Source organism: Ostrinia nubilalis, chromosome 4, assembly GCF_963855985.1.
Source record: "Ostrinia nubilalis chromosome 4, ilOstNubi1.1, whole genome shotgun sequence".
Lineage (NCBI taxonomy): Eukaryota > Metazoa > Arthropoda > Insecta > Lepidoptera > Crambidae > Ostrinia > Ostrinia nubilalis.
The window spans coordinates 2,488,544-2,609,245 of NC_087091.1; the positions used below are offsets into that span (position 1 = coordinate 2,488,544).

Genomic DNA, 120,702 nt, shown 5'->3' on the forward strand with positions numbered 1-120,702 from the left:
AAACTTAAAACAAATTTTAGGATAATGTTTAGATATTTTTTGCTGACTGTATCTGCGGGTAGGTTATTGTTACGCGCGCCATCTAATGGCCGCTCCTATGAAACTTTGTTACAACATATTTCTCGGGAAAGCTACGTTTTCCCTAATCAAGCAATACTAATATGGATAAGTTAGTTAAGTCTAAATTTAGATAAGCGAAAGAACGAATACTCATTTTGAGATCAATGTATAATGTAGTTAAGATCAAATTAGTTATAAAATCGCGACAGCAATAATTTATATATATTTGTATTTATAGCTATTGAGCGTTAAATTTTTAATAGTTATTTAGTCAGTTGTGAATAATGATTGAGCTAGCAGTTGTTATTTTATACTTAATGAGACAGAGATTATTTCTTGGTGGACGTGACTGGGCAACAGTCGCTACTCTGCAATACGATATTCAACTTTAGGTGGTTAAAAGTCTTCTTCAGACAACTTGGTATGCTGATAAGAGTAACAGAGAAAAACAAATCCAAATCGAAATAAATCTTAATTGTTTTGCAGGGTAGACGCCTGATGTCCTGAGCATAGACACGATTTCGACTGGGCATATACATCATAGTTATGTTCCACTGTGTGATATAGATACATTAAACTAATTAAGTACATAGTCGTCAGCATGGATTATAATAAACAGCGAAAATTTTATTGCGTTTTCATTTTACCTAACTAGCACCTTTTTATTATCTCCAGATCTTGGATGTCTGTCCGTAGATTGAACAGATTCATTTTAAATAACCAGATACAGACCTACTTAAAATGTGTTTAATTTCACTTTGTAAGTGCTGTGACTACTTTTGAGCTACATACCCTACTTTTTTACCCAGAACCTTTGCCCATATAAGCCATACTGTTCCCTACAAACAAACCTCACCGAAATGAGTCTTTTTATCTTTTATACAGTATGAATTAAAAAAAATACCAATTAAAAAATAGCTTAAAGCTAAAACAGCAGCTAAAAGTAGCTTAGTACAAATACGGTTTTTAACGAATAAAAAAATAACGTTATCAAATAACCGGTAATATTTTTTAAGTGAACGCATTTTAGTACTACCAACCGTTTAAAACGAAAAAAGTACTACCAACATTGCTGTCAGTAATGTCATGTGTCGTAAAGTTGGTGGTTGGTGTTGCTTGGCTTGCTTGCTTTCTTTACTTTGCTTGTACGCGCGTCGTCGGTCATTTGGATTGTTTATCTGAAAGAACACTTACCCGCATGACATACCAATTTGAAAAATAAACTCTAGTGCTCGCAACAAATACAAAGAAACCATAAACCGTGCCAACAATTCGTGGATGTACAGAAATATGTGAAAGTGACAGTCGCAAATCGACTTCGTTTTTTGTGTGATTATAATGTTATTTCGCATATTTTCAAGTACCGCCAGTTAATATTGTTTAGTGGACACCAGAAATGTTACAATTGCGGTATCTTTCGCGTATAGAGGACACCTGAGCGTCGTCATTATGTACGATGCGGGATAGACGGGAAGTATAACGTTGCCATCAGGTCGAACTTGGGTATAATGCAACACGAGTGCTTGCCGGACGGGGCCAGGAGCAGGTACGAGCGGCGGAAGCCGACGAAGGTGCTGAAGATAGCGGAGAGTTTCACGAACTTGGATGAGACGGCTAAGGCGGGACGTTACGTGCGGGGTCCCCATTCGAAACTCGGGCGCAGATTCCGTGAGCAAGAGAATGGCGGGAGGACTAGACGCGCAGTGTGTTGTGATGATGATGATTGTGATAAGGAGTCCAGTGTTAGTGAGGAGTCGGAGAGACTCGGTGACCGGAGGGTGACGGGCTCGTCGTGCACGGCGCTACGGACGGCCGTGGCTGCTCTGTACCCCTTCGACGACTTCATCCTGGAGAAGGTCGGCTCCGGCTTCTTCTCAGAAGTTTTCAAAGTAAGTGGCACTATATTTTCTATTTTCTGATGCTTTCAGTATCATGTCGAGGGATATTAAAAATACGTTCTTAGTTATTCCAATTAGAACTTCTAATTGGAAAACTCAAATTATCAGCTATTCTATACTAATACTAATATTCTAATATTAATATGTAATAGTAAAATCCTTGGAGGTTTCAATAAATTTGTTTTAAATGCAATTTCTTTAATATTCCTACTTGAATTTATAGCAGCGGAATATCAAGCTATTGAAATTATGTAATTAAATGTTAACCTCATTTGGCAGTAATTAATTAATTTCCAACTGGTGTAGGTATTTCACTACAATGTTTGATAACCAGCATTAAATTATGTTCTTTTCAATCAACTTCCTTATATAAAATACTTCACATTAATAAGCAGATAATTGTCACCCACAAATCATATTAAATTAATGCCACAATAGCATTCAAAATGCCAAATGTCCGATATTACATAGCTGTAAATATTTCCAATTATAACATCCTCATATTTGGCACAACTTCATTTTCTCGAAATTAATTTTAATTTCTTACCATCACAATTTCACCGACAAAATTGGCACTGCGCCTTGTGTTAATTTTGAATGAGCGTTTTACCTGGGTATTTTCTGTGCAATGGATATTGAAAGTGTTTAAATTTATTATTATTTATTTGGCCTTTGCCCATGACATTGCACATGCAAGAGATCAAAGGCAATAACCTTGAATTATCTTGAAACCATGAATACCAATTTACGTTTGATATTATGTACCTACTCTGTGTAATGCATTCCTGATGTCATTCCATAGGAATGCCAATCAATGAATGAATGTGTATTCAATTCTATTGCTTCTGTTTAACTTATCAGCTCCACAGTCATAACATAGTTAGAAAGAGACCTATTATAGTCAAAATAGCTATGATTCTAGTCTGATTTTTCAGTACCTCCTTAACTTTTACCTAAGAATAATTTTCACACATTTTGATAAACAATTTGCAAATAAAAAATGCCCGTAGCGAGTAAAATGCTTTAGATGAGTACCTAGTTGTGATTGTGTAATATTTTTAGTAAACTTTTGGCACAACATCAGCATTTTTGTTGCTGGTGTATTTGAATAGGATTATAATATTTTTTGATAAATAAGAATGAAGATGTAAATGCTCTCATCATCATCATCATCATGTCAGCCATAGGACGTCCACTGCTGAACATAGGCCTCCCCTAATGCTTTCCACGTTGATCGTTCTGGAATGGAGGCCGCGTACCGGAAGGCGCAGCGTGGGACGTCCACCTACAAGGTGGACCGACGACATCGTAAAGGTAGCAGGGAAGCGCTGGATGCAGGCCGCTACCAATCGATCAACGTAAATGCTCTATTATTTTAAAATTATAATTTTTAGGAATAAATACTAACATGTAAGCCCAATCACAACTTGACTAATCTTCTAAATTCAGTTATTACTTTCGTATTATTTTTCAAGAAATATGAAGCAATTTAGCATTATTAGCAAGATTGCTACCATTCGTAACGCATCGCTAAATGTGTTTGTGGCAAATGTTTTGTTAGCACAAGTGACATCGAAGAAAAGCATGTTTCAACGCTGACATCATTTGTTAATTATTCATACATGACTGAAGGAATTTTATTTATTATATGAAATAAAATTTCTGTTAACAATAAAATTGATGACTAACTATTTAGTTTCTTATCCTTGTTACAAATATTATTTAATTAACGCAAAAATATTAATTTTACGTATTAATTTCAAAATGTATAAATTTTAAAAATAATTAACTCATTTAAAATAATTTCAAAAGTATTATTAAATATTTCTACTAGATGAATTAATTAATTCAGTACCAATTATTGATAAACAAACAATTAGCAATAACTCAAAATAATCGCCTATTAAATTAAACTATCTACTGTCCATCTTTATAAAAAATGGGTAAGTTTGATGTTTTTAATTAATTGTAGTACAACCGCGCCCAAATGCCCCCTCGGGCCTTGGCGGGCCCTCAAACTGGGACAAATCAGGGAAGCCCGGCCGCCTCCGCCACGCCTCCACGAATTTAGGAAATCTCACGACGACACAAACGTAAAATAACATAAACGAACGCATTTTGTACTGATATATTTAGTTCTTTAAGCCTAATGCGTAAAAAGAACTTATTATACTATTTTTCCGTTTTCTACGTCATGCAAATGACGATGAGTTTAAACGATGAAAAAATCGAATTGATGAAGTCGTAATCGTATAGCCAAGTTTTTATGGCTTTGCGCGGGAATTCCCCTTTTCTACGACACTCAAGGGTGCGTTTCTGTCAAACAAAATTCAAATTATTCAGCCCCCCTAGACAAAACGCACTTTTTGATCGAATCGAAAATCGAATCCGTCAAAACTCCATACAAATAACTTTTAAAAAAAATAAAACCGACTTCAAATGCGTGAACACAAATAATACCTATTCAACAAAAAAATAATCGTTCAAATTGGTTCATAATCGGCGGAGATATTGCGTATAAAAAAGTTCATCCCCAATTTTCCACCCTTGGGGGTGAAATATTTTCTTCAAATTCGCATGAAACCACCCTTTTGATAATACCTATTCAACAAAAAAATAATCGTTCAAATTGGTTTATAATCGGCGGAGATATTGCGTATAAAAAAGTTCATCCCCAATTTTCCACCCTTGGGGGTTGTTTTTTTTATTATTAAATTTAAATGGGACCACCCTTGAGGTATTACCTATACGCCGAAAAAAGATTTGTCCAAATCGGTTCATAATTGGCGGAGTTATCGCGTAACAAACATAGAAAAAAAAAAAAAAACATACGGGTCGAATTGAGAACCTCCTCCTTTTTTTGAAGTTGGTTGAAAAGGGGCTTTTCGACCACTTTTCGACTGGTTTGCGATTATAATTTGCACTTTGTCTAGACCCACTGAGATGATTATAAACAAAATGATTAAGGGTGGATTCGACCAAAAAGAGAAAATATTAATCTCTGAATAAACGGTCTTGTCATTTTGACATATTTCCCATACTGAAACTGTCAATGTGCCAGTTATACCAAGAGTTATTCTCGGATAAAAGTTTGGTCGAATCGGGCCTTAAGATTATAGTTTCGTATCGGAGGCCAAGCCCCAAACTCACACTTTCAATCAACACGCAATGATCTTACAAGAAAGTAAGTGATTGATGTCAGAATAAATTTTATTTCTTACATTAGCATCTTTTTTCGAGTCACTATAAAAACTCGGCGGCGTCGTCTCAAAATCTTCAATGATCATAATTCAGCTAATTTTGCTAATTTATCACACCCGTATTCGCGAAATACGCGACAAAAACTGTCTATTGGTGCGACACGAGAACTGTCGTCACGGAATGATCTCAATTAGCAACTATTGGATTGATTAATTCGCACATATTGCCCGCCAAAGTTGGTTGGAGTCAATTCCTTATTTCTCTTAGAACATCTCCTGTTTGATAGTTTCGTAGGCTTACCTTCACTTCGTACCTACTTGGGTATATTTCTCGAGGTAAATTGCGGAGGTCTGTGGTACGTGTTTGTTACATTTTCGGGAAAAATCTTTATTATGATTGAGCGGAAAAGTTAGGCTTTCCTTTTGTTTGATATTTATAACCCGTCCATTTCTTATCATCCTGGAAAAGCTATATTTAATTAAGAAGTTAATATTTTCTCGGTAATGGATTAAGATTATTCATGAGTCTGACTGCAAATGATATAAAATGTGATACATCGATTCACGTGGCGTGTTGAAAAGTTTCAGTGACACCTGTCGGTCTCGTAATAATAAATTGTAAAAGAAAAGTATTTAGCGTTAAGTTTCCAATTATCTCGTCATCAAGCTGTGGAATCTTTCGGAGTAGACAACATGGATCCAAGATATGTTGCGTCATTTGTGATGCGATGCAATCCCAGCAAGTAATTTACGTATGCAAAAGGTTTCCATTAAACGATCTGTTAACATGGACACCATCGGCATACAAACGAGGCAGGTGACTCGGCCGAAACCTAATGTGATGATAAATTTCCTGCCGACCTCACCAAGGAAATGTCCTCAGGAAATTCACTAGGATGTGTCTTAAGAGCCTATTGTTGTACAAGGTTGTTAACGTGTGGATTTGGAAACGTTCTGCGAATGTTTTTATGTTTATGACCTCCGGTCTTATGATAAGGAAAGGAAATGATTGCTACATATTGACACGCCGGAGTGTAATTTTGTCAGTAAATCCGTAAAAACTTTAAATCAAACAAATACTTATCTGTTATTTAAACCGATTTTGAAGAATCTATATGAAGAAAAATAAGAATGAAGGAACAACATTTCGGAAAAATAGAGGTGCAAAACACACATGGTACACGAAATATATTTGTTCGAATATTTACTACTTTGTCTTTGAGGATTATAGAAGGTTATTCATTTATGTAATACGTGACTCATTTTGTTCCTTTCATATCAATGCGCAATACGCAATACTTACCGAAATAAACAAAAGTGGCGCAATAGGCAATATCGTAGATGTATGCATAGGCACTAAAACTAGACGTTACACAAATCGAAGTTAGCATTTAAGTCTATGTCTAAGAACATAAAATCTTGTAAACAAATAACATTATGTCGAACGCCGATTTATATGCAAAATTTGCTGGTCTTTGAAAACATTTGCGAAAGGCTTGCACAAAGCATGCATTAAAATGCACGGTCGTGTAGATTCCACCAGAATTTAAATGTTAGGGGGCAAAATTTAATTTGCAATCATTTGTCGTCGCCTTACATCGATTGAGGCCAGAATTTACACAATTTACTCAAAAACAAATTATTATCATCACCATCGTACATTTGCTATCGTACGTGCATACCTATGACTAAGAAGTAAGAAGCGTCAAAAATGAAATTATGTAAAACAAAAATTTGGCAAGGCGCGCGCTATCAAATTTTGCTTCCAAATTTTTTCCCTGACTGTTCGGTATCATTAATCAAGCAGCCAGGGTTGACGGCAAGTTTTTGTGACAAGATTAAAAGAAAATAAGATTGCTGTGGTCGTTAGAGAGAAAAGTCCATAAGGCCTCTAAATATTACAGAAAACTGATATATCTTATTGAATGAATTTTTTTGAAGTTTCAAAACATTCAACAAGATATATCAGTTTTCTGTAATATTTAGAGGCCTTATGGACTTTTCTCTCTAACGACCACAGCAATCTTATTTTCTTTTAATCTTGTCACAAAAACTTGGACTTTGTCTTCACATTTTACTACATGTGTGTTAAAAAGTCGTTACCAATTTGGTTTTACTTTACAATGTCAAAGACAATCGATGTTATTATCTCGTCGTCAGGTCCGTCGGGAACGAATAAACTTCTGACTCACAACTTTGTTATGTTTGATTGTTCTGTTTTGCCAAAATTTTAATAAGGACACCTTCAGTTTGTTTGCCAAACAAAATACTGTCGCAAAAGTTTTAATTAAAAACAATAGATGAACGTATGTTAATTGTCTGCTTCAGCGATCGTGAGTCGTGATCGTTAAGAATTTCATGTGACTCTTTGGATGAGTCCCACCATTTGTCTTCTCCAAAATACAATGGTCAATCAATAAGCAGGTTACCTTTGAACTGTCATTACACCACAGAATAAGTAATAGTACAGGTACAGAAGGATTACTCCGCAAGACGATTTAAATAAATGCGAGTCTTGCTACGACGCGATACAGTGGAATTCACCTCGCACAGCACTACGTACCTACAATTTTATTCACCTACAAGTTTTGTCTCTTTCTATCGCGTGCCTCTGAACTCTTCTAAAACCGGCCAAGTGCAAGTCGGGCTCGCACACCGAGGGTTCCGCCGTACAAACGTAGCGGTTTACAATTTATGACGTATTAAATCAAATTACTTACTTGATTCCGTTGCGAGTAGTGGCGAATTTCAAAATATGCGGTATGATTATTTTTTATTTATTTATTTTTCCTATATTTGCATTATAGGTAGGTACCTACCTCAGCGTTTTGAGTTTTTGCGTTGATTTAGAATTTCTCACAGTTTAGAGGCAATTAGATTTAAGAAGTGTTTGATATGAATTTCAACTTTAAAATCTCTACGCGTTCATGTGAAAAAGGGTAGGTAGTAAGTTTATAATTATTAAAAAAATATTTTGTCATGTAAGCAAAAATAATATTTTAAATTTTATATAACTTCAAATTTATCATTTTCGCAATTTTTCCTTTATCTGTACTATACAGGGTGTTTGGTAAATGGGTATATGAGCCGACACTAGCCCATGTTAACATGGGCATATAAATGATATGGTGAAGTCAGAAATTTGATATCATCATTTTATTTTTTTAAATTTTCATACAAAATAAATTTTATAAATTCCGATTTGTATAAAAATTAAAATAGTTAAAATGAAGATATCAATTTTCTGACTTCACCATACCATTTATATGCCCATGTTAACATGGGCTAGTGTCGGCTCATATACCCATTTACCAAACACCCTGTATAACGTTGCTTCGTGCCGAATTTCAAGATTCTGAGTTCACAGGAAGTACCTTGTAGGTTTTGATTCCCTAGCGTGTGACGGAAATTCGTCTAAGGTGTCGGTATAAACTGCTGTATCTTTTGATCGCGTTAACTTAGAAGTTTGATTTTTTTACTTCTTAAAGGGACAATAGATCTAGGTATTTGGTATAAATTTCAATTTTGACACTCGACTGATATAATACCCGCCGGCGGGGCGCTTCGCTGTAGGTAATTATCGGATGTACCGCGCGGAGTGAGCCAGGCCTGATTACACAAACACGTTCCTCTAAGTCAGCTTTAAACTTGTTGACTTCGAACTTTAATTGAAGTAATAGTTTGCGCGCAGTAACTTTTGACTTGCGGTCGGCAAATTACTATTATTTGAAGCAAAATAAAACACATTGCTGTTATTATTTCTGGCCTCAGTAATCCCCCATTTTACTCATCACAATGATGATAAGTGGACGGCATTAACTACGCCAGACGTTTCTCTCCCTTCGAATGAAAACAAAAGTAAGGGCTAATCTGAAAAGAAAAATATCCTCAGGCAAATAAAGGGTGGAAACCAATTTTCTTTATTCGCGTATGATGTACTCCAGTTGTAAGTGGGTAGATTGTGGAGTACATTCAATCAGACAAATGTTTGAAAGACTTGGTTCTGGCGCCGTATTTTGTGGTGGAGTGAATACAACTTTATAGAATTGAAAGTAATGTTGAATTTTGATTGTATTATATTTGATGCCATTGATTGATTAACATCAACTTTGCATAAGGTTTGCTTGACCGATCGTGAACGGAGAATAGTATCATTTGGATGTCAGTGGTAGGTGAAAAAAATATGTTCTAGACTTAACTGTTTATTCTTTGCGGTAGCTAATTATATGTGAAGATAAGAGTTTGTTTTTGCGACTTTCTCGGTGCAGTATAGCAAAATAAATCAAAGTATATTTCGCTTATGATAATTTGAAAAGGCCAGAGCTCAATTCGTAATAAAGATTATTTTATACATCTACTTGTGCGACTCAGTGGTAGGCATTCGTTTTATTTTCCAAGTTATAAGTAAACAACTAACCTTGTTTTTCCTTCGTAAAACGCTTTTCCTCTAGCGCTGCCTAATTGCGCCAGCATAATATGATCTTAACCATCTCATGCTAAATCCAAGCGTTTTAATTTATCATCGAGAGAGAAGATGTAGAAAGCATCTGGAAAGCGAGCAGTATCGCAATAACAACTCGATTTCCTTCATCGAAGGAAACCGTGAGTCATGCGGATGCAGGATGTAACCTTCGAGCAAGGTTCACGACTCCAGTTGTAAATCACTGCTACAACTGATGTTCGCACTTCACGCATACGATGTCCACGGTATTGGTGTTTACTATAATAAATAAGTTGATGATGTTTACTCAGTGGATAAATAACAAAAAAGTGTGAACATGGAAAATTTTTTTCTTATAAAGTTTTCTCAACTTCCTTCCAGCTCTAGCTATGTGAACTGCTATAGTCACCAATTATAATATGCCACGGTTATTTGGTCAATCGGACTCCGCAAACACACCTTTATCCTGTTTTTCTATCTAACTTGGGGAAGTCACGAAGCGATTACGATTGACAATCTTAAATTGAACGTCATTATTGTCTACCAAAGCTAAACCGGGAAAGTAACAAAAAATCCTGGAAAATAAAATTGCGCTTTTAATATATTTAAAAAGAAGAATTTATTCGTTTTAAAAATAAACCAGAACATACAAACCCAGTGTCCATACAAAAATTCTGGCAGCTAAGACTGCCGCAGTTGTTGGATAACAATGCAGCGCTGTTTACGGTCGAATGCTCAAGGTTACTAAGAAAACGTTTAGTCAACCGAAATTATACCATTATTGCCATTGTCACGAGAGCGACACTCCCTTGCGGTACTCCGACCATAGAATTGCATTCATAACCATTTTATTTATAAACTAGCCCAAACTAAGTGCTACAAGGTCCTTTATTGGAACCCATTTTTTATTAGGTATTTTCCGTTACTATATAAAGTCGGAAGTGGATTAGGAACAACCCAATTAGTATCTGAAGTAAAAGTCATGTACGACAATTGATTTCAGGATGTACCAGCAAACTTTAGAAAATTAGGTACATCAAAAAAATTTACTACGTGTTTGTGATATTAAAATAAAAAGAAAACAAGCGATTAAACTGGGTATAAACTAAACACAGCAATAACAAAATCTTCACCACAACACTCGTAACATGAAACAAAAAATGTTTTTCATCTCACCGCACCAATTATCGTTTTCATTCTATTGCCACTACATTGTATCGGAGTTGGTGCCAAATGATGCACTCCTGGTCAAAATGGATGTGGTTTATTTTCTTAATAGTGCTTTATTTTCTTAATATTACTTTGTTTGTTTCTGCAAGACCTTCATGAGCTCGGAATAACTCTTAATCGTCAAGATCATATCTTAAGAATAGTTTTTAATCTCCTTTAATTAACAGTGTTGCTGAAAGTCCTTCAACATTGTCTATTAGAGTAATTGGTCAGTAACATGTTCTCTGGACATGGCGCCTAGTTGATTCCCCCATTGTGACTCCTGTTTCACCCGGTTTAGGAGAGCTAACACTGATTAAAAGCAATAAGACCTTACCAAACAGTTTGAGATGACCACTGTTAAATTCTACAGAAGAGAAGCTTAAAAACACATACGCTCTTACGATAATGACAGAGGATTTACAGTGTAAATAACAGAAAATAGAAATTCATAGCGTAAACCAATTTCAAAATAATTTTGTAAACTACCACAAGAATATTTATGAACAAGTGTTAAGCACGCATTTATACAAAACAGTCGCGTTGTAGGATAAGTTCTTTCAAAACACAATTAAAACGTTTAATATCTTTAGCAAATGTCTCAATAACACTACTAAAGATGGTTAGTCAGCCTGGCTGACGTAATATCAGCTAATAAACGCAATTAACAGCCTAATAAACAATTTCAATATCATAATCAAGTACCGCACATTATTTTAGAATTACACATAAACATTTCACTTAATGTGGAATTCCGTGCAGGATCACCTTCGCAGCAAGAAACAGGTTCTAAATGAACGAGCAATTATAACTAAGAAGGCATGTAATTAATTGCGCTGACATTTAATCATATAATAAGGCTCGTACTGGACAGCGTTTTTGGGTTAATCGTTCTTTCTTCAGGTCGGCGATATGGAGCGACCTTGTGCCGAAGGTCGTGTTATCATATGTGAAACGTCAATTACTGGTATTGTTACTTAACCTACGATTAGTCATAGCGTTATTTGTGTGTTTACTTTTTGTGCGAACGAATGGACATTTATCTCCAAAACGGTTTGACAGATTAAGGTACGGTTTTCGGTAACAAAAGTTTGCTTGTGATTGTGTCGGTCCTCATTATCTGAGTTTCTGAGATTAATTAGCCAAAACTTAGCTATTCTGATTTATAAAACGGCCTTCGACTCCTGTAAGTAAAAAAAAGTATGGGGATATGAAATTGTTTTCGATCGCGTCAAGAGTTTTTCAAAATAGCAAAACAACGTGTTTTCAAGCCAACCAGTTCTTCGTCGCCTAAACACCTGGCTACAGCCTTTTACAAACAAATTAATGATCACACTAATTTGACTGCATTTATGAGATAAATTACACGGTCATAGCTGTAATTTCCATGTCCAAATAGTTTTATAGTCCATTATCAGCGAATACGCTCGACCAGTTTTGAACTACATAGTTGCAGCTATTAATTGAATCAAAACCAGCTAGCGCTTCAAGATTAACATTAGAAAATAAAGCTATATTATTTGTATATTATAATTATGTATGTATATTCGCACCGTAAAACCGTCTATATTAAACTACAGTCATTACTCGATACTTTAAAATAGTTGGTCGTCTCGAGTTCTCGATCAATTCGGAACGTCTAGACGAGTGATTGTCAAACTTATCAACACATTTGCACTCCTCGGCAGCTCGGGCGAGATTTTATCTAGACCATATAATTAACTTTAATAATCAAAATCCGTTCTTGTAATTTAATGCTCTTATATTGAAAACTAATAAAATTTGCTGTCCGTGGTACAACTAAAGTTCTCGAATTAAGGTACACTTTGGGAAACAGTGTAATCCAGCTAAAAGTTTAGACGAGGGACACACATTTTATTAAGAAACTTGGGCCCACAACACACATTTATTTTATAAAACTTCTTCATTCATAAGTGAGTTCTAGGTAGGTGTATTACTTACTTACAAAAGCTAGACGGTCTGTAGTTTGAGAATATAAGACTGTCTAGTCTAGACTAGACGCCCCGGACAAAAATACCTAAATAGCCCAACGTCAAAATCCATATTATTTAAACCTTGGCGTTGTTCCACTTGGGAAAACTATACTTATAGTGCACCATCAAATTGTTTCTTATCTGCTCTTTCTATCTTGGGTTATGCAACAGCACTCAATGTGAGCACTTAATTATTGAACCCTACCCATAAATGGCGTAGCAAGGCTCATGCATGTGACACCACGCCAAAGATAATAAAAAAAGGGACAATATTATTTGATCCTCTAAAAACTAATTGATCTTTTTTGTATGTGCACTTTTAAAAATAAATGATGTTTTTTATTATATTTTATCTTTATATTAATTATTGGGTCTATATTAGTTGATCTACGGATAAATTATGAATGATCTTCATTTAAGGTAACATAATATTTATGTTTAACATACTCTTTTAATATTTGGTAAACAAAAATAATATTTGATCCTCTTTTTTAGTTATTGATCTTTAATTTTGTTAATTTGATGATTTTTATACCAAGTTTGCCTTTTAATATTGATCACCTAATAAATACATTTCGATCTATGTATAACTAAACTTTAAAATATATTTGATCTAATTAAAAATATTATTGGTTAATATTTTTAATTAAAAAATATCTTTTAATTTACGCGGTACTTTGTGGTTGAGTGACAATCGTCCGTCATTGGTCGTTTACTGAGTTGGCCAAGGGCTTAGCGGCCAATAAGCAAGCAGAATGGTACATTGCCATGTTTGTTTAAATTACAAGCTTTGCTTAGTTTGGGACTAGAGGCGCTATGTAAAATAATTTCTTACTTCTGTCATCCCTGAACCCGACATCATAATTTTTACCTCTTTATTTTTTTTCAAATCGCAAGGTTGATTTTCTCTTAGTATACCGATCTCGACCGTGATCAGTGACCATAAAGTCATCTGTCAACGGGTCGATTAGACACGATAAAAGCACTAAACGATATTTGTTTACTTTTAGTGCGACATCTCGGGTCGCAAGGACCTGATAAGTTTTTTTTCCAAATATTTACTGTGACGAAACAATTGCAAAACAATATTTATCTTTCGTACTACTGAAAAGACCGAATATATCCATCCCGCACTAACGCATCCAGCACCTAACGATGGCTCCTACGTATAAAGGCGAAACTGCCCCTTACGCCTTTTTCCAATGAGGATCATTTCGATTTTTAGCTGTGAATGCAGATTTATAGGGCTAAGAAATCCTTAATACACAGTGCAAAAATTTTTGTTCTACGACAAAAATTGACGAAGTTATGGCCAAATTACTAAAAAAGTTCACTGACCGCCCGGCGCGGGGACGATGACGTCATTATATCCGATCCGAATGCTGCCGGCGTACTGCGTGGATAGAAAATATTTTTTTCTAGCCAAATTATCAGTTTTAGAGAAAAACTTGTAATAACATTTATTCATCAGAATAAAGTAAGCTATCGATAGGTAATTTTTAAAAATGGAAATTGTGAAAAATAACGCAAAAAATCCATACGCTCATACGATTCAATGGCACGCAGAGACGCGATTGGGGTCTCCGCGGTGGTATATTTGGCGATTTATTCAAATAAAGTGTACATAAGTGTTGTTAGAGTCATATCTTCTTCCAAGTAAAATATAAAAATGTATAAGTATTAATTTATTTAGCTACTTCTAACAATAAGGTATAACTTCTAACAATAAGACATTGCTATGAAAATCATTTCGATGTACACTTACTTAATACCTACCTGTTATTTAGTTTTTCTGAGTTAAACCTACGCACCTACCTATCTATTCGCCGTTCCCATGGGCGGGCCAGCTGCTGCAGGAAAGGACAGCCGCTCCGTGCTGGAAATCTATTTAATCTTAGCCTAGAAGCTGGGTATGACTACCCCGCCCCTCTCCTCTCCCCAGGTCATAAGCTGGGCATGACTTCCCCCTCGGCCAGAAGTTGGGTATGATTTACCCACCCCCCTCCCCCCCGGCCCGAAACTGGGTATGACTTGACCCCTCCCCCTCCCCCCAGGCCAGAAGCTAGGTAAGGCTTGCCCCTACCCCCAGGCCATAAGCATAAGCTGGATATGACTCCCCTTCGGCCAGAAGCTGGGTATGACACCCCCCCCCCCCCATGCCAGAAATGCCAGAAACTGGGTATGACTTGACCCCCCCCCCCTCCCCCAGGCCATAAGCTGGGTAAGGCTAGCCCCTCCCCCCAGCCCTAGAAACTGGTTATGACTTGACCCCTCCCCCCCCCCCCCCCCTGTCCCCAAGCCAGAAGCTGGGTAAGGCTAGCCCCTTCCCCCAGTCTAAGCATAAGCTAGGTATTGACTCCCCCTCGGCCGGAAGCTGGGTATTACTTACCCCCCCCCCCAGGCCAGAAACTGGGTATGACTTGCCTCTCCCCCCTCCCACCAAGGCCAGAAGCTGGGTAAGGCTTGCCCCTCCCCCCAGGCTATAAGCTGGGTATGACTTATCCCCCCCCCCCAGGCCAGAAACTGGGTATTAGCATCATATTATGTATTATTATGTTCAATACAAACAATCATTAAGTTACACTCACCCCAACCGCGTCTCCGCATTGCATCGAATCCTATGAAAATGTGGTTTTTGGACATAGCAATACTTATTTTTCACAATTTTTATTTTTAAAAATTACTGGTCGATAGGTTACTTTATTTTGGAGAATAAATGTTATTAAAAGTTTTTTTCTAAAGCTGATAGTTTAGCCGGAAAAAAATATTTTCCATCCCATTAGTACGCCGGCTGCGCTCGATTCGGATATAATGACGTCACGCGGCCTTGCGTACGTTGACTTTTAGCGGCAAAAACGGCCTATGTTTATTACTTAATATCTTCGTAAGTAATGGTCCGATTTGGATAATTCAAAAAGATATATCTTTCTTATGTCTTAAAGATTAACGTAGATACTAGTTTTATTGAATTTTCTACAACAGTACTGATCCTCATTATTCAAGCAATGATTTCATTTTGCTCTAATCTATAACGTCAGTAAGAAAAAAAAATTTTTTTTCCATTAGATACAAAATAAAATTTTAGGCAAATAGGCGTATGTGCAAAACTACGCCACGTATAAAGCCCAATCATACGATTCGTCAATCTATACGAGTAGTTGCTTACATAAATATATATTTTTTATAATCCAAATCTTAAATAAAGCCATGAAAATATTTAGCAAATTGTTTTATTTATAAATTATGACACATTATATCCGTACCGCGCGGGAATAACTTGACATCTCGACCTGCACTTTTTTTTTTTTATTAGCTTAAACGTTTCCTCTACCTTATACCCTTCTGGTATAAAAAACTCAACTCGAAATACCCAAAAATACTTGAAATACAGATCTTGTTCATAAGTAAATATCTCTAATTTAGGCAATAAATATTTGACATAACGATATATCAAATTAATATTATTCGTACAAACATTTATATTTCGATTTATCAATGTATATCAGAACATGTATTTGTTAATATCTCGACTTATACATTTATGGATTTTCGTTTTTAATTTGACAAAAACAGTTATCAAGTTATGATCCCCTCTGAGTACTAAACATATCCATGATATGTGCAGTTGTCTAGTTATGCACACTGTCAAGAGTTTGGATATTTGGAGTTATCCAGCTATTACATTCGTATAATCATATTTTTATATGCGTCATTAGCAGTTTTTAAAATATAACATTGTCAGGATTTCGAGTGTCTTTAAATATTTTTTACTTAGCAACCCCTGAAAATATATTTTTAATATATTTAAGCGTTAATTATTACTTTTATTACTATTTTCAATAGTTTAAAACTAAATTAACGTTTAAATAGCAAGTTGAAAGTAGAAGGATAAGTTTAGTCAATAGGTAGGTACTATCTACTAATGTTTTTTCATAACAGACTAAGATTTCGTTTGACAACCGAATATAAGTAAAAAATCTAATAATAAACTTTTAGGTCAACTTTAAGTTCCGGATATTTTTTATAGTCTATTGACATCAATGACATTAATTAGGAATAATGATGAGGTAAGTAGGGTCGATACGCCAGATCTCGTCCATTTAGTGAGTTGGTAGATTTGAGGAATAAAAATAATATACAATTTTTCGTAATCATTTTGAACGAAAAATTGTTGTCATTATGCTCCCTTTAGTCTTTATAAGTATAGTATTAAACTTGCTCTAAACCATTAGAAGTTTTAATATCTTTGTAATATTAATATAATATAGAAAAAATGCATTCAAAATCACTAATAATTAATAACAGTATGGAAATAAAAAAATATAGATAAAATCTTACTAATTGGTATTCAAAATATTTAGGTATCACACTTAATAATTATAAACATACATTTATATTTTAGTTTATTTCATTTTTTAAAATTTCAATAGTATGGCTCAATTTGCAATATTATGGTCTCCTCACTAGGCACAGTTTGCTTTTTAATATTATTTACAACGTCTGTATTTAAAAAATTGTCGTGATAATGTGGACGCAAATTGGCTATCACAAAGGGTAAGCTACATTTGGAGCGTGTATTAGCGTCCAGGAAAAGGCCTAAGTACTGGAAAAAATCTTTGTGTTCGATAAGTCATGTAAATAACGTTTTAAATAATATATAACATGCATTGTTTTGTATATTTTAATATCTTAGACCCAGTTAGACCAGACCGCGATCACTTCTGACGCAAAGTGGAAATTTCATTGTAGTAAATTCGCATCCACCTTATTTTAAGTGTCATTTAATTAAGTACAATCACCGATATCATTATCCGTATTGTATGGTTCATGGTTAAGGCTTAGAGACTGCGGTAAATCCCAAACTAGACCTAAATATATTAAAAACTTACCTTGAAACGCGCACCTGCTCACGTGGGATTTATTTTTGGCAAAAACGGTAGCATGCTAAAAGATTTTTTTAATGTGGGTTTACCTGTCATACATTCAGGGAATCATAGCAATAGCTTACGTTCTAGAGTGATCCATCATTTGGACGTGAACTGGACGGTGGACGGGAAAGGGCGTGTCGACCTTACGCAAAAATATATCCAGTTAATTTTAATTATTTTAAGCTTAATGGTAAGCCTAAAATAATTAAAATTAATTGTGCTTGTTATGAAGCATGGCTTTTGTTCTTTTATTTGTCTTTTTTTTAAATTTTAAGTAAACGTACAATTATCTGATCAAAAGCAATCATAATCTGCGATTATATTTGATTTTTCTAATAAATTTGTTACTATTTCATTGCAAAAGTGATAAAAATATGTTCTATTTTTATGTTTTGTTTTTTTACTTAAACTTCATTCAAAATAATTAACTTAAATCCAATTTTTACACCTTAAATGTTTGTTTTTCTTTGGTGAATAACTTGACAAGTCGTCGGTACACAACTTGACAAGTCTTTTTTTTAATAGATTAAGAAGATAATTTAATCAAATTCTTACGCCAATCGAAAGATACGCATCAAATTAGCTTATTTCAATCATAAAAATATCAATTATCATTAATTCCGATTTACCAGAGAACTCTAAACTTTAAAATCGCTCCCCTGAAAAGTACGCAAAAATGACATGTCAAGTTATTCCCGCGCGGTACGGATATAATTATTTAATTTTTAGCGTTAAGAGTCGCATCTCAAACTAATTTGAAAATTATAAATAACTTGAAAAAATCGAACTGCCTAAGGCATCGTGGGTTCAATTCCCGCTTAGGCAGTTCGATTTTTTCAAGTTATTTATAATTTTTAAAAATATGACACATTGTGTTAAAAGACCTAACTAAATCTCGAGCACAGTATATCGGCGTATTTGCGTTAAAACGTAATAACGATACATTAAACAACTTTTTCTAACTGATTTATTATTGATATAGCACATGATAACAATTAAAATAATTACATGCATAAATAAAGAGAGTAATCGCTTAAAATATTATATTTATGTTGTCATTTAAGTCTCTTTACGTTGAACAATATACATGAAATTATAGAAATGTGACGACGTAAAAGGGCAATGCGTAAAATCTCAAAATATATAAGAAAAATATAAAAATTGATAACAGCAGTAGCAAAAGCATTACATGTTAAGCCTAAATGTGAAATTTCATTAAATTCGTTTTAGTAGGTCAGAAGATATGACCCAAAAATATGGTTCTGGCCACTAAAATGGCTCTCCTGTAAAATTTACTTTTTTCACTTACGCCAGTATACGTAGGAGCCATCGCTAAGGTCAATTCGACCCGATAACGCAGTGTGAACGTGTTAAGTATGCTTTTTTAATAAAAAATAAATCTTTGAACATCAAGTGCCTTTAAATAGTTTCCATCCTTTGACTACAACTTAATAAAAATAAGTACCATAACATAATTATTTTGAAGATTATTTGATATAGACAAAAAATAATTTATACAAATCGAATTATTTAAAAAAGTATCACAATATTGAATATTTGGTGCTCATTTCTTTTATTTTTGAGGACCAACAAGTAACGATCAGATATAATTTTTACATGTCAATAATTTTTTGCGTAGTTCAAAAGAGATTAAAATATCGATCGATTTCATTTATTTTATGTCTCAAAGAAAGAGGATCAATCATTAAAATAGATGACCATTTAGATTTTTTTATTTGCCGTTTTTGCTAATTTAAAAAGATCATTTAAATACATGCCATAAAAAAACAGGTGTGTTCTATGCCAGTAAAAATCAACGTCAAGTTCTTTGAAAAAGATTGCTTTAATATAAAAAAAAGTAAGAAGTTGTTTATCTAAAAGTGTTTATCCAAGCTTCAGAGACATTTTTTCCTCAAATTAATTAGTTTCCTAACGTAATTGATACCTATCAAGATCATGAACGTTGAAAGACGTCATTGCTGAAAATAGTCGTAAAAACGCGCCACAAAATACCTCAACGACCAACGAGAGATCATTGAAAATAACAGTCATAAAAAGTAATAGCACAGCAAATGACTGCTCTGAACGGTTGTTGCTGAATGTGTGACTGTAGTTGGCAATTATTTAGAATTACCGGCACTTACACTCAATGTCTACTTAAAAATGTTAGAACGCTAAGTGATTATCGCCAATGCCCGCGAGAGGTGCGTCTTTCTTGTCATCTAAGTAGACAATTAAATTACAAAGCCTAAGACTTGGCGTTTACTCTAGAAATTAATTTCTTAAATTTTCCAGTCTGCTTAGCTCTATTGATGAGAGCTGAACTAGAAAAGATTCTACAAAATACATCAATCCGTAATTCAATTTGCTAGACATCTTTTATCAAAAGAAAGTACTTTCGGAAAACCAATAAAAAGTAAGCATTTTTATTTTCTTTAGCTGTATAGTCCGCCGGCTTAACTAGCCAAGCCAATTCATCTACCCGCACGGTCTAATTGGAACTTATCCCGCAATGCGAATAAGATGTCAGTGTATTTTCACTATTCACTTACAATCTAATTTGTGCTGGGACTCTTTAGAAAAATCCACCTTTACCGTATTTTTCTCCAACATAATTTAGCGACAAAGCGGGCTTATGAAATTTCGCCCAGTTTAAGAGCGTTTACGTCTAGCGTGGCATGTCAAGTTTAGGTAATTTCGATGCTATTTTTATTCACACTAAAATAATTATGACTGTGTGCGTGTTCTCACGCTCTATAGTCAAACCAAAATACTTTGATCCACCATCGTAAAAGTGTGCCAGGCTGTCAAGTGACAGCCCAAAGAAACTATAAAATCTTCAAATCTTCCAACACCGACTCCATAATTATAAATAATGGTATACATTAGTCCTAATCAATAATAAATACGTAAATTCTTTATCAAATAGTAAATTATCAAAGGTTTTTTACTATTTTGAGAATATTTTATACAGCCTATGTTCAGCAGAAAAAAAATAGAATTTTAATGGTGAGAGATTTTTTCAAATCGGTTCTATTCAAAACAAACTTTTCCTGTTTACTATTCTTTTTTTATCCGGAAAATGCATAACATTTCATACCCACCAGCTGCGGGGGCAGCTAGTGGGTTATGTGGGGTTCTTCCTACCAAAAGGTGGGTAGCCCCTACATCCACTAAAAACCTGACTGTTTCTGCCATGATCCATATGAGTGATATGAGGGAACGCGGGACATCGCCATTGGCTGTTGCCTGTAGCATTCGTCCTTAGCCGCCACCAGACACCTCCATGTCTAGCGACCGAGGCCTGTTAGGAAGGGACAGTTGGAGACCATAAGCTGTCCTCTTGCGCCCAGGGTGTCGGCGGCGGATAACCGGAGTGTCGGCTGAGGCCTCTCGCTCCCCCTTTCCACTGCTTCTTTCTGTGAAAGAACACTTTCACAGAAAGTAAGCACACTATACCATAAGATTATTTGTCTCATCATATATTTTATACCTACTAATGTAGATATTGTTTCCGAAAGCGAGCGGGTTCATTCCGTACCTGTACGCTTCATGCGTTCTCTAGCAAAAGCTGAAAATCAGTGTTCTGCCCTTTTGAGGGTAGTGTTTATACTGAGCTCTTTGCTTTTTGCATCGCTGCGGCACACATCACTCTGACGCAGGGAACTATTTGAAACGCTAGTCATCTTTATCTTATGTTGTTGTGTCACTTTTGTTATGTTGCAACTGTTGAATTTATTACTAACCTGTGTAACAAAATACCAGTGGTGTCACCTAGTGTGTTTCTTGACTAACTAACTTTATTTCGATATTGAATTGAATTTCAATAGCAACTATACATAATGTGTGTGTTAAAAGCATTAAAAAAAGTGTGTTACAACAAACAAACAGTTTATCTATCTATCTCACGCCTCTTCCCGATTGGTAGGGAGAGGTCATTTCCAACCGCCGCTCGTTCGCTTAGGCTGGGCACTGTTGGAGCGTGTCAGTCTACTGCGGTGATTCACGTGCCAAGACTGCAGTGTTAACTGACAACCATCTACAGGCTCTCGGCCTATACGGTGGAGGAATGGCCCGAAGCACCCATGGCCCGGTAGAACCTGGGTCGCCCTTTGTGTGAGGCGATCATGCCGTCGCACCCACTCCTCTAATACAGGCAGAACTGCCTCTATGGTGCGACGTAAAATTTGGCTGACGGCCAGGCGTACCCTTCAGCACTCTGGAGCCTAGATCCTCAAGCCTCTACCTTTTGGTTTCCACCTCTCGTGGTGCACGTACACGTACATTTCCCCTTGGGACCTATGGTCACCTCGCAACTGGCGTCTATTCTCGGTTGTCGACACTAGCTTTGTCGCCACTGAGGATAAATGGCATAAATAATATCGATTGTCACCAGTGGTGACACATACTTTCCCAGTTGTAGCTACAGGCTTTCTCACAACTTAGGTATGACAAATTAGAATAATACATCCCACTTATGCCTAGTGGGGACGTACACAAATATTGACGCAAATGTCATCGTGCATGACATACGTAAAGTAAAAGTCAAGTAAGACCAGATGAATACAAATATTATTAATTTTATTTTGAACTAGCGGCCGCCCGCGACTTCGTACGCGTGGACCTCGTTTTACTCCTTAGTTCGTAAAATCTGTTGTTTGATATCATGTTGATAGATGGCGTTTCACGGCTTCCCCCGCATGAATATTTACGAACGTCAAAAACAGTAGTTTGTCCAGCACTGTAGATTTTAACCAATGACGATAGATTACGCTTTTTAGACACGTCTTATTTATTTATTGAAATTTATTTGTCACATATCGTCATAAATTATAGCCTATAATTATGTTAATCTGGTTTATAAACAATAATACTGTAAAGTTTCAACAAAATCCGTTCAGTAGTTTTTGAGTGAAAAAGTAACAAACATCCAGACATCCAAACTTTCGCATTTATAATATTAGTAGGATTGTTGTACGTCGCCACTAATGACAATAATTTTTTTCCCATTTATCCTCAGTAGGGACATAGTCAGTGTCCACAACCGGGAATAGACGGACTGCGAATACTATGCGGTATCCACGAATTACCTCAGCCTGTGCCTCAGTGATATCATGCGTTGCGCTTTTTTGAACAGTAGGATGCTCCACGACTACACAGCACTGTGCCATACTCGAGCCCCATATAGGACCATATAACGCGCGACGCAAAAGTATAGTCAGCGACTCAGTGCAGCCGGGCCTCCGAGATTAGGCATCAACCGGCTTAGTGCGCCGGCGGTAGCCAAAAGCGAGACGATTCAAGTGGCCGTCAAATGACCACTGTCCAACTAACTACAATCCGAGGTACCTACCGCAAAGATTTTCCGACTGTAATATGTTGTGTATGTTCCCCCTACAACTAGGTGGGACCCTGCTGGCAGAGCATTCCTATTAACTATTCTGTAACCACCTATTTATGGCAAATAAATTATTAGTATTATTCCATTTAATATTAGTATACATACATAACTTGCTGTTCCAAATTTTCGTCATTCGTTTTCGTTTCATCGCTAAAAATAACTTAATTTTATTTTTCATTACGTCTGAAATAGAATTTGTAGTAAAATTAGACTGTAATGAAAAATAACAATAAAATATTTTAATTACCACGTGATCGCAAAATCTACCACCAAGATTTTGCGGATACACTATAAAAGTCCAGCTACCTGTCAAAGATCAACGTACGCGTGACACATGTCAGCAGAGCACCGAGCGACGTGACCTCACTCTGGAACGCCTCGAGGCGGACTGAATTTGAACGATTCGTGCGCGGCGTTTTATAGTACTTTTCAAATACTCATAGAAAAAAAATTACAATGAATTATTTTAAATTTCAAAGTAAATATTTTAGATAAGATATTCTTCTATTATATTAAGCTATTTTTGTGTTGAATAAAGGAAGAATATTGGTGAAAAAACCACTTTGATTTTTGGGTATTTCACGTTTTTTTAATTTGTGATTTCTTATTGTAAAATGCTTAAATCTAAAAATTTTCTCAGATAACTATTTGCCCAAGGATCTATGCTATAGGATATAAATGTTTGTTAAATCGTTTTCACAGTATTTTTATAAAAATTTCAGCTTGTAAACTGACGCTAAAGTGGAAATTTACAAAACCTGTGTGGACTTATCTTGATAGAATTCTTGAATACTAAACTAATCGCAATATTTTCTCAAATAACTATTTAGACGACGAAATTGCCTAACTATTTATGCCTATAACATATTTGTAGTATTACTGGTTAATGATTGTAACGAGTTGAAAAAGTACTGTTTTTGCGCCAAACGGCGTAAACGCTCTTAAGAATTATTAAATTCACAAACAAGAATTTTGTGGTGTCGTGGCTGGAATTCTTATCTATGTCTCTCCCATCTTTTTAAAACAAAACCAGCCTGCCTTTCAAGTAAACCGCAGTCCGCGGCTTATTTAAAAACTCATTACTTAACCAGCTGTTTTCGCCTTAAAATAGCTCCATGGTTAGTTACGTTGCCTTAAATGCGTAATCTACTCTAATATATTAATGAGTGTGTAATTGCGCATGCTTGTGGATTAACAAAACACATTACTTTCACTATCGGGTTGTTCTTCAAATCTGATATGGAAAAGAAAACCGTCTAAAGAAGATCTATCTAGATCAAATACAAGTGCTTTGATGCACATTTCTATGTTAATTACCTTAAGTCTCCCAGAGAAATATCGTAACTGGCTACGTCAAACTTTCCCGGCATGAAAACATGATTGTGCATGACACCGCGTATTCTCCATACGCAAAGAATAGTTCAGTGATTGGAAAGTTGACAGTGCAATGATGGAAATCTCGCGAATCAAGTGAAAGTGATCCCCCAGAGATTTTTAAATACAACCTCGTACATATCTTCAATTTTCCTCGTTTCCCTGGCGTGATCGAGACGCGGAAACTATAACGCTCTTATTATTAGATCTCTTATCGGAACCGCAATTAGTATTCATGTGTAATAGTTTTCTTCAATTCGCGCAGTTGTTATTACAAGAGTGCCAATTATATACGTTACGAAGTTTACAGTCTTAAAATAGCTATCTTGATAATTTTCTATCTTGTTTTAAGTTACCCACGGCTTCGCTCTCGTCGGTGTAACTTTATAAATCTCTTCCGTCCGCCCGTCCCTGATCATGATTCATAGTAGGATTTTTATGTAGTAATTCTGTATTGTTTATTTGATCTTATTGGACAAGACTAATCCTCTCTTAGTTTCTATCGTCGATCTCGTTGGGGTTAAAGTTTACATTATTATGTAATTCTGTTCTGCCTGTCTCTGATTCATAGTAGGTTTAATTATTTTGAAGATTAATATTAGTTGTAGAATAGAGAGTTTCTGTATTGGATTCCCAAGTGTACTACAATCACGGTAGTTTGGTATTTGTTTTTAGAATATCTGTAGGAATCAATCTGCCAAAAATCCGACAATATTGTTCGTGTAAGCATCGGAGGTTAGGGAAGCCATCCCGTTTTATTGAATTGGGCTCATAAAGTCTTATACTAGGATGATGACCTCAATTGTTATTATTATCTCTCTCAGACTCAGTTTAGATAGCAGGAAATATCGATTAGCATTGTCCATCGTACCCCAAAAATGTCTGTTTACCAACAGTCTTTCTGTTATGGATTCATTCGCCTCTGCCGGCTCGTCAATTAACTCAATTGATGTGTGCACAGCACATAGATCCTGTCGAAGGGGCCCTTTGCCGGTTTAATTCAATCAGTTCCTCCCGCTAAGTAGCTGGTATCAGGAGTTGTGTTACGTTGTTGTATGGAGTTTGTTTTGACTAAATTACAAACTCAACTAAACAGTACAGATTTTCTTGGTAATATTTTCTATTATCGACAGCATCAAGGTCGACTGTGGCATCTTATTACGATATTTTGCAATAAAAATGTGTAGTCTTCCGATATGCTGTCGGTCGACTGTTCATCTAATTCCATATCATCTTTATCTGATGAGTTCTTGTTAATTGACAATTCATCTTCAAAAGAAATAAATCTGAAATACATATGTTCGCTCGTTTCTTTTCTTCTATCATAGATTTATTGTATTGCGCATCATTCATTAACATTTATTCCGACTTTACTGTGTTAACATCAGCAATTTCGTTATCTTTATGTGTTGGGTAGACAATAAAAATGCAATTCAAATCTCCTTACATCGAAACAAACAAATTCCTCGCAACCAGCTCGCTTATCCGTGAGAAGTATTCAACAATGACACCGCTGATCTTTAGCTTCATTAACTACTAATTATACAGCAATTACATAAATGGCTTTTCGAAATTAACTCTATCTGAGCAACAAGACCTTGTTTGCTTAAGTTTTAATTGCGTCTTGTATCTTCATTATTTTTGCTGCATCAGACACTTATTTATTTTACATTGTTGCTAGATTTGTGTTGTCATGGTTCCTGGTGCACTAATTTACTTTAGTTCTTCCTCAATGACAAAAAGTACTATAAATTTATTTTTTTAACCTCCTTACAAGCACTGCACAATTGCGTCAATACAAATTCCACTCCATCAATAAATGCACGATTCTATTTTCTTTTACAACCTTTCGTCTTCACACCGACCATTATAAGATCTTCATCGTCAACCGCTCACAGCCATGAATGGTTAAGGCTTGGTATTTCTGCTAAAGTAGGTATTTCGCGCTGTCAAAATCTGCGCGCGCAATACTTCGCCGAAGACAGCGCGCCAAAGAGCTCTCGCGGCTACACAGTATAGAAATACGCAGTTGGTTAGGTTAGGTTGACTTCCTTCCGTTCAAGCGTCACACGTCACTTTCTAATACAAATCATATCCAAGTGATACAAATTAAAACAACTTTAAAAAACTTTTGGGAATATATTTTAGAATCGAATAAATATAGAATATAACTGCCAAAGTAAACACGGTTCAAAGAGGCGTGGCGTCACCCGACCTTCCGGAAGTTCCGCGCCAGCTAAAAGAATTTCAAGATTACGTCACCCGACCTATCGGTAGATCCCCGGGAGCTTGAGCGATTGGAAAAACATTTTATGATCAGTTACTCGTAGTAGCGATTATTTAGAGCTTGGATAATAAATTATAGTTGTTGCAATTCACAAAGCTTTGCATGTGGTTAATTACATTAATCAGTACACGCATCAATTTTGTTCAGTCTTTTTGTTTATTAATAAATAAAAATATCATACTAAAATTGCATACATATTTGTTTGTATTGGTCTGGGTATTTTCTTTCCATAATTTATGTATAACGTATGTACGGGGCTCTGTATCGAAAATCACTATGAGCAATAAGCATCACACACGGTTACCTGGAGTGCATTACCGCAGCAAAAAGCTTGCCATCTTAAATGAACGGTATAATATCGAGGTTTCGTCAATACAGTTGCGAACAAAGGTGTTTGTGTAGTGTAGTTGAGTTGAGAGGTCAGATTATTGAAATAATAAAACGAACATTTTATATTTTAAATACATTTTAAAAATAATTTACATTACAGATAACAATGAGAGGATGACATTGCAAGGTGGTGCCAGTCCAGTCTTAAATCCGTTGATATATGCTGCATCTGCCATGTTTTTGGCTAAAAGATTCTTCTATCTTGCAGTTTAGACTTTTATAACAGACCTCAGACAGTATTTTTGGAAAACTTTTACGCATGGTGGAGGAAGGGACGCTCTAGAGACTCAAGTCTAGAAGGAGTCACATGAACTCCAAGTTTTAAATCCGTTGACATCTGCTGCATCTGCCATCTTTTTGGCTAGAAGATTCTTCTATCTTGCAGCTTAGACCTTTAGCTACAGACCTTAGACAGTATTTTTGAAACATTCTTACGCATGGTGGAGGAAGGGACGCTCTAGAGCAGTGGTTCTTAACCGGTGGTCCGCGGACCACTGGTGGTCCCTGGAGGCATTCCAAGTGGTCCACGATGTGCACTTGCACACCTTGGTGAAAACCACTTTTAACTGATTTTTGCAGTCAAACTGGTTTTGACCGATTATGAAGTGGTGGTACCCTGACAAGACAGAAATTTGGTAAAATGGTCCCTCATGACTTAAAGGTTAAGAACCACTGCTCTAGAGACTCAAAACTACAAGGATACACATGAACTCCAGTTTTAACCGTTGATATCTGCTGCATCTGCCATGTTTTTGGCTATAAGATTCTTCTATCTTACGGCTTAGACCTTTAGCTACAGACCTTAGACAGTATTTTTGTGAAAATTCTTACGCATGGTGGAGGAAGGGACGCTCTAGACACTCAAGTCTACAAGGAGTCACATAAACTCCAGTTTTAAATCCGTTGACATCTGCTGCATCTGCCATCTTTTTGGTTAGAAGATTCTTCCATCTTGCAGCGTAGACCTTTAGCTACAGACCTTAGACAGTTTTTTTGTGAAAATTCTTACGCATGGTGGAGGAAGGGACGCTCTAGACACTCAAGTCTACAAGGAGTCACATGAACTCCAGTTTTAAATCCGTTGACATCTGCTGCATCTGCCATCTTTTTGGCTAGAAGATTCTTCTATCTTGCAGCTTAGACCTTTAGCTACAGACCTTAGACAGTATTTTTGTGAAAATTCTTACGCATGGTGGAGGAAGGGACGCTCTAGACACTCAAGTCTACAAGGAGTCACATGAACTCCAGTTTTAAATCCGTTGACATCTGCTGCATCTGCCATCTTTTTGGCTAGAAGATTCTTCTATCTTGCAGCTTAGACCTTTAGCTACAGACCTTAGACAGTATTTTTGTGAAAATTCTTACGCATGGTGGAGGAAGGGACGCTCTAGACACTCAAGTCTACAAGGAGTCACATAAACTCCAGTTTTAAATCCGTTGACATCTGCTGCATCTGCCATCTTTTTGGTTAGAAGATTCTTCCATCTTGCAGCGTAGACCTTTAGCTACAGACCTTAGACAGTTTTTTTGTGAAAATTCTTACGCATGGTGGAGGAAGGGACGCTCTAGACACTCAAGTCTACAAGGAGTCACATGAACTCCAGTTTTAAATCCGTTGACATCTGCTGCATCTGCCATCTTTTTGGCTAGAAGATTCTTCTATCTTGCAGCTTAGACCTTTAGCTACAGACCTTAGACAGTATTTTTGTGAAAATTCTTACGCATGGTGGAGGAAGGGACGCTCTAGACACTCAAGTCTACAAGGAGTCACATGAACTCCAGTTTTAAATCCGTTGACATCTGCTGCATCTGCCATCTTTTTGGCTAGAAGATTCTTCTATCTTGCAGCTTAGACCTTTAGCTAAAGACCTTAGACAGTATTTTTGTGAAAATTCTTACGCATGGTGGAGGAAGGGACGCTCTAGACTCAAGTCTATAAGGAGTCATATGAACTCCAGTTTTAAATCCGTTGACATCTGCTGCATCTGCCATCTTTTTGGCTAGAAGATTCTTCTATCTTACAGCTTAGACCTTTAGCTACAGACCTTAGACAGTATTTTTTATTATTTATTTGTGTCAGTGTGCTCTTCTAAAGAGTGTAAGACGATTGTATGTAGGTACTATTAAAATGTAATTTTAACTTATTGGTTTTGTCTCATATTTGAGGAATGTATCATGAGTAGAGTCTTCGTTTAAAAGGATGAGAACGATTTAAATTTCAATAGGTAGACAAAATTGATAATTTTTAATTATCAAAAATTTAAGCTTTCTCCAGTAACACTGATATTATTATACTGTGACTCATAAAAGTCATCATTGTCAAAAATATTGACAAATCGCGAACTGTCACGGCCAAAAAACTGACACGCGTCCGTCCTCCGTAAGCGCCACCGCGCGACTGATTGTGATTGTCCAAGCCGTCATGGACGATTTTTTCCACATTTTTTAACATAGTAACTAAATAAGACGCAATATAAAAATTTCATCCGTTAAAAGCCCTCAAGTTATTTCTGAACTTTAGTTTAGTAAAAGATTTAGAATCTCAAATCGCTTATTTTAAAAATAAAACCATAAATAGAAAACGAATAGAGGTAACTTTGGGAATTTATTCTATCGAGTCAACTTCATCAAATCGTGTTTCCATCCGTTAATAGCCCTAGAAAATATCCTCAACTATGCCCAATAAAAATCTTAGCCTTTAATTTTACTGTTTAGTACCTCAAAAATGAAAAATGAAAACCTCATTTTCGCCATTTTCTCTGCTACCCGGCCTTAACGACTTGAATGACTGGCAACACCTGAATTGCATAAGTAGAATATTTGTTAGGTATCAAACATCATCAATCAGGTAGTATTGCGATTTGCGTTGCTTTTGTAACAACGCACAAACATTCAAACATTGTTGTTATGTAACACGCAATATTTTTGTCTGATGTAATGTAAAGTTGTAAGTTTGTAACCGAAGTGTAAATTGAAATCAAATCTTTAATGTAATGCGTAAGGTAGAGGCTGGGCGCCAAACCGCAAGTGGTGGTGGTATGTAAGGTACTGCGACGTGATTTTTCGATTTAACCGCAGGGATTTAATGCTATGTTGTTCATGCTAATTTTATCATAAATAGTTGAAGAGAGAAAATCTCTGGAAACCTACCAGATTACGTAATAATTCGTGTTAATTGCGCTAGCCTTAAGTAACCTGAGAAATTTTCTAGTGTCGAGAGAATTTGCATCTCATCATTTATGGCAATATTTTAGAGTGAATGAATTTTTGGTGCGAACCGATACTTTTTAACTTTCGTACTGTGTGTGTACTCGTGACCGACAAATTATCATAATTATTCGCTTAACAATTAACCGAATTCGAAACCTAATTGAGATTAGCGATCGTGTTAAGTAACACAAACTTTTTATAATAAATAATAACTTTGCCTACATAATAACCTGGCGTTTACTTTGTATAATAAATAATGTACAGCTGACAATAAACAGTGAATCCTTTCTGATCAGGTATTGCGGTTTTGTTGCACAATCCCTGATATAATATATCGAATGAAATCACACTGGTTTGTGTAACTTTGCCAACCATTGGTGCGTTTAATACACAAATGTTTACACTTTTACGTTTTTCCGTATTTATAACGTCCACCGACCTCACACATCAACAAATGCATCATTAATTAATGATTTTCATTGCCAATGATAAGTAAATGTCACACTTTTCAAGCGACATGAATAATGTAACAGTCCAAATACAAAACTTAAATGAGAAAAAAATAATTGTTTACAACTGGAATCCTGACATTTCAATCACATGCAATAAATTCAACAATTCGCGTTGTAAATTGACTGATGAAACGGACAACTGAATTGGAATTGCAGTTGTTGAAAAAAATAATATAAATCCAAACTAATTCGTAGAATTATTTGTGGCACGGCACAAACATACCACAGTAGATAAATCAAACAGTACCAGGCCTGGCTCACTCCGCGCGGTACATCCGATAATTACCTACAGCGAAGCGCCCCGCCGGCGGGTATTATATCAGTCGAGTGTCACGCGCGCGCTCGTCAGGACGCTGGCGTGGATTGTAGTATGATTATAATTCTATGATCGAAGTATTATTTAAAAATGGACATAAAGAGGAAGAAATATTGTGCGGCGTTCGGGTGTTTAAATTCGAAAAGTAATCTACCGGATTTATCTTTTTTTTTCGCTTCCCAAAGATGCTGAAAGGTATGTTGGCCATGTAGGTAATCAATAATTCTAAGGATAGTATAGGAACCTAACCTACTATGACTACTGCTCAGAATGCGTTCGTTCGTTTCAGCCAAATGACGTCCACTGCTGGACAAAGGCCTCTCCCAAGGTTTACCATAATGAATGCATACTTACCTACATACGTAGGTCATTACAAATAAGTAGATTAATTATTTTTTCACTAGACAGCAACCCTACTAGCGTAAGAAGAGTGCAGAGGCACGCGATAGAAAGAGACAAAACTTGTAGGTGAATAAAATTGTAGGTACGTAGTGCTGTGCGAGCTGAATTCCACTGTATCGCGTCGTAGCAAGACTCGCATTTATTTAAATCGCCTTGCGGAGTAATCCTTCTGTACCTGTACTATTACTTATTCTGTGACAGTACGGAAGCTTCATACAAACGCTCGAAATCAGACTCACGCACACAGACGCACGCTTTACACGAGCTCTAAGCGAACCTCGCAGTCCATCCATCGCGAGTGTCGCGCGCGTTGTGTTTTTAATCATAATTTTATTGCATGCACTGTCCGCTGTATTTTTAAAAACATGCCACGAGTGTATTGCGTAGTATACGGCTGCTTGAACTCGGCATGTTCAAAACCAGAACTTTCATTTTTTAAACTTCGTAATAATTCTGAATTGTAAAAATGATTAAATATTACTTTTTAAATAAAATGCTTACATCTGATTTTGTAATAGTTCTTTTTAAATTACGTAATTACGCTTTTTAACAATTTATGTGTTCTATTTGATAAAGTAATTTGCTCCGCACGCTTTTATACTAAGTGATGAACTGTATTTAAAACGAGGCAATAGGTAGGTATGTGAAAGTAAATATCCGGTATTTTATTTATGAGAATAGATCTTCTACCGGCCTCTAATAGTACTTAATCAATTTATTCGATTATGTATTCGATCATTATAGAACCTAATTAACGTTTTATTTTTTTGTTAACTACTTAGTCAATTAATTTATTCCATTAGGAATTTGATAATTAAAAAACCTAAATAAACGTTTTAATAAATAAGTAAGTAAGAACCTTATTAATTTTATAAAGATTAAGAGTGCCAACCCTAACACTCAGTTGAAGTGTAGGTATTTATCTCGCCGAAAGGGCTAAGTTTCCGTACTGCTTTAGCTCATATATATACTGTGAACATACTATGTAATTCAAGTGCCGAATGAAATCTTGGAATAATATGATTACAATTGTAATTGCGGAAACATCGTCCACCTTTGAGATGTAAATAGGCCGTTACTACATTATAATAATGGCGCGTGCACTTACGTCCTATAACAAAACAGAGTTACAACATGAAACGTTGTTTACCACATAAAAAGTCACAATACGTGGGACTCAGACTAAACGTGTGTAGAACTTTCACGCGGCACTCTCGTTAGACTTTCGCCACTAATTAAACCTAGCAATAGAACAATAGCAAGAAGCAAAGAAGCAAATCTCGAACGTACACCGATCTTGCCATTAATTGCCGATCCGATCGCCCGCGCTTTCTAACGCCGTAATACGAACTCGAACGTTTCCAACGGCGAAAAACTCGTGACAATGTAAACGCGATCGAGATCCCGCGCGGTGGTACCGCCGCACCTGAAAAAGCTAGTGAATACGACCACGCAACAATGGAAATGCAATTGCACTTTTTGAAAAAACGACCCGTAGAAAGTGTTCGACGCGTCAGATTAAGGTGCACGGCGATACAATGGGCAATTTGCCAACGAATTGTTTTAGTAGGAAATACAATCGGCCTATTTAACTCTATAAATAACATGCATCAAGGTTCAGTGAGGTGCAAAGCAAAACATTAGATGAACATTTTTATCCAATTAATTTATTAAAGTTGGCGTAATTAAATGTAAAATCGTGAGTCTCAATTTCATGCGCATCAATGAATCGGAGTCTGTTTTAAATATCTGTCTATGTCTGAACATAAATATTTTAATGCGATGCAAAACATCCTAAACGATAAACGATCGGCATGATAATGAGTTGTGAGAATTGCAGGATTAGATAACATTTTAGACACTGTAAACTATTAGCGCACGACGATAATATGTAACGCAAAATTATTTCACACCGACTAATAACGATCATTTCAAATATATGCTTAACTTTCTAACTACAGAGTCAATGATGATCAGTCACTTTCTTGGGAGATTCAAATATCAGAGAGTTTATTTGCCTGTTAATGATTAAATAATAATCTGCTGTGATTTTCTAAGAAATGATGAAAAACGGTCAACAAAAGCTTTATTCAATATCTAGTCATGTAAAGCACTGCTTGCATTCAATGTCGTGTACATTATGCAATATTTTGGTACACAATGAACGAAAATAAATCATCAAATTATGCGGGCGACGTTGTGTGTACGTGACGAAGTCAACGTGCCTATCTATGCGTTTCGTGTGATCGCAGTACGTTAAGTATAGTACGATCTCCTGATAATGCCATGCATAAATTATATCGACCACCCACTAATTGCACTCACATTACACGCAAATTACCTATTATGGTCCTCTTGGAAAATTAAACTTTCGTTTCGACCGAAATTGTACCCTAAGGGTGGTTATTACTTGAAAAATAATTTACATAAGAAATCTTAGGTAAAAATAAGGTGAGTTGACCTTGAGGCAACAAAAACAACATAGCACAGCGAGCCTACCATAGACAACAATAAGGCATGGCTGCCGGCGCCGGCGCAGGGTCGTTGACCCGAGCACGGGTTAAGCCGCGAGATTTCTTAAACCGATCCGCTTATTAGGTATTCTGTATCGTGCAGTACGGGCTCTCGTGCTTTGCAACCGGTAGACCAGGCTATTTCTGGAACGGGAAACGGTGGAAAAGAACGGCTTTAAACTTAGATTGTAGTGGGAACTCTTTAACAATGTCGTTTCCCCACATTTTGTGGTTTCGTAATTACGCCTTTCAGATGTAATATTATAAAACTACCAAAAGTGTCAGCATGATAAGAGCAATTGCATTTAACGCATTTCGATGTTAATATCTTATGTAATTAATCCAGAAAAGGCATGAAAGCTTTTTTCTATGTTAACATTATCAGAGAAAACAAGACATATAAGAGTCCGATAAAGTGGAAGGTGTCGGTGTGAACGGAATTGAATACTTTCAATTTGCACAAGTTTTGGAAGTAATTTCAAAATCCAAACAGAACCTTTCACAAGGTGCGTTGTTTATGTAAGTATTGATCGAGGTTATCGAAGGAATTCGTGTCAATTTACATAATGATTACGGGCTCGCAATTTTTGAAAGGACCTACCTGCCCACCTACTTCTTCACGGCACGATGCACGTTGATTGACTGCGTTTATCTCATCAAAATTTTACTTATCATTTATAACGGTTTACTTGGCAATATCAGTGTATTTTCATACAACAAGAAAGCTATCGTAGTCAATAAATAATGTAACATCTATGTTTCAGAAACTATTTTCCATTTGGAAATAATGTTTTCAATTATCTTCTAGATTGATTCGTACATTTCTACAAATATTCACAATTTTATCGATAATTCACGTTGTTTTTTTACATTCGTATGTTTGGATTCGGATATAATTTATCTTTTTATATTTGAAAACCACGCAACGCCTATTTCTTGTGTAGTCTGTTCCAATCCATTTCATCCATATTTATTCTTTTTGTAAGCTGCTACGGGGTAAACATTTAGTTTTTAACTTCAATAGAATTATTTGCTTTATATCACAGATATTTTTGTTGCAAATTCGCTTCTATTACAGCCACACAAGATGCAAGTGTTAACCTTGAAGTGCCATCGCCCTTAAATTTGTCTCCCATTACACCTACATCTAAATCCCGTGTATTCACTCCCTTTTGTGTCGCTCAAAATCCAGATGTCGAGGTTCGTTGACCGGGCAGCGCTGGACGCGGTTCCTGCGGCTCTGGTGCAAGTTTTTATGTCTTAATTTCTTCTTTTAATTTCACGAAACTGGCAAATCAACGTCTAACAATGGTATATCTTATCATTTCTTCAGACTAAAGCACGCGGACTTACTGTAGCATCATAATAATTGGTTTCTGGAATAAACGGTTTGTCCTTCAAGCAAACATTTGGTCTTATCACGATTTACTTATTACACTTCCTAACCATTATCAATATTATCGTGATGACTCGATTAAAGTATTAAAATTTCAAAAAGATACAGTTTCATAATATTGTGCGACAATAATAAATGTATACATATTATGTTTACATTCTGTAAAATTCTTGTAATAGTTTACTACGTAGTCTTAAGACCACGATTAGGTTTACGCGAATATTATGTAGAGCACTCGTTTGGATAAGTATGAAATATTCAATTTTATTTTCGCGTCTACAAAATCTAAATATTATAACTCAAACTTGACTGACTGACATAGTGATCTATCAACGCACAGCCCAAACCACTGGCTGACTGACTGACTGACATAGTGATCTATCAACGCACAGCCCAAACCACTGGACGGATCGGGCTGAAATTTGGCATCCAGGTAGACGTTATGACGTAGGCGGTATCCTTCCGTTTGGCCAAATTACTTTTCGCCAAATTTCACTTCGCAAACAACTTATCGCCAAAGTTTCATTTCCCAAATGAACTTTTAGCAACTGTACTTTTCGCAACTAATTCATTTGGTCAAATTATCATTTGGCCAAATTTTACTTGGCAAATGTTTATATAGCAAATGTTTTATTTTGCCAAATATTATATCCCAAATAATTTGTTTGGTCAAATTGACACTTCACATACTTACCCACCGTTACCCACAAATCAAACCATAAGGCAGATGATCATGGTTTTCACAAGAATTTTATGTAAAACAAAGAGATTGCAGAAAATAGTATGGTTGCAGAAAGTAGGTATTGCATAAAATAGTAGGTTAGGTTAGGTTAGAACAGTGACCCTTTACGCGCGAAGGCGAGCGAATGGTGCCGCGGCGGCGGCCGCCGAGCGCTAGAATCACCTCTATTGTTAATGAATCATTTGGAAATTTCGATAAAAAGAATGAAATATGAAAATTAATTTAGAACAAATTTTATATTAACTACCCACTAAACAAAACAATAACCACAAGTTAATTTGTATTCCATTCTATGCACCAATCAAATTATTTTGTAAATAGTGTATCGTGAAATATATTTGCCAAATGAAACATTTGCCAAAACATACTTTGCCAAACAATAATTTGCTAAACAATAATATGCCAAAAACGGCATTTGCGAATTAAAAGTTTGCTATAAGTTGTTTTGCCAAATAAGAATTTGCCAAATGAAAATTTGCGAAACGTTGTTTGCGATGTGATAATTTGGGAAACGTTTTTTGGCCAAACATTAGTAATCCGACGTAGGCATCCGCTAAGAAAGAATTTTCGGGGTCCACGCGTACGAAGTCGCGGGCGGCTGCTAGTTTTGAACATAAAAGAGTATTATCGCCTACAAGCTTGTTCTCAACAGACAACTTGATAGCCTTAAAATATCGATAAAATTCCAAATATCCTATTTAATCTCGCCCTAAACTCATCAGCACCAAGCTTTGCCAATGATATTTTTATAGAGTTCGATGACTTCGCATAATCTCAGCATGATGATCTCTTCTCTGGAAAGTACATCCGAAACTCATTTCACAATAATCTTTATGCCATTAATTTTATGACTCGATGCTAGAATCGATAGGCCAGTAATAAATAATTATCACCATCGATAACAGCTAATAATTCGATGCTTATCGCATCACGGGTTTTGCTCTAAAATCTTTATTGCGTAATTTTTATGTACAGGCAACGGCACATCGAGCTTAACTGGGGCTTCTTATGTCGTTTGAAATACATTTTGCAATAAAAATGTAGTCTGATTTGCTGTTGCCTGTACAGAAGTGTGATAGAGCTCTCGAAGTCCCGATTAGCTCATTGATCACACACAAGACAAGTAGCATGACATATCTACGTTGTACTACGAGTTTCTAGAAGTCTTACACCCATATTCACAAACATTACTATGAAGTCTCACAATGCGCGTGGACGCACAGGGTGACACGACACATGAACCAATCGCAGCACAGAACTCTATTCAACGCTGTGCGTTCGATTTGCTGCTTCACTTAAGCAAGCACCGTTTGTGAATACAGGCGTTAATGTCAACCACCCTTTACTGCGTATAGTTATTTTTCCGATTGGTGTTAGCCTTCCCAGTTCTGTTTTTTGTGTTAATCAACCGGTGCTTTGCTATTCGATGTAATCATCCTTAGTTCTTAGTATTATCGATATGCAATTGAGTTTCCTGCAACACTATTGCCCTCAAACCAATGGGTCTCTCTTCATTACGTAATTACAATATTTACTCAGTTCAATTATTGCGCTTTTACTCTTATTTTATGGCAAGGTAATCGGCGCATGTAATTTAATTAACCAATTTAACTGCATTCACTTACAATTATTCCGTCAAGTTATTCAATTGTTTTTTTCTTGTTAACCGACTAGGGATTATTTTAATGTATTTTTATCATCCTTTTAAAGGCTTTGCTTCTTACAGGGTTTTTAACACAGAAAATTATCTATGTCCAAAAAACACTCGGTGTAAAAATACATATCTTCAGCGACAAAATCGTTCTTACTGTCAAACCTAACACCACAGGACACATCTAGATTCAAGGTAGAGTTTATCGAGGTCTTCTCATTGGTTCAAAAAAACTCCAGACTACTTTTTTTCTGCGCTGAACCAAAAGCAACCAGTCTCACGAAGAATCTTACAAGGATATTATTTGAACATAATTAATATTCCAAGAACAGAATAATTACTCACGAAGAGCGTATCTAAACAAGTAGTTAATACCGACCCCGACAGGCCATTTGCGCTCATCCCTAACACCTGTCCACTGGTTACCAATCCGGACTGGTCGACGGAAAGAAATCCTCAATCAAAGTGTCCAAGACGTAATACGTGCGACTGGCCGTGTCCAGGCCCGGACGACATTCCCAAAGAAACCGAGAGTCCGACGCGTACTTACTTAACTACAGATTACTCGTTGACGGGACGTTTATACAACACGCTTAATATGATGGCGGCCGCTGATAAAAAATATAATTAAACTGTTAGTAACATTTTTATGAAGTCACTTTTATAGCTTGTACCTTGTACGTACATGCAGTAATCGCACTCAACGTAATGCTGTTGAAACTAAAAATAAGCTCGTCGCTATAAAGTCGGCCGTATCAATAGAATTGAGCCGACGTGTTATTAAAATTGAAAGCAAATAAAATCGCCGTGTGCATGAAACGTTTTAATCACAGCTCATCCGCCGCAACCATTCATTATTGGAAAAGTCCTGTATCGGATTATCTAGACGCAAACCACAAAGGTTCAATTTGTTTTATAAATGTTTTTAATTACACTTTTGCGAGCTGTGGGGTTCTATCAATAAATCACACGATATTTGGAATTTCCAGACACCTATTTCACCCCAAAAACGATTTTCGATTCGCCTGCGGCATCGAGGGGTCGAGGATTTAGCCTGTTTCGTCGTAGACGTTTTGGTAAATCCCTTGAATTCAATAAAATCTGCTAAGTCTGCAGTCTGAACATGACCTTTCTCAGTCACACTCTCGAATGAAAAGCTAAACGTTAATTTGCCTTTAGTAACGGCAAAACCTGTCGCATACCAAGTGTAATCGCGTCGAACTCTTAATATTTGATTGTATAATTGCACCTGAACAATACGATTTCAACATTCGGCTTATTCAATTAAGACAATGCCGGTTAATTCGTGTGTGGCTTACGTAAAGGTTTGCAACTCGGCTCATCTGAATGAAATGTTTTATTTTGAAACGTACAATAGAAACACCGAATTGAGGCTTCGATCTTCACACGTGTTTTAGTAAATTTGAGTGAACAAAGATTCCCGTGGACATAGTGCAAGAATCCCACACATCTGAATTCATGTCTCCCAAAGGGGCAGTATAGAGCTTATGTTGAAACCAAACTGCTCAAATTGCGGACTCAATAAAACTCATATGAAATTATTTGTCGGGGGGAAATTGTTTTGCCATTTGCAAGCCTGACCATTACTATATTTCACAAGTGGGTATGACAAAGGACCCATATGCCCGTTTTATCTCGCGAGGAATTTTTATGTGCCGCCATAAACCATTTGCAACGGTTGAATGTTCTCTAAGAATGCGCGCATAAAGTCGGATATGGATTGATCTAATTAATCTGATCATCCTATTATTTTGTGTAATTAGGATTCAGATCGTAATTCAGTTTGTACAATAGATAATAGTAATTATTACTCTGTACATAACACAGTTTTTCATTTAATTGAGAATGAGGAATATGACTTCAAGGAACTGTGAACTTTCTCCAAACGTCTGTCTTCCTGCTCTCTTATAACCTGAGTGCCTTTGAGACTCCCGAGTTAATAGAATTGAGAAATAATTTAATATCATCCGAATATGAAGTGTCTGAAGATTAATTTCCGTTTCATTTTGGTCATACATATTTAATGCAAAGTTCCGGCTAGACGCCGATGTTATAATTGTTGATAGCATCTCCAGCGGGCTACCTACCACTAACGGTGATTACTTTCGGCCAGTTAAAGTCTTATGGGCGTTGCGCTTACGCAGCCTTATGCAACGCATGTGGGAAGAGCTATCTATCCGATCCCCATTCGCAACTGCTTTAATTAAAAACTCTAATTCAGGGCTACACATGTTGTATAACAAAATTTATTACAATCACGCTGATTGAATCACCTGGTAACTGCATATGAATTCTTAATTTTCCCTGCCTCGGAATGGCCACATGATATTCATTACCATTAATCAATTCATAAACATATTACCAGTGCATTAACGCCGACTATTACGAATGCAATAAAACCCTTTCTCCGTCAATTTAATTATGGCCGAAATAGTGATTTTCATTTCACTAATAAATTTTGAAAGTTATCCGTAAAAGGCAGACATAATCTAATTTGGCGTCGCCAATTCATCGGCTTTATGAAGCCGTAATCTTGTTATCTTACACGTGCTCCACCTGTACGGTTATACAATGTATCTGAAACGTGAGAGTCAACTAACGAAACAAACTTAGAAAACAAAATAATTACAGGATAGAATAATCATCGTATTAGTAACACATTGCAACCGCTTTAATGACTGAACGTGACTTGTATTGTTATAATTGCTCAATAAGTAATATTTTCCAAATAGCCACTAAACTGACAGTTACATCTGAAAACGGTCACGAATATGATCCCGCCATTTCAGTGACTCATATGAAGTGACTGTCAACGAGCGTGAATCAATCAATTACTATGCGCGCCACGCAAAAAGACCAAGCAATGGCAATGTCACGTCATAACACTCGTAGCATCAGAAGATACAACAAGGTCGTCTAAAAACACATCAGAATTTTAAATCGTCGAGGAAAGCGACTCGGAAGTCGCGTGCTCGGAACAAATAGAAAGTGCAAGTTGGTATAAAATTTACAGCCCGTAGCTCTACCATAACAGTCTATGTTAATTGAAATCACCAATTACTCGGTGGGCGCTTTCTACGAAGTATCGTCCCCATATGTGAGCGTAATAACTGAGAAGCACGCTATGCAATAGATTTGATAATGTTCTTACGAGACGGCGATTGCCGTGACTAATGTCCGGCGATGGAATGAAATGGCGATGGAAGGTTGCATGACTCCTTTATTGCTAATGTCCCTTTAATAGCCCGTTATTGTTTTTATTCATTTACGCCATTCACTTGTTTATATGATACTGCAGTGTTTAAACGAAATCTTTGAAGCTAGATACGCTGCTCAACAGGAATTTCAAACGCCTAGGAAGTATCATCAACTGTGAAGTTGTAATTCAGAAAGTAAGCCCGCGAAGCAATTAGCATCGTTTCCTGTGTAAAAATGTAAATGAATACAATGGAAAGTTAATCCCAAGTTTTTGGTTTCATCGGCGGACAGTTGAGAGCGATGGTCCATATTTTGGTTCACGAGGTGTAAAACAATCGGTTACAATTACAGTATATCAGGTGTCGTAAGAGTAAAGAGCAGTACACAAGTGGGCTGAGGCAAAAACGTAACGCGTTCGACTCGGCTGCCCGCGGCCCACTTGTGTAAGTAAAGACTAATAAAGGACTGCGGTCGGACTCGGAGAGGCGATAAGAGCTGTGAGGAAACACTTGGAGCGATGCACCGGTCCGTTTCTTGCACCCTAAAATAACAAGCGTGGTGGAACGAAGTGAATTCAAAGACGTTGAATTATTATAGCTAATGCCGTCAAAGAATTTATTAATTGAGCCGATTGGAGACGATTTTATCATCATCATTATTATTACCAAATTAGCACCGTTAATTGCATATTTTGTAATCCATTTATAGATTAAGTTTTAAATATAGATGGTCTACTTTAAATAAATGTTAATGTTACTCAAGATTAAAACATAATTAAAATAGATTTCGTCATATTCCGACTTCTTAATCTTAACTATAAAAATAAAATCTAGGTTAAACATGACATCAATTTGAAAATTCGTGTTTCATTTTTCATCCACAACAGTGGACACAAGATCAAAAACCTCGTTTTTTGTATAGAGTCGCGTGCGCAGATGGGACGCGGTGGTTGCGCAAGCTCGCTCGGAAACAGCGCAAGGCGGGAACCCGCTGTCTCTATCGTCAATACAACACTCAATACCGCTACACATGCAAACCTCTTCCGGCAATTATTGCAATATCTCCACCTCTGCAGTTCCTCCATTATTTTTATGAAATGTAACAATCGCTGCGCAATCACACAACTTTGTGCAAACTCAATTGGATGTAGGGTTTTTATAAATTTTTTGTCGATGTTAACAACTGCAATAAGTAAAGATACGTATTGTTTCATTTCCTACTGGTTCAACGCAAGTTAAACAACCTCATTGTCTGTTACATAAACACATAGTGAAAACTTTCTTTGATAAACCCATACTTTTAGTTCTTAAAAAACGTTAATGATACATCTCATTACAGCGAAATTATGTAAGGTGTCATGTTTCACAAATTTTACATTGTGAACATCGATCAATGCTTGCTTTTGGATAAAATGTATTACATCACATTATAAACATGGAAGGCGAAATTAATAATAACCTCTATAATAATATTCAATATTACGAACTCTCATTACAGTTACACACGCGTGTTCTGTCCCGATAAATAATATGAAACAAGAGGTATTACTTTCATTTTCGAAATAATTATGGTCACAATATAAATACCTACTTGAAATTCAATAAACGATCCAGTCTCAGTGACTACGCACAATTAGGCTTTTATTGTGTACCGCGAGTTTATGTAAGCAGAAAATGTCTCGAGATTCGAGAAATGTCGACGTCCAGTTCATGAAAGAGCTTCTTAGACGGAATGCTGATTGTTTGCGGAAAAGTAGAACGACTCTTAACTCTAAAGACAAGATGGACCATTGCAATCACAGTAGCACTTATAGCTTTTTGTTTTGATGTGCCAATAAACTCTTATTTGTTTACTTTGGAATTGGTTTATGGACTATAAGTTACACAATTATCTAGTCCCGTAATTTTTGAATAGTTAAAGAATAATAGATACTTACGATCTGCCATTAATAGCACTTCCTCTAAAAGTTCTTAACTAGACTAACGGCCTAGAGATTCGTATTGTTTTAAGCTGGCTTATTGCCTGTGCGGCAAACATTTGTTTAAATTTTCAGCGAGTAATCAACGGAGTGGTGAAGTTGGCTAATTTGTTGTAACTGGGTACAGCATGTGGGTTAACATCCTCTCGAAATAGATCGTCGCCGGTTGTCCGGAGCTGCGAAATGGGAATATGTATTATGGATGCGGTTTCGGACATCTGTGATGTACATAATTGCAGCAATAAAGATGCCATTTGACCTTGCTTGGACTCCCTCGTTGGATTCAGACGAGGGTTAGAAAGCAATAAGCCTCGAATAATAGCCCTTTTAGCAGATTCAATGAATTTCGAGAATTTAATGCTGATACTCGTAGAGCAGAAAGTGATCGAAATAAGTTCCAAGCTTATCTAATTTCACAAAACTTATTTTTGATTCAAATTCTTTCCGAAAATTAGGTCATTGGAATAAAGAAGTCTTGACACAAATTATATGATCGTTCTCATTGTTAATTTCTTAATATTCTATTCTTATTTTTGTCGTTGGGTGACTCAAAATTAAAATCTAACACTTGTGGCAAATAAATCTTCAGCATCAGTAAATTGCAATGCATTTTCCTTTACGAATTTCTGGTTTACTTGTTATCCATAAATTATAGTCTTAATCGGATCTCGATCCACATCGCTGGCGGAACCGCGGTCTACTTCGACGAAAGTAAAAGATCCACACAGAAAGTTAGATTGGTGATTGTAACGTCATGTTAGACACCATTCAGATGTGCACTGATTACTCATGCAGCCTCTTAAACTGTATCAATTCCCGGGTCAGAGTTTCATAGTTTCGTGACAACACATCCGCCGTTTGATGACCTCGTTTCCGCTGCTATTAAACATATAGATTTTGATATTCAACACATTATGTCATATGATACAGTTAGTATGCGGCCCACTCTCCTACTTATCAATTATGAAATTTGTATGAATATGTTCAGTGTTCACTTCCCAGAATTGCACAGCAGTGTTTAACATAGTTTCGTTAGGCGCCGACTTATTAATTTTAGAACAGTTTTTACATAATGAGATGTTTAGAATCTTAGTTTATTGCTTAATTTGCGAGGAATTTTAAATATGTAAATAAATACGTTTCGCCGAAAGTGAAATTACCAGGTTCACGCAATCAGATTGAATGGTCTGTGAATTTTCCATGATGCAAACTTTAGTTTTGAAGTTTTCAGTGATGATCGGCGTTCGCTTGCGGTAAAAACACTGGGATCCGTTAGTAACTGGCTACCTATAATGTATCTATAGTTTGCAATGTAAAAATTAAGGTCATGTTACCTCGTGCGCGCGAGTCAAATATTCCGGCCACCCCGGGCGCGGTGGAGCGTGCGCAAACATCGTCTGTTGGGGCAGGTGGTCTTCAAGGAGAGGGGCGCGCCGTAGTGCTGGCTTTAAAAATAATAAAAACTAAAACGTGATCACTTTAAATAAAGATGCGAGTAGTGAATTTACCAGGTTACCAAAAAAGTGAAATTTTGAGTCTGAGGGTTTGCAAAAACAATAGGAAAAGCAATTTTATTGGAGCTTATACATATCCGATTGTCAAAGCAATAACATCACAATTCAAAAATTTCGGTGCAGTGGTCGATAGTCGGTTCAACGCCAATGCGTTCCCGCAGTCGAACATAAAATAAAATAAAATCCACATCCCAAAAACGTATGACCTTCCCGGGAATAACAACACTAGCTAGCTAGGCTACCCATCGCGTGTCGCCTGATCATGTACGTCGCAATGTAATAGCTCGTTAGAAGCCCTTCAATTTGTCAACATGATATGTCACTTAGGAAGTTAACGAGCATCATTCGCATAACTTCCTGTCTAATTCTCCCAAGTCATACCATACTGAATAACGACGCTCAATGGCCACCATTTACTTAATGGAGTGACTTGCTACTGCCACTGCCACTTACCTACTAGTGCTAAGAACGCTACTTCACACACTAATCTAGAAATAAGAGAAATCTAGAAGAAGTACAACTCGATTGATTTACTGATGACTTTGCACTGTGTCATGGAGTATGTGTCTGTTCCAGCAATTTATTAGTTAACTACTAAAAAACAACCTACCTCCGACCACAAAAATAGTTAAGTTTGGTAATGTAAAGTGAGATTTTAAGTCCAAAACCTGACTAAGTGTATTCGGCGATATACAAGATCGCTTTAATTTTCCTGTGCCTGCTTTTAAAAGGCTTCTGACGTTCGCATACCGAAAACTTGCTGCCTTTGTGGCTCTATGACGTCAATTTGGCTAATAGCTGAGTATCATCATTCAAGTCACTACTAAATTACCACAGAGCCTTACGCTTCGGTTCTAAATGCCTTGCAAAGCTATCGCCTCATAGTTCAATAGTTCTGCCTGTGAGTTCTCAATTAGCTGTGACCGCATTTTCTCAATGTCGCGCCTGGCAATCGAACTTGCCCTTCCTGTTAAGACAATGGCATTTCAAGGTTAATAGTCACCTCCGGACGGTTTCCTAATAAATGGTCGCCATTTCGATGCGGCTCACTTGCTTGGCATGTTTGAGACCTAACAGATCCAGTATGGAATGTAATAAATTAGTATCTAGGTAACTGCTTTATTACCTAAACCTTTTTGGAGAATATTGTTATCATATTTTTTTTTATTTAAGCGAAAAAGAGATAGATAAGAAAATTGATAATACATGAATCAATTCATCAATCCCGTAATGTTTTAGAAATATTTAAGAATCATGAAGCTCTCTTTAATTTAAACCTAATTGTACCGTTAATGTCTTGTGATTCTAAATTAGTCAACATAAATAAGTGTACGAACGTGTATCAAATAAATAAATAATTAAATGAGCCGTTAATGGCCAGCTTGTAGTCGCTCTTGGCAAAACACCGTAGTTTTTCCTCGTCCCGACAAGATGGTAAAATGGATACTACCGTTCTTTTACAACGATGCTTTGATTACTTTAATATCAAGCAATTGCCTGTAGAATAACATCATCAAACTGTTATTTTTAATCACGTTACATCGTTCTTTGAACAGGTGAGCAGTTAGTTAATGGTGCTGCGACAGATGGCTTGCTCGCCTACACGGCGCCAAGCGTACTCATGGTCTAACCAACCATCTGGGTTTTTGAACCTTACTGCTATGGGATAAGGATATTATTGACACAATCATCTAATCACTGTACAGTGTACACCCAATATCATCGGGATTCAATGCAAGTAGTTATTGTTCGCCTTTTAAATGTTTTATAGGGCCGTGAATTGGTTTCGAAGAGTTCCATAAGATGCAAATTGCCCCGGCAAGTGAGCTATGGATGCGTGTACGTCATGCGTCATGGCAATTAATCATCATGAAGATGCTTTCCATCTTCAAATAACTCATAATCAATGCCAACGACCTATAATACTCCAGATTCTATTTATCCTCCAGATGACATGTAGCGTTTCCTTAGACGTAAACAAGTCTATTTAAAGTGCGTTTTTTCTAACGTATCCCAGATCTGTTCGAACATTCTTGCCAAATTCCTCGGATGTGTGACGCTCTAACCGGAATAGCCGGTCGCTTGCACTGGACCTGCAGTACTGTATGGACACAGCTGGAGGAAACCAGCCAGATCTATTTAATTAGTTAAGGCCCAATTAGACCACACTTTTATCCGACAATAATTCCTGGTATAACTGGCACATTGACAGTTTCAGTATGGGAAATATGTCAAAATGTCAAATAACTGACGATTCTGCTTTCTGAATACTGATATTCTGAGATTAATATTTACTCCTGTTTGGTCGAATCCACCCTTTTGATTGATGACAATGCAAACTATTTCGAGAGCGAGACATTGCTAAAAACTAGTTTGGACAATCAACCCGTATAAAACGCAGTAGTCACAGCGTCATGCAAGAGAGAAATTATTTTCAGAATCAGGGACTGATGATACAAATTCGCTTATTATAATAAGGAGTATTTATTTATTTATTTAGGTACAGCAACAGAATACAAATTACAATTCATTATTCATTACAACCTTGGCATGGGCCACCGTTTAGCGAAATGCTTCAACTGACTGATGTTATGTCTAACACATTTAATGCCCGATTATCTTTTGGTGTTTGTTCTAAATGATCTGGCTGATCTCGATGGCTGGTGGTACGATCGAGGCTATTACGGCGAGTGTCGGTTTCACTGTGGGCCGTTTTACGCTCATTCTTATGACACATGTCGCCTCTAATGTTTCTTCAAGCCTCGTAATCTAATAGAATAACCGCTAGAGGCGGATTATCTATAAGTCATGCTAAATCATACTTAAATACCGATAAAATGGTTATGATCCACATTGCCGATACCATCTAGCTTAGATGTAGGGTTTCTGATTTCTCGACTTATTTTTTTTCTCGAGTTTCGGGAATTCTCGAGGCCAAAGTCTCGAGTTTTCTCGGGTCTCGAGTCTTTTAATTAAAACTGTTGAAATCGGTTGAAATTTAATAAAAACACGGGTTTTTATTAATGTTATAATGTGTCTGGGTTATAATCAATAATACTGTAAAGTTTCAACAAAATCCGTTCAGTAGTTTTTGCGTGAAAGAGTAACAAACATCCAGACATCCACACAAACTTTCGCATTTATAATATTAGTAGGATAATTATAACTTAGTAATTAACTGTGCCGGACGGTATGGGGTAGCAACCCTGTGCGGACCCTGAATACCGTACGCCGACACGGCGCGATGCGGGGTGCAGCGCGAGCGGGAGAGCGAGACGAAGGGGGCGGGGAGCGCAGAAATAATAACTCGGTTGTGGTTGAGACTGTGACCGGTTCCTCGGAGCAGTGGCGAGAGCTTGGTGTTGTAGCTTGTTGAGGAGAAAACGCGGAACTGACTGGGTCCGGATGGCACCCCGATATTTATTTACTTTCATTAGAGTGAGAAAACCTAGCTGCCTCTCGCTCTAATGAAACAGCAAATCTATTGCCCTCTCTCTCTAATTTAGACCCCCCCTGGGCGGCAATACCGTATAGAGAGCCTGTTTTTTATCTATTCGGTGACCTATTTTTTAACTATGACCTTGACCTAATTCTTATCGGATTCTAATTAGCTCTTCCACTATTCTTTGGAATCTATGTTATTTATTTTCAGACAAATTACTTCTTACTATTCGATAGGTAAATAAAGGTACACAGGTACAGGGTTAATTACAAATAAATCATTTGTACAAATATTAGGGCTCATTTGGCCACACTATTTTAAATTAATTGCCTTTATGGCTAATTAAGATTATCACCAATTAAAAGTAAATAACTATAAAGATCTACACATAATTATCTTTCTAATTTACATATTATAAACACGATCTGTCAACTATTACTAGGTGAAATCACCAATTTAAGTATCATACATAAACAAAGGGCTATTAAACTATACATTTTTAACTGTTTTCTAAAATAAACTATACATTTTAACTGTTTTCTAAAATAAACTATAATTTGACTGTTTTCTAAAATAAACTATAATTTATACATCTCCAATATCACATACATCTATTAATTAATTAATTAATTAGAGACTTTATACATTACTAACTGAGAACCAACTAAGAGAAAGTGGACTGTATTACGAAATTATCAAAATTAAAACTATTTACTATTTAACTATATAAACGAAAATAAAAAACGATACAAAATTGAAACAAAACGAAAACTATTTTACAACTATTATGTTTCGGAGGCCGTCCGTCGTGCACATTCTCCCGCCGTGTAGCGCTGGTTGACTCGGCGCTACACCTCACTCGGTGTCACGACGGTCGATGTGGGCAGCACGACGAGCTTCTTGGTGGGGCGGCGCAGGACTCCGGTGCGGGTGGCGACGTCGGCGGCGCGCACGATGCCATCGCGCCCAGGGTAGACTTGGACGACGCGCCCCCGGGGCCACACGTTGCGTGGCAGGTTGGAGTCGGCGATGAGCACGAGGTCGCCGATGTTGAGCGGTGCTCCGCTCCCGTGCGGCTCCCGCCGGTGTTGGAGCTCCGGCAGGTACTCTCGGACCCAGCGGTCCCAGAACTCGTCGGCTAGCCGCTGAGCTCGCCTCCAGTGGTGGCGGCTGGCGACGTCTGCTTCGGTGAACGTCCCCGGCTGTTGGATGCGGCCCGACCCCCCGAGTAGGAAGTGGTTGGGAGTCAAGGCTTCGGCGTCGTCGGGGTCCACTGACACGTGGGTCAGTGGTCTGCTGTTGACTGTGTATTCTGCCTCGCAAAGCAGAGTGGCGAGCGTCTCTTCGTGGGGGTGACGCTCGCGCAGGACGGTACTGAGGGCGTCCTTGACGGACCGGACGAGGCGTTCCCACGCCCCGCCCATGAACGGTGCGCTCGGCGGTATGTAGCGCCATCTGATGAGGTGGTTGGCGGCCTCCTGCCGGCTCGCCTGGAGGGCGGCCCGCTGGAGCTCGACGTTGGCACCACGCAGGTTGGTGCCGTTGTCCGACCAGATCTCTGATGGTTGTCCTCGGCGCGCCATCATGCGGCGCAGCGCGAGGACGGCGGAGTCGGTGGAGAGTGAGGCCGCGACCTCCAGGTGCACGGCCCGGGTGGTGAGGCATGTGAACAGCGCCACATACCGCTTCTGGTGTTGTCGGCCCACGGTGACTGAGAGCGGCCCGAAATAATCGAGGCCGGTGTAGGTGAAGGGCCGCTGATGGTGAGCGAGGCGTCCCGTCGGGTGGTCGCCTGTCGGTGGTACTGCGGCCACCGCACGCCGAATTCTGCACTGCTGACAACTTTTGATCACGCTGCGCACGATGGGACGAGCTCGGATCACCCAGAAGCGTTGTCGGATTTCGTTCAGGACTGTCTCCACGCCGCCATGGTGTAATTTCTGGTGCGTCCATGCCACGTAAAGTTTGGTGTACTGGTGGTTTCCATCCAGCACAATCGGATGCTTCTGTTCTTCAGCGATGTTTTCTGCGGCCGTGATTCTTGATTTCAGCTTAATCACCGGCTCGCACGGATCGAAGGCCAGCGCGAGTGAGCGCAGCCGGCTGTCATTGGACACTGCTTCTGTCTTCTTTAAAGCTTCTAATTCGGCGCCGAACGCTTCCTGCTGCACGGCGCGCACCAACAGCTCCTCCGCCCACACGATGTGCTCGGCGGCCAACGGCGGTATGACGTCTTCTGTAAGGACGGCTCGGCGCGGCGTGGGCGGTGCGGTCGGCTTGGCGACACGGCGCCACGTCGGGTCGGCTTCGGTGTTTCGAGTTGTCCGCTTGTAACTGTTGACGTTGGCGCTCTGCGGGCGCGCCCGGCGCAGCGGGGCACGGAAGCGGTGTATCGCCTGGAGGACTCTCGCCGTGGCGCGTATCAGGCGCAGCCACGACGAGAATCTGTGTGGTGACGGTAATGCATCGGAGACTCTGGGCTCGACGATGCTTGATGCGACGGAGTGGGTCCTCTCTTCTCCGGTTGGGGCCGCCTGTTCTATTTTCTCGGCCGGCCAGCTGTCAGCAGGCTCATACAGGAACTTCGGTCCCGTGAACCACCGATGATGCTGCGTAAAGTTGACCGGCGCTCCTCTGGTGGCGTCGTCAGCCACATTCTGTTGGGTCGGCACCCACCGCCACTCCTTCGCCTGTGTGTCTTCCTCTATTTCTGCCACTCTGTGTGCGACGAAAGGCTTGAAAGAGCGGGGTCCCGCCCTCAGCCACGCGAGTACGGTTTTCGAGTCGCTCCAAAAGACTCTTCTGTCTGCCTTCAGCTGGTATTCGTCGGCGGCGGTGCGGGCCAGGCGGCAGCCCAGCACGGCGGCCTGCAGCTCGAGCCTTGGGATGGACGTCAGCTTGAGGGGCGCCACGCGCGCCCTGGCGGCGGCAAGCGTCACGTGCACTCTACCGTCTTCGTCTTCAGTGCGCCAGTAGACGGCAGCGGCGTAGGCCTTCTCGCTGGCGTCCACGAAGGTGTGCAGCTCGCGTCGGGTCGCCCGGCTGTAGCCAGGGTGACATCTTGGCAGGTTGACGTCTCGGAGCGCGGCCAGCTGTCGCACCCACTCACTCCAGCCCGTCGACAGCGGCGGTGGTAGGCGGACGTCCCAATCGACGCCTACGCGCCACGCCTCTTGTAGCAGCTGTTTCGCTACGATGGTGATGGGGGAGGCGAGGCCCAGCGGGTCGAACAGTGACATCACTGTCCGCAGAGCCTCCCTCTTCGTCGGAGTTTGCCCGCTGTCGACGTCAGGCACCCGGGCGAAGTTGAGATTAAATCCCAAGGTGTCGCAGGTCGGCCTCCAGGTGAGGCCCAGGACCTTCTCTTCGATGTCTTCAAGTGTGACGTCCCGAGTGGCGGCAGCTTCCGCTCGATGGACTTCTAGTACTTCGGAGCGATTCGAGGCCCACTTGGCCAAATGAAAATTGGCATCCGCGTGCACTGTGCGCACGTCGGTGCTCACTCTAACTGCTTCTTCAACTGTTTCAAAACTCTGGAGATAATCATCCATGTAGTGATGACGCACGATGGCTTCGGCTGCGTCCGGATGGTCGGCCCGATGACGCTCGGCGTTGTGATTCTTGACAAACAACGCCGTGCACGGTGAGCAGGCTGCTCCGAAGATGACCGACTTCATCCGGTACTCTGTGGGCGGTCCCTCCCGCCGGTGTGAGCGCCACAAGAAACGCAGCGCATCTCTATCTTTCTCGTGCACTTGTATTCGCAGGAACATCTCTTGTATGTCCGCGGCGACGGCGACGGCGTGCTGGCGAAAGCGCATCAGCACCCCCGGCAGCGACTGCAGGAGGTCCGGACCCGACAGCAGGTGGTCGTTCAGGCACGTACCCTTCGTGCGAGCGGCGGCGTCGAAGACTGGCCTCACCTTCCCGGGCTTGGCTGGATGGAGCACCGGGAAGTGAGGCAGGTACCAGATGCGCCCGGTGGTCGATGGTGCGGTGGCGGCTTCCTCTGCGTATCCTTTTTCTATCAGCTGTGTCATCTGCCGCTCGTACGCCGCCCCGAGCTCCGGCTGCTTGTCCAGCTTGCGCTCTGTGCTGTGTAGGCGCGTCAAGGCCTGGTCGTAATTGTTGGGCAGCTCGGGGTGGTCGGTGGCCCAAAGTAGGCCCGTTTCGTAGCCCGCTGTCGGCAGCTTGATGGTTTCAATCTCCAGGATGCGAAGCGCCCGCTCTTCGGGGTCGGCGCGCGTTTTCTTGGGCGTCACGCCCAACGATTCGATTGCGAAATGCTTCTTGATCATTTCTTCTATTCTATTGTCGCTCTCTTCATTGAGCCTGTATACGTGGTGGACTGTGTGCCCCAGGCTCCGGCTGCTTGAGCCGTGGAGCACCCACCCCAGGGGTGTGCGGGACGCCACCGGTTCTGTTGCGGCGCCACGTCGTACCTCGTTGGCCAGTAGGAGTTCCCAATTGTCCTGCCCGATCAGGATAGTGGGCCGCGCCTCCGCATACCGCACTCGCGTCTCGATATCTTGAAGATGTTGATATTTTGACAAGTCTCGGTCAATGTGCTGGGCCGCCAGTCGTAAGTTCTTGATAGTGCGGCCTCGCAGGGAGTGCTCTTCATCCTGCCCTCGTAGCACAAGTTTCACTCGTCGCGAGTCGGTACGCGTGACTCGGGCCCCCGCTATAGCTTCTATGCTCAATGGGTCTATGGGTCCTGTAGCGCCCGCGCGCTTAGCCAGGTCTTCGTCTATGAGTGTGACTGTCGAGCCGTCGTCTAAGAGTGCGAATGTGTCTATATTGGCCTTGGGGCCCACCACTGTCACTGGTAGAATTTTGAGGAAACTTACGGTTGGCTTTCCAGATGAGTTTGCCGCTGTCACTGTTTCACTCCGGTTGGCTGGCACTTCAGGTCTCTTGAAGTGCAGTAATGGGTGGTGGGTCCTCTCACAGCCGTCCTCTCCACACTGACGGTCTTCACACTTATGCCCCCCTCTCCTGGGGTTCAGGCAACGGAAACATAGTCGATCCGCTTTCGCTATGCTCCATCGTTCACTGTTGTTCGCACGCACAAATTTTCTACACTTGTCGGCGCTATGGTTCGGTAAACTGCACACTGGACACTTTTCGCTTCTGTTGTCGCACTTTTCGCTGTCACTCCGACTGTTGTAGGCGCGCTGCGGCCGGTTGCGTGGCGCCGCGCGCTGCTGCTGCTCCTCGGCGCCGCCGATGAGCTCGGGGTCTGCGTACTTCCCGCACGCCTCCGCCTCCCTGGTCACGAAGCGGTGAAGGCGCACGAGGTCCGGCTCCTCTGGCGGCTGGTCCCGGCTGAAGTCGAACCACCGGTACCGCAGCGACGGCGTCAGCTTCTCTGTCACTTGCTTGACCACTTCCGGATTATACATGTACTGCGGCTGCTGGAGTGCGCGGAGTGTAGCGACGCTGTTTTTTATTCGACTCGCGAACTGTATTATGTCCCGTGGCGCATCTGTAGGCTTCTGTACGTTGCGAAGTCGTTCGATCTCGGCGAGCGCAATCGTCTCCGGTCTGCCGAATCTTGTCTCGAGTTCGCCGATTATTTCCGCCGGGCTAGTGTTTACTATGAGTAAACTGCTAACCGCTTCCTTGGCTTTTCCTTTCAAAGCCCGTCGCAGGCGGGCTGTATTCTCGATTTCTGTGAAGTATCTCTCTGTTTCTTGATAGCCCGCTCTGAAGGCGAGCCAGTCGAGATGCGAGCCCCCGAAGGGCATCAGTTCTCCGATGAATCGCGGCGTGGCCCCATGTGGGCGCGCGGCCTGCGCGATGGCGGCCGCCAGCTCGTTAAGGTCGAATTGTCCCTCGGACCGATGATACCCCGTTGCTGCTGGCGGCGGCTTCGATGACGACGATTGCTTCAACTGTACGCTGTGCGGCGGCGCCACGCCCGATAGCGGCGCGGCGAGCTGCTGTGCGATCGATACGCCGGTCGGCAGCGCGTGTGGCGCGCCGGGTGGCGGCGGTGGTGCGTGTGACACGCCGGGCGGCGGTGCATGTGGCACGCCGGGCGGCGGTGCTACGCCTGTAGACTGTTGCGGTGCACTGAGCGGCGCGGCGGGCGGTGGCGGCGGCACTGTATTCAGCCACTCGGCCACTCGCGCCTGGCCCAGCGATTCACCCGATGCGACCGACTCGCCGTCCTGGCTGTCCTCCTCCAGGACGGCAAGCCTGGCCTCTTCCAGCTCCAGCTTGAGTCTGGCTATCTTCTGTTTGGCGCGCGCGATCCTTCGCGCACGGTCGGATTTCGTTGACGACGCTCTTGCTGCGTCGTCGTGCTGCTGTTGCGACGACGGTGCTGGCGGTGGTGGTGGCGCCTCCGACGGGGAGCCGGGCGGCTCGATATGCCGCACCGGTTCCGGCGCTGACGGCCTCGGGGCCGCCACTGACTGTGACGCGGTCGCGGGAGCGCTCTCCTCAGGGCGCTCCTGTGCCTCGATCGGCTCCGCGGGTCTGCCTCTACTCCGAGTCACCGGCATTTTGCTACGCTCCCCTTGCTTCCGGTTATGAAGCCGATGAAATTTCCCACTCGCTTTTGCTGCCGAAGTGTCCAATCCGGCTCCGAATGGACCAATGTGCCGGACGGTATGGGGTAGCAACCCTGTGCGGACCCTGAATACCGTACGCCGACACGGCGCGATGCGGGGTGCAGCGCGAGCGGGAGAGCGAGACGAAGGGGGCGGGGAGCGCAGAAATAATAACTCGGTTGTGGTTGAGACTGTGACTGGTTCCTCGGAGCAGTGGCGAGAGCTTGGTGTTGTAGCTTGTTGAGGAGAAAACGCGGAACTGACTGGGTCCGGATGGCACCCCGATATTTATTTACTTTCATTAGAGTGAGAAAACCTAGCTGCCTCTCGCTCTAATGAAACAGCAAATCTATTGCCCTCTCTCTCTAATTTAGACCCCCCCTGGGCGGCAATACCGTATAGAGAGCCTGTTTTTTATCTATTCGGTGACCTATTTTTTAACTATGACCTTGACCTAATTCTTATCGGATTCTAATTAGCTCTTCCACTATTCTTTGGAATCTATGTTATTTATTTTCAGACAAATTACTTCTTACTATTCGATAGGTAAATAAAGGTACACAGGTACAGGGTTAATTACAAATAAATCATTTGTACAAATATTAGGGCTCATTTGGCCACACTATTTTAAATTAATTGCCTTTATGGCTAATTAAGATTATCACCAATTAAAAGTAAATAACTATAAAGATCTACACATAATTATCTTTCTAATTTACATATTATAAACACGATCTGTCAACTATTACTAGGTGAAATCACCAATTTAAGTATCATACATAAACAAAGGGCTATTAAACTATACATTTTTAACTGTTTTCTAAAATAAACTATACATTTTAACTGTTTTCTAAAATAAACTATAATTTGACTGTTTTCTAAAATAAACTATAATTTATACATCTCCAATATCACATACATCTATTAATTAATTAATTAATTAGAGACTTTATACATTACTAACTGAGAACCAACTAAGAGAAAGTGGACTGTATTACGAAATTATCAAAATTAAAACTATTTACTATTTAACTATATAAACGAAAATAAAAAACGATACAAAATTGAAACAAAACGAAAACTATTTTACAACTATTATGTTTCGGAGGCCGTCCGTCGTGCACATTAACTAAAGGAACAAAAGTCATAAAGTCGCGTGTACTTTAAGGATTAATAACCATAAATATGTGGAGCTCCAATTGAATCACTTGTTTTCCAAAGAACACAAGTCCAAATTAATTGAAAAATTACGATAATAAACCTACATTTACAAACAAAAAAAAACTTTTAAATAAATTTTTAAACTTAAAGATAACGACTTGAATAAACGTATTTACGAGTACCTAAACTAACAGATAGTTAACGAAAAAAAATTCAGTCTTTAAATCAGTCAGTTATACAAACATAATAAAATATAGCATACTCGTAGGTGAACATTATTAGTTTCGGTTAAGATCATTACTTGCAAATCAAATTAGTTAAAAAAAGGAAAGACTAGGCCAGTCTAAACGCAACGTTAACCTATTAAATAATTAAAAAACTTACTTTTGTCTAAGAAATAGGAGATAGAAATAGGCTTTCAAGAATATTAAAGCTTCAAAATCGAAACTCGAGAATTCTCGAGCTCCGGTAATTTTTTTCTCGTCTCGAATGAAGCCAAATTTCTCGAGTTTTCTCGAGTTCGAGAAAGCTCGAGCAGAAACCCTACTTAGATGTAACATGACCGTCACAATTGTTTGTTTTCCAAAAGAAAATCCCCAGAAACGAAATACATTGTTGTTTCTAATTTTGACCTGTTTTCTATGTATCCCATATCAGGGAGCATGTATTTTAAGATGCCTCTGACGGTTTAATCTGACCAAACCCAATATGATACAGACCAGTACCACCCATAAAGTAACAAAAAAGAAAACATGTTTTCGCCGAGAGACACTGTAAATAAATAAAGCTTAAAATCCGATATATCAAACGAAATCAGTTCCGAGAATGAGGATGTCGATCCTGTCACTCAGCAGACGAATGCAGCGAATAATTAGCTACGTCGCACATATATTTTCGACACGCTTATCGCGATGAATGGCACCCGAATACCGACCGATGTCGTATTGATATCGGTCCAACCGGTTGTGTGAACTTGGCCAATTTTAATAGTCTAATTGATAATACGTGTTAACTCTATAACGTCACTCGATTTAACGACAAAGTCCTTATAACGTCAAAATTTCTTGACTTTGTTGGTTTACGTGGTTTTCTGTCTGTTCTACCGTGTTACTCCATTTAACGACCTCTATAACGTCGAAAAATGCTCATTCCCTTAGCGACGTTATGTAGAGTTTACACTGTAGTTCAATGTTCCTTTAGAATTTCAACATATTGTTTCATCGTTCCTTACTAGAAGCTGTACTCGTTTATATTTTTTATTAACGTACTTACTGCGATCATTTTAATATTTTTTTAATTAGTAGGTACCCATTAGTGAGTTTTAATGCTTCATTAGTTAGAGAATAACCATGTAGTAACCTCATTATTGCATGAAACATGGCTGCGTTAAAGTTACATTTCAGAATAAACTTCAAGCAACTTCCATAAACAACGCAAGCACTTTACCCAGTTCGCGTTATCAAGTTTATGTCGGTTTATAAAGTTATGTACAGTACAGCCTCAATGAAGGTTAATTATGCAAGTTACTTTTACTCATATTACAAAACATTTTATCGTTCCTTTCGCTATATGATTGTGGCCGCAAATAAAGCTAAGCCGACTGAGATATATTGTCATATTGACGTCAATGTGCAAGATAAGAATATATTAAGTCCATACGAGTGTTGTCTCAATGAATGCGCTCAAGGAGGTTTCAAAGCACAAAGGACCTTTATCAATGCCAGATAGGAACAAAATATGCACCTCTTATGGACATCTGTTGATCGTTCAGTATCATGAAGATGAGAGGCCTCAGTACGATTTATTTATTATACCATTTGTGTGTTGTTCAGTCACGAGCATATTTATAATGGATGTTTTTATTTAATATTTAAGTACAATTAAAATACATCGCATTAAAGAGAAACATCGATATGTTGTAAAATAAAGAATTGACATTGCAAATTCAACAACAGTTCCTGTGATTTAATTGGCTAGGAACTATAACTCTTCAGGAAATTGCACATTGCCGCAAATACAAGTCTTTTTCTAAGTAATATTAGGTTTAAATTCATATTTATTGAGTTGCATGAAAAAGAGTTATTTCACATCCGCGAGCAGACAATACAGAAAAAATATACAACTTAAGTGCTTCGGTCTGCTAGCATCCATTAAGCTTGCAAAGTTTCGCACGGCTGATTTTATGGCTGGAATTATTTAAGATTGAATAGGTACTATGAGGTAGGTATTTTAGCATCTCTGGTATATTATCCCAATCAAGTGTCATTACATGGATATAAAACCATTCTATTACATGCATCATGCAAATGCACTTTAATCCTCGGAAGAATCTTTGATCAAAACTGATGTCTAAAAGCAGAACTGGCTGAATATTTAAATACACTCAAGACGAAGAGATCCAAGTGAAATCCGAGTAAAAACGACTGAGCAAGAAATATTCACAATATCCAAGATAAATCTTGTGAATCGTGAGACCATTTTAAACCTTCCATTTACGAGCTAGAATCATAAAACTTGTCAACTGAGGCGCCGCTTAAAAACGCCGTCGGCCCGACAAGTGAATGACGCGCAAATAATTTACGACGCCCGATACAAATAAATTAATCATGGACTGCTATTACACCATCTGAGACAATGGGCTTCGAGGCTTCAGTGACCTTACATAATGCAGCTATTAATGGAGCCAGCCGTGAGAAAAATCTCGCCGTAAGCCGAAAGTGCCGGATTCCGTAAACTCTCGAATGCTCGAAACTCTTATCCCCATCCGTTCTACTTAAGCTGTAAACTTTCAGTATTGAGACCGACTAATCGTAATTAATCTCGAGATAGCTACGTTTCTGTTTACGCCGAACTTTGTGATTAATATTAGGCTCACTAATTCATAACAACCTTGTGACTTGTAATTAGACAGTGGGTGCTCGTGATTCGTTTTAAACATGATTTGCCAACTCAATGCCTATCATCAACGTCTCTACAGCAATTCAGAATCATAAATCTCTGAGGCTGTAATTTCGCATTTAAATATAGTGAAAACCTAGTTGTACTATAAAAGCTACGCCTTTGACCCAGTCGTCTACAGATTGCTGCGGGGCTTCTATAATCTAAGTAGGTACCTTGTAACCCGATTTGCAGGATTAAAATTATTGCTGTATTTTCCACGTTAACAACTTTCGGTTTTAATATTAATGAGAAAATTTCATTTTTCACGGCATCCCAAAGTTAATTTATAATGTACGTAGGAAATATAAAATTCTTTAAGGAATCTTATGCGACGCAGCTCAGCTCTAAAAATTTGGTTTCCTAACAGCAGTTGGCGAGGTCTTCCTTGCAAACGATCGTTCAGGGCCGTTACTTTGTGTGCAAACATAATTTTCATTTGAGGAAAAGATTAATTTATTTATACCTCGACCTTAAGTAGGTTGCTTATAAAAATGAAGGAAGATTCTCCGAGAATGTACGAGTATTATTGAATTCACCTTGGCAGTATCAGACTCATTATAAAAGTAAACAAGAATACTGCGCAGTTGCTGTTATCAGCCCCTTTCTATAAAGAAGAGCAGATATTTATGTAAACTTTCTTGGTTTAGATCAAGATAACAACCGAGCAGTATGACGGATGGGCGTACCAAGAGGCGCGTGATTACATAAAACGTGAAAGTATTATGTCGACCAATTGGAGAGATCAAGAGTTAAATACGTATTGCACTAGCACACCGTGACTTTAATCTTAGAAGGTATTGCTGTCTCAGTCCGCCGCGAAGAAAACTTATTGTGTATGCATGATGTTGCAAAAGCAAAATAATAAACGCGCAATTCGTAATGGCTCGCAGGTCGTTGTAAAAGTGTCAACTGGACTAAGCGAAGTGGTTACAGTAAAAGTGCTAACTATCTTGTAAGTGCACTTGTCGCAAATCCTCCACTTTGTTAAGCGGTGACATCGCAAACTCTCTTGGCTCGCGACAACAATGTTGGCGTCCAATTAATTTTAATTACAGGTTTCGCATAATAACTTTTGTCAACGATACCTGGGTTTATTACTGGAGTTAAATTGTAATTTCGTGCCTTCGCTTTGAGTTATCTTACGCCAGTTCCTTTATCTTTCGTATCAGATAACTTTAAAAATAGTTCGCTTGCTGCATTGCGCGTCATAATCTGCTGAGTGCAGTCGGCCATAAAATGTTTTTCAGGTTTAGCGTGGGTGGTCCCACTTCTACAGGGTGTCCCAGAATGGGTGAATCAAACTGCTAGGGGAGGTAGCTCTACTAATGTACTATCCCTAAAAAATATGAAAAAAAAATTTGAGTTCGGATTTTTTTTTTTTCCTTATGCGCTTTATTTTTTTTTTTCATATTTTTAGGGATAGTACATTAGTAGAGCTACCTCCCCTAACAGTTTGATTCACCCATTCTGGGACACCCTGTATGAAGTATCAGTAACAAGTGAAATACTGTATACACATGTGTGTCATAGTGTTCGGTCTCACTGTAATACATTCATAGGTTATGAGAAAGTAAACAGGTGATCGTTGGCCAGCGGCAAGTGGTCTTAAATATGCATGCGTATGCGTAGTGATAAGCGCATGAATACAAAGATCTTTCGTGTCATCGGAATGCCTTTTGCCTGGGTCTATGATCTCAACGTTTTCCCACGAACCAGCTGCACTTACACCAGTACCCTGAGCACGAATAAATATCGTTCTCGTTATGGTGTCATTGATTTTGTATGTAAAACGAAACTGCGCGGCTACTGTTGTATTTGGAAAAGGATTATTCGTGCTGGAGGTACAGTTCTAATTTGTTTGTGTCGCACGTACCTACGTGACTCTTTGTAAATTAAATAACCCCTGGTTCTTCGAAAGCTCCTTTCTATGAGATTAATTTCAGCTTGTTTAATCAACGTCAAAGCGAATCTCATTTTGAGAGCAGTAAATTTCATCTAGCGACTTCCTATTGAAGTTTTTATAAATTCCTTGGAACGAAAACTAACTCTCCCCTGATATTTAATTTTTAAAGCTTTCGCAAAGTTAATTTTGAATGATTTTTCAACGCAATAAAAGCACAAAATTGTAACAATTTCTAACTCTAGAAATTTTATAATTAATACATTTCAAACTACAAATAGCAGCCGCAGTTTGTGTACACACAAACACTGATGTACGAGCAAATATAAATAGAACTTCAAGGTACACTAAGCTATTAAAGTAAATAACGTTATGCAGGAAGCAAAGGTAGATAAAATCCAGATTTGCTTCAATGTTTAGACGCAGATCCTAAAATACGATTTCTGTTTATCATTGATATTAAATTCAATACTTTCTTTCGCGTTTACTTGTTCAAGACCAAAAATAACGTACTTTTTCACGCTCTGAATAACATAAAGAAAAATCCATCAAAACGTAAGTAATTTGTGTTCATTTCTTTGGAAATTGATATTTGATTTAACAGAAAGCAGACCAATGTTAAAGACACAATGGCTAACGGTACCTTTTGTATTTTCATTATTAGTCTTTTTTATCAGTGACTCATTTTCTTAATGGATTTCAAGGGCGTAAAGGTGGTTTCATGTTATTATATGACTGTGTAAAAATTACATCTATACTAATATTATAAATGCGAAAGTAACTCTGTCTGTCTGTCTTTCTTGCTTTCACGTCTAAACCACTCAACCGATTTTGATGAATTAATTTGGCATAGAGATAGTTTGAGTCCCGGGAAAGGACATAGGATAGTTTTTATCCCGGTTTTTGAAACAGGGACGCGCGCGATAAAGTTTTTCTGTAAGAGACAAAATTCCTCGCGGGCGAAGCCGCGGGCGGAAAGCTAGTTCTTTAATATTTTTTCGATAGTCGACTTGAAATTAAAGGAGTAAAACACAGTGCTATCCAAAGAATTTATTAATTTAATCAATGTAGAGCAAAGGCGCCTTTGATCTAGATATACTAGTTTAATAAATTCTCCCGACTATCGTGCCAATTAAGTACCTAATCCAATAATCCAAGCCAAGCAAAACTTAACAGACTAATAGTAAGTTAACTAAAGGATATGTAGTCATTATAGTAGGTAATATTAAACATCCAACTGCCGAATATCGGCTCGTTTTCATAAAACTAATATTTGCCCTTACGGGACTTGAATTTACCGAGGTTGGTTTAAGAAGCCAATGCCTCCCCAACCATTTCTGCCCAGTGTACTCCCCACACTAGCACAGCATAGTAATAATAATGTATTAGCCAAATTCTCCATTTGACTCTGGCAAATTAGAAAGGGTCGTCCTCCAGCAGTATAGACTTTATGACCTGATTTCGCTGATGATATAAATAAACCAATTCACGATCGCCCATACTTAGCCTAGGCGCAGACTACCTACTTTTAGTTGGCCGATAGTTGGGCCCGATTCTAATTTGTATGAAGAATCGGCCGATACCAAATCGGTGCGCACTTTCATACTGATCAAGAGCCCGACCCAACTATCGGCCAACTAAAATCGATGGTCTGCGCCTAGGCTTACCTATCAATATTATAGAGAAAAAACTAAACTACGGCATTACAGCTAAAGTAAACAACGTTCGTCACATGTCACGCGTCGGCCTCGAACCCATCGGCTGTAACTAATCGCTAACTCAACAGAATCTGTAGCGAACACTTCGCAGCCTTGCCCATTTGTGCCGGCTTCAATAGCATACAACATACTCTTTTTCATTGATACTCAATAGCAGTATAATTGAGTTTTCTATAGCGGAACGTGGATTTGGCAAGATGTACGAGTAACGTAATTACGAAATATTTGTATGACATCGTTAAATGGAGGCCAGGCTTCAGTTGTTATTGAGATTTGCATTTGTAATGTAATTATAAGTACTAAAATAAGATTTTTGACTTGAAAAATTTACAACGATTCGCTTGCAAGGCGCCCCGTTCTAACAACTAATTTATACGTAGGTACATAAGTAGGTAGTCATTGATAAACTTTTAAATTATTATGTACATATTTACACTGTGATTCAGAATCGTTACATCATTCATACAGATATGCATATTTCAAACAACTTAATTTGCCCTATTGAGTCAAACCTGAGACAGTCTTATCTTTTCAAGTGTAAAATCGTTTACTCTAGCTAGCACCAATTTTTGGTGCGATTTGGTGATCGCTTCACTGCACCCCCTGAGGTAATAAACAGTAGCTTGTATGATACATCAAATCAAAAGCAAAAACGCTACATCGCCACATGCAACTTTCATGTCAACTCACTTCCTTTTTTTCGTTCCGCAATGTACCGGCGAAGATCAAAAACATGCCGCCTGGTTTCCGCGAAAAGGTCCCAATCAAGCCAATGTTGTACGCCAGCAAATGACCAGTAATAACATTTTAATCATCTAGCCGAGTAATGCTGGTTGCAAAAAGTATTTTGATAATTTTTAAGAAGAATTAACAACTTTGAATAGTATGCAAAGTGAAGAAATGCTTGGGAGCTAGGTACTCACACAGGGAATTCGGCCATTGAAAGACTAATCCATTGCTAGGGATTGTGTAAAGCTAATAGTGTGGCTGTCTTTAAGATATAAAAATATTATTGGTATTACTATCTTCATAAGTTCAGAAGAATGCCAATGCTGCTATAATGATGACATAAATAAATACCGACGAACGAAAATAATTCTAGTAAACACAACTACGTCATTTTACTTTGTTTTCTAACCGAGAATGCACGACATTGAACTAATTACACTACTTACTATTAAGTGACGGACGCCTAATTATATTTAACCGCCCAAACAAAACTAATTGTTACTTTTATGAAGAAATTACAATACAAAACGTTGCGGATCGTTCAGGCAATTATCCACCGCTATTTGCCTAATAAATCTATGTTATCAAGTGTTATTAACTGTAAAATAATCAATTATGTAAACCCTGGTCTTCCTAATATAAATAAATAAATAAATAAATTTGAATTATTCAATCAGTGGGTCGTAACGAAGGAAATCGAGGTAATTTTTACTTATGAAACAACTGAGTGGGAAATGAAAAAGTAACTTTATGTCAGTTAGAGCCACGGCTCACTTGCTACTTTTAGCATCGGCCATATGCCGCTTTTTAGAAGCTGAATGCAGCGACCATACATTCCACACCGCGTGTTTTTAATGAGGGTTTTCGCGAATGAAAGATTCGCTAGATGGCGGGACGTGGATGTGGGGTCTGACTGCTGTGTGATTGGTGGATTTTGACATATCTGTCAATGTCATGTCAAAAATAACCAATCATGCAGCATTTGGACCTCGCGTCTAAGTATTGCCATCTGGCGGATTTTTCATTCGCGAAAACCCTCATTAAAACCGCCAAAAGCAGCGATTGAGTCGCTTTTCAGAAGCTTGACGCAGCGAGAGCAGTCGCTAAAACGCGCGATTCCGATACCGCTTCTGTCCGAACGCATGAAATCGCTATATCGCAATGCTGCTTCGATAGAGTCGCAAAATCGCCGATCCTAAAAGTAGCATGTCTGCTGTGGCCCTTGCCGATCGCTTTGAAAATTCTGCGGTTAAACTGAAATCGGATTGTTTTTGTAATCGAATAAAACATTTGATAACGGTCAACGAACTTCCAATTGGAACACAAGGTCAAATTGTTTTAAGGTAGACTGACATCGTAACAACACTTTAGATTACAACTTCTGTTGCTTAGTCTTGCATCATATGGCCGTGGAAGATAAAAACTTTAAAAGTTACAAGTAATGGTGATTTAAAAATACTTTTTTAACGTACTATAATTTATTTAATCTATTATTATTATTTCTTGTCATTATTGGTCATATTTATTTGTATTGTCGTGTGTTGATAAATTGGACAGGACTGATTTTTATATGTAAAAATTTTACTTAATTTATAATATCGACACCTTCAGGTTCAATTGTCGTATAAACCATTTTGGCCAAATTGAGTTATATATACCATTTTAATCGGAATTTTTTTCTCTATCGAGCTGTATATTCGATATATTGAAATTCGCTAAAAAAATGTTTATACGCCCCAAAAAACTATAGCCTAAAAGATAAATAAATACCTTATAAACGATGTAAAAACCGAACGCTTGTTTTTGGTATTTTTGCTAAGATGTATCAACCATACATTTTTTAAGCCAGGATGTAAAACTCTCTCGTAATTGAAAATGGTTTTTACGCCCAAAGACATATGGCCAGATATTTGGATCCAACGTCGTAAGTCCACGTATTCAATATGGTAATTATCTGTTTCATATTCATATTCATTTATTTATTGCATCGTATGGACAGTAAGTAAGTTTTTCTTAATTATAAAGTTAAAGAAAGTTGATTGTTTCTACTTTTAAAGATAATAACTAGATAGGTAGGTATACATATAAGCTTGCTTTCCAGGTCCAGTACATTCGTGAATTGATCTCGACTAAATGTGATGAATTCAAGACTTTTAAACAAAGAAAACAAGCCATAGTGTGCTCATGAAGGCTATTTATATCCTTTTGATATGCTCTGTAATAATTTATTACTTTACAAGTACTATTAGGGATGATGACTAGGTAATGAAATCGAAATTCTGTTTAGTCCGTCAGACAGATAATTAGAAAATATTAGACTCATATTTTTTTCCATAATCGAATAATTACAGTGTTATATTGAGTTGAAATGTCGCGTGACGTCACTTTTGAATAAAAATTCTACTCAAACGTGACGTATCGCGCCATTTCAATTCTATGTAGCACTGTTATTATTTAATTATGAAAGAAAATAAAAAATATGAGTCTAATATTTTTTAATTATCTGTCTGACGGACAAATAATGGAAATTTTGTCATCTAGCCTTTACTTTTAGCTGTAATTTAAATTTGGGTTTCTTGTAAAGATATAATATCCTTAGAGAAATTCTCAAAAAATTACAAATCCTTCTCTTGAGCATACTGGGGCTCTTCTCTTTATGCAAAATTTAACCAAACGAATTCAATATGCGTCAGCAGAGAACCAGGAAAGCTGTCTTAATGTTTTGCTGTAATTGTATTTTTTTGTTCAAAATTTATGGTGATTAGTTTTGTTTAAAATTATTAGTTTTGCCATAATTTTCCTGCAAAATTGTAAAAAAAAAAACAATAAACTTGTTATTTTTGGTATGCAAGCAAATTTATTATTTCTACCTCAACCAAATATAGTTTTTACACTGTTAAATATCTTTGTGCAAATTCTCTAAACAACAAAAGCCTGGAAATAGTAAACAATACATTATTTACATGTATAGTTTTAATAATACATTTGAATAAATCACTTTATCAATGGGTGTATAAACCAAAAAAATTACATCTAATGGTCTTTAAGCCATCAATTTCAGTCTCGTGTTTACTAAAAAATCAAATACGACGTAAAGAGTTATTTTTAGGTCCAATATAATGGGTCGTATAAACCACCGAGTGCCTTTTTTAAGGACGTAACTCCAAGCTAACTTTAAAACTATTGAAGATGCCCATTTTTTAAATATCTAGACTTTTTCATCGCAAGAATTGAAAAATGTTTTCTCTTGGTCATTTTTTTATAACTTCTCAAATAAAAAAGTTACGATTTTTTTATTAAAAAAAAAAACGTTTTTTGGCTCTCCTGAAAAGTAGGGTTTTGGTTTATACGACAATTGAACCTGAAGGTATCGATATGATTAATTAATTTGTAATTTATAAATGCTTTGTTTAGTGAATAAACAAAAATAAATTATTAACATAACTACTTGATTTCCGTACATTAAATAATTTAAAGGAAAGAAAGAAGGAAGATTTTTTACACAAAGGTAATAAATAATTCACTTGTGACTAAATAAAAAGCGTCTAAAGTGCTTTTTTATGCTGTTTGCTTTATAAAAATAATTTATCAGTTAGGCCAATCTGTACGTCAGCGTTGTGGCAAAAAATCAAGGCATCATTTTCACACATAAGATAGAGCAAGTGATCAAGCGTTTAATCCGCAAATTAACATAGAGTAACGTGCGCATCCGTCCAATTACTTTTTTAAGCCTTAAATAACGGAACACGGAAGGAATATAAAGCCGATCGCATGTGACACGTTCATTAAACTAGTTTTTCGTGATTCACCGCCCGCTTTCCAGTTGTGCCAGTGACCCCAATGCAAAAAAAAAACATAAACAAACAATCTGTTACTTCATAATAGCTTTATGCCTATTATCAAACTGTTTGACCTTGCCACGGTTTGGCCAGATACCAAGAGCCGATGACTCCTCTGACACTTTCTACGAGTTTTTGTGCTCGGCGAGATTTTTTATTGGTCCGCTGTACATCGACGACTCGCTGTGGGGTCGGATGAAGCGGTTTATTAAAGACCGGCAGTCGTGGGCGGTACTCAGAGATGTCGCGACGAGTTATTAATAGTGATCGTTATCGCGGCTGTCGTTCGTTTACATTGTTTTCGTAATTTCGATGCGTTGTTATTGTCTAAGGACACCGGCGATGTGTATCTCGACACATTATTATACTTGAGATAAGTACTTGCGATGTCATAAAGACCTTGATTCCTTTCATGAGATTACTAATCTTGATATGACTCACAGGATAATACACCGAACTAAAAAAGCTCTACAAAGTGGGACTAGTTTCCTAGCTAGGATAAATCTACTGGGCCAGTGATCTACTGGTTGTACTATTAGGTATCCTAACGGAAAAACCTAACTCATGGCGTTGTCTACCAGGATGACATGCAGTTTAGTTAAAAAGAGAAACAAAAAACCCTGAATTTCCAATAGTTTGAAGAGCCCTTGCTAAGGCGTGGTTCATCACGATAAGATTTTTCCATAAAACCCACCCCTTGTTTTGAGTTGTCTGGGCTGGGCTGGACATCAGTCATAAATTTTAACTACTCTGACATAATAATAAAGGGTCCCCCAACCTTTCAAATTAGTTGTACGCTGATGGATATTTGCCATCAAACTAGTAATAATGGGATAAGTTTACCAGCAAACTTTGCTCAAGGTTTCCTTCTGGTCCTGATATTTTTAACAACGTTTAGAAAAATTTGCTAGCTGACCTATTTTTCCCAATCAATCTGTTAAAGTTTAACACGTTTCAGGTGCACTAAATCCCCATTGTAAATACAATATGGAAACTTCTAGAACACGAGAAATGATAACAGGAGTCGAATGCCAGGTGGTACCGAAAATAACATCGCCTGCGCACCTGCTACTGTGCGTTTGCAGTTTCAGACAAGAATCTGCAGCGCACAATACATCTTGGTCATTATAATGTCAGATATATGGTTTTATTTTGCAATTAACGCAAATAAATAGACATAAGATATATTGCTATTACTTAAGAGCTCATAATACCCCTTTGCGGGTATATTTACACAAGTATTCGTCTGAGGATTAGCGCGTCTTTCTTTGCCAAGGATTCCATTTTCTATTGTTTTTAAATTATTGTTAATGAACTTTATATCAGTAATTGATCAATAAGCGTTCGTTAAAGTGTATTGAACTTGACAGAAGTATGTGATAGCTGTTAAATAAACGATCAGCTATGCGTAGGAGTGGTAGAGCCATCAACGCCTTCGGTTATGGCTCTATTGCGTCGATTCCCATCTTACTGCTCCTTTCACAAGTTTACTACTACTAGAGTGTAACGGTCACGACTTGACATTGTTTCTGATCTGTCCAGCTGGCTAAGCGTAGTTTCTAATCTGATTACTAGATGGCATTGGGGAGGACGTGAATCGCGATGATAAATATCTGTTTTGTTGACACTGCATTCTCTAAGTGTATATGATTCATCCTATTTGAAAATTATCAGTAGTAATTGTGCCAAGATCGTCAGGAATATTGCCGTCGCATTTCTCCTACATTATCTGGACGACGACTATTTCTATGATGGCCAAATCATTTATCAGCGTTATGAGCAACATGAAGTGCCTGCGAAATGCAACTATCATACTTTTCTTGACGGACATGATCTACTTAGTAACTAGTACTACAATTTGAAATACATTGACGTTATTCGGTCAGGCATTACACTTTGTACAAGACTAATTGCGTTAGACACCTAATTATCTTTGCTTTGCTTGATTTTGTATGTCAGTACTATTAGTAGATGTAGTAGGTAGTTGGGATTAAAACACATTCGCTATCTTAATATTGATTCTGCTGTTACATCCGTAGGTATGTTTTCTGTTTCGTTACTGATTTCATTGTGTGGATATTGTAAATATGGCCAATTTGCGCAACCAGAATTCTCCAGCTTCTCTTATAATTTGTTCTGTAAACGACCTACGTTAGAGAAGCTCTCCCATATTGCATCAGTCTATATGTCGTATAGTCGGCGTTTTCATTATTACTATCAAAATATATCATTTGAAATAGCAGTAATTGTAAGTTGTAGGTATCTGGTCATTTCAAAGCTTTATTTAAACGTCATTGATCGACTGCGCTTATAAGATGCTACTAAAATAACTGCTTACGTATTGATTTCATTGACGCAACGCGGTATCGTATCTCTAATTTCATATGTTTCGTATCAGTTTTAATCCCGCTCGACTGGGCAAAGGAAATGTTAAATGAAATGCTCCATTGATCGCACGTCGGCGTGTTGAGCCGACGAAAAGGATGAGAACGTATCATACTGTTCATGTTATACTTTAGGTTTGCACGTAAAAACGCTGCGATGCGCTGCTTTTGGCCCGGTTTCGTGGCATTTGAAATGCCTGAGATTCAGGACTTTGCAATTCGTGGCTGCAGCCAAATTCAATTCAAACATTCAGCGCATTCCGCACTATCTACACAACTTCATCCATTTGCCACAAATCACACGGTATACCTACGTCGCTATGCCGCAACACGGGTAATAGATTACCAGTGACCAAAAGCACCGGCTATTTGAATTCATCAGCTCTTTCGACAGTCGTGGGTGCGAAGGAAGTTGCATCAGAAGCACCTCAGCATTGTCGAGTGCCCACGCCCTCCCACTCCGCCAGCCGATGATTGGCCCTTTGTCCTCCTTCGATTGCAAGAATGAGATCGACTGGCTTTATTAGACTTTTTGCTCTCACCCCGAGATACGATATCAACCCATTGTTTCCAACCATTATTGTTTGTAGACTAAACCAAACTCCTCTAAAAATATGCCTTCCAAAACTTCTTTTTTCAATTCTCAAGAATTCCACGTAAGATTTCAAGAACAAGTTGCAGCTCTTTACTGAGAAGGAGGACATCATCTATCATTCATTCATTCATTCATCAAGTCATCAATTACTTTATTAGGTTTAAACTGAAATCGATCTATATCATTATCCATACTGGCTATAATCCGCAAATCACACGAATGCATAATTTAAAAAGATAACTTTTTTTACATCGCATGTTTTGAAATTCCAACTGAACCATGTAATGATGTATGTATTAACATTTTGTTTCTTTATTTTTCAGGTAAGTAATCCACCCTCCACATTTGCTGCTCTGCATACAACGCGTAAGCCAGTCCAGTGAAATTTAATATTTATTAGCAATTATCTACACACGCTGAACTGGGATAACTGACGAGGTGTAATTAATGTCACTCTAAGGGTAAAAATGACCGTAACAAAAAGCTCGATCCAATTATAAACGTCCATTAACAAGTGGCGGAGGACAAGTGGTAGGGAAATGCGCTAACGCACGGCTCCGATGCGTTCCACTTCACACAGCGCACACAGATTAGTTATGTGGAATCTTATTTATAGCGCCTATAAGCCCTTCGGTATTTCGACTATTCCAATGCGCACCTCTACAGGGCAAATTATTACTTGTCTTATTTCAAACAACCCATTGAAGAATAAATTCATACGCGGTCGTTAAATGTGCAGACGTTTAGTCATAAAGATTGTGAAATATATTAATTGATGCCGGTCTTGTTGCTTAGATTCCTTAAACATGAACTCATGACCTGACTGCTCTGATTCTGGACCGCTTAGAGCTGCAACGCTACGTATTAACTGGTCAGTACCAGATGGATTGCACGATTCGGACTAACGAAATGCCGAAACCTTTCACCCGATATTGGGACATCAAAAGAACGTACAGCTACAACATCTCTTGGGATTACAAGTCCCAAACGAACTGAATTTCAATTTAGCATCGTGAAATCTTTCTACAAAAGCGGTTGCGTCACATTTTTTGTCAAACGTTGCCAGCTGCGCCGCGCACAATTCGATGACTGGACAAGTGTAATCTACTTATTCCTCTGAAATTAACTTTGACTCGACGAGGATTTTCAGATTTTTCAGCGAATCCACTGAACTTTTGTTCGCTCAAAGGCTTCAATTAGAACGTGCAAATTCATGTCTACTGTAACGAACCCGCTAGATAGGCCTAGCATTGTATCGTTAATTGAACTACACAATTATTTCTAATTGATTGCCATTGTTACGAAAGTTATTAATTTGGAGTAATTCTACGTTGCATTGCACTATCTCGCTCTCCATAGCTATAAAGTTTACTCACTCATAATATGATTATACATTTTCAATAAATCATAAATTATGATTCATCGGGAGAAATAAGTTCGAAGTTTTTCTCTGAAAGAATATGGCGGACATAGTTTAATATTATTTTGAATGTTTTTCCTTTAATTTATTTACTTACCTAAAATCATGACTGTTAAATAAAAGAACAAAAGTAGGAAAACGAATGGATTGAGACAATTGCCTCTCGAATACTGAATCGAGAACATTCTCAAACCTATCAATACGATTGTTTGTCTCTGTTTACAATACAACCGGCGGCAGAGCAAACAACCCCGGGGACAAGTATTTACAATAGGAAAGAGTCTCACCGTCTTAACAAAACGTTTTGTTGACTTTCAAGATGCTGATTTAGCGCATTATAAAACTGTGATCTCATTGGTTATGAATACTCCACAATAGCGTAAATCCAAACAAATTTTAATGCATATTATCTTCTCCGCATTGGAAACGCATTAATTCCAATCAGACTCCTTCAGAAATTATTAAAGCGGTCAAATACACTGTTACCATAAAATTTTATGTGAAATTCTTAGCTAATATTTACTAGGCTAACCTAAAGAAAATCCTATATCTGCTAACATTTAATGTGAATTACGAAATGTAAATTAATAAATCAAATGTCAAAGGCCTGCCTTGTCCTACAACTGTACACTTAAGTATTTTAAAACTTGTAACTACGAACCAAAGTATTTCTGTCCTGGCGTCTATTTGTCGTTTGTTAACCTACATGAACGTTCTTAATGGTTTCCGATTCTTACCGTGACAATTTCGTGACTTGTTGTTGCCAAATATTTGTTTAGATCATTATGAGATGGATGGCCACTTTCTAATTCTACATCTTTTGTCTTCTGTGATGTCCATGGCAATAAATGTTTCTTTCTTTCTTAATTCGGCTGATTATATCTCCACGTTTTTATGACAAACAGTTTTGCTTTTTCTCTTTTTCATTTAAACACAATCTTCTCACAGACGCTAATCTCATCAGTTGTATATTCATATGGCATTAATGCCATGTAATTGTAAAGTATATTATTTGATATTGCCCTGATTTACGACTGTAAGCGTCGCAACGTTGTTTTCAGCTTTCCGGTTTGTTGGCCAAATGATTTCATTGATTATTTTATTTAGCCTGAGCCTAATCACACGAATCATTGTTCTTTTCGTCACACTTCATTTCATGGGAGCATGACCGTCGAGCGGCGAATCATCGTCGGACTCGGATGTAGTCCGAAGTGCTCACCCGCTGAGCGTATATTTATATTGAACTCGACAAAATTGCTATTTTCCCAATCGGTATCGACGTTTCTAAAACGGTCGGCCTTGGTACAAATTCCAGGACAGTTAGTGTTACCGCTCGGTGTCTATTAAGCTGTCGCGTTACCGTTCCTCTGAAATTAGCCCCGGCTGATGTATCGGTGTGATGCGCGATGCGAGTAACGGGCGCGGTATTTGTGTCGTTTGGCCGATTGCATTTCAGCAAACCTCGCAAAACCGACCGGCCGTCACCGCGCACAAATACCTGCTCATAGTCGCGTCGGCCCGGGACAGGATGTCTTATTTATTTTTCATATTATGCGCTCGCGTTTTATCTCCAACATCTTGCAGCATAGACAGATGTGCATCGAAACGTCCGACGTCAAGTTGGTACCCTTTATATTCTATCTGATCGTAATATCTTCGACCGACTAGAATTGCTTTCTGAAAATCGATTTAATTTCTGCAATCGTAAATTGAATTGGCCCCGTTTGTCACTTACACTATAACATGATGGATAGCAAGCTGAACTCCTCCAGATAATCACGGACATAAAATCGTGATTTATCATTTGGATTTAATGGACCATAAACATTTATAGGAATGCGTATCTACAGTCTACGTGCGTATAATCCCCTGTAGCATTTCATACTCGTTATTCGGGCGAAGATGGTCGAGTCATATTTGCACATTCCATCGCAGACAACGCTGTTCCTCACGGTGCGACCAATTTTCATTGCTGGCCGTTGTTGAAGCGAAACTATTTACTTCCACTGCCTTATTTACTTGGTGTAAGAAAGTAATGGAATGGCCGCGTGTGGATGTGCGCGGTTGCGTTGTGGCAAGACGAATGCGTTTGCGCAGAATTCCCTGTTAAAGCGGAATGCGTGTCTGCGCCGAGGTCGCGTGCCGCCAGAATGGATATTAGACAACGGGATGCCAAAGAATGGGAACCGACTCGTAAACTTTTCGTGTTTACGCGAATCCAGCATCGAGAAAATTGCAAAATATCCGTAAATAAAGTTATTTTAAGACTGCCATTAATAAAATTAAAACGAGCCAGCTATAAAATGCATGTTAAATGAACTAAGAAAAATGAGGGTTTTTATGGCCGTGCAAAATGCTTTGAACGTTCTAAAGTATCTTGTAAGTTGAAAGCTTAATAAATCAAGATACCATATTTGAAACGAAATACAACAGTTACCGTGTGGAACTAACGACGTTTACGTTACGTTTAGAGTAATCTCGGGGACTGTAGACACTATTGGAGCAGCCCGACGATTCACTGCGTGCGTAAATGTAAGTAGGTATGCGGCGAATGCTGGTTTCGGGGTCACATTCGATCTAATAGCATTGCAAATTTTAAGCACATTTTATCTCAATCCAAACTACATGGTATGTGTGTCAGATGTAATTAGATTTTACTGCCCTGCTGGCCTTTTAAGGATTCGCTATTTGTATAAAATTTGACATTATATTTCTTTCGTTTCGAGTTCATGAAAGAGACGATAACATTTTCATCACAAAGTTGTAGCCAATACAACTTTGTGATGAAAATGTTAAAGATCTACTTTCTATTATTAATCGACTTCATTAATTTGCAAAACAGTAGCTTAAATCTGAAATATTCTGTCCGTGACTCCAAATATTTCACAACCGAAATGGAGAATAAATGCAAAAACCAACAGACATGTAAATGACCTGAAGCAGGTGGTTGTAATTAATGACCGAGATAATCCAAATCACTAACAAGTCACTAAATTGTATAATTAAAATGCACTCGGAAATGTTAATCGTTATCCTCGTGTCTTACGAAATGTCGCCCATTTAGTTGTAAACTCTAGTTTTGTTGCCGCTACAGTTGACCATTTACATAAAAATTCTACTGAAGAAAGGCTAAAGCTATTTCATTTACTTATGAGAGTAACTAAAAAGATAAAAGCGTCTGATCTTTTATTATGCCACTTAATAAAAGTGGCATTCCATGTTTGCTGAAACAATTTCAACCAGCCAACGCTTTAGTGCGGTCCAAATGGTTTTATTTGTCTAGCATTTCGCCTTATTGCTGCTATTGCGTTTGTTAAGTTTGCTACTTATTATTGTAGGCAATTGCAACATTGTACTAGTCTAGACTACCATCTACCTCTGCTGAGTCCCCTAGCTAGTACCTAACCTAGCTCTTATCTCCATTAGAAACTCGATTGAGAATTCCAATCGGCATTTTCACTCGCACATGTGATAGGAACAAGTGGCCACGACATACATGGCCCTCTTCAATATTTAGCAAGGTGCATAAAAACCACGCCGCGGCGCCATGTTGGTAGCATTTATTTTTAGTTGGACACAAATAGCCTATCTGTGTCGTTCCGATGCATTTGTGCAGCCACCTTTATGTTCGGAAGGGCTAAAACGAAGCAGGAAGAGTTGTGATCCCGGATTTCAGAATGTCCCATAGGAGCGAAACACCATCACTCTTCTTTTAGATAATTGAACAGTCCCGGGTTGATGTATCGCCGCGTTTGTAGCCGAGACTCAAGAGCTTACAGCTTCTCGGGATAATATCTCTTTGTATTAATAGGCATTGTTTAATGTTTCCATTTATGTTAACGTCTCTATTAATTCTCTATACAAATTGTTTTGTTAGCTTACCAAACTAATTCGTTTGTTTTGTTAATACTTATTAGATTAGCTTGATCTACTGAACGGATTTGAACATCTTTGCAAAATGTAATTTTAAAGTTGCATTTTTTCAAATTCTGTACCTTTGGCGTCGGTGTTATTTATTTAATGAGACAACAAGCAAAGCCTCAAAATGTCTGCGCATTCCAGCGTCGCTGTTCCGAGGGGACCGTCCGTAATTTATTCAAACACTTCTGGTGAGCTTTGAAAAATGCGCGTCCCGACAATTTGTGGAATGGACGCGCGCTATCGGACCATCAGATTTGTCGACCTTTATAATGGCTCGACTTTAACGATGCATGCACGTATCAATTACATCTATTCGTTTTGCTATTAATTTGTCGCGTGTGTGTTGAAAATAAATTGCTATTGCTATTTTAATCATGCCACGATGCATCACCGTCGCCGAAAATAACTGCAAATGTATAACAATGTTTATTGCAAGTTCGAGTAATAATAACATACTAAATGAATTAAAAATGGATTTCTAAAGTGATGTGTAAAAATCTAGATACTATTAATTAGAGTAATGCTACCACTTTCCACTCCAGATAGGCGGCAGACTTGTGCCTTAGTGAAGTATTCAGAGCAAGTAAACACCGATCGTTATCAGTTAAACACTTCGGCTAAATATAATTATCTCCACCTTGGGGGCTAATTATTGTCTGAGAGTCGACATTATTTGGAATAATTGCACAGTTTTATCATTAAAGGCTTCCACGGTGGCAATCATAGATTGTAATCGGAGGAGACTAAAAACTCTTATTGTTTGTATCTTATTGGAAAATTCACAAGATTGTGCGTTCGATATCGGTATACTTATTTTCTATCTTATAATTTTCACACATAACTTGAATATTGTGCATTGTTGACCACAGTAACACTATTTTTATGAGCTATTTTATTTATCTTTTCTGATCATGCGAATATTTTCCAAGCCTCTTAAAACTCTTCAAAAGTCCAGCTCACTAAGTACTATCATAGAACAAACACATGTACACTTAAAAGTAAGGGGCCGTCCATATATTACGTCATTCTAAATTAGGGGGGGGGGGGGGTTGGTCTGCGGATGACGGTAAATGATAGATAGGGGGGGGGGGGGTTCGAAATTGACGTCATTCTTATTTATTTATTTATAGTTTATTGTTCACGTACAAAAAGATTATTTCTAAAAAGAAATTTCTTCCAGCACACCTAGTAAGTGAGACTGCAAATGTGAGAGGCGGCTAAGGCGCGTACAATACTAAAATAACTCATAATAAACATACATAATGCAACATAGATGTACACAAATACAGTAATACCCTATTTTTCTCAAAAATCTGCAATGTTTTAATTTTGTCAAACTGGTAATGACGTCAATTTTGGGAGAAGAGGGGGGGGGTCATTAAGAAATGACGATAGGATCATTGTAGGGGGGGGGGGGGGGTCTAAAATCTGAAAAAATCGATGACGTAATTTATGGACGGCCCCTAAGTGATTTTATCAAATCATTGCTCTATTATACTCTTAGTTCTTAACCTTCTTGATAGCGTTTTGTCGCCAAACATCTCTCAAGTATAGTTTCCATGCACCTCTATGGCGAAGCCCAAGCGTGCGAAATCCGAGCAGCGCCCTCCATTTACGGATTAGACAGACTTTATCGCGATCACGTCTGGGAGATTTTAACTGGAAACTCGGGCTGACTTGTTTTGGAACAAACAAAATACTGGCGACCAATTGCACAAGCCTTTTTAAGAGTTTGCAAAGTGAATAAGGGTGTGCATAGTATTAATACATTTATAGAATATAGGTAATTGTGTGATATTAATGTTATTCTTAAATGTCATGGAACTTTATTATTTTACTGTCCAGATATCTAAAACACAAAGTTAACTCCACAATGAATATGTGCAACATAGTTTAATTACCGTTTACAATGCAAATGAGAAATTAAAACACCCAACGATAACGTTATCGGGCTCTACTCGACAAACTTCGCAGCGATATAAATACCAAAAAGGATAATGATAACAGCAAACAAACGAAAACAATGGCCGACATCAAACGCTAAACGCATATACGTACGTAACGCTTTGTCAGTCACGATTGCACTGTTTTGTTGCTTTAAACGGGTCTATTGTCGTCGCTCGCTGAATTATTAATGCATTGTCCCGAAAAACATAATTCAGATTAATTATGAAATCGTTTTCTTTGCCAAGATTTCGGTCACGATTCAAACGTATCTCAAATTTCTAATGATGGAACAAATGCGGCCCCAGTAACGTCCCTAGAGAGATCCCTCTTTAAGAATTGATAAAATGAAATGTTCGAAGTAGTCTAAAATGGCTTGTTAAATTATGCCAATTTTCAGCAGATCGTGCGAAAGGGCAGATAGAATCTATCGCCGTATTTGGCTAGGGCATTACGGCTGAGGCTTGGAGTCATAGCGAACCCTTATTACGTTGCCGATGGAGGCGATGGAGCTTCCCGCTTTTCAACTAAACGCAATTATGGAAATCTCAAGACGTGCCACGACCCTCAACGTTTTTGGTTGTTAACGACCAACAAGTAATGGTAAAACAATTTTGCGGCTATGAAATATTTAAAATTGTACTCTTAAATAAAATTGTTATTGCATGCACGTCTGCATGCTGTGAGCGGCGCATACTGATGCGATAATAAATAATCAGTACGGAATTTATTATTGTAATTTCATCAGATAACTCTAAAACATGATTAGGTGTTAATTATTTAATATGCATAATACTAGAAATTTAACAGAGTTTATCATGCTAATTACCTTTTGCGCAGTATCGTGAATTAATTTTATGATCCTATCCCGTACACCTTGACCCCGATTCGAAATCGAATTTATAAAATGTATAAAGTAATTATTGCACTGATTCGCTACCAAATCTAATAACTTTAATGGATTCTTTCCATTTCCGAGTAAAAATTCAAACTAAAAGCTTTTCTAATATTTCAGTTTGTATTATATCATCAATAATGAAAGCTATAACATCAAAACGAAGCCGCTGTTTTAATAGATTCATTTCAATTACATAATTCACAATAAAGATTATAAGACATTTGTTTATTTGCAAATTTTATGTGCAATAAAGCTAGATCACCGACATTTACACTCCCATTTGTTAATGATCTTCACCATATTAATTTCACAATCTACCTCCAGACTGTATGATCGTAAACTGTTGTTATATCAAATTGCACGGTTACTTAATAACATTTTGTAATGTTAAAATTCTAGATTCACGCCGGCACTAGTGTAATAACTTTATTTTTACAACCGGCTTTACTGCAGGAGCTTGTTCTGGTTTTTTTTCTCTCATAACTGTGTATAACCATCAGCCAGATAATACAATCACCTGTGTCAAACCTGTATTATTTATTATCATAATCCAAGTACGCGCCATGTGTTTCAATCGTTAATCTGATTTTATTGATATTTATGTTTTGCAATTAAAATTTTTGCGTTATAGGTCTCAACGTACTTTTTATGTGCCATCAAAATTTACTCGTGTCATTTGCATATTTGATGTTATTAGATTCTTTCATTGACACTTCTTGACTTCTTTTATTATGTTTATTAATATGGGATACTAGTAGGGGTTGCAATCGAATATTCGAATATTCGAATTTAGATTTCAAATTTAATATTCGAATAGTAAATTAACATGTATTCGAATATTCGAATATTAAAAAAATAAACAGAAAAGATAGAACGAAGACAACTTAGTGTTTGCAAATGTGGTCGGAGGCATCAAATACATATCACCAACTAAAAGAACTAGTCATTGATGCTTCCGACTTCATTGGTGAACACTAAGTTGTCTTGCAAAACCAAGGTTCCAAATTACCTGAAAGAGACAACTTTATTGAGCAAAGTCAGCTAACGATGCTGAAGACGGCGGACGGTAACGTCAACAATAGCCGAGGTTCTGGGTGAGATCGAAAAGATTTATGGACAGCTACATACCTCCAAACCTGTCAATAACTCCGCAACAGCAAGGGCTAGGTTAACGCGACACTACACCAAAGACATCACTTATATCAGCCTATACGAGATTGATTAGGAAGGCTCTCAAACAGCTAAAGAACAGCAAGGCACCGAGTGATGACGGAATAAACTGGGAGCTTCTGAACGCGGGTGGAACACCGAAACTCGGTCCGTCTTACTCTAAGGAACAACGCCAGAGGCATGGGATAGAAGCGTGGTGATGCTTTTCTTAGACTATGAGAAGGCCTTTGATTCGATCGATACTTAGGCAGTGCTGCAGTCTCTTTAGCGATGCCGTATTGACTATCGGTATATCGAGATGCTGAAATGCCTGTACAGAAACGCTACCATGTCGCGCCGAGTACAGGAGCAAAGCACGAGGGCGATTCCTCTGCAGCGAGGCGTGAGGCAGAGAGATGTTATATCTCTGAAACCATTGACCGCTGATTGGAAGACGCTTTCAAGCTCCTTGAATGGAAAGGATTAGGCATAATTACCTTTCAATAGCGAATACATCACTCAGCTTCGGTTTGCTGACGATATTGTGGTCATGGCAGAATCGCTTGAAGACCTCGGCACAATGCTCGAAGACCTTAATCGAGTCTCTCAACAAGCAGGCCTTCGGATGAACGTGGACAAAACGAAGCTTATGTCCAACGTCCAACTTCGGTTGGAGCTCGATTCTCGAGACTGTCTGACAAACGATTCGGCTAGGTAGATTAAATTTCGAGAAAAAGGGAAATCGTCAAATCCAACTCGGCTGGGCAGCGTTCGGGAAACTATCTAAAATATCTTTTCGTCCAAAATACCTCAGTGCCTAAAGACGAAACTCTTCAATCAGTGTGTGTTACCTCTATTAGTGATGGCACAGGGTTCGGAAACGTGGCCTCTTACAATAGGCGTTATAAATAAGCTCAAAATTGCACAGCGTGCTATGGGAAGGGCTATGCTTAGTGTTTCTTTACGAGATTGTATCAGAAATGAGGAGATCCGTAAACGAACTAAAGTCGCTGACATAGCCCGACGGATTAGCAAGCTGAAGTGGCAATGGGCAGATCACATAGTACGCTGAAATGATGGCCGATGGGGCAGCAAGGTTCTGGAGTGGAGGCCACGTACCAAAAATCGCAGCGTGGGACGTCCACCCACAAAGGTGGACCGAAGACCTCATATAGGTAGCGGAAAGGCGCTGGATACAGGCCGCTGCCAACCAGTCATTGTGAAAGTCATTGGGAGAGGCCTATGTTCAGCAGTGGACGTCCTATGGCTGAAATGATGATGATGATGAGAATTTTATAACTGTTTTAAAAACTATATTGTTAAATAGTTAAAATATAGTTCCTAAAGCAATAAAACCAGCAATAAAACATTGATATTTTAAGTACTTTTTATTTTTTTTAAAGTATTCGAATATTCGAATAATATTCGAATATCACTGAAAAAATATTCGAATATTCGAAATAGAAAACTATCGAATATTTGCAATCTCTAGATACTAGACGATCATGTTTTTTTCCGCTATGATAAATAATCCATTAATACGATGAAAACATTTTTTATGTACTAAGTCGTCTACTGTCTTGAGATGATACTTTATTACTTCTTACAGATCTCATTACTTAGTATCATTGAATGAATGGTTGACCTAAGTGTCATCTTCATCAACATCGCAATAAAAATCCATCATGACATCTGAACCTACTCCACTAGTTTCCAAGTTGACACTAACTTGAAAAGTTCTGCCAATCCTGGAAGTGTTGTCGTATAACGTCACTGTAACCCACATGTCGTAGACGAGGCTTATCTTAGGGCTGACTGGGGATCGACGACTCGTTAGCCGGTCAAGAGGCAACTGTCCAATGCAAAGGGGCATCCAGAAAACACATTCGATTTCTCTTTTTTGCTTAGATCTTTTAACTATTTTATTCATCAACATCGCAATCCGAACTCTGAAATCTGTACCCATTGCACTTACGTTTAATTTCGATTTCTCTTTTCAAATCTTTAAGTATTTGACAGTAGGCAAGTATTTTTATTAAGGTACATTTCTCTCCTTTACTGGAACATTAAGGTTCACTTGCTTTTTAATTGACTCGCGATTCAGTCCTTTGTGATTTAACTGACGAGTGTTACACATATGTTACGTAAATACATAGTATAATTAACTTGTTGAAGATAACAATATGGTTATTAATCCCCTATGGCATTGTTTGTAGAGTACCTACGTTGAATACATAATTAATTAATTGTTAATATATATTTAATGTAGAGTTTGCCGCAATTATAGTAAAATACATTTTATAAAAGCGCCAGTTTATTGTCTGGTAGAGTTTGAAAATTTCACAGAATCACGAAAAGATGATTGAATTATGGCTAAATTTAACATTTAACATAATAATATAATTGAGTATAGACTAATAATAACAGGGCTGCTTTATTTGAACAATGTAGACTTCAAAGGAAAATTAGTTTAGCATAAAAAGAAATTGGGTAAACAAATCGCTATTGTTCAGCTTTAGTTTCGTATTCAGCTTATTTTCGATACGTGGGCGTTGCTATTTTTGGATAAAACCAATTATTTTATTTTCAGACGCTTGATAAAAACATTTTTAGCCAGTAATTCATGTGAAAACTCGGCACATTAACGAGTAACTGACACCATGCGTGGGCGTACAGTACTGTTACCCCACTGGACGGCAACTGTTTGGGAGCCGATTTGGGCAGGTTCTTGTGACGTGGGCGTAGACAAATATTGCCAAACGCGGACTGTTCGCGCGTAGGGCTAGTGCATACCTTTGGAACGATTGATTGGCGTGACGTAGTTTGGGAATATGACACAACAGTAATTGTTAATAGAATGATGATAGGTGAATAGAATGATGACGTGATTAAATATTCAGGTACTTTGACGACGTCTTCACTTTTGAACTGAGAAATAACTGTCAGGAGGGACTCAATTTTAGTAAAAGTCAATTTTAGGAAAACGTTAAAATTATTCGTGAATTTACTAGGAAGTTAATATTGTAAATCTGGCCTTACAAGAATAAGTTCTCATTCCGCGGTACAGTTATGAGATGAGAATAATGGGAAAACAGTATTATGGAAAACACTGTAGCTCCGAACGCGGATGAAGATGAAAATTAACAGTTTTGGTGTCAGATTATAATAGAAAAGAAAGAATGACAAACTGTATTTGATACCAATTTCCATATAAAAATTACAACTTGCGACACAAAATCCCTAACAACCATAATCCTCATATTTTCGCATTAATGAAATTCTGCCGACACGTCAGCCAAATCGATCCGCACTCAACCACTCCCAAATCGGAAATAACACTCCTGGCTGTGACACCTACGAAATAAATTGCATTTAATGCAAGTTAGCAACCGACCAGTTTAACTGTGAACATGGTCGAGAACAAATTTCATAGTGCGAATGTGCAAAGTTAAATTGGTGCACTCCCCTTTTAGCTTCAGACGTAAGTTCGCACCCGAAGTTAAAGAAGGCTTATAGAAAGCGAGTTCTAACTTAACTGGTAGTATATTAGGCTTCTCGTACACCAAATATGTTTGTGCTAAGCTGCGAAGTGAGCTGTATATGACATAGTTGCCGGTTTCAATTAAGCCGACGTTTTAGCACAGCATCTAAGCATTTTTATCCACAACGACATACTCGTAGCTCGTAGAATTGCTAAAATCAAGTGGCAGTGGGCGGGACACATAGCTCGTAGAGACGATGGCCGTTGGGGCAGGAAAGTTCTCGAGTGGCGACCACGGGCTGGAAGACGTAGCGTGGGCAGGCCTCCTATTAAGTGAACCGACGATCTGGTAAAGGTCGCGGGAAGAGCCTGGATGCGGGCAGCGCAAAACCGTTCATTGTGGAAAACCTTGAGGGGCCTTTGTCCAGCAGTGGACGTCATTTGGCTGAGACGAACAAAAGAACGATCCTGATCCATCTGATGGAAAGTGATGATCAGACTGAAGATGGAATCGAACTTAGCTTTACGTCGCAGATAGAAACTTGAATACCTCTAAATAACAGTAATATTTACCCCAGACGAGATTTGAACCGTCTAAGTCCGGTAACCTACTGGCCGGCATTTGTCATTTGACTTCGCTCGCCGTTTATCCAAACCTCACACGTCTTTACTGGAGGAGCACCCTTAATTTCACCCTCTGCAGACGTCCCCATGGCTGACCCCTCAAGGGGAAGAAATGGATTGACGCCATTTATCTAGACAACGTGCCGTGTAAGCCATTTTCTGATTTGTAAACCTCGCTGAATAATTCCTGATGTTGATTCAGAATTATATTGTATTTATATTATTAGACTTTCATGATTCTATGCTTCTAACTTAAAAATAAATCGCTTATAGAATTTTAAAGCTATTACAGACGTTTACGGAATAAGTGTTGCTAAGCGTTCGATTTGTTAGTCGTTAATGTAGAGAAATACTAAATAAATTACATTATCTACCTTTGGACCTGTGTCCATTAGTACAGATCAGAGACGCGTAAATTGAAGCAAAGTAACGACTGATTCCCAGATTTAAATTGGAAGCCTTTACAAAGTTAAAATAAATATTATATTTCTTGTCATTTCAATACACGTAAAGAAACTTGTGTGGTGTAAATTATTTAAAAATCGTCGTTTATCTCGTAATATGTTGCACCAAAAGTTACAGTATGCCTCTCGTATGTCCTGTTATATCTCCTTATTAACGTTATTGTTACTGCAAATTGTATAACAAGCCCGTTTTTGCGTAACATGAATTTCACATATAAAAATCATGTTTTAAAAAGTTGCCGTATAAAAAAGCGCCCCGACGGCCTTTCAAATCAGAATTTTCACTGGCCTGAAACGAACAAAATCAATTACTTAACTTTTTAATTAGCACAGATTTACAGAAAATTAGATAAAGTTAATAAAAAGACTCTATTGAACTCATTTCATAAAGATGTTTCTTCCTACGACCATGGTTACAGGTTACACCTGAGTTTTAAAGAAAACATAGAGAAGGAAGAGAACTTTACAGTGAGGAAGGCAGGAGACGAGAAGTATGTGTTGCTGGCTGCTAAATAAACAAACTTGACCTTCACTGGTTGGGTTTTTATTGGCGGTCAAGCTGTAGATCTTGGCTACACAGGAGTTGCAGCGGTGGGAACGAGAGGTGGGAATAGTCCCGTGCTAAATAAATAAAGCCTAATGTGACTTGGGTGATCATTGCATATTGCGTATTTACCTAAAAAGCAAGTTCTATTTAAGCCCTGTAAACATACAAAGCTTTCTTTTTAGGTATTTTTCTGACGCTAATAAAGGTGACGTTAGGTTATTGAATCGCGATTTGGTCTCCTCAATTGTTATTTTTCAGCAATATTTGCTTACATGTAGGTAAATGCGAGTTATTTACATTCATAACAATAGAATATTTGTGTATTGTCTTCGTTTTTATTGAAACCTAAAAACGGCTAAAGAATGAAAAAGCTTAATTTATTTTTCCAAAGATTTTACATGCCTAACTAGCATGTATAAATGAAACTTAAAGGCACATTTTTTTACGCGCCACCATGTTATTGCTAATTTATTTAACTTACAACTTTGACTTCTTTACAAAAGAGTCCCAGCTATAATTATTAATTAGCTCTTGAAGAACTCGGTCTTTCAAAAACTTTTACAATAAAATTACCGCCAATATAATAAACCAGGTTATCTATAAGAAAACAGCACACCTATGTAAATTATCACTGTCCTTGTTATATCTATGTATAATATATCCAGAGCACTTATCAGATGGCTAGGAATTAGACCAATACTTTTATTATGTTTATTTATTGCATTCCTTCAGCTTTGCCGCACACTTGGGAAGTAGGTACTATAACATATAACTCGTAGTCGCCTTTGCAAACTCCACTGAACCACATGAGTTTCTTTACTCTAGTGACAGAAGTTCAGAACTAAGAAACTGACAAAATGGTTTACAAAACACCAATACTTTGAAAATCTTGCACATAAAATAATTGTCAAGACAATCTTATCAATCTATCAAAATAAAGAATTAAACGTCTCATTGATCTCAAGATTATTTTAATTAATACGGATCATTAAGAACTTAGACAATAGCAATGTTAATTTTTGTTTGCAAAATTATCTATTGTCGCTTCCTCCCAAATTACAAGCAAATCTCCGAAAATTGTGTCCGCAAATTAGTGGCACCGCTGGCAGCCACTGGTGGTCCAATATACTCCTTAAAGGTAGCCTTTCAAAGTAAGCGTCACAGACGCAGCGTCTATAACTTTGGTCTTGTGCCAACAACGCCGCGTCACTAACTCGCTTCGAAAGGCTACCTTTTAGACCAAAGCTAAAGACGCTGCGTCTGTGACGCTTAGTTCGAAAGGCTACCTTTAGCGCCTTGGTGGCTAACTTGTGGCTTAGTGTGCGGCAGCGGTTATCAGCTCTATTCTATTACCAGTGATAAGGGTGATTAGTGGGACAATAGCTATGATTAGATTTGTTTGATTCTCACGTGGCAATGAGGTCTCGCTATTAGTTTGCCATATAACGCAAAATGCATGTTCTTTGGACTACGGAAGGTAGTAACTGTGTACTATAAATTTTGATATAAAATATTTCTAAAACTATGAAAGGTACCAGACTGGGTATTTAGTTTACAACAGCTAAGCACCAGTTACATAGATATAATGTGTAAACCGATCTGATTAGAAAATCCATCGTTTGAAGCATTTCCACGAAAGAAAATAATGAACGTTAAACATTTTAAATTTCCACCGAAAACGATAAGTAAAGCTGTTTGCGCTTTATCCTGTTCAAACGGAACATACAAAGTCAGAAGTCTGTAAAATAAATGACCCGTATTTATATACAAAGATTGCATAAATAATTTTAATGTATTCTTTGACTTAATGTTTATGTAACTTCAACGTAACTCGAGTTGTAACATTTCGTGAATGATGTTGTATGTGCAGACGACGCCACTAATTAACACATCAAGCTTATACACTGTTGTATCTTATGTACTTTGTAATAGGTGCTAATTTGCTACAAAAATGTATAATCTGATGTGCTTTTGACTACGATCGCGTGTCATTGCTTATCAGGAAGTATAACTGGAGGAAGAGGTTAATATGCTGAATGGTGTTAGCACCATTAACAGTTTAGTGTAATCATCTCCGATTGTTAGGCGAGTGTTGCAATTAGTATTTGATACCATTAACTGTTGAAAATTACATAATTTTTAACTTGCCTAATCATCAATTGCTGAGTCAGCGTGCAAAGAGCTAGCAATTTCGGTTTGAGTTCTAGAAGCACTCTTTACTCTCTTTCAAGGCAAGCTTCCTACTGGGTGTACCAACGATCTAGTGAAGGTTGAGGAAAACACCTGGATGCGAGCAACACAGGACCGGTCGTTGTGGAAACCCTTGGGGGGCCTGTGTCCAGCAATGGACGTCATTCATTTGGCTGAAACGAACGAATGAACTCTCCTAAGTGTTAGTACCGGGCAGCTTTTAATTCATGCTCTAGCTAGACTCTTTACTAAAAATCTAGAAACCCAATCTAGCCGGGAATAAGACCTAGGCTACAGATCCGGCAACACAACATTATAAAGTTAACCGACCGTTATTAATAGCAAAAATCTATTGTTAGCGTTGGCCCCGTGTTGGTAAGATCTCGACTACTTATCGACAAGTGTTCAACAATGGGGTCTAGCCTCTATTTGGAGCTATGAGATGAATAGATGTGATGCAAAAAGGTGTATAGAATGTGCTAGCATGGGAAACATTTTGATAAATATTATACTCTGTAAATTGGTTCGGTGTTTTTTTACAAGATCGAATCAGAAATGAGGAGATCCGTAAACGAACTAAAGTCGCTGACATAGCCCTACGGATTAGCAAGCTGAAGTGGCAATGGGCCGGGCACATAGTACGCAGAACTGACGGCCGATGGGGCAGCAAGATTCTGGAGTGGAGGCCGGAAAACGCAGCGTGGGACGTCCACCCACAAGGTGGACCGACGACATCATAAAGGTAGCAGGAAAGCGCTGGTCGCATACCGCTACCAACCGGGTAACATGGAAAGCATTGGGGGAGGCCTATGTTCAGCAGTGGACGTCCTATGGCTGAGATGATGAAATTGGTTATTAGGCTATTGGCCTTAAAAATACGAGTACAATAAATAAAACACTCTTTTACACAATAATAAATAACATTATTCTTATCAGCTCGTAGTTTCGAAAGCTCTATTTTTTGTGCGTTGATTGGCTTTAATCTGGGATATTCCCATAATTAAAATTATTTTTGTAATACGATTATTTTTATTTGGGTGACTTATCTCATCCAATCTGGCTTTCCCATGGTGATCGTTTATCGCTGACATCAGTTATCAAGACGTGTTGATGTGAGGTGGGATAACATATTTGTCGTTAAGGCAGGCCTTAGGGTTTGATAACATCTGACATTAAGACTTGGAGCATCCCCCATCAGCCCGCATCATTGAGAATGTATTAGCCTAGTCGCAGGACGCAGACCACCGTTTTTTGTCGGCCGATAGTTGGACCCGATTTTAATTTGTATGAAGAATCGGCCCATACCAAATCGGTGTAATGTGCGCACTTTCATACATCTTCATACAGATTAACTGCCCGACTAAACTATCGGTCGACGAAAAATCGGTGGTCTACGCCTAGGCTTATAGCTGGCAACATCGAAAACTGCAACTTAAAAATTATACAATAGACATTTTAAACTGTCTGTTAAATGCTGAATAAAGTTATTTTCTTTATTATTATAAATAAGCTATGACTGCGTCATAAACAACGAAAATAAAGAGCCATAAAATCACTTTTACAGCTCGTAAACAACTTTGTGTGACATTCAAAATATTCCGAAATAAGTACTCATTATTTATTATTCACGTAATATTTTTTTATTATAAAATATTATAATAATTCACAATAAATTTAATATAAATAATATTACCTACCCATTTCAATTGCAAATTCAACTAGCAACAATACAACTTGTATGGCTGTCATTCAAATGATGTAATACCTCTGCGAATACGAAAAGTACGTGACACGCGTATTTATTTCTACATAAAAGTACAAATTAGACTCCGAAAAATGTGATTTATGAAAACCTGAGGCACCTGAAAATGAGCTTTATTAATATAGTCAATGGAATTTAATGATGATAAAAAATTCGTGTGACGCAAGAGACATTGAAAATGAAATTGAGTTATTATTGTATCGTGCGACTAATTTCTTTCAGCGATTTCAATATTTTTTGTAATTGGGTAATTGGATTTGGCACCACCAATCAGTTGAAGTATTAAGCTAACTAATTGCGACTACCCCGTATATTTTGTGTAACGATAAGAACAAGTAAGAACGACAACAACAAGACGTTAGTTGCGTTTTTGAGCTATGGAGGAGTTACAGTGTGTTCAAAAGGTAGGATTAGTCCAAATATGACAGTTGCAATTCAGAAATCACACGCGCCTGCATTTTCTTCTTGTCTTGTAACTTGTTGCTGTAAAAAGAAAACTGTCATAAATGTTACTTTGCCCTCTGTTAAATCGAGGGAGGGAAAGACTCAGTTATAGAAACACTCCTTAAATAAACACTGTTTTCTAACAGCTGTCTCTATTGTTACAGGTGACCCACAAAACGTCTAGCAAGGTGATGGTGTTGAAGATGAACCAACAGCGGGCGAACAGGCCCAACATGCTCCGGGAGGTGCAGTTGATGAACAAGCTCAAACACCCCAACATCCTCGGGTAAGATGCATAGAAATTCGTCACATCTCATCCCAAAAAATACTTGCATACTTGCATGCTTGCACTCATTTATTTTCTGCAAATAAGCTCTTATAGAGCTCTCATAAAGGTAGCAGGAAGGCGCTGGATGCAGGCAGGCCGCTGCCAACCGGCCTTTGTGGAAATCATTGGATGAGGCCTATGTTCAGCAGTGGACGTCCTATGATGATGAAGCTCTTATACCTAAAGCGCTTTTAGACACCCCGCAGAATACACTTTTAGTCGGCCGATACCAAATTGGTGTAAGTGCGTACTTCTATACATGTTACTGAATTAACTGAGTCCGACCAAACTATCAGCATAGTCGACGGGGTATCTTACACGTCCCTGTACTACTTTGAACTCTACCTCTACTTCGGGACAATAAATGAACCATTATAGGCCACATACATTCTACATGAGACTGGAATACACGCGGGGGAAGCCACGGGTAGACAATAAGACTTCATTTTACGCACGGATCAGTACCTGCTCCAAAATTCACGGGCAACAATAATGTTTTGAATCCCCCAGATTCGATTCACCCCTTTCTTTGTCCTGAACTGACAGCTGACGCATCTCACAGTCAGTGTTACTGAATAAGTAACTTTTCAGAATAAACACAAGGGTGAAAGATGAAAGTATTAAGAGACAGGGGAAAGTTAAGGGCGAGGGGAGTTAATCTCGTTTCAAATATGTGCGACGTGCTAAAACTAACTCAATATTAATTTCGGAATTCCGAATATTTAGACCCTTGACTGATCCAGACGTGATAGAAATTTAATTTTGCGCTAGTGTGTATCTGCCCCCTGCATACGAAAGGTCAACTTTGTGATGAAGGTGAAATACTCTATGTATTACATTATTTATTACTAATCAAATCAATCCTATCTAAATATTGAAACTCAATAAATCACAGGCCTGAATCTGTACCGAAGTTGGAACTAGTAGAGCGTCTTTTGAAAATTTTAACCAAAACTATACCTACATACATTATTATAATCAGCGGTGATAATGAGCCATTGTGGCGGGTTTAACCAAGTTGTTTTCTTCAAGTCATATAATGCGATGACGTCAATCCTGCCCCCAGCTCGACTTTACACTATCTGTATTATTTTTAACTTGTCGCCAAGTGATCTTGGAGTTCAGTGATCACATGATTTACATGTCTGAAAACCGAAAACAATATGGCCTGAAGATTTTTCGTCCGAATGAATGAATATGTAAAACGTTTGTGTAAATTTTTCGACACAGGTTCTGAAGTAGTAACTAATACAAGATAATGATTTGATTTGACTTTAAGTTGACTGATGATTTTCGAAACTCATGAACGATTAGTTTTTCTATTGACGGAACTATTCGCACCTCTCTTTCCCACTGCTGCAACTCCTGCATCCGTTTCATATTATTCAAGTATGTACCTACTGGTATATTAACTTGTTTTCTTGATTGTAGAGGTGACTTAGTTAAGCCGCTAAGAATTTTTTAACACGTTTACGCATTTTCAAAATCATCTTCCTGGTCCTTATGACGTGATACAAAATCCCTACTAGGAAAAAATACTAGCAGTAATGTCGGAAAACCTTACAACAAAAGTTTCCTGTTGCTAATAGAAAACAGTCACTCAATAGCGATGTTTACGTGTACTTTAATAAAAAATACAATAGTATGACCTAGCGTCTAGACTAGAGGCGGCAAAAACCTAATAACATTGGTAATAGTGGTTTGGTAATGACCAAAGCTACATGCCAGTTTTCCGGGAGTCTTTAACAGTGTTTTTAACTATTTTATTGACTGCACGTATCCAAACTTCAATACTTGCCTACTGGAATAATACTTCTATTTCATTTCTACCCTGTGACTACCTATTTAAGGCAAATTTAGATTTATTTATTCATATATTCCTAAAACCTTTCAAAATAATGAAGTCTTTCTTTGATGACCAAGGTATTATACTATTAGTTTCTTCTATTGTTTAGGTGGTTACAAACCTAGTATGTATCAGACTTATAGCTCTTTCAAATTAACTGCACGTTAGTCGTCTGTTTTCAGGACCGCACGCAGAAAATTCTATGACAACTGCGTTGGAATAAAAATGTAAAGTACCAACAGTTAGTGGGCAGCCTTACAAGCGACAGACGTCCTGCTCATAACGCTTAATTTGAAAAAGCCCTTAATGGGCGTCTGAATTACTTTATAATACTATGTCCCAACCAAACTGGGAACAATTAAATCAAGATTACTCTTACTTCTATGGTAATTCACGTCAACAAGGATAATAAAATGGTCCACAATATAACAAACGTCCTCGTTCACTTTGAGATGACCTCAGATATAATTTATTTTTTTCATTAACGAGCGAAATAAAATGTCAAATATAACTGCTACAAATACATAATGAACTTGTTTATCAAGACATAAAATATAATGAAACTACTAAAATTTCCGTTGAGTCCAAGTTCAATTTTAGTATGATAACATTTTGGCTTGGTTGTGACATCTTTATTATACCTAAACTGTTTATAATTAAAGTTAACTGCTATTTAGCTTTAACTAGCAGTTAAATTAAAGTTAAATGTATTGCCTACGAATTTTCACTCAATGAATGGAAACAATTAAGTAAACTACATCATTGATTGCTCTTTCATACTACAGGAATGTGAAGTTCAAAGAAAACTGAACACCCCTGACTCAATACACCGATAAGGAAAACAAACAATAAGATTCTTTGCTGTCTGATGATGCCCGCAAATATTGTGCCGCTACTATTTACATCTCGAGCGATCAACCCCGGCGCTGTGCATTCAATATCCGACTTTATGACTTGCAAACAAAACGCGTTATGACTTGTCCTTGACACGGTTGAGCCACCGGATTGATTTCGAATAGGGCTGTCGTTTACATAATGTTTACGCGGGAATCCTGGGATTTACGCGCCCATTTTCGCACAGATATTTTTTGGAAGGATTCCTTAATGTTCTTGATCCAGTCCAGATTGCTACTGTGGATCAAGAACATAATATCCAGACACAATTTGGTGACTTAGTTTGTTTTAGGCCAAGCAAATGTTTTAATTTAGTCGGTCATCGAATTAACATTGTAATTTGTTTCACCGATAAGTCACGTAATAGTAATCGTTTCATAGAAAAGGTTTATAGGTCGATTCTAAATGTCCGTGAACATGATAATATAATTGAATTGAACATAGAATTGACTCAAGTATGAAATTTTAAAGGTAAAATACCTGATTAATATTTTTCCCTAGATCATATCCTCCATCAGCACCACATATTCGAATAGTCTACATTTCTACAAGGAGGCAGTGACATTGTTGTTGGATCCTTTAGTCTTATCAAGGAACCAAATTATCAAAAGTCTGTTCGCTGAAAAGGCTGTTTCATAAATAAACTCCGTTGTAGAGCTTCGTCATTTGGCAGGACACGTGAGTTGCCAAAGAACAAAGTTAAGGAACGAAGGTTACCGTTGGCTTAGTCGCTTTTGATCTCTCGAGGTTCAATGGTCTCGAGTTCGAGGCTGAAATAATGAAATTCCAAAAGTCATTTAATTTCACACTCCAACGTTTTCATTTCAGTGTCTTCATAAAGGTCATTTAACATTCATAACATAACAGATGTTGCATCTCCATTTGCCGCATTTTGAAGGATGTATGGTAATGATCTGCTATAGCATAAACGACTTAATAGCTCTTGACGTAGGAGTTGTCTTCCTCTCCATGAGAATCATGAGATTCTTAAAATTCTTTCACCTCGTACGATGCTCGAAAATCAATCCTAACCAAAACATACTGTCAAGTCTGTAATTGGATTTTACTTTTTAGTTTACAGTCTATAGAGTACAGTCTATTGACCAACAGGGTTGAATATATTCTTAACTGTAGATACATAGATTCATACTGGAGCATTGTTGTTTTAGAACACAGTCTTTCAGGTATGTTGCAATATAGCTCATATTGCAACTACCTAAGATGCCATAGTTGTTTTGCTTGATTTGTCGTTCAGAAATGGGTCCGGCTCAGCCCTACATTCGCCCAGTAAAAACACGGCCTTCTGGTTGATGGCGTCTTTGTTTCGGGTGTCCGAACGCCCGGAGCCGGTTTCTGGAGTACATACCGTGTTCAGGGTTGCGTCATCGCTGGAAGGGAATGAGGTCGGGCAGTTTATCAGCTTAGGTAAACAACGAGAACACTGAACACCTTTGCGGTTTGATCCCTTTTAGGTAGATGATTTTGGTTGATTTTATCTGTATAGCCCGATTTTGTTAGAATTTATTCTGTTTTTTCCAAAAATATGTCGTTTATCAATATGTTGCAAATTTTATTATGATCGTTCCCGCTTCTATAAAAAAGATTAAGTTTAAAAACTTGGTAATAGTAAGACAAATTCTTCCATTATATAATTTAGGTCTTGATAAGTTCCAAGTGGATACAATGTCGTCACAAGGAACTGAACTAGATACTGGCGAAAGCTTAAGGCAAACAGATCCCTTGAGGTGTTAAATTCTTTTTCGGAATTCCCTTTTCTCACTTGAGATAATTTGGTGTTAAACTGTTAATGTGATACATTCTTGTTCAAAGACCTCTCAAGTCGGAGATAAATGATGGAGAAAGTAATGTAAGTAGAGAATTAGCTAAGGTTATAAGAAAATTGTTTGTTATTATAGGAAAAGACAGATTACAACTGATAACGATCTCAAACGATTGCGAAACCAATCTCAATGGCATAATTATGCATCCCACTCGATATTTACGCGATATACTTTACTACCGCCGCTGATCGTAAACCGATCAGTATTCTTAACGACACGTCAAAATTATACGTCGTCCTCATTAGTCAACATTGTGTAAGGCGAGATCTTGATCAGCCGCCGGCTTTAGTGATATGCCAAGTAGTACCTGACTCGAGTGTCAATTCGATGCTTATCGATTAACACGAGTTTATTTTTCGGATTCCGATCATCTGGTTTTAGAGCAAACCTGAAATCAATTAGCTTCTTATCTCTCATCTTAGTCCATCTCCAACCAAAAGTCCGTAAGTTTATGTCTGTCAAATCTTGTATCAAAGAGTTACAATATCTGTTACGTCCAAATGAATCCGGTTCATTCTTGTCTTGATTACTCGAGTCTCAGTTGCATCTTTAAAGTCAACTCACAATTTGAAAGTAGACCAAAACTTACAAGTCAGCACATCACTAACCAGCATCACTCTAGATTCCCAGGTCACGACGCGTTCTCGTCCTGAATCGGTTTGCGTAACGTTACGAAACCGAATGCACACAATGGACCACTGTCCTGCATTTAGGCGCCTTCCTGTTTGCTTATCATCGGAAATAAAAACAATGCGCCCATCTGTCGCGATTGTTTGACACTTCTCATGCAATTGGGCTTGCATTATAGTCTGCGATGTCCCTCTTTCGACACACTTGACATAATTTTACAAACGATTGTACTTTTTTTTATTCTATCAGATCAGCGTTAATCAAAGTCCATCTTGTTTCAATTGATTCGGTCAGCCGTATTTTAAGTTTGATCAAGTGTATTACGCGTAAGAAATAAAGCAAGATTTTTGTTCACTCATCCGTATAATTTAAACCGTTAGTGTATTTTTGTAAGATAACGACGGTAAAACATCGATTTATCTATCGGATATAAATTACATTCGGAGTTCTGCATCAGTTTTTTCTCCCACCATTATGTCGAAAGGTTAATGCTTTCTTTAAAAATATTTTAACAGACACAATAATGCTCTTGCGTAAGGCGGCACCGCGTCGCCTCTTTAGCTTCATAACAGATGCATTCATTATAATTAAGCCCTCAGCAGGTACTTGCGCATGCGACGTTTAACCCAGTTGTTCCTGAAACATCTTTTTACCTCAGATCCGAATGAATTTCACATATTGTTTTCAAAATGCGACTACTTGGACGAAAAAAATATTAAAAAAAAAATCCATTGCTTGGAAATTTCGGAAAATGGCGTTCTTTTAAAAGGACGCTAGCAAAATGTACTGCTATTACAATGACTAGAAAAATGAACCAATACTTTCAGCTTAACATAGATTTATTGAGAAGTATGGAAGTTTTCAAAGCAAGATTTGGGATCAATGTAACATTACATTTAGGACAGTAAAAGTTAGCTTTTTTATGGCATAAAAAACAGCGCAGTTGATTATTATAATAAGGTATAGATATTATCTATACCTTAGTATATGGTCCTTTCCGTCAAAGCGTGAATTTTCGCGGAAATTTTGAGATATTCGTGTTGCTTTTCGGTTAGTTTTTTTTTATAGCTTACCAGTAGAGCTGTTGCAACACTTCTATACCTTATTATATGGTCCTTTCCGTCAAAGCGTGAATTTTCACGGAAATTTTGAGATATTCGTGTTGCTTTTCGGTTAGTTTTTTTTTATAGCTTTCCAGTAGAGCTGTTGCAACACTTCTGCGAAATTGAAGAAAATCATATGTTGTCATGTCAATCAGAGTTATGTAAAGCCATGTCTAATCCGTGGCAAATCAATGAGAAGTAGGCCATTTTTTCCTTTATCTTCACCAAACACTGATTCAAAGTACTGTAGCGGATTCCACTGCGAAGCAGCAGTCTGCATATCAAGCCATGGCTCGAAGGATGGATTTATATCTCGCGCCAGCCAACTGTATAGTTTGTTTTTTGAAACAGTTACATCCGATTCTGAAGTCAAATTCGATAAACTTGCAACAGAACTGTGTCTCGATTCTGTTGATAAAACACGCCTGCGTTTTGATAACGAAGAGAGCGGCATATCATCTTCTTCATCTTCACTACTCTCTTTTATATGAAAACAGATTTCCGCCTGTGCCCGCAGCTGTGACCCAGGTAAATTGTGCAAAGTTACTTGGTTTTCATCACCTGAATCCTCGTCAGTAACATCAGCGTTGCAATTTTCAGGTGGCAAAACAATGATAGAATCAGGCACTTCCTCTTCGTCGTCCTCTTCCAGCTCTAAAACTATTTCATTCAATGATAAAGGCCGATTTCTTGCCTTATCTCGCGATCAAAAAGAATACGTACGATAGTAGTACAATTTGCTATTGGTCGTTTAAAAGAACGGCAATTAAAACTGCACAAAATGCAAGTATTTTACAATAATTTAAGTAAAATAATAATTTCATTTGAAAATCATATTGTTTTTCTACTTAGTTTTAAACGAAATAAACGAATAAAGCATGCTTGTATAATTAAATAAACATACCTAAATTTCTCCATAGTAAACAGTTATATATAAATAAAGAAATATTATATTACATAACGAATTACACGAACGATGAACTAAGTGTGCGCTTTGTACACTCAACACGTATCGAATGAACATAAACATTTTATTTCTATGTACCCTCATTGTTTATAATAATTTTATTTATGCGGTGTCCTTTTAAAAGTACGATAGCAACAAGTGGGTTAATTGGTGATTTGCATCGACCCGCGATTGCTTCACGAGGCCTTGACACTGCAGTCGCGTTGCGTGACTTCTTCCAGATAATCACTGGAACCATCTTTTCAATTATATTTTTTACCGACATTATCTAACGTTTTTCATTCCCTAAGAGTCTCGTTTCACTCGTTATCTCTCATTTTTACGAATCAATGGTTCTGTTCAAATAACAATGTGATGAAAATAACAAGCCTCATTGTCAAATTACTATTAGAGACCACTCTTCAATATCTTACGTTTCACGTCGCCAGTTAAATTCGATAGAGCTAGACGGATTCGATGCACCTCTAATTGGAAACAATGGAGTCTTTAGTCACGATGTCAGAAAAAGCTGATTTCTTTCGGTACGCTATTCCAATTTCATACATCTGAAGCTAAAATTATTTTGAATCGTACTCGATTGCATTTTTATTTAACATTTTGCTCTGGGTTAACAGGTTCAATGAATCAATTAAATTCATTACATTGCAATTTTCATTGAGGCAACGAGTCAGTGCTCCGACAGTCGTCAGTATTTCAACACATCTTGATTCTAAATCGAATTTAAATGTGATTGATTCACATTTGACAGATTCATCAGTCGCAATGAGTGTGTCCACTATTGTGCGGACGTCAGTTAGTGTCATTACTGGGAAGGCGTCAATCTCCTTAGAATTATGTTTTTGTTCGAGCTCAACTCAACTTGAACTGGTTCAGAAAACGACTATTATAATCATCTTGATTTTGAACTCACCATTTTGATTTGATTTGTGATTTATGTTATTAAATAAAAAATACAGATGGTCTGATTTTAATCACAAATACGAGAACGAATGGACGACTTCATAATAATAATTGTATCTTAGGAATATTTAAAGTGGCATCGCTCGTTGCGCAATGCAATATATCAAAGATTGATTCAAGGTAGACATCATAACATTGGCTCTCTATGCATGATGGCGCTTTCCACAGTTTTTCTTTTGTCCGACAGCCCCCTTCTCTTAGCTATGAAATTATTTCACTTTCTCTGAATACACAATCGCTATTTACGTATGTTAGTTATAGTTACAACAGCGCAATGAGAAATATATTTTATGGCTTTACACAGTGTTATTGCTTGTCTGTATTTTTCATTATATTTCGTGGGTAAAACGATAGCGGTTCTTCTGTCGGCGGCAATAAATTTTGTGGGAGTTCCTGCGTTTATCCAAAATATTTGATGTTCATAAATATTTATGAGTGGTGTAAAATCGAGGCTGGGTCCAGGTTGGTATCGAGTAACTTATCGCGTGGTTGACGCATTTGGCAGTCTGCCTGACGAGTTAAGTTTCCGGGCGCATTCCCGGCATCACGGCGAAATGAGCAATATCATGCTATACCTATACTGTCTTCTTTGTTTCAAATGCCATGTGCTTACAAATTAGACACTATCCCATTGTAACATTTCAATATCTGTTACTTTTTGTTTTACAAAGACGATCAAGTTCTTCTTTATTCAATAGTTACACAGTCGTGAATAATAATGACAGATATCGTTTAAGAGAGGTTGAATATTATAAAAAGCGTTATCGTCAAGAAAGTTACATTAATGTCTCTAGCGATGATACTGTAACTATTGAGCTTGGTGTGGTGACTAGTGAAGTTGCAAATGCTGTAGATGTGAATCTGTAAAATAATCGAAAGTGACTCTGGCTGTCTCAGTCGATTACTCATCGGATGATTGCTTATCCTTTCAGATTCATGGGGGTGTGCGTACACGAAGGTCAACTCCACGCACTCACGGAGTACATGGAGGGTGGTTCACTGGAGCAGCTGATCCTGAGCCGGCCGCCGCTGCCGCTGCCGCAGCCGCTACGCGTCTCGCTTGGGGCCGACGTCGCCGCCGGCATGAAGTACCTGCACTCACTCGGAGTCTTCCATAGGGACCTTACTACTAAGGTGAGCTGGTCTGACATGGAGGGTGGTTCCTGGAGCAGCTGATCCTGAGCCGGCCGCCGCTGCCGCTACCGCAGCCGCTGCGCGTCTCGCTGGCGGCCGATGTCGCCGCCGGCATGAAGTACCTGCACTCGCTCGGAGTCTTCCATAGGGACCTTACTACTAAGGTGAGCTGGTCAGTACATGGAGGGTGGCTCACTGGAGCAGCTGATCTTGAGCCGGCCGCCGCTGCCGCTGCCGCAGCCGCTGCGCGTGCGGCCGACGTCGCCGCCGGCATGAAGTACCTGCACTCGCTCGGAGTCTTCCATAGGGACCTTACTACTAAGGTGAGCTGGTCAGTACATGGAGGGTGGTTCACTGGAGCAGCTGATCCTGAGCCGGCCGCCGCTGCCGCTGCCGCAGCCGCTACGCGTCTCGCTTGGGGCCGACGTCGCCGCCGGCATGAAGTACCTGCACTCGCTCGGAGTCTTCCATAGGGACCTTACTACTAAGGTGAGCTGGTCTTTAGCAATAGCTGAGAAGGACTTGCGGGAAGTCACGTTGCGTGTCGCTTAAACAGGCACTATTGACCTAATGGAAAAATTGGAGTTAGACCAATGAGGGCTATCGTTTTAGCGCTCACCAGTTAGCGCCACTGTAGAGTAAGGTCCTGTCACTTGCTAGTAGCGAAGACAGTGGCACGAACTGGTGAGCGCGAAAGTGGTAGGAGGACTATCGCATTTGCACTCATCAAGATGGCGCCACTGTAGAGAAAGGTCCTGTCAATCGCCAGGGGTGCCAACTGTTAAGTATAAAAACGATAGCCCTCATTGCAGTGGTGATGATTTGTTTGTACTTGTAGTTTTTAACGCACCTTTAACGGTATAATTTTAAACTCTATTCTTTTATCTCAGTATATCATCTGCTAATAGAAGCAGCTGAACTATTTGTAGTACCAACAGGCTTTTTTGCAATGACTGAGGACCCCCTGGCGGCTAGTCACGAGTTTTCCATTGAGTCTGCTTAAACACTTCAGCGCGTAATCTTGAAATTCTGTTGCCATCTCAATTTAACAAACAGTTACCTTACACTTATCTTGAGGCAGTTAAAGTCTCTGTAATCCAACTGCGCCCACTAGTCCGGGCTCTGCAAACTCATTATTAATAACGGATCCAATTATAACACTGGGCCGATGAGAGCCCCTTGCGGTAAGCGCTCATTTATCACCTGATTATACCTCAATCTCCAATCATTTCATGGGAGCACTAGAACCGTAACATTTGGATTGTTGATATTCGCTTCTATTGCCCAAATTGTTTCCTGAAGTTTTCGTAGCGTATCCAATTAGAAAACAAATAATTATTGCGAAGTGCGAACAGCTTAGATTAATGTTCTGTTGTCGTACAAAATTTGGCGTAGGAGTCATTTCAACCAATAGACGTTTCCACCATTAGACAATTTCTTTGGGAATTATAAAAGAAAAATAAAGTATGATTCATTAGTCGAGCTACGGTGACTTATAAAAATCGTTCCTACTAATAGAACTGCCATTACTGTAAATATTCACCTAACATGAAGCAAAAAATATCGTACGAGTAGTCACGGGTGGAGAAATACGACCAATGGCACATCAAGCTAAGTACTGTGGTATTTAACGCAGTTCTAATAAGTATGATTTTGCAACAGCACTGTATAGTCTGATATGACTGTAGTAAACATAAGAAACACAGAGCAACCAGTTCAGAAAGTTCGTTTCCTTATTTTGTAAGTTTTTTCGCATTAACGCGTGCGCGTCTTGTTATATCACAGAACAACTTTATTGCTATAGATTTCGGGTTCTGTAGTTGTGTGATACAACAATCAACTTTTAGCTTGTTATATTTGTTATTACTTACTTTTACTGGCTTAATGTAACACGGTTTGGTAGTTAAGTAAGGAAGTTTGTAGATATTTTGTGTATCTTCATAAGTTTTCTTATAAGAAAAAGGGAGAAAAAAAGAAAAAAAAATACGGTCTTATTACTTTTCTCTGGCACGTTAAATAATATGTATTATGAAAGTTCCTTGCTAACACATCGACTATACTTTTTATTGCAAAATCGCGGAAAGTTTTGCTTTAGTATTTTTTACTCCCAAAGTTAAGAAAATAATTGTACATACACTGTTATTACATGCCCTACTACACGTATGTATTTGATTACAGATATTATGACAGCTCTAAATATTCTTATCATCATAACTACTATCACATGTTACTTCCGTGGAACTTGTCAATTATCACAACGGCAACAATAGAAGCTCTAAAAGCTATGACCTTGAACATTTAAAGTATTAATTCTGTTAACAAGAATTAACTTCAGTGATGTCACTTATTTTTGCCTAGACCCGCATATACGGGCACTTAAAAATGAAAATAAAATTTATGTTAGAAGTATAGCGCTTCAGACAGAGGCATACCTCATCCTCAGGCACTCATAGAAGCGGCACGGGAGGGATAACATTGACATTCATATTATGTTATGACATGACAGTGCATACAAATCTGTAGGCCTAAGATGTGCGCCGTGATAACTTTTATCGACGTCAAAATGTATGGATGAAATGGCGTGATAACCGCTTATCGCGGCGCGTATCTTAGGCATACTGAAGTCTTGCTGACGTTTGACCGTCACAAAAACACTTACGTGCCGGTCCCAAACCTCAGGCACTGATTGAGTTAAGCACTATAGCTACAGTAGTAATAAGATACAAAAATGTGTAAACAACTCAGATAATACCTAATATTTTTTTTTTTGTTTCCAGAACGTATTGTTAAGAAAGCACGGCGACGATAGCTACACGGCCGTTGTGGCTGACTTCGGCTTAGCCGCCAAAATACCTCATCCTGTGTAAGTAGTAACATTTGTTTTGTTAAACTCATCAAAATATGAATAAAAAATATAGTGAAATTGCAAATGGGTCAGCCTTCTAAGGCTCCTCTCATTTCAACGCCTCACTTAGGCTGAGTTTCACCACCTAACTTTGACCGTAACTACTTATAACGATAACCGGTGTTTTTTGTATGGAATTTGACAGATGTTTGACGTTTGTCAAAGCTAAAGTAAGATGGTGCAACCCAACCTTAGTAATGACCGGACTAGTGTGCAGTTTTTGAACCCGTCTTGGGGTCATAATATTGAAATATAAGACAGTCGTCATTTTGTAACCTCAGGTCTTAAACCACGGCAATCCTAACTTGTCTAAAATGTCTTAAACAAAAAATAGTGCAAAAAATACTTGTGTGTCAAATACTACGGTCTTAATAGTTAATCCGTGGTCAGTAAACCTTTCATAATGCTACATAAAAGTCGTTATAAAGCACGAGTAACATTCTTGCTTAATATTTTGTAAAATTACGAAGTGAACAATTATTTATAAATTGCAACGACAAACTTAACTTAGTTTACTTTGCGTTTTATGTATATTAAAATAAAAATACTTTACTAACAAACCTTTAAACCAATAATAATTATTACCCTTAATTTTATTAATGATGCGTATTGACAACTTCATCAATACGTCGTTATTGCTTAATGAAACTTGAGTTACAACTTCATATGTAAGTGGAATGATTGAAAAATGGTTATTTAGAAAGCAGCCGATAAAATCCTTATTCTTTATCATTTGTTACTTCCTAATTTTCCGCATGAACACTTACGTTTCATAATAATTAATGTCACAATGAAAACAAACAAAAAATCTAATTAGGCTCGTTTATTAGTGCTGTCAATTTCTTTATCGATATTCCAAAACATAAACTCATTAACATCTTTGACTTCAAAAATATCGAAGAATCAAAGGACCAAAAATAAAAGTAAAAATTAATCCATGATTTAATTAAATTGCTAAGTCTAAATTAAGTATTAACTTGTTACAAGATAATATTTTTTCATGCCCCAATTGTTTTACTACATATTGCCCAAGACCAGACCAGTGGTAACGTTAGTTTAGCCGGCTTTATAATATTGCATATTTCAACACAGCGTGTTAACTCATTTATTCACAACAGTATAAAATTATTACCTAAACAGTATGCCTGGTAGCTGCGATTGATGATTCGATGATTCTGGTAGTAGGACCTACTTAATGTTAGATTTATGAGTAGGTAAAAGTAATAGAAAGTACATTACTTTAACTGTGTATTTTAACATCTTTATTTTATTATAACAGGCGATTAAATGCCTAATACAAGTGAAACTTATTTTCGACTAATAATAAGTTGTTTATTGAATTAAACTTCTACATTCACTTGTGTAAACAATAAAGTAATATTGACGGCAACATTCATTACTTATATTCCGGAAAGAAATGGCTTTCGCGACTGAACTAATAATTTAATTTTTTCAAACTAAATATCTCAATTATGAATAATAACTCTGAACCTCAAGATCCAAATCATCAATATTTTCGACAGTCGAAACATCGATTATTTATAATCATCATTCGACAACACTAACACATGCTAATTTATACGTCAAACGCGTTTCCCGACTACTTAGGATTGAAATTTATATTTTCTCACGCATCATCGATCTTTTATTTTAAATATCGATTATTTATAATCGTATACGACAACACTAACGCATGCTAATTAAGACGTCAAACGCGCCCAACACGCGGCAAGACAATGCTTGGCACGCGACTTCGCGTGTCCGATGTTGCGATGGGTCATTTATTAGAACGGTTTTTTGTTGCACCGTGGAGAGAATAACCCCGATGTACAGTCAGCCTCAAATGGTTTCGATATCGATTGTGTTGTGAACGAACGAAGCTGCAATCGAGTCCATGTTTCTTGTAATTAAATGAAAACTCAGAGGAAATTGTATAAGAAAATAGTATCGTTTTCAAACTTGAATTTAGTTTACAGTTAATCAGGTATTAAATGAGTAAGCTCATAAAAGATAAATAAGAGAGAGGAAAGAAGAGTCAACAAAAAAGTCATAAAATAAGTTTTAAGTATTAATTAATGTTCCTACATCAACAGATCGCGATTAGAGGGGACTAGAATCCAATGGGGATTCTAATCCTCTGTAATCTATACAAAATCTATGGTAGAGTCACATTTTGACAGCTAAAATAAGTATATCAGTTGACTGGAGTACCTATTCAAAATCCTATTTGACATAGTTAAAAAGTCGTTGTATCGCACAGTATGTTATGAGACTGTATAATCGGACATTCTCATTTATTTGATGAACCGTATAGAGCTCAGTTATACAAACATGATAGTAAAACTCCCGTTTGAAAATTCCACGTAGTTTTCGCGGTATAAAAATTCAAAGTTACCTATTTTTTTACTTCAAAATTATGCAAAAATATTCTCACTCGTTAACTAATAACATTTAATTCAGAATTGTTATAATACTTCATAGAGCTCTTAAAACTACACGTAATAAGCGTATTAAGTGCTTCGTAAACGCATTCAGTTAATTAGGAAAAATTATTTTAGTGATTTTTGTTTTTATTTTTTTTCTCAATTATACCTTAATATATGCAAACATTTTTAATTGCAAGATATAGTCTGATATTTGATCTAATTGTTTAAAAAAAATCAGCTTTAAATTCCGTGATATATTTGAGGAAAATCAAATTGAAAATATGCGCCATATAGAATTGTAAATTTCCCATCACTTTTTAATAGCAATATTTCTTTTGGATGTTTAAATATCATCAGCTCGATTGTACCAAATTATTGTATTGACATTCGATTTACATAGGTTTCAAATCGATGAGAAAATTAATAAAGGCAGGATAAATTCGACTTCCTAGATTTGTTTACATACTTTTTTAGTTAGTTACTTACATACAACTTAAGTTAATATAAGAGTGTTAAAAAAGAAAAAAGACTCGACTTGAGAACCTCCTCCTTTTTTTGAAGTCGGTTAAAAACAATGTGAATGTGACTTTTTAGAACCTTCAACACTATGCACATAACAGGCGGGATTTGAAACATTTTAGACATGAATTATTCCTTCCAAAATTGTCGACCCTAGACTCGTAAAAAATTTATTAAGACGTTTTATGTTTTTTCTCAAATATATCACGGAGTTTAAAGCTGATATTATTAATACAATTAGATTAAATATCAGACTATATCTTGCAATTAAAAATGTTTGCATATATTAAGGTAAAATTGAGAAAAAAAATAAAAACAAAAATCACTAAAATCATTTTTCCTAATTAACTGAATGCGTTTACGAAGCACTTAATACGCTTATTACGTGTAGTTTTAAGAGCTCTATGAAGTATTATAACAATTCTGAATTAAATGTTATTAGTTAACGAGTGAGAATATTTTTGCATAATTTTGAAGTAAAAAAATAGGTAACTTTGAATTTTTATACCGCGAAAACTACGTGGAATTTTCAAACGGGAGTTTTACTATCATGTTTGTATAACTGAGCTCTATACGTTTCATCAAATCAATGAGAATGTCCGTTTATACAGTCCCATAACACACTGTGTATCGTGATGATGATCCATCCGACCGATTTCGGCCATGTCGACCATAATTCTGCAAGCGTTCTCCTTCACATCACGATATGACGATTTTACAACGATGTCAAATAGGATTTTGAATACCCTATAGTGAACTGATAAACCGACTCCTAGTTGTCTTGGCGACGCGGCGACGCTGGTGTGCCCGGAGATGGCTTACGTAGCCGACCTTCGTTGTCTCGAACTAAACTATGATCGTTGTGGTTGCAGTAACGGCTACCGGCTGCCGAGCGTCGGCTCTCCGTGGTGGATGTCGCCCGAGTGCCTGCGCGGCCGCTGGTACGACCACCGATCCGACATCTTCTCCTACGGGATCATCCTGTGCCAGCTGATAGCCCGGGTGAGTTACAGGATTATGCCACTCCTTTACGTACTGTCTCAACACTCAACAGCCGTGTTCGTAGGGGTCAAAGGTTGCAGTAATTTACAGTTAGTACTTACGTTTTGCCGGTAAGCCCAACCTAACACAAAAATATTGTGGACTATGTGGACATAGTCAATGAGGGTTTTCTTAATTGCACTCACCAGTTGGCGCCACTGGTCAGTGAGAATAGCACCTTACTCGATAGTGGCGACAAAATGGTGATTGCAATGCGATAGTCCTCCTACCGCTTTGACGCTTACCAGTTGGGCCACAAAATAATTTATCGCACAAGATATAGCGTACCGGAAAACGCAGCGTGGGACGTCCACCCACAAGGTGGACCGACGACATCATAAAGATAGCAGGAAGGCGCCGGACGCAGGCCGCTACCAACCGGGCAACATGGAAAGCATTGGGGGAGGCCTATGTTCAGCAGTGGGCGTCCTATGGCTGAGATGATGATGATGATATAGCGATAATTTCTTCACTTCGGCTGCCTGGCCTAGTGGTTCGCGTATTATATTGCTGTCGCGACTGTGCGACGCGCGCCCGCAGTGAGTGTGCGAGCGCGACAGCAAAATAATTACGTGCGAGCGACAAGGATGGGCAGCTTGGGGTCATTGGACGGGATTCTACGTGCTCACGGACCAGGCTTTAGATAGCTACGTCAGAGGTTGATCAAAGATTGCTAGATGGCGCTATAAAATGTACAAAAATGTTAATTACCTAATTTATTTTGTTTATAAAGATAATGTCTACTTATTTATCATCTACTTCAGGTGGACGCCGACCCAGACGTCCTGCCGCGCACGGACAACTTCGGGCTCAACTACATGGCGTTCGTGGAGCTCTGCGACGAGGACACCGTGCCCGACTTCCTGCGCTTGGCTTTCAACTGCTGCATTGTGAGTTTGTCTATCGACCCTCGGCCATATTACGGCTCTAATTGAACGATAGCAACACGACTGATACAAACGTATGGAAACCAGCGCCACCAATTGAACGTGGCGCTGTCATTCGTTGTCATTGCAATCGCATCTAAAATCCGGTCGCCGAGCACGTAGAATTTCGTCCAATGACCCCAAGCTACCCATCCTTATCGCTCGCGCGTAATAATATTGTTGTCGCGCTCACACACTCACTGCGGCCGCCACAGATATAGATATACCTATATCTGTGGCGGCCGCCCATCGCACAGTCGTTTCGCTTGGGGTCATTGGACGAAATTCTACGTGCTCGGCGAACGGACTTTAAGATCTGTAATAAGCATGCGAGGTCGCCTTCGTCTCCAAGTGATCCTTTACTCTCTCTCTTTCTCATAAAGTCCGTTAGGCTGTGAGTAGACAAACAACATCATCTATCTTTCTATCGCACTCTGACAGTGCTGTGAACGTACGCGCTAAAGTATAGCTAAAATCACAGTGACACAAACTATTGATATCGACCCCCAGCCAAGTAAAAAATAAACTAATTAAAATAATTTCACCAAGCAAAAATCGAGTTGCTTCCCTGCGATTTTATCTCCCCGTCTCTTTCTCGCATTTTCAACTACGCCCCCCTTCAAATCAGACTTGTAACTATTGCTATGTTGAATCTATCTTAACCAGGAATGTATGTGTTCCAGTATGAACCTAAGGCGCGGCCGCTATTCCCCGAAATAGTGAGCAAGCTAGCCGAAGTCAAGGAGGGACTGGACGACGCCGCCTGGGGCTGCCACACGCCCAACAACTCCTACGAGAGGTATGTCCTCCGGCGCTTAAAGGTCCCCAAAGCAATAACGGGTGGGTTCGATTCCCGCCTTAGGCAGTTTGATTTTTTCAAGCTATTTATTAACTATTTTGAATAACGGGTCTCTAATACAGACCATTGAATCAGATTAGGCTATAACTGTACCTACCAGGAGGGTTTATGTCTTTTGTATTTCCTATAATAAAACTTTTTGTGTTACTCTTTTTATGTGTTACTCTTGCTTTTTATTGCGTATCTATATATTTTATTACAGTATTGATGGTTTTAACTCTTAACCAAATTATTGCTGTGCTCGTTTTGTCAATAACACGACTGACTCATAGTCAAGTGTTGTCTGAAACGATTTATGCAATGAGGGTTTTCGCGATTGAAAAATCCGCCAGATGCAGATGCAGAACCAATCATGCAGCATTTGGACCTCGCGTGTACGTATTGCCATCTGGCGGATTTTTCAATCGCGATAACCCTCATTGAGAGATTTTATACATTGATGACTTTTATTTGTTTATTTCACTTTAGATATACATTTTCTTTTTTTTAAATAATTAAACCAGCTTCCATGATTAGAAACAATCATCATTTGTCGGCCGTTTGGTGTAGTGGTTCAGAACGGACTACTATGCCGAGAGGTCCTGGGTTCGATTCCCGGCCGGGCAGAAATTGAAATGGTGAATTTTAATTTCTGTGACGGGTCTGGGTGTTACTATGTATAATATGTATGTATTTAAAAAAAAAAGTATATAAGTAGTATATCCGTTAAGCTAGCACCCATAACACAAGCATATTAATTGCTTACTTTGGGGCTAGATGGCGCTGTGTGAGATTGTCCAAAGAAAGAAAGATATTTAAAGATATCGTCTATCGACATCGACACTATCGACACCTTCCCAACACTAATATTCATTCCCCCGCAGCGAGGAGGCGGAGTCGTCGGGCCCGCGCTCGTGCCCCGGCGCGTACGGCTGGCGGCGCGGCGCGCGCTACCGCTCCGAGGGCAGCCCGCACCACGCTAGATGTGAGTGGATACTGATAAAGCCCGGTCTGTGAGCACGTAGAATTTTGTCCAATGACCCCAAGCTACCCATCCTTATCGCTCGCGCGTAATTATAATGCTGTCGCGACTGTCGACGGGCGCCCGCAGTGAGTGTGCGAGCGCGACAGGAACATAATTACGCGCGAGCGATAAGGATGGGTAGCTACCGCTCCGAGGGCAGCCCGCACCACGCTAGATGTGAGTGGATACTGATAAAGCCCGGTCTGTGAGCACGTACAATAGACAATGCCGGAAATTGGCGTCTTATTTTTTTTCGCGCGGCCATCGACCAAACCTTGTTTTTTGATTACAAAACAGTGTAATAAACCAAACTTATTACGACATGTATACCTCTACACCCAGTCTGAACTGAGTTACGAGCATCAGAAGTTTGATGATTTTCATACTAGATTTGCTGTTTGCGCGCAAGTTTTGTAAGAAATTGCAACAAAATAATGACATTGTATGCGTAAACAAACAATACCATCCATTAAAGGCTCCAGACATCAGTATGCAGCAGAATCAGCGCAATAAAAAAATATCGCAATATTTTACAAAACTTGCGCGCAAAAAGCAAATCTAGTATGAAAATCATTAAACTTCTAATGCTCGTAACTCAGTTCAGACTGAGTTTAGAGGTATACATACCATAGTGAGTTTGCTTTATTACACTATTTTGTAATCAAAAAACAAAGTTTGGTCGATGGCCGCGCGAAAAAAAAAAGACGCCACCTTCCATACAAAATCTGGCATTGCCATTTGTCCAATGACCCCAAGCTACCCATCCTTATCGCTCGCGCGTAATGAGGGCTATCGTTTTAGCGCTCACCAGTTAGCGCCACTGTAGAGTAAGGTCCTGTCACTTGCTAGTAGCGAAGACAGTGGCACCAACTGGTGAGCGCTAAAGTGGTAGGAGGACTATCGCAATTGCACTCATCAAGATGGCGCCACTGTAGAGTAAGGTCCTGTCAATCGCCAGGGGTGCCAACTGTTAAGAATAAAAACGATAGCCCTCATTACAATGCTGTCGCGACTGTGCGACGGGCGGCCGCAGTGAGTGTGCGAGCGCGACAGGAACATAATTACGCGCGAGCGATAAGGATGAGTAGCTTGGGGACATTGGACAAAATTCTACGTGCTCATAGACCAAACTATAGGCGCATGTTTTCATTTGGCTTTTGTTTATAATTCGAATGCAATTTAGGGGTATAGGTTTTTTGCTGTGTGAGTAAATGTAAATGTGAGTGTAGATAGTCAGCTGTTTAGAATTGGCTTTTGTTTGTTTTCGTATTCGAATTTTGAACACATGCTGCTCTGAGGGACAGCCTGTATCACGCGCGATGTATGTGATCATGATGCTCAGTTGTTTTGAGCAGCGTTTGTTTTTTATTCGAATGCGTGCTAGTGATAACGTTACTCATCTATTTTGACCGGCTTTTATTTTTATATTAAACAGAGGCTGTCCTTTTCAAACTGTAATTTGGAGACTTATGCCCGTTTTCACCATCAATCCCTAATTTTTAAGTGACCCCTATGTAAACAAAATTCCTGTTATTTGTTACCATAGGGGTCACTTAAAAATTAGGGATTGATGGTGAAAACGGGCTAGCCTTTTTTACTGAAAAATTATTAGTAATTTTTGAAAACTTCGATTTTTTACACAATATTTTTCTTGTTAATCATAATACAATCATAAGAATCGTTCAAAAGATGTAATTCATTGTTCTTTCTCCACAGTACAACACCGGCGCTCCCTGTCGGAGCTGGAATGGTGCGCAGAGGCGGGCGGCGCCGGCACCGCGCCCGCGCACCGCTCGGCCTCCGCACTAGCGGGCGTGGGCCGAGCGCCCGCCAGGCTCGCGCGCCTGCACCGGCTCGCGCACATCATGCTGCTGCGAGACACCCACGCTGCACCGCACCCAGCACGCACCAAGCTGGCTACCTTCCGCGGCGTTAAGAAGATTCTGGAACCGCCGCGAGCAGCGCCGCCTTTTGCGTCGTGTCTGGAATTGCCCTCGCCGCTGGCTCGTGACGACGCGCTGTCAGATGATGAGCCGCGGTGCGCGTCATTGCCCTCCTCACCAGGTCAGTACCCTTTCTGTAATCAGTCGATCGTCACTTGTTACTGCCATTGGCGCGTGACGTCACTCATCACTCGGGCGCTCGCGCGCCGCTCGTCTTTTGTTTCGAACGTGCGTGACACATACGCAGATCGTCATTTATTATCATGTGACGTTAGCACTACTCGGGCGCTCCCGCGCCGCTCGTCTTTTGTTTCAAACACACGCCGCGCCGCATCCAGCCCGCACAAAGCTGGCCACCATCAGGCTCGCGCGCCTGCACCGGCTCGCGCACATCATGCTGCTGCGAGACACGCACGCGGCGCCGCACCCAGCGCGCACCAAGCTGGCAACCTTCCGCGGCGTCAAGAAGATTCTGGGACCGCCAAGAGCTGCGCCGCCTTTTGCGTCGTGTCTCGAGCTGCCGTCGCCGCTGGCGCGCGATGATGCGTTGTCGGACGACGAGCCGCGGTGCGCGTCATTGCCCTCCTCACCAGGTCAGTGCCCTTACGCCGATGTCTCCACCACAGCTATCATTTGTCAGGGTATGACGTCACACATTACTCGGGCGCTCACGCGCCGCTCGTCTTTTGTATCGAACGTGCGCGGCACGTAACTCGAGAATTCGCCGATCGTCATTTGTTACCATGCGACGTTAGCACTACTCGGGCGCTCCCGCGCCGCTCGTCTTTTGTTTGGAACGCCCGCCGCGTTGCATCCAGCCCGTACATAGCTGGCTACCATCAGGCTCGCGCGCCTGCACCGGCTCGCGCACATCATGCTGCTGCGAGACACCCACGCGGCGCCGCACCCAGCACGCACCAAGCTGGCCACCTTCCGCGGCGTTAAGAAGATTCTGGAACCGCCACGAGCAGCGCCGCCTTTTGCGTCGTGTCTTGAACTGCCGTCGCCGCTGGCGCGCGATGACGCGTTGTCTGATGATGAACCGCGATGCGCGTCGCTTCCCTCCTCACCAGGTCAGTGTTCTTTACTCGGGCGCTCGCGCGCCGCTCGTCTTTTGTTTCGAACGTGCGCGACACATACGCAGATCGTCATTTATTATCATGTGACGTTAGCACTACTCGGGCGCTCCCGCGCCGCTCGTCTTTTGTTTGGAACACGCTGCGCCGCATCCAGCCAGTACAAAGCTGGCCACCATCAGGCTCGCGCGCCTGCACCGGCTCGCGCACATCATGCTGCTGCGAGACACGCACGCGGCGCCGCACCCAGCACGCACCAAGCTGGCGACCTTCCGCGGCGTTAAGAAGATTCTGGAACCGCCACGAGCTGCGCCGCCTTTTGCTTCGTGTCTCGAGCTGCCGTCGCCGCTGGCGCGCGATGATGCGCTGTCGGACGACGAGCCGCGGTGTGCGTCATTGCCCTCCTCACCAGGTCAGTACTCTTTCTGTAATTAGTCGATCGTCAATTGTTACTGCCATTGGCGCGTGACGTCACTCATTTCTTGGGCGCTCGCGCGCCGCTCGTCTTTTGTTTTGAACGTGCGCGACACATACGCAGATCGTCATTTGTTACCATGTGACGTTAGCACTGCTCGGGCGCTCGCATGCCTCTCGTCTTTTGTTTGGAACACACGCTGCGCCGCATCCAACCCGTACAAAGCTTACGGCACCGCGCCCGCCAGGCTCGCGCGCCTGCACAGGCTCGCGCACATCATGCTGCTGCGAGACACCCACGCTGCACCGCATCCAGCACGCACCAAGCTGGCCACCTTCCGCGGCGTCAAGAAGATTCTGGAACCGCCACGAGCAGCGCCGCCTTTTGCTTCGTGTCTGGAATTGCCCTCGCCGCTGGCGCGCGATGACGCGTTGTCTGATGATGAACCGCGGTGCGCGTCGCTTCCCTCCTCACCAGGTCAGTGCCCTTACGCCGATATCTCCACCACAGCTATCATTTGTCAGGGTATGACGTCACTAATTACTGGCGCGCTCGCGCGCCGCTCGTCTTTTGTTTCGAACGTGCGCGGCACGTAACTCGAGAATTCGCCGATTGTCTATTGTTATCATGCGACCACCAGGTCAGTACTCTCTCAACAGCTACCATTGGCGTGTGACGTCACTCATCACTTGGGCGCTCCCGCGCCGCTCCTCTTTTGTTTCGAACGTACGCGGCACGTATTCGCCGATCGTCATTTGTTACCATGTGACGTTAGCACTACTCGGGCGCTCCCGCGCCGCTCGTCTTTTGTTTGGAACGCACGCGGCGCCGCATCCAGCCCATACAAAGCTGGCCACCATCAGGCTCGCGCGCCTGCACCGGCTCGCGCACATCATGCTGCTGCGAGACACGCACGCCGCACCACATCCAGCGCGCACCAAGCTGGCAACCTTCCGCGGCGTCAAGAAGATTCTGGAACCGCCAAGAGCTGCGCCGCCTTTTGCGTCGTGTCTTGAACTGCCGTCGCCGTTGGCTCGCGATGATGCGCTGTCGGACGACGAGCCGCGGTGCGCTTCATTGCCCTCCTCACCAGGTCAATACTCTTTCTGTAATCAGTCGATCGTCAATTGTTACTGCCATTGGCGCGTGATGTCACTCATCACTTGGGCGCTCGCGCGCCGCTCGTCTTTTGTTTCGAACGTGCGCGGCACGTATTCGCCGATCGTCATTTGTTACCATGTGACGTTAGCACTACTCGGCCGCTCCCGCGCCGCTCGTCTTTTGTTTGGAACGCCCGCCGCGTCGCATCCAGCCCGTACTAAGCTGGCAACCATCGCACTGCAACTGAAAAAATGACAAGCACTGATGTATTCTTTTCTAACAATCTTCTTTTGTTTTTAATTTTCACCTTTTCATCTTCGTAGGTCTCAGCCGCCGTGGCAGCTTAGAGCGCGCGCCGGCTCCATCCACCTCCCGCCGTCGGGCATCTTGCGAGAGCGGCATCTTCAGCGTAGCCAACTGTTATTTTGAACCCTATTGCTTTGTTGAAAATATGTCGCTGTTAAGTGACGTCACACATCATCGACCTTCGCCAGTGCCATCTCCCGTCATCTTCTTGAACAACCGTCTTTTGTTTTATCGTGATCGTGCAACGGCTCCGCCCACCTCACGCTGGCGCGCATTTTGCAAGAGCGGCATCTTTAGCGTGGCCAACTGTTATTTTAAACCTTTTATTGCCTTGTTCGGTGTGGTCATGTGACCCTCGCCAGTGCCATCTCCTGTCATATTTTCGAACAACTTTCTTTTGTTTTTCTTAGAGCGCTCGCCGTGCAAGAGTGTACTAACTCTGAATATCCCCACAGGTCTCAGCCGCCGTAGCAGCTTAGAGCACGCGCCGGCTCCGTCCACCTCCCGCCTCCGGGCGTTGTGCGATAGCGGCATTTTCAGCATGGGCAACTGTCATTTTCAAAACGCGTTAGTTAGACGCTGATCGTCACTTCACTGTTGTCATGTGACGTCACACAACACTAACCCTGACAACTGAAAAAAATGACAAGCACTATGTATTCTTTTCTAACAATCTTCTTCTGTTTTTAATTTTCACCTTGTCATCTTTGTAGGTCTCAGCCGCCGAGGCAGCTTAGAACGCGCGCCGGCTCCATCCACCTCCCGCCGTCGGGCATCCTGCGAGAGCGGCATCTTCAGCGTGGCCAACGAGGAGCTGTGCGCCGCTCACCCGGCCGCGTGCTGCCGCGGCGCCGTGTGCCCGTGCTCGCTGATGGGCTGCCACCGCTGCTGGTGGTGGGCCCGGCTGCCTACTGAGTCGTGAGTATCAATAGAAGTTTATTGAGAAGTGGGAATATACTTCCCAAAATTTTTTAGAAGTGGGAATATAATTCCCACTCATTTTTAAAAAGTGGGAATATAGTTCCCACTCGTTTTTAAAAAGTGGGAATATAATTCCCACTCGTTTTTAAGAGGTGGGAATATAGTTCCCGCTCATTTTTAGAGGTGGGAATATAATTCCTACTCATTTTTAAGAAGTGGGAATATAGTTCCTACTCATTTTTAATTTAATTCCTTGTGTTAAGGTCCAAAAACATTGTAATTTGAACTTATTATTCTTGTTAAAGGATCAAGTCAATGTCCTAAAACCATTAATATCCTAATCACACCGGCTGTCGCAAAACCAGAGCAGACCCCTGAAATACATTTAAGACAGATTTAATCCCATCAAAAACAATACTTGTCAAAAAAACCAAGTCTCGCAACTCAGTTGTTCTACGGTAAAAAGTTGTGAGATCCATGTAATACCAAGTCCAGGCCAGGAAATCTTTAACGTTTTACATAAATATATTGACTTGGCCATCGCATGAAAACACGTGTAAATTAAATTATTTAGCTTCTAGGTCTGCTAGAAGTGCCTTAGAATTTTGATGATCGGTGAGTCAGTGAGTGACAAAATTAAGTAACTTTGACCCGTTATAATTCTTAAACTACTGGTTCAAATTGAATGAAATTTTAAATATACCGTGTCTTTACAATGCCTGCATAGCTAATGAAAATTCAGCCTTCTAGTTTTATCCACAACGAAGTTACAGGCGGTCGAAAATGGCCTGAATTGCTTCGAGAAAAGGATGGTACGGCCGTGCCGCTTTTTTGCTCGACTTGGTGGGGGCACTGCCGTGCCCCCAGATTTCTCGTTCACGTGGAAAAAACTTCTAAGAAGAGTCTCAAATATTCGATCATCACCTGTTTAAAAATCTACTAAGACCCTCGAGTCCAAGATTGTCGATCGTCACTTGTTTCTCCATAGAAATTATTGAACTGTAATAAAAAGCTTGCGCCGTTGATTTTCTTTTGTTTCGAACGTCATTTTCAAAGATTTTATAGCGTCCCGATCAGCAATTAGTTTCAAGTCAAGATTGAGTGAATTTATGTCCGTTTTCATCATCAATCCCTAATTTTTAAGTGACCCCTATAGTAACAAAACAGGAATTTTGTTTTCATAGGGGTCACTTAAAAATTAGGGATTGATGGTGAAAACGGGTTAATGCCCGTACGACAGTAATGTGTCGTAACTCGTAACATTATGTTGAGCCGTATGTTCGACACCAAGTTTTTATTTACATCTTTTTAATTTTTGTACATACTTATATCTCTACTTATCGGTACAATAAACGTTTCTCTCCCAGCGAACCGGAGCGCTCCCTAGAGTCCAGCTCAACGGACGAAGACCGCGCGGGCCGCGTACGAGTATGCAGCGCGTGTCTAGCGGCCTACGATCGTCTGCTGCTCCGGCGGCGCGCGCTCGACGATTCCGCGCTCGGCGCCGCGGCCTGCTCGCTGCGCAGCCTCGACGAGCTCGACGACGCGCCCGCGGACACACACGGGGAACAGGTAAGATTTCTTTTCAATGAGGGCTATCGTTTTTATACTTAACAGTTGGCACCCCTGGCGATTGACAGGACCTTACTCTACAGTGGCGCCATCTTGATGAGTGCAAATGCGATAGTCCTCCTACCACTTTAGCGCTCACAAGTTGGCGCCACTGTCTTCGCTACTAGCAAGTGACAGGACCTTACTCTACAGTGGCGCTAACTGGTGAGCGCTAAAGCGATAGCCCTCATTGCAGGACGTTCGCTGGTGGACAAAAACGTGCACTGGTGGACAAAAACGTGACAAAAGGTACACTGGTGGACAAAAACGTGACAAAAAGGTACACTGGTGGACAAAAACGTGACAAAAAGGTACACTGCTGGACAAAAATGTACACTAGGGGACAAAAACGTACACTGCTGGACGAAAACGTACACTAGGGGACAAAAACGTACACTGCTGGACAAAAGCATCCGGATTTCCGCAAAGACCGGTCCTTTTGTACGTCGGGACATACTTCGTGCGGCGCGTGTTTAGCGGCCTACGATCGTCTGCTGCTCCGGCGGCGCGCGCTCGACGACTCGGCTCTCGGCGCCGCGGCCTGCTCGCTGCGCAGCCTCGACGAGCTCGACGACGCGCCCGCCGACACACACGGGGAACAGGTAAGAAAGAAAACGTACACTGGTGGACAAGAAGGTACGCTGGTGGGCAAGAAGGTACCTATGCTGCTGGAAAAATCCCACCGCCACTCATGGTTCTTCCTGCCTCACGGCGTACGAACCGAATCTCGGGAGCGCGCGGGCACTTGCTCTGGGCTCCTTTCCCGGGCGCTTTGCTTGACTCACTACTTTCTTTGATCTATACTATATCCCTTCTCTTAGTCAATTCTCTCCATCTGGGGCTTGACCCCACAAAAACGGTACTTCGCGTCGGGCTGCTACCGTAGGTAAATTTATGTCATCACTTCTTCTCGAAACTTCGCCTGATTGTGTGCCAGGAGTGCGCGAGATCACGCAGCGCGATCCAGTTACTACGACTACTCGTGAGGTCCTGGTAATAAACAGGTCCTCGCTCGACTCTGCGTATGCAGCATCTTCTGTGGAGCTTTATCACACTCCCTAAGTGCGTGATCACGGCTCTCTTCGAGTTCCTCGTCGCATGGGCACAGCGTCAGTACTGGTGGACAAAAGCATCTGGATTTCCGCAAAGACCGGTCCCTTTGTACGTCGGGGCATGGTTTATGCAGCGCGTGTCTAGCGGCCTACGATCGTCTGCTGCTCCGGCGGCGCGCGCTCGACGACTCGGCGCTCGGCGCCGCGGCCTGCTCGCTGCGCAGCCTCGACGAGCTCGACGACGCGCCCGCGGACACACACGGGGAACAGGTAAGAAAGAAAGAACAAAACGTACACTGGTGGACAAAAAAGTACGCTGGTGGACAAGAAGGTACGCTGCTGGACAACTCCCACCGCCACACAAGATGCTTCCTGCCTCACAGCGTACTAACCGAATCTCAGGAGAGCGCGCGGGCACTTGCTCTGGGCTCCTTTCCCCGGGCGCTTTGCTTGACTTCCTACAAATTTCTCTGAGTTATGTCTGGCTTGATACTACCAAAAAGGTACTTCGCGTCGGGCTGCTAATGTTGGTAATATGTCATCACTTCTTCTCGAAACTTCGCCTGATGTGTGCCAGGAGTGCGCGATCTCGCGCGATCCAGTTACTGCGACTACTCATGAGGTCCTGGTGATAAACAGGTCCTCGCTCGGTTTGATACAGAGTTATCGCATCCAGCATCTTCTGTCGAGCTTCTTCATATAGGTAACATCCAAAGTGCGTGGTCGCGGCTCTCTTCGACTTCCTCGCCGCATGGGCACAGCGTCAGTACTGGTGGACAAAAGCATCTGGATTTCCGCAAAGACCGGTCCCTTTTCACGTCGGGGCATGGTTTATGCGGCGCGTGTCTAGCGGCCTACGATCGTCTGTTGCTCCGGCGGCGCGCGCTCGACGAGCTCGACGACGCGCCCGCGGACACGGCCGGGGAACAGGTAAGCTTTCTTTTCAATTGCAGGACGTTCGCTGGTGAACAAAAACGTACGCTGGTGGGCAAAAACGTACGCTGGTGGACAAGAATTTACGCTGCTGGACAAGAAGGTACGCTACTGGACAAATCCCACCGAGTTCAGGAATGGTAGCCAGCTTGTTCACTTCATATGCTGCTGATCGCAAAAAGAATGAGTTCTGTCTGTAGTTGGTACTGCAGTTTTTACGCCGAGAAATGCTTTGCTCATCACCACTGGCTACAGGCCAGTAGATTTATGTAGGTCTTTTCTCGCCAGCCATCTTACCCACTAAAACCCGACGGACTGATTGTAGCGCGGTGGATCGTTCCTTATAAATCCCGAGGCATGAGAATCCCCAATTTAACATTCCATCTCTCCACAGACATACTGGTCCGCATGTCGTCGAGAGGCAGAGTCCCTCTCTCCCTTCCTCTGCGGGCGCGCGTCCTGGTCACGTGGTTCCAGCGAAGATTCCTGCCACGTGCTGGCTCGCTGCTGCTGCCGCCCGCCTGCCCCTCGCACCGCCAGCGTCTATACCGACAGCAGCGATGACGTAGCATCCTTAGCCGGCTCAGACAGCTTGTATGCCGACGAGAGACTCCCCAGACACGTCAGGTCAGCCCAAATATCCAAAATAGTGGAGTACTTCGAACGGAAAGGCGCGGACTTCACCTGCGAAAGAAGCTTCGGCCGGTCCCGGTTTAAGATGAAGGACCGCGAATGTACTGTTGATGTCAAACACCGCACTAGGCCAGATATAGCTGAGGAGGGCTGCGGCAGGCGATGCGTCGCGCAACAGCGCCTGATGATCTGCGAAGGCGCCGTCAAGTCGAAACTCCCGCTGTTTGATCGGAAGTCGTAGCGCGGGCGACACTAGGCGTAGCTAGTTTTGACCCCGACCGTTTAATTTGATTGTCGGTTTTACTATTGCAAGACAGAGACAATGTGTTGAGCTACGTCACTAAGGAAAACAGTTGACTACTCATCAATAGATGGCGTTGTACGCTGTTAACTCGCAGTGGTAACATAAGCAAATATTTTCATAGTTTTAAATCTACATTGACAAATCGATAGAATCAACTTATTTAAGACTTAATTGTTTTAAATATCCAATCGTTTACCTAAGTAACTGTAGTGAAATAACTAAACTTAAAAATATTGACTGAAGTGCTGTGCTCGTTGTGAAATTCAATTAATTAGCAATAAATAAAATACAAATTATCTTATTAAACGAATTAGTGTTTAAGGGGTCCTAACGATATTTCTAGTTACGCCTAAGACGTAGTGTAGTCAGTACGGAAATTTATTTTTAATTACGCGTCGCGACCTTTGGTTCGTACGGTGATACGGAGAGCGACGATGTCAGAAGAGGTCTCGTACTCGCTTGAGTAAGGACTTGTGTATTTCAGAAACAGTAGTAGTGAAAAATATTAAAACAATATTATAAATGAGACTAAGACGTTTGCGTATGTTGATATTTTCTTTACTGTTAAATATAATGATGATTCGAATACCAACCTTATTTTATTACATCATCACATAGTTTATTAAGAATGTACGCAACGTTTCTAAACGAGCCGCGTTATGCTCGAGTGGACTAACTTCGTTAGTTATAAATCGGGTGTACAAATCAGGTTTTTAAACCTTTAAAGATATAGACACCTATTTAGTAAAATTAAGACTTACTGAGTAGTTTATGAGTTAGTTCACTCTGGCATAGCCCGGTTATATTAACGGTTAAAGCAATATTCCCAAGGCTAGTGCCGACACGTCCACGCACGAAGCGTAGCGAACTATCACTAAGTGATCGAAGGACATTACTCGCGACCGAGTACGATTCGACTGAATATTTGTTAAGCATTTCATTATAATTTCGTATAGATTGAGATTATTGTATAAGCGACAGGACCGTTGTGTCGTCCAGTCGTCGGATTTAGCCTATCCAGCCGAGTTAGTCGATTCTAGTTTAATATGTCGGTCTGAAGCTAGTTTCTTAGATCTCTGACTTTTAACGTCTATTAAAAAGTATTTTGTTCTTTGTTAGCATCGATATACTTAAATTTACATGTAAATACATATTTTAGGTTAAATTTTTCATTGAAGTTATAATTTATATACAGTATTATATACGTTAGTACTTGCCAGTTCACATTAAGAATGTAAATATGTTTTAAGTTTTATATCGGTCATAATATTTAGTTCTTTTACTAAACACTATGTTTAAGTACTTGTTCTTAATTATATTATAGCTAATAGTTATATTTCTTTTTAAGAACTAATGAGAAATTTACTTATACAAATAATAGATTTGGTTTTACTACAGTCATAGTTGAGTTATTTATAAAGTTTTATTTCATATTTACTTTAAATTCATAATATATTGTTTTTTCATATTTTTGAGCCACCATTTTGTATGTATACTAATCGCGAATAAATCGAAATTCGTCCTAATTATTGATGTAAAATTATATTTGTATAAGAGATACGTGTTGCTAGTCCTAACAAAAGTGTGAACACAAGTTTGGACGTCAGTCCGTCGTATAAATAAATTACATTTATATATTTATTCTATTTAACGGTGACGCGATCGACTACGAACCGACGAGTTCAAAATTATATCAGCAGCGGAAGCTGTCGTGACTTATTTAACAAATCAGTGTACAAATATGTGTCAAATCAAACATAACTCGAGAACTATATGCAGAATAACAAAATACTTCTAGCAAGATTTGAGTTTACGATCTCGTAAACATAAATCTTGCTAGAACAATGTCTATAATAAAACAAATATTTTTGTAAATACAGTATTACTTATGTATTTAATATTTAAACATCCATATGTATTTACTGATCATGGTTGATTGTTAAAGTCAGGGTATCAAATGTAAATACGGGACGAGAGATCGGCTAGGTCGTAATCCCCACATATAAATACGACACGATATATAAATTCAGTATAATATAAAAATGAGCAGTTTAAACTCAGAAAATGCTACGAACCAGTGCCAAAATAATTCATTACCATATTTTAAATGAGTATTAAATATGTATATACTGCCTTACGTTACATTATGTACACAATAGTTCGGAATTGGTGTTGAAACATACTTGGGATACCAGTGAGCAATTAAGTATCCGTCCAAGAGAATCCGGTGTAGAGCATTATTCGGTAGCTTTAACGTAGCGCTTGCCTCGACGAGTTG

At 39.4% G+C, this 120,702-nt stretch overlaps 2 protein-coding genes across 2 annotated transcripts; both read left to right on the top strand.

The window, feature by feature from the left end:
- Positions 1-1,149: 1,149 nt before the first annotated feature.
- Positions 1,150-110,784, top strand: LOC135071302 (uncharacterized). The gene is made up of 10 exons (XM_063965093.1): positions 1,150-1,949; positions 88,912-89,033; positions 98,249-98,450; positions 101,228-101,313; positions 105,173-105,302; positions 106,106-106,231; positions 106,951-107,066; positions 107,990-108,090; positions 109,846-110,193; positions 110,348-110,784. The coding sequence occupies exons 1-10, from the start codon at positions 1,569-1,571 to the stop codon at positions 110,782-110,784; spliced, it is 2,049 nt and encodes a 682-aa protein (XP_063821163.1). The 5' UTR covers positions 1,150-1,568.
- A 162-nt stretch (positions 110,785-110,946) lies between these two features.
- Positions 110,947-119,010, top strand: LOC135071303 (uncharacterized). The gene is made up of 9 exons (XM_063965094.1): positions 110,947-111,145; positions 111,306-111,534; positions 111,715-112,040; positions 113,684-113,888; positions 115,259-115,463; positions 115,883-116,104; positions 116,324-116,388; positions 116,689-116,824; positions 117,882-119,010. Exons 1-9 carry the CDS (start codon positions 110,947-110,949, stop codon positions 118,359-118,361), a joined length of 2,067 nt encoding a protein of 688 aa, XP_063821164.1. The 3' UTR covers positions 118,362-119,010.
- The last annotated feature ends 1,692 nt before the right edge of the window (positions 119,011-120,702 follow it).

What these genes read in the sequence shown, in the direction of transcription:
- LOC135071302 (XM_063965093.1), top strand. Translation starts at nt 1,569, where the DNA reads ATGCAACACGAGTGCTTGCCGGACGGGGCCAGGAGCAGGTACGAGCGG. An exon ending in ATAGGGACCTTACTACTAAG is followed by an intron (nt 98,451 to 101,227) that starts GTGAGCTGGTCT and finishes TTTTGTTTCCAG; the next exon opens with AACGTATTGTTAAGAAAGCA. An exon ending in GCCAAAATACCTCATCCTGT is followed by an intron (nt 101,314 to 105,172) that starts GTAAGTAGTAAC and finishes TTGTGGTTGCAG; the next exon opens with TAACGGCTACCGGCTGCCGA.
- LOC135071303 (XM_063965094.1), top strand. Translation starts at nt 110,947, where the DNA reads ATGCTGCTGCGAGACACCCACGCGGCGCCGCACCCAGCACGCACCAAG. An exon ending in GTCGCTTCCCTCCTCACCAG is followed by an intron (nt 112,041 to 113,683) that starts GTCAGTGCCCTT and finishes TCATCTTTGTAG; the next exon opens with GTCTCAGCCGCCGAGGCAGC. An exon ending in CGGACACACACGGGGAACAG is followed by an intron (nt 115,464 to 115,882) that starts GTAAGATTTCTT and finishes AACGTACACTAG; the next exon opens with GGGACAAAAACGTACACTGC.